The sequence below is a fragment of the Notolepis coatsorum genome, assembly GCF_963971535.1.
Source record: "Notolepis coatsorum genome assembly, chromosome: 4".
Lineage (NCBI taxonomy): Eukaryota > Metazoa > Chordata > Actinopteri > Aulopiformes > Paralepididae > Notolepis > Notolepis coatsorum.
The window spans coordinates 136,755,498-136,899,676 of record NC_140168.1 but is presented as its reverse complement, the minus strand read 5'-3'; the positions used below and the strand labels follow the sequence as shown (position 1 = coordinate 136,899,676).

Below are 144,179 nucleotides of genomic sequence, written 5' to 3'. Positions count from 1 at the left end.
TGCAATAGTCCCGATATTTAGGCGTGGGTTATCTTTTAGGCACTGATTCTGTATTTTTTTGGTCGTTTTTCTTTCACAAGGAGGCGGGAAGTGAGGCCGTGCGTGGGGAATACCAAGAGATAGGAGACAGGTGCTGTGTTGTATGATTAGTTTCTACCACCTATCTGGTCAAACTGCAGTTTTTCTGAAAAGAAATAAGATAGGGGCGTTGTTAGTACGCTGTTCACAGAGCTTTTTTCCCCAAGTGATTAGAGGAAACTATTTTTAGTTTACCACATATTTTATTTTGTTTTGTTTTGTTTTTGTCTGTTAAGAAAAAAGAAGCGTGTTAAAGAATGGAGGATGTGGACAATTTAGAGGAAACTATTTTTGTTTGCCGCATATTATATTTTATTTTGTTTTGTTTAGTTTTTGTCTGTTAAGAGAAAATAAGCGTGTTAAAATGGAGGTTGTGGGCAACCTGACACTTTGTTTTATTTCTCTTCCCCCACGGCGGTGCTTTCCCGTCTGCAGGTTCCCGGGTGCGTTACCGGCCCTCCCGCCACGACAACTGCCTCGTTGCGAGGAGATTGGACGGTCGGGCAGTCACAGTTAGCCCTGGTGAGGACTTTCCTCACAGCTTCCGTGGGGCAGAGCATCCCGAGACGGAAGAAAGCAGAGTTGCGAGGCGGGACGGAGCCGGCAGCGCATTGGCTGGGGGGCACGGCTGGAAGGTATCGACCTGAGGACATGATGATGGCAGGCAGAGTATATGACACACAAATGTTTACATGCAGGCACGTTATGACAGGGGATAAACAATTCTGGTTGAAATGCAATTTTTTTTTCATTAGATATTTCCATTGAAAAACCCTATCAGATTTATTTAGAACAGGCTTGATCCATGCATGTTCCTAGTCGAGACCGGCTAAGTGGCATTATTTTTATAGCGCAGGGTTTGTTATCACCCTCTCCCCAATACAGAAGAGGGGGAGGGTTGCTGCTATTTTATCTGCATAGTTTGTATGTGTTGACATTGGCATGGGTGAATTTACATCATTTTAGTATCTTGTTATTGAACTAAGAAGCTGGACTGTCTTTGCTTATCATCACATTGTACCAGCCACCAAAGTACTCATCAATATTTCTGTAAGAGTACTCAGAAATTAGTGACGATGGACATTTCTCTTTACATAAATTAACACTTATGTCTGTGATCAATACATAGAACTATCCCCCCTCCAGAGGGTTACTGGAAAAGATTACACTCCTCCACATACAAATTTATTTGGAATAACAAACCACCACGTATAAAAAGATCCACCGCACAGAGAAATAAAGCAGATGGTGGCATGGCATTTCCAGATTTGTTCCTATATTTTAAGGCGTACTCATTAAGTCCATTGACAACATGGTTTGACTCCCAAGCATTAGCATCTTGGAGAAAAATAGAAGAAAACATAGTAGCCCCACATAGACTGAAGGACATAGCATACACTAAACTACCAATCAAGCACTGTGAACGAAAATTTGGCCCCATAATTACTCATGCGATCCGGATATGGCGTGAATCACAAAAAAAAAATCCTAACCCACAAAAATGGCACAATCATACTCCCTTATTCAATAACAATGCTCTCTTAATTGGAAAACGACCTATAAGATTCCCTATATGGGAAGAGCAAGGCATACACTCATTAGGGGATGTTTTTAACAAACAGGGTTTTTGTAGTGATAAAGAAATACGCAAAAAATTTAATCTCACCAAGTCCACATGGCTTTTTCACAAACAGTTAGAGCTATGTTTGAAGTCTCACGGTGTTCCATTAGACAGACCAATTGAACACCACAGATACCACAAATTCTTCTACGCAAGAGAGACATCGAGAGGTTTTGTTTCAGAATTTTATCATCAATTACTAACGTCCTCGTATGAAACCCTCCAACTTGACTCTGTCTGGAGGAGGGATATACCAGACCTGGAAAATGACTTTGATTGGCAAGGAGCCTGGGCAAATGTCCGACTTACATCAAGGAACCCGGATCATCAACAAATCAATCTTAACTATATTCACAGGACATACTTGACTCCTATAAGATTGTGCCGAATGGGGCTCAAACAAGATTCCAAATGCACCCAATGTACAAATGGGGACGAAGGGACATTTATGCACATGTATTGGGACTGCTCACCAGTTAAGGCATTCTGGAAAGATGTGACCCAACAAATATCAAAACTCGTATCTTGGAATATACCTGTACACCCCTCGGTATTGCTGTTGAATGATGTTTTTGAGTTTGCAGTGAATCCACAGCTAAAGAGATTGGTTTTATCGGGTATCACAGTAGCCAAAAAGCTGATCGCATCACGCTGGTTTCAACCGGAAAAAATGTGCCGTAAAGTTTGGTTTCTTACATATCTCGATGTAATTTACCATGAAATATCTACAGCAAGAATTCTGGGTCTCAATGAATCCAAAATGTCAATGTGGTTAGAAGTGGTGGAGAGAATAAAAGCTAGCTTATAATGGTAGTGTCTGGGTAAGTGCGAGGGATAGTGGAGGTACTTCTCAAGGTGGGGTCCGGGAGGGGGGGGTTCGAGCTGAGCATATGTGTGTAGTTTTTTTTTTAGATAACAGGTATTATGGGTATATCTTATATAAGACAACTAACTAAAAGGTGATCTCATTGGATGTGCCCTGACAATTAATGCTTGTATATCTTATCGTGTGTTGTCATGTTTGTTTATATGTTTGTTTAAAAAATTATAAAAAAATAAAATACAAAATACATAGAACTATCCTACATGTCTGTGATCAATACATAGAACTATCCTACATGTCTGTGATCAATACATAGAACTATCCTACATGTCTGTGATCTATCCTACATGTCTGTGATCAATACATATAACTATCCTACCTGGGGTGTAAAAAGTACCCAGAAATTATACTTAAGTGTCGAATGTGTTATCATAGCTACAACACAGAATAACGTTAATACAATTACATGCATCATTGTTTACAATAAACGGGTGGGGCTAGTCAAAGGACTGGACACGGGGACAAGTTAAACATGAATTAATTTATTATAACACTACAGGTAGTTTCGAGTCGTGCCTACGCACCACAGGGCTACTATTCTAGTATATACGGGTTTGACGCTTCCTCCTCATCGTTGATTGCCTGTAGTAGCTGCATCTAACGTTAGTAGCTAACATTAAAACTACCCTAAAGTTAGTTGTTCACCAACAATCTCAACATTTGTTTTATCATTAGCTCAAAAACACAGAACCGGATGAGACAAGTTGTCCGCGCATAGGTTCTGCTAGGATAATCACACAACAATACTTCCGGTCCGGTCGGTGGGCTTCAAAATAAAAGTCTAAAACACCGGAAAAGACGGAGCGGTGGGCTTCAAAATAAAAGTCTAAAACACCGGAGAATACGTTTATTTTGTACAGCGTTTTCCTCCACGAGTACATCATGTGATCAATCGATCTGGATTATTTTTGCCCATCCCTAGTTTATCCTGTGCTGAAGTATATATTTTGGTCTTTATTTGATTATGGTTTCACTGCCTTTTTATTTATTACGTTTCCAGTTTGTTTCCTCACACTTTATTAACATTTTGTACATGGTACTGTGGCGCAAGGTACATTAATAATACATGTACATGTTAAAAGGATGACACAAAAAGCCAGACAGAGGGCTTGTCTCCAGTTTCAGTTTGTTTTATAATAAACAATCAAACTAACAAGGTAGCTGGCCAAAAACACACTTATGAGTAAGAGTAAAAAAATCCTACTTTTGAGTGTACTTAAGTACTGAAAAGTAAAAATACATTGTTTTTTTTAAAAGGGATAGACCAGGGGTCTCAAACTCATTCCATCATGGGCCAAGGGTTCATTTTTGCTATACATTGAGACAGGTATAATGGGAGCAGATGGAGGGGGCCTATTTTTGGGTATAATTAATTGAAAAACCAAATAATGATTTATGATTCTGAAGGGTGATTAGAATCAAAAGGGGGGGAATCAGAGAGTTTTTCAATGTATATTTGGTTTATAAACTGATATAAAGAGACGCTTCACTATGGCAGCAAGTCATATTGTTTATTGTTGTTGTTTATTGTTTAAAAGGATCCCCATTAGCTGTCACCTAAGTGGTAGCTAGTCTTCCTGGGGTCCACATAGAAAGACAACAGAAGACACAAAACATAACAACATGAGATACATATGACAATCACAATTAACAATGATAATCTAAAAACATTAAAACATTGTAGACATCATTATCAACATCAGAATATTTTGCTCACATATTTAAGTAGTGCATTCTCAGGTGGTATTTGAAAGACACTTTACTATTCAATTTACGTATGTTCAGTGGGCAGTTATTCCAATGATTGATGGCACGATAAACAACAGTCCTCTTTAAAGCATTTGATTTTGGACGTGGTAACATAATCTGTCCATCATCAGCTGACCTAGTAAAATAAGAATGAACATGATTACATCTGACAATTTGTTTGTATAAGAAAACAGGTTGAGACGAAAAGACAGTGTTCCTGAAAATTTTAGCTGTGTTGAAAACCAGCCTATTCTTTACCGTTAACCATGAGAGTTGCCGGTGCATAGTGATGGTGTTTGTTCTCATGGAACAATGTAAAACTAACCTTGCAGCTCTGTTCTGGGCAGTTTGCAATTTCTTTAGTTGACCTTTGGATGCAGAGGACCATACTGGTGCACAATAATCTAGGTGACATCCTAGCCTTAATTGATAAAGTATCAGTAATCGAATTACCTATATCTGACCATCACTGTGTATTTAACAGAGACAATAAAGGGGGGGGAAAGGTCAAGATAAGCTTAGGATCCTTACGTAGGATTCCCTGTGTGATGAGTGACAAAAAGCATGTGTGTATATATATGTGTATATGTATATATGTATGTGTATATATATGTGTATATGTATATGCCTATAATGTCGTGATACAGACATGGACACGATTAGCAAAAGATGTTGACTGATATATGTTTTGTCTGTGACAACTAACAACCAACTCTCATAACAGAAATGCAGAGCTATTTGTTTTGGGTATATTAAGATATTGTTTTTGGTACGTCCCAGATGTGTTAGGGGGGAATTAGCCTTGTGCCTTATAGACTGGGTGCTGGGGGCCTACCATGAGTATAATACAAATTTTGAGTTCAATTTGCCGTATATTTTAGTAACCCCATGTACTTATACTAAGCAGTATGGTTACCAGTACCAGTATCACCAGAATTGATATGATGTAGCTATCACCAGAATTAGCGGCTGTATTAGTGTGTTTAAAAGAAGTTGGGAAAATTCCTGAAAACTTAAACAAGCATGTACCAAAACAAAAATAGAAGAGCCAGCTGACTTAAAATCAAAAACCTCTTTTAAAAAAAAGGCGAGAGGGAACACTGACAAAGAGAGGCAGTTTGTGGGCCGGTGAAGGGAGACAGTGTTTTGGGGGTTAAATTCTATTTTTCATTTGTTTAAGTGAGGGAGCCTATCTTATCAGATACAGGAATGAAAACAAGAAGCCACTATATATATATATATGGGGGGAGGTGACCCTTTGAGCAGTGAAATATTCTCTATTACTCTCCTCTGTCACTGACAGATGCACAGTGGCTATAGTAGGAGCAGGGGGGAAACATAAATAAAATAAAATAGCTAAAAAGATGTATGTATTACTGTTGTAAATTAGACATTAACACATCAAGAAATTCAATGTATGTGATGTATAGATTGGGGGGAGATGGTAGCATGTAACGGTGCCAGAGAGGTCGAAGTGCATGCTGACGGTGGTTCAGTAGAGCAGGGTGACTGAATAGCAGCACACTGAGCAGAGAGAATGTTTTGAATTCCGATCTAAGACACAACATTGATAAGAGCGAGTATTTAACAGAGCAGGGCGGAGAGAGGGTCATCTTAATGAAACGTTTTTAATGGTGTGAAAGGTTATTAGCAGTTGTCATGACAGCACGTCGCATGACAACCAGAAGAAGGGGCCTGTCGTTGGTATGGCGAGAGGAGACAGTGTAGCAGGCAGGGTGTTTGTTTTGAAGTCCGTGTTAGCAGGGCAGAATGTTTACATTAAATACATTAAATGCAGAATGGCAGAATGTTTACATTAAATACATTAAATACATTAAATAGAGTTTAATTATACAAGGAGTAAATAAGAACTGCACAGAGAGATAAGGTGCAGTTAATTAAATGGGTTAATGATGAAATAATTAGCGAGGTTGCAAGCAATGTTCCCTCTAAGGCGCGAGCGCACATGGCAAAACGCTCCTGCGCACATCTGAAATATATCACGCACAGAAACGGTTGTGTAAAATAGGCATGTAGTCAAATTGACTGGCGCGTTGCACGGAATACTACGGTACCCTGTTGCGTGTGACGTTACCCAGTGAAGCCCCGCTTTCAGTGCTTTGTGGGCATCGCTACTGCACTCTCACACAGACACACAACAGAAGCGCATAGATCCGACCAGCATTAAGATTCTGCTCAAAACATTACAAACAAAGCTGTGCGCGGCCTCAAAATGATGTTTTGGTTTGATAAAGATGCATCTCATTTTAGAGGGGGTCCTATGCACAAACGTAAAACATTACATACAGATAGTTACTGTAGCTTGAAGCGGCCAAAAGAGGTAACAGATCTGAGAGAAAGAGGAAGGTTGTTCCAGTCAGATGGAGTTATATAATACATTGAGAGGTTTGAGATTAGTGTCTGTGGTGTTCAGATATACAATATCAGCATAATCTACAATGAGAGGTAGTACTTGGGAGATTATTCTTTTCCTCACTTCAAATGAGAAACAATTTATTGAGGGATAAAGTGAGCACAAGCTACAAGATACAATCATTCTAAGGATTATGTGTGTAGGGGTTCTTGTCCCCGTCATAGCCACCGACAGCTAGAGCATTCGTTACGGCAGCCAGAGACACATCGCTGCCTCCCACCTTGACTTCTCCACGTGGTCCAAATCGTTCCATCCCGTAGTAGGTGCATGGCGGAGCAGTTTCCATTCGTTCCTCGGGGAGGTCTGCCATTCTTTGCAGATTAGTGGCTCTGCCTTTGACTGGTGTCTCCTGGTGACTCTGGAGTAACTGTATGTCTTGTGAAAAGGTTGCTTCTTGCACCATCTTGATTATGGTTAGCTCCGCTTCTCTCCTTTCCTCTAGACTGGTGGCTTCACAGGACTTTGGCTGGTGACCTTTCCTTTCTTTCACATGGCGCTGGAGTCTGGCGATAGCTTTCACCAGTCTGGACCAGTCTGAGAACTTGTGTACGTGCGCTAGCAGCGGCCAGACTTCTTTCACCCGTGTGGTGAGCCCCTGGGCCTTCCTAAGTTCAGGGTCGTCGCTTGCGATCTCTCCCACCTTGCCTTCTCCACTTGGAGAAGGCAACTTGTGTACGCGCGCTAGCAGCGGCCAGCCTTCTTTCACCCGTGTGGTGAGCACCTGGGCCTTCCTAAGTTCAGGGTCGTCGCTTGCGATCTCTCCCACCTTGCCTTCTCCACTTGGTAACCCTTTCTGCCAAAGCAAGTCTGGGCCGGTGACCCAGTTAGAGGCTATCAGTGGCTCTGCTGTGAGACCTCTTGAGGCATGGTCGGCTGGATTCTCTTCCGCCGCTACATACCTCCATTGTGTAGACTCTGTGCTTTGCTTGATGCGTTCCATTTTCGACTGGAACCTTAGATTCTCTTGGGGGATGGGGGTGGCCTCTGACGCTCTTTCAGCAACGTCAGGCTCCAGCATCCTTATGTCATCTGTAGGTAACACCTCTGGTCTGTCTCCTGAAGAACCTCTGGTCTGTCTCCTGGAGAACCTCTGGTCTGTCTCCTGGAGAACCTCTGGTCTGTCTCCTGAAGAACCTCTGGTCTGTCTCCTGAAGAACCTGTGGTCTGTCTCCTGGAGAACCTCTGGTCTGTCTCCTGAAGAACCTCTGGTCTGTCTCCTGAAGAACCTCTGGTCTGTCTCCTGGAGAACCTCTGTGTTGAGAGCCTTTGCTGTCATTTCGCGGATCAAGGTTGGGTCACTTTGTGTATCGCGGAGTGCGATACATCTGTCTTCTTGCCTTGTTTCTGCTACAGCTAGCAGTGGAGACCGCTGCTGGTTTTGCCTTGGTTGTGCTTCCGCTGGCAGTGGCGCCTGGTACCGGTCTTGCCTTGCTTGTGGTGCAGCGTGCAGTTGGGGTTGCCGTGGTGGTGCTGCAGCTGGCCGTGAAAAATGGTGCTGCCCTACTCTTGCCTGAGCCGTGACTTCCTCTTTCACCCTAGCGCCTATGAAACTCCCTTCGGGCCACTTCCGTCCGTATACAGCTGGGTCGTCACCTTTGCTGGCTGCTTGAGCTGCTTGAGCCGCACTTAGCTTCCGCATGGCTTCCATTCGTACTCCTTCTCTGCGTTTAGCCTCTAGCCTTCCTTGTCTTTCCGCGCTTTCAGCTGCCTGCTGCACCTTTCTTCCGCCGTTGTCGGCCGCCACTTGTGCCCTTGCCTGTGCATCTTCGGCTGCCTGCTGCACCTTTCTTCCGGCGTTGTCGGCCGCCACTTGTGCCCTTGCCTGTGCATCTTTGGCTACCAGTTTCCGCATTGCTTCACTGTGCTCCTCTTGCTCTCGCAGGCCCTCTACGAAATCTTGTAGAGACCGCACCTCAGCGGCGGCGGTGTACCTGCGGCGAGGGCTGCTGCCTGTCTTGCCGGATGATGTAGCGTCGGATGCGGCGGAGTGCCTCTGGCGCGAGCTGGTGCCTGTCTTTCCTGAGGCTACCGACGCGCTCGCGCGACCGTCTGCTTCTTCCAGCTCTCCCGGTATGGGCGCTGGTGCCTCGAACCGCTTCCCTGCGGAGTTCCTGTGGCGCGAGCTGGTGCCTGTCTTTCCTGAGGTTACCGACACGCTCTCGAGCATGTCTGGTGCCTCGAACCGCTTCCCTGCGGAGTTCCTGTGGCGCGAGCTGGTGCCTGTCTTTCCTGAGGTTACCGACACGCTCTCGAGCATGTCTGCGTCTCCCAGCTCGCCCTGTACGGGCTCTGTTGCCGCGAACAGCTTCCTTGAGATGTCCGCTGTCTGCTGGCTGCAGCGGTCGATGGTGTGCCGTACGGAGTCTTCCGGCACTTCCACGCGCTTCCACTCCTCAAAGGCCGCCACCAGCTTCTTGTTGGCGCCGCCAACTGCAGTTACATGGTGCACGGCGTCGAGTATGCTCGCTGGGGCACATGCGCCCGTGACGCTCCGCTCTGCATCGGCCTTCCGCATCGCCGCCTTCCATGCCTCATGGCACTTAGAGAACTTCCGTTCAATCTTTGTCCTTCGCTCATCCTGCAGTTCTTGAGCCGCGGCCGTCCGCCTGCGTGCTCGGCCCTCTGCCACGGATGGGTTCTCCTCCTCCACCACCGTCTTGGACTGGCTGCCACTAGCCGACATCTTGCTGTAATGCCAGGATGTTCGATGTTCTAGAATGTTCCGGAAGGTTGTGGATGTTCTAGAAGGTTCCGGAAGGTTGTGGATGTTCGATGTTCTAGAAGGTTCCGGAAGGTTGTGGATGTTCGAGGTTCTAGAATGTTCCGGAAGGTTGTGGATGTTCGATGGTCTAGAATTGCACGGTCATCGTGGTGCATATAAGTTTTACTGTAACTGTCCCTCTTGCAATGATGAAGCAACTCGTCTTTGATGTTTACTGATTGGCTTTATTTCCGTTCGAAGAGAACATCTTTATTCCGAACCGTAAAACTGTGAAAACATACATGAAATACAATCAATCACGGATCAAACCATAACAACATACCTACAATTTATCGGTCGTTACAAGGGTGGTTGTTAACCCAATGAACTTAACTACAAGCGCAGTACAGCCCCAAACGTACCTTATTGACTGCATGCAATATGAGAGGACTGTTATGGAGCTTGGTGTCGATGTGGCTTGTCTGAAGATGGTGAAGAAGTGAAGGGACGAACCTTATAGGGTCTCCGTATTTATACACTAGTGGCGATCTATTATGACATCACAAGGCAGCAGGACCGTACACACAGGGCGATCTATTATGACATCACAATGAACCAGGGCATTCTAGCCTGTTATAACCGGTTCTATTATGACATCACACTGCAGCTAACTAGAATTACACTATGACACTCCTGCAGTTACACTACTACTCTACTACTACTACTACTACTACTACTACTACTACTACTACTACTACTACTACTACTACTACTACTACTACTACTACTGATATTACTACTGCTACTACTACTACTACTACTACTACTATTACTACTACAACAACTACTGCTACTGCTGCTACTACTACTACTACTATTACTACAACTACTACTACTACTTTGATTGATTGATTTATTGAAAAGTTTATTAACAGATTGCAGAATGGGTACAGTACAGTACAGCTCAATACATACAATTGTTAAGGGGATGCAGACCAGAGAAAGACTTTCGTCTTGTTTACATCAGGGTCCCCCATTTTCAATTCATCATAACATATATAACACACACAACATACAGATAGACAGTACTGCTACATCTATACATTTATGACATACCAGATTTGCAAATACAGTACTGTTTGTGATACAAAAAGTGTCCAGAAAAGAGGGGGGGGGGTTGGGTAGGGGGTGAGTGGGGGACACTGTACACTGTACATTGGAATACTGACAAAGCCATACTTGGTCATTTACTGTACAACTGGTTTAGGACATTTGTAGGGGCCAGTTTCGAATTGCAGTCTCCCGTAGGTGTTCTTTGAGAGATTTTTTGAAAGTGGGTAGTGATTCACATTCCTTTACAGCTTTGGGTAGGGCGTTCCACATTGATGTGGCATAATTGCGAAACGTGTTTAGTCCCTTGTTTGAGCCGAATCTGGGTTTAACATGATTTGTGGAGCTCCCTCAGGTGTTGTGATCGTGGTATTCACTGACCTTTGGGAAGTATTTTGACATGTACATGGGTACCTTGGTCGTGTAGTGTATCTTGTAGACCAGGCCCATTGGTTGCTGTACTCTGTCGTCTACTCTAAGCCATCCCAGGTTGTCAAAGTGTGCAGGGGTGAGGTGGGTTCTAGGAGTCAGGTCAAGCAGTAGTCTGACTAGTTTGTTTTGAGATGTTTGTAATTTGGTTTTTAGTGCATTTGAGGTGCTTTGGTACCATGAGGTGCAAGCATAGTCGTAGTACCCTTGAATGAGTGCTCCTGCCAGAGTCTTCAGGGTATTCTTGTTTACCAGAGAGGAGATCCGGTACAAGAATCAAGTTCGTTGGTTGACTTTTTTTATTACATTGGATGCCATTTTGTCACAGGAAAGATTAGCCTCTAGGATGTAACCCAGGTAGGTAATTTCATCTTTCCTTGTGACAATATTGTCACCCACTGTAACTGAGAAGCCGTCGGTCTTGCTGAGTTTGTTATTTGAACCGAAGAGAATGGACTCTTACTACTACTACTACTACTACTACTACTACTACTACTACTACTACTACTACTACTACTACTACTACTACTACTACTTGAAGGATATAACTGGTGTGTTAAAAATAAAAACTACTAGCCTACTACTGAAAGCTAGCCTAGCTTAGCACAAATTAATGCAATGGAAGTGGAAACAGATCAGCTAGCCTAGCTGAAAACCTCTCCTGGAGCTGATCCGTATCTGCTTCCATCAATTTGTGCCAAGCTAGGCTATCTTGTAGCCAGATAGCCTTCTACTGAACGCACAGAGAGGAAACTATTATCTATCTTCTTGTCTGACTCTAGAGGAGACGGTAAGTGTATTTCTCACAATGTTGCCGTGTTCCTTTAAAATTGCCCAAGGGACCCAAATTACATAATAATAATAATAATAATAATAATAATAATAATAATAATAATAATAATAATAATAATAATAATAATAATAATAATAATAATAATAATAATAATAATAATAATAATAATAATAATAATAATAATAATACATTTCATTTGTAACGCACCCTACATTCCTGAGAATCTCAGAGTGCTACAGGGTAAAAAAAAATAAAATAAAGATATATATAAATAAAATAAAAAGAACACATAGCAGAACAACATGAGATAAGACATAAAAACTAATAAAAGGTCTTTCTAAAAAGGTAGGTCTTGAGTCCACGTTTAAAAGTGTCAACAGTTTCTGGTGCTCTCAGGTGGTTGGGGAGAGCATTCCACAGTCTGGGTGCGGCAGAGCAGAAGGCTCGATCGCCCATGGTGTGCAGCTTAGTCGTGGGGGCTTTGAGGAGGTAGGCTGTGCCGGAGCGGAGTGACGTGAGTAGGACTGGGGGGTGAGGAGTTCCTTGAGGTAGGCAGGGGCACCACCGTGTACACACTGGTGAGTGAGGAGGGAGACCTTGTACTAGATCCTGTGTTCCACGGGGAGCCAGAGAAGTGATCTGAGGGTGGGGGTGATGTGGTCATGTTTTCGCACCCTCATCAGGATCCTAGCAGCGCTATTCTGGATGGTTTGCAGTTTTTGAATGCTTTTACTAGGGATCCCGATGAGGAGTGCATTACAATAGTCCAGCCTGGAGGAGACGAAGGCGTGGACGAGTTTCTCAGAATCTGCCAGAGTGAGTGAGGAGCGGAGTTTAGTGATGTTCCTGAGGTGAAAGAAAGAGGTCTTGCAGAGGTGTTTGATGTGAGTCTTGTATGAGAGGTGGGGGTCCATTTTCACACCCAAGTTATTGACAAGGGTGGAGACTGGAGAGGAATGTCCTGGCTGGAGAAGGAGATGGTGGTGATGGTGGATGACCGGACCTGGATGACCGGACCGGTGTTTCTTTGTCCTCGTTGTAGGCTCATTGAAATGCATCCTAAAATACTTTAACTGTCATTCACGACCCCATCGTTGAACATGAGCAGATAAGCTCATGACTCAATAATCATAGATGTTCCCTTAGCTAAAGCTTGGTATTCAACCATAGTCCCCAGATACAAAACAGGGTATTTTATGCTTATTTTCCAAAGTAAGCCATCGCCTAAAACATTTTTCCTGCATTCATGTCGGCATCAAACCCATTCCTCAGCTCAGGTTTTGGAGCTCTGACTCCCCCCCGGAGCCCATTTATCCGCTCATCCCAAATAATAACTCACCGAGCGCAACGTGTGGAAATGACACCGGCAAACAGTCATCAATCAGACACATGGGCACCTCAGTCACTTCCTTATCCCCTTTCTCCTTGAAATCATCAAATGAATAACGAGATACCTGCTTGTAAAGGCTTGATGTAGAGAACGGCATAAAGCATTTACCCCCCCCCCCGTCTCTCTCTCTCTCTAACCCCAAAGCCAGAAAGAAAGCTCTTTTAAATGCAAATACCCAGGAGGCACTTTGTCGCTTATCACACATTTCATTGTCTCCCCAGGGTGGATGGATGGAGGGGTTGAGGGATGGAGGGGTGCAGGAGGGGAGGGGTGGAGGGTTTTCTCCACATCTGCATATAATCGCACCCCAACCTTATAGTTTACCAGCACAAGGCAGCTTCAGAATAAATTACAGCGCCAAAAAAAAAAACATTAGGTGAGAGAGGATGCTATTAATTCTAGTCGGTGCAAAGTGGCAGAGAGGTAGAAATTAATTTAAAAGCTACTCCGTGGATCAAACAGGTTATTTTACTTGATCTATAGGTGAGGGTGCTACGGCAATTATCTCTATTGTGTTTCATTGTGTTTTATTTCCTCCCTGGGTTTCTCTCTGCGGGGGAGAGGCTACTCGTTTCGTTGTGTTTCTCTCTGTGGGGGAGCGACTACTCGTTTTGTTGTGTTTCTCTCTGTAGGCGAGATACTACTCGTTTCATTGGGTTTCTCTCTGCGGGGGAGAGGCTACTCGTTTCGTTGTGTTTCTCTCTGTGGGGGAGCGACTACTCGTTTTGTTGTGTTTCTCTCTGTAGGCGAGATACTACTCGTTTCATTGGGTTTCTCTCTGCAGGGGAGAGACTACTTGTTTCATTGGGTTTCTCTCTGCAGGGGAGAGACTACTCGTTTCATTGGGTTTCTCTCTGCAGGGGAGAGACTACTCGTTTCGTTGGGTTTCTCTCTGCAGGGGAGAGACTACTCGTTTCGTTGGGTTTCTCTCTGCAGGGGAGAGACTACTCGTTTCGTTGGGTTTCTCTCTGTGGGGGAGAGACTACTCGTTTCGTTGGGTTTCTCTCTGCAGGGGAGATACTTTGCCTCGTGAAAAGGAGGAGGAGGAGACCGGTATCTCACTTCGAGTTACACTGAGGTGATTATAATCATGTCACTATTGTTTTGCAGAGACCAGAATAAACACAAGTGTTTCTACCTGACTGTGACTCAAGTTACTGCCTACTTGCTAATATGCTTATATTCAGAGTTGATTATATTGTTTACATTGCCTATTTTAACTTTTCGACTGTACTATTACTGTACTATCACATAACTGCAGTGATGGCGAGCTTACTTAGCAACTTATAGTGCACGGGTTGATCTTAGTTGATTATTATCCAATCAAAATAGGCTATTTGAGTCATCTAAGCCCGTGCATTATTGCGCACGCCACTCGCAAACAGGGATTGAATGATTGACAGCCCTCAAAGTTCTGACACTCAAATCAGAGAAGAGCTCCGTGACTGTGATGATGTCATCAAGTTATCCGGCTGTTTGATTGATTGATTGAAAATGTTATTAACAGATTGCAGAATTGGTACAATACAGTACAGCTGTAACAACACATGAGGCTAAATTAAACTTTGCGCCAACATTAGGACCACAGCGTGACTGTGATGATGTCATCACCAGTGATCTCCAGTAATCGGAGATAGTATAAGGAGTTTGGGGGAGGATTCGCGAAACATGTGTTTACCTGTGGCCAGGGAGAACCGGGAGTTGCATTGAAACCTACCAAGATATACCCCCACGACCAAGGTTATCGGACTACCAGGTCAGACGGGCCGACTTAGTCTCGCTCTGAGTGGGCTGGCTGGGGAAGACGAATGGAGACCTTTTTCATCAGAAAATATCGAAGGATGGATTTAATTTACAAGTGATCAGATGGGAAGGAGTCTATTTACGAGGGACACTATTTCCTGTAACGTCGTCAATGGTGAGTGAAATTATTTTTTTTAATATTTTGTAGCTGTGTGCGCGGCGGGTCTGTGTTGATTATGAATTAATTGGCTGTATTTTACTGCGTGTGTTCACTGCGTTGGTATGCTTTCTGTGGGTAATGAGCGATTTATTTTGGTACGCTGTGGCCTGGCCTCTGTGTGTGCGTGTGTGTGTGTGTGTGTGTGTGTGTGTGTGTGTGTGTGTGTGTGTGTGTGTGTGGGGGGGGGTGTGTGGGGGGGTGTGTTGTGTGTGTGTGTGTGTGCACACGCGTGTGTGTGTCATTCAGTTCTATATAGTGCTGAGTGATGTGCATCTGAGATTGATCTGGTGATGCGTTCTGTTTAACATCTCCTCTCCTCCTCCGTTTCCTCTTCCTCCTCCTCCTCCGCCTGGTCTACAAGATACACTATACGACCGGGGTGCCCATGTACATGTCCCATGTACATGTCAAAATACTTCCCAAAGGTCAGTGAATACCACAACCACTACACCAGAGGAAGCTCAACAAATCATGTTAAACCCAGATTCGGCTCAAACAAGGGACTAAACACGTTTCGCAATTATGCCACAACAATGTGGAACGCCCTACCCAAAGCTGTAAAGGAATGTGAATCCCTGCCCACATTCAAAACCGCTCTTAAAGAGCTACGGGAGGCTGCAATTCGAAACTGGCCACCGTAAATGCCCAAAACCCCCACCACCTCCTAATAGACAGTCTCCTCCCCACCGCATGTATATATTCCCTCCCCGCCGTATGTATATTTCCCTCCCACCCACCCACCCCCTCCTAATGTACAGTCCCCTCCCCATCATATGTATATACTCTGTCAGGATCTAGGGGTAACAGTACTGTATATTTGAATACCGCTTATGTCACAAATGTATCAGTACTAAATACCTATATGTCCCTATGCCATAAATGTCATGTATGTTGTGTATGTCATAAATGTCTATATGAATTGAAAATGGGGGACCCTGATGGAAACAAGACAAACGTCTTTCTCAGGTCTGCATCCCCTTAACAATTGTATGTATTGAGCCGTACTGTATTGTACCCATTCTGCAATCTGTTAAATAAAGTTTTCATTCATTCATTCACTCTTCCTCTCTCTCCTCCCTATCTCCTCCCCTCCTCCTCCTCTCCCCCTCCTCTCCTCTCTCCTCCTCCCCTCTCCTCCTCCCCTCTCCTTCTCCTCCTCCTCCTCTCCCCTCCTCCTCTCTCGTGATGTTTGTAAGTGAGGCGTGTGTGTCAAGAGTTACTCCAAGGTATTTATTACTAGTGCCTGTTGTCTTTAACTGTAGTGTCTGTCTGCTGTCTTCATAACCACACTGTGTGTCTGTACTTCTTTATTAAATTTTTTTATCTCTCCCGTCCTCCCCAATATTTTTAACTCACAGCCACCACTGCCACGCATATTGGGGGATGTTGTAAAAATATAATTTAACATATAATATAATAATTTGTGCTTCACCAAAAAATGTGGTCAGCAGCCGCCACTGGTATATACTGTATATATATATATATATATATATATATATATATATATATATATATATATATATATATATATATACCACATCTGTCTGTACATACCTGCACATAATCCTTTTTACATATCTGTAGATAGTGATACTATATCTATATACCTTGCCTACTCTTACTAGTTACGCTGCTGGCCAGTATGACTTACTACGATAATGTCTTTATACCTGTATCACTGTACATAATAATACTACAACTCTGTAAATACATCTGATTAGCACCATTACTCAGTTATACTAATTTATATATTTTATACCCAGTTTAATCACCTGTACATTGCATATTACTATTGCACTTTACTGTTACATTTGCACTCTTGGTTGGACGCCAAACTTCTTTCCGTTGTACTGTACTTGTGCTGTATGATGACCATACATTTGAATCTAATCTAATTAAAGAAAACACAATCCCTCACTATTGTGAAAGGAACTGAGAGAAATCGATTATTTAATTGACCTTTTCCACTGTGATATTTACAATACTTGTGAAATCCCTGTTGAAATGCCACTGGATTCTTTTTCTGAAAGCCTTTCTCTCAGTTATGCTCTGCAGATATGTGTTTATTAGCCTTGAGCTTGTACTGTACTTAATGCAAACAGAACTAAATCCATGATATTCTCTAGGGCTAGAGATATTGCTTACAATGATTTGCATATATTGACTGTGAACGGGGCTGACATTGAAAGTTACAGAATACAAACACCTCGGCATCTGGCTTGATGGGGAATTTACATTTAAATACCATAGACAATCTTGCCGGTAAATTTTTGGTAAAAAATCAAGCACTTTAACCCTTTCACTGCCACACCACACGACAGAAGGTTAACCCTTTACTATCACACAACCGACGGCGATGCTCCATCATTAGCATCATTAGCTCTGCATCAGCGGAGCTAATGATGCTAATGATGGAGCATCGCCGTCGGTTGTGTGATAGTAAAGGGCTAACCTTCTGTATTGTCACAGTGAAAGGGTTAACCTTCTGTCGTGTGGCAGTGAATGAGTTAAGCACTTCAAGGACCTTGTACGAACCCTGTGGAGATGTCATTGGCTCCTTCCACTCTGAAACCTCGAGACACAGTCCATCATTCTGCTCTCAGATCTATTATTACTGATGATAGATATGATGCTACTGTATGATGAAGTGGGTTGGTCTTCTCTGGCAGAGAGGAGAAGCAAACACTGGTATCTGTTTATCTTTAACCCTTTCACTACCACACTAACAAATGGTTAACCCTTTCACTGCGACAATACCGAAGGTTTCACTGCCACACGACAAAGGGTTAACCCTTTCACTACCACACTACAGAAGGTTAACACTTTCACTACCACACTACAGAAGGTTAACGCTTTCACTACCACACTACAGAAGGTTAACGCTTTCACTACCACACTACAGAAGGTTAACCTTTCACTACCACACTACAGAAGGTTAACCTTTCACTACCACACTACAGAAGGTTAACGCTTTCACTACCACACTACAGAAGGTTAACCTTTCACTACCACACTACAGAAGGTTAACCTTTCACTACCACACTACAGAAGGTTAACGCTTTCACTACCACACTACAGAAGGTTAACGCTTTCACTACCACACTACAGAAGGTTAACCTTTCACTACAGAAGGTTAACCTTTCACTACCACACTACAGAAGGTTAACGCTTTCACTACCACATTACAGAATGTTAACCCTTTCACTGTCACACGACAAAGGGTTAACCCTTTCACTACCACACTACATCAGGTTAACCCTTTCACTACCAACTACAGATGGTTAACCCTTTCACTACAACTACAGACGGTTAACCCTTTCACTACCACACTACATACAGTAAGGTTAACCCTTTCACTACCACACTGCAGAAGGTTAACCCTTTCACTACCACACTACAGACGGTTAACCCTTTCACTACCACAATACATAATGTTAACACTTTCACTACCACACTACATAAGGTTAACCCTTTCACTACCACACTACAAATGGTTAACCATTTCACTACCACACTACATCAGGTTAACCCTTTCACTACCACTACAGGTTAACCCTTTCACTCCCACACTACAGAAGGCTAACCCTTTCACTACCACACTAGACAGTTAACCCTTTCACTACCACAATACAGAAGGTTAACCTTTTCACTACCACACTACAGAATGTTAACCCTTTCACTGTCCACGACAACAGGTTAACCTTTTCACTACCACACTACAGAAGGTTAACTCTTTCACTACCACACTAGACAGTTAACCCTTTCACTACCACACTACAGACGGCTAACCTTTCACTACCACACTACAGAAGGTTAACTTTTCACTACCACTACAGAAGGTTAACCCTTTCACTACCACACTGCAGACGGTTAACCCTTTCACTACCACAATACATACGGTTAACCCTTTCACTACCAACTACAGACAGTTAACCCTTTCACTACCACAATACATACGGTTAACCCTTTCACTACCAACAACAGACGGTTAACCCTTTCACTACCACACTACAGAAGGATAACCCTTTCACTACCACACGACAAAGGGTTAACCCTTCCATTACAACACTACAGATGGTTAACCCTTTCACTGTCATGCGACAAAGGGTTAACCCTTTCAAATGACTGGCTGATGCTTAAGGTTCCACGACTAGACTGAACTTCTGTTAAGTCAGCCTTCTGTTGAAAATGAAATCCTCTTCAACTCACACGGAAAATGAATACCCCACTATCCTATAGACAATTTATGAACATGACCGCAAACCTCCCTACCTCAGTATGTAACCGTTTTTTTATTTAATACATGATCACTAACCTCAGTATGTAACTGTTTTTAATTTAAAACATGATCACAAACCTCCCTACCTCAGTATGTAACTGTTTTTTTTTATTTAAAACATGATCACAAACCTCCCTACCTCAGTATGTAAATGTTTCTAATTTAAACTATGATCACAAACCTCCCAAGGTACCCATGTACATGTACATGTCAAAATACTTCCCAAAGGTCAGTGAATACCACGATCACAACACCAGAGGGAGCTCCACAAATCATGTTAAACCCAGATTCGGCACAAAAAAGGGACTAAACACGTTTCGCAATTATGCCATATCAATGTGGAACGCCCTACCCAAAGCTGTAAAGGAATGTGAATCACTACCCACTTTCAAAAACACTCTCAAAGAACACCTACGGGAAACTGCAATTAGAAACTGGCCCCTACAAATGTCCTAACCCAGTTGTACAGTAAAGACCAAGTATGGCTTTGTCAGTATTCCAATGTACAGTGTGTCCCCCCCACCTCCAATGTACAGCCCCACCCACCCACCCAACCCCACCCCACCTACCCAACCTCCTCCAATGTAGTTTCTATGTCAAATATATATACACTCTTTTTCTGGACACTTTTTGTATCACAAACAGTACTGTATTTGCAAATCTGGTATGTCATAAATGTATAGATGTAGCAGTACTGTCTATCTGTATGTCGTGTGTGTCATATGATTAATTGAAAATGGGGGACCCTGATGTAAACAAGACGAAAGTCTTTCTCTGGTCTGCATCCCCTTAACAATTGTATGTATTGAGCTGTACTGTACCCATTCTGCAATCTGTTAATAAACTTTTCAATCAATCAATCAAACCTACCTCAGTATGTAACTGTCTTTAATTTAAAACATGATCACAAACCTCCTCTGCTAGAGGTCGGCAAAGTGGTGCGGCGCGCCAGTGGGCAAAGCGTCCTCAAAGCATCCCAGGGCCAGGTCGGTGCCAGTTAACACTTTGTGCGCCAACAACGAGTATACTCGCTATTGCCCGCCAATCGTTGTGTGCCAACGAGGGAACTCGTTTTTGGGATCAATATTTAATTTTTTTCGCCATGGCATTCATAATTCATTCAGCCTCCCTCTGGGACACAGCTGGACCCTGGTCTGATATTGAAATGCCTCAATACCGCCCCCTGGTGGATTTCGGGCGAGTTACACTCCACGCCAAACCGGAAGTGGCGCTCGGTGCATCAGGGAAATTCCTCCGCCAGAGATATATTGTAACGTGGGTCTAGATACACAATCGAGTGCATTGGGATCGCTTTCAATCAATATGTTTTCGGCGTTTATTGCGTCATACAAACGGGAAATGGATCTAGGAGATCGACGTCAAATAATTGGAATATTTCCTCCAGTCTCATCGGCGAACGGCGAAGAGGAATCTAACGTTATTTTCAGCTTGATTGCCCATTTCTTTTTTTGCAATCAGTCTGATCAACGTATCAACCCATACTAAATAAAGCTGTTATACGATAGATACCCGATGTTGAATGGGCCATAGTAATGTCGATATAGCTATAATATTTAAAAAGTTATAGCCCTGCAAAGAAGGTAAACATCTCCATAGGCTTACAGCGCTGGCAGACTGGGCCCAAAGATGGGTACAATGCATGGCGGCCAATGTGTTAAGAGGTTAAATAAAATAATTGCTTCACCCCCCCAAAACAAACAAATCATTAATTAATTGATCATTTTAAAAGTGTTTGTGGGTCCAAAATGAATGTTGTTGTTTACATGTTGCGTGCATATAATGTATATAATAATATTATGTCCTCCTTACTTCCCATGTGGAATGAACCTAATTCTCCACTTGCACAACCTGAAAGTCGGCACTTCCGGCTGACTTCCGGTTGCCAATGGTACTTCCTGTCCCATCCAAATACATTGGTTTTAGCTACTTTTCTCTCCTTATTTAAACAACTTTGTCGTCACAGAGAGGCAATGAAACGTTTGTATTATTATAGTATAGAATGTATTTAATAAGCAAACGTTTGTCAGCAGGGTTTTTGGGCTGTATTTCATGTAAAAACGTTTACTGTTAGTTTCCTTGCTCAGCCAGCATTAGCCTTCATTAGCTAACAGAAGCTAGTGGTTAAACAGGCCGGATTAGCTTTGAGCTAACTATCTTTCCCGACCCATGTATTCATTCCATTCTAAACATAACGTTAGTTTACAAAACATGACCTGTCTATATAACGTTGAGGAACAAATTATAAGTGTGTGGGTGTGTGTTTTGGTGAACATTGGACTGCAAACAGAAAATGCATCACAGTTAGACAGTAGCTACTGTTAGCCCTTCCGGATTAGCTTTGAGCTAACTATCTTTCCCGACCCATGTATTCATTCCATTCTAAACATAACGTTAATTTACAAAACATGACCCGTCTATATAACGTTGAGGAACAAATTATATAGACGGGTAATGTTTTGAACAACTAACGTTACGTTTAGAATGGAATGCATCGGCAAAGATCGTTAGCTCAAAGCTATTCCGGCCAGTTTATCAACTTCCTGTCATTTAGAAATATGATTTTATAGTGAAAATCATTACCAAAACGTCAGGAAAAACCTCACGGGAGCATTATAGACTGTCATACAAATGTACAGATGCTATAAGGTGGCAAGAAATGCACTATAAACAATACTTTGGGTCGGGAAAGATAGTTAGCTCAAAGCTAATCCGGAAGGGCAGCTAACAGTAGCTACTGTCTAACTGTGATGCATTCGACAGACAGAACGGCCCAGGCAGTTCAGCGTCGCGGAGCATTTAGCCTGCTGGCTACCTAGCTCCACTTCAACCAGCATCGGGAGCTCCAGCAGCTTGTCGATGTGCTAATAGCCTCAGCAACCTAACGTTAGCTGGCTCCAGCAGATCGACAAGCTGCTGGAGCCAACCTAACGTTAGCTGGCTCCAGCAGATCGACAAGCTGCTGGAGCCAGCTAACGTTAGCTTGCTGAGGCTATTAGCACATCGACAAGCTGCTGGAGCTCCCGATGCTGGTTGAAGTGGAGCTAGGTAGCCAGCAGGCTAAATGCTCTGCGACGCTGAACTGCCTGGGCCGGTCTGTCTGTCGAATGCATCACAGTTAGACAGTAGCTACTGTTAGCTGCCCTTCCGGATTAGCTTTGAGCTAACTATCTTTCCCGACCCAAAGTATTGTTTATAGTGCATTTCTTGCCACCTTATAGCATTTGTACATTTGTATGACAGTCTATAATGCTCCCGTGATGTTTTTCCGGACGTTTTGGTAATGATTTTCACTATAAAATCATATTTCTAAATGACAGGAAGTTGATAAACTGGCCGGAATAGCTTTGAGCTAACGATCTTTGCCGATGCATTCCATTCTAAGCGTAACGTTAGTTGTTCAAAACATTACCCGTCTATATAATTTGTTCCTCAACGTTATATAGACGGGTCATGTTTTGTAAACTAATGTTATGTTTAGAATGGAATGAATACATGGGTCGGGAAAGATAGTTAGCTCAAAGCTAATCCGGAAGGGCAGCTAACAGTAGCTACTGTCTAACTGTGATGCATTTTCTGTTTGCAGTCCAATGTTCACCAAAACACACACCCACACACTTATAATTTGTTCCTCAACGTTATATAGACAGGTCATGTTTTGTAAACTAACGTTATGTTTAGAATGGAATGAATACATGGGTCGGGAAAGATAGTTAGCTCAAAGCTAATCCGGCCTGTTTAACCACTAGCTTCTGTTAGCTAATGAAGGCTAATGCTGGCTGAGCAAGGAAACTAACAGTAAACGTTTTTACATGAAATACAGCCCAAAAACCCTGCTGACAAACGTTTGCTTATTAAATACATTCTATACTATAATAATACAAACGTTTCATTGCCTCTCTGTGACGACAAAGTTGTTTAAATAAGGGGAGAAAAGTAGCTAAAACCAATGTATTTGGATGGGACAGGAAGTACCATTGGCAACCGGAAGTCAGCCGGAAGTGCCGACTTTCAGGTTGTCAAGTGGAGAATAGGATAAATGACACACTGGTGCTCTAGTGCGCCATCTAGTGGCTGAATGTTCTCTATAGGACCTTTAACACTATGCCGTCCGAGAACGAGTAAATACGTGTTTCGAAAAAGAGCGCTGTGGACCAGAGCCACGAGTATATACGTGACAAGTTGTTATTGTTTTATTCCATATTTATAGCGCTTCTTAGGTACCCGATCCACTACCAGCATCTTTTCAGATATTTGATTTTCGAAACATGCAGTACCGGCCAAACCTGCTTAGGAGCGCCATCGCTCCACTGCAGTATCATTGTGAATAAAAAAAATAAAAGAAAGTACAGTTCTGTGGGCGGATCATAGTTCCTTGATCTCAGCCGAACATCCTCCATCTTGGATCAGCTTGGCGAGCGGTTTTTTCAGCGTGGAATAATGGGATTTATGATTAGCCAATGTGCATATCGATCTACCAGAATCCGATGACTGGTGAGGAAATGCTGCCGGCGATCACATGGCCTGACGGTAGGATAATATTACCCCAAATTACAGCTGGATTGGACATTGTTTTATAACGTAACGTCAATGAAAATGCTATATTAAACACACACTGTATTGCGGATCAATAATAGTAATCGGCGTTCCCCGCCACCCCCATTTCATCCATAGATGCTCTGTAATAGTCCGGATGCTACACAGTTTGTTTTATTTCATTCGTATATATACAGCATAAATGGCGTTTGATATAACGGCGCCAACGTTTAGCCTATTATCTAGCTTCCTGCAGAAAAGCCTAGACAAAAAGTGCGTTATACCTTATATTCACGACGCTATAAAATGACAACCAACCGATGGATTTTTATTTTCTTTAAGCCATTATGAAGGCACGGTTTATGCACTCAAGTGACAATGAGAATGGACAGATAGCAATAATATAAATGATATATAAAGCTCTTAGAAAGTACATCGGTTTGTTTACTTTCTGCTGTCCTCTGAGGCCTAAATCGCCGGGCCGCGCCGGTCGTCATAGTGTTAAGCTACTCAACTGATCTACAAAACACGTTTGACGCGTTCCAAGATCTCTGGACAGAGAGCTCAAGAACATAAAACGAAGACGTATCATTAGACATGTCAACTTTATCTTTACATTTATGTCAAATGCACACGTGAAGGCAATCGCCTTGTGGGCAAATTATTGCTCCGGTTAAAGTTTGTGAATTTATTCTCTTTTTCATTCTGATGTGTTGCTCTTGTTTTCTTCAGGGACGTTTGATTATATTGGGAGAAATATTATTAAATTTTCCCTTCTGAATAGATTTTTCCTTAATCTTTCTATTGTAATTTATTATTGAAACGTCACAGCATCTGGCAGGTTACCAATGGTGTGAATAATAATTAGTGCCTAAAAAGTGCATTTAGGAAAAAATTAAGCAATTCTGTTGGGCCAACTTCATTTATTAGTGTGCTTTTACTACTGTGAAATTAGTCGGACCAAGCCTATTAAATAAGATGAATCACCCCTAATAAATGAAGTTGACCCGACCCAAGTACATTAAGGTGGACCAACAGAAATGCTTAATGCTCAAAGAAAGCCATTTAATCATGTTTTAAAGTGTATGTATGACTATAATTCTTATCTCCTGCTGCAGGGAACACCCAGAAACAACCAATACCACAAAATATGATCATTAAAACAGTTAAACCTGTGATGTAGCGAACATTTATCTTGATCTCGTCTTATAAACTCTAAAAATCCATCATGAAATTGCATTAGTGAACGCTGGGATTCTACAGAACATAACACTCGTGGAGGTGGAGCAACACTGCCATCTGGTGGGCAGGATGAGGAAACACATCATAAAATCCTCATCTCCCATTCCAAGGGAACAAAACCTACAAAGATTATATTTGGCTGCCGTCTATTTTATGCTTATTTTATGTCTGCACTTTATATGCATTGCTTTTGATTTGCCAATTTTGTGCAAATTTTATGCCTGTCTTTTTTTTTTTTTTTTTTTACTAATGTGAAGCACTTTGAGCTGCAATTCCTGTATCAAAGGTGCAATACAAATAAAGTTTATTATTATTCTGATAAAAATGTAATGAAATGTTCACCAAAGACATCATACAAAGAAAATGTAGTCTTTAATCTTATTTCAAACATTTATACAAAAGGTAGTGATTTGCCAAAAACAAATCACTGTCTACATCCATCCAATATGGACTCAACCCTTTCACTGCCGCACTTGACTTACCAAATGGTTAACCCGTTCACTGCGACAATACAGAAGGTTAACCCTTTCACTATCACACTACAGAAGGATAACCCTTTCACTACCACACTACAGAAGGTTAACCCTTTCACTACCACACTACAGAAGTATAACCCTTTCACTACCACACTACAGACGGTTAACCCTTTCACTACCAAACTACAGAAGGATAACCCGTTCACTACCACACTACAGACGGTTATCTGTAGTGTGATAGAAAAAGGGTTAACCTTCTGTGGTGTGGCAGTGAAAGGGTTAATAAAAACAACGTCACACATTTAGACAGGAGAATCAGTTACGGTGGTTAGAAAAGGTCAGGAGGAGGAGTCACTTGTCCTTCTTGGCGTCGCTGGCCTTCATCAGAGCCTTGATGGCCCTTGCCCTCATCTCCAGCTCCAGAAGCTCCAGCTGCTGAACTGAGGGCGGGCACGATGAGGAGGAGGCGGGCACCGTGCCACCGCCACCACCGCCGCCGGAGCCCTGAGCTGGTGGCTCTGCAGCCGGGGCCTCGGGCACCGCGGCCTCCGCCTCTTCCTTGGCCTCCTTGCCCGCGCCGGACGACGCCGCCAAGATCTCGCTGACGCTCCGGTCGATGTCCGTCTCCAGGTCCTTCTTCGTCTCCGGCGGCGGGGGCGGGACAACGACGGTGGCAGCCGGTGGGACTTCCTTGACCGGGTCGGCGGGGGGGTTGATGACCGCGGCGGGCTTGGCGGTTACCGGGGTGACAACCGCGGCCACTGGCGTTGCCGTCGCGCCTCCCGGGGTTTTGGCTGCCGGCTTCTCCTTGTGCTCCTCCATGTCGCTGTCGTAGGTGTCGGCGTTGATGCTCAGGACATCACTCTCCTCGCCGGACCCTCCGGCCTCTGGAAGGACGTCAGAAATAACACATTTACATTTCGTATCGGCAGTAAAAAGAAAAAAAAGCTAACATTGGGTCTCATTCTCCAAAATGTTTCAAAGAGTTCTCTTGGAAGACTTATCTTGGTACCGACTGAGACAGAATCAATGACAAGTTCACTCTGAGTCCCGAACGTGCTGGTAATATGTCTTAAGGGGCTGAAACGGTCACAGCTGTGATATGATCTGATATCTGCTTGGAGAATGGCATTCTGTCTTAAACTCGAAAGCGTGTTCCCGTTCAGGTCATTTGCATACAAAACAACGCCTCCAGAGCCCCTTATAAGCAGTGATGGGAATAACGGCGTTATAAATAACGGCGTTACTAACGGCGTTAGTTTTTTCAGTAACGAGTAATCTAACGGATTACTGTTCCAATCTTAATAACGCCGTTACCGTTACTGCCAAAAAATGCTGCACGTTACTATGATTGAAGCAGTTTTTTTCATCAGACAGATCTCTGCGCCAACACACACACACGCCGCGCATCGCCAACACACACACACGCCGCGCATCGCCGACTGTTACGTATTACTTTCACATGGTGGAAGGATACTTACTGTCTGTGGTGCATATTCACATTGTGGTTGTAGTGTGTTGTCACTAATTGGTGGTTTGATTGACACACTGTTTCTTCCTGTTTTTCCATGTGTTTAAAATGGCCGCTTTCTAATTGACACAGGTGTGGTGATGAGGCACCACGCCCTACAAAGGAGAGCAGAGTGCAGGCTGCAGTGTCTCCCCACTTCACAAGAGATGTCTCAGCTCTCCAGCGTCTCACCTGCTCTCACTGCTTGTTGTACATTCGGCTTGTTTTTCCTTTTTGCCTATTCGTTTTGTTATTGAACTTTGGAGTCTGGAACACCCAGCTCCCACTCTTTTTGTCCATTTAGTTAGCTGTGTAAATAAATAGTTATTTTTGATAACTCTTGTCCAGTGTCCTGTGTCCACCACGTTGCATTCAAGGCCTTCACGAGCCATATTTTAGGCTTTAGGATGTGGGGAGGCCGAAATGGACTCCTGATAGGCCTACTGTGTCCAGTGCTGGGGGTAGTGGTAAGTTTAATGGGGCATGGGGAAGCTATGGTGCCCGGAAGTGCCAGAATTGTGGGAGTGCAGGACATGTGATGGGTAATTGTTATCGTTTGCACCCAGAGAAGCGCCCGTCTAACCCACCCAGACCAGTGATGTTGATAAATACGCCTGTACGTAACCCTGTTGTTCTGTCTCCACTAGATGGCAAAGGAGTGGATGACCTTTACACACCTTTCAGGAGTAAAGGGTTTGTTTCATTGACAGAGGGAGGTCCTAAAGTACCGGTGACAATTCTCCGTGATACTGGCGCATCCCAATCTTTTGTGCAAAGTGGTGTCCTGCCCTTTACGCACCACTCTGAGTTGGGTGCAGGGGTTGTTATTGAGGCTTTTGGAATGCACACGATGAATGTGCCGCTGCATAATGTCTTTCTTGATTGTGCCCTAGTGTCAGGACCAGTGGTGATCGGAGTGGCGGCTGGCAAACTCCCTATGCAGGGGGTAACGTTGCTCTTGGGCAATGACTTGGCTGGAGGTAAAGTACTAGTGAAACCGGAGGTGACATGCGTGCCAGATACTCCAGTGGCGGAGCAGTGTCTCGTGGGCTTCCCGGCCTTTACAGTGGCTGAGGCCACAGCCGAATTGGAGGAGGAGAATGAGGAGGATGTGAGTGAGGAGGATGTTGCTAATTCATGTGGCACCATTTCTGTTGGTGTTTCTGATGTTTCATGTGGCACCGTTCTGGTTAAGGAGGCTACAAGGCCAGAATTAGGCTGCCAGCCTTCCTATAGCTCTAATGTTCATGATGTCTCACTTGTCGGCGGTGATGATCCCAGTATGTCAGTTATTGGTTCTGATATTGTTTCACGTGACCACACTGACTCTCTGCCAGGCACTGGGTATGCTAGGTATGCTTGTCAACCTAGTTACCTGTGTCCTGTACAGCAGGAGCAGTCTTCACAACCTTGTCTAATGAGTGGCAACCATTTTGATCGTGATGGTGCTGGTGTGTGTGCCGCCATTTTGCCTCATGACAGTCCTATTTTTTGTGACACTGTTTTGGCTCATGACTGTGCAGTTTCTTCTGTCATTGTTGCTCTTGGCAGTGCTAATTTTTGTGGCGCCATTTTGAGTCACAGTGTTGATGAGTGTGCCACCATTTTGGATCCTGACAATGTTACTGTGTGTGGCCCCATTGTTGCTCATGACAGTGCTAGTTTAGGTGACACCATTTTGGATCCTGACAATGTTACTGTGTGTGGCACCATTGTTGCTCATGACAGTGCTAGTTTAGGTGACACCATTTTGGATCCTGTTGATGTTATTTTGAGTGACACCGTTTTGGGTCCTGACCTTGTTATTTTTTGTGGCGCCATTTTGAGTGGTGATCCAAATGTTTTTGTGATTGATGAGATGTTACTGTGTTCCAGAGATGGTGGTGACGTGCCTGTGGCGGTACATCCTGCTCTGGGAGGTCATGGTTTAATGTCTGCTCCTGGACTGCCGGTGTCAGGAGGAAGGGAGATGGGCCCTGTGGTGGTGCCAGGGACGTGTGGTGTGGAGTGTCTTGTGTTCCTGTTGGCTATCTTGGCTATCCTGAGTGCAATGAGCCTGTCTCTCATATTGATTCCGGTTTAATGCCTCTTTTTGACAGGTCGGTATCGGTGGAGCGGCCTGTTGAGGTAAAGTTTTTGTTTTGTGGTGATCTGTTCGTGGGTGGTTTGGCTTTTAGGCCTGGCGCCACAGTAGAACAGGTGGTGGTGGAGCCAGATTGGGTGTTTCCACCAGCTCCACTCCATCCGGGCCCAGCGGTGTGTGTTTTGGAGGGGACTCGCTTGTGCGGGTATCAGGGCAATGTTGTTTTTTGTACTAGACAACGGTGTCAAATGTTCCTCAATGGGGAGCATTTGGCGCAGTTAAAGGTTGTGTTCGACAGGGGCCGACCCATTGTCACTTTGTGGTAGTGGCTCACTTTGTGGGTCACAGGTTTTTTGGTGTACAGTTGAGTGTGACTCTTGACCGGGGCTCACACTCAACACAGTACAGGCGCTGCACATGTTGGAGTGTGTGGTTGCATTTTTTTTTGGTAAGGTTGGTAAGTATCCCCTTATTTATTTATGTTCGTTCTCTTGGTGATGGTTTCTTTGGGCTATAGTTGGGAGAAGAACATAAATCTTCGGTGTGGGGGTGTTACGTATTACTTTCACATGGTGGAGGGATACTTACTGTCTGTGGTGCATATTCACATTGTGGTTGTAGTGTGTTGTCACTAATTGGTGGTTTGATTGACACCGTTTCTTCCTGTTTTTCCATGTGTTTAAAATGGCCGCTTTCTAATTGACACAGGTGTGGTGATGAGGCACCACGCCCTACAAAGGAGAGCAGAGTGCAGGCTGCAGTGTCTCCCCACTTCACAAGAGATGTCTCAGCTCTCCAGCGTCTCACCTGCTCTCACTGCTTGTTGTACATTCGGCTTGTTTTTCCTTTTTGCCAGTTTTGTTATTGAACTTTGGAGTCTGGAACACCCAGCTCCCACTCTTTTTGTCCATTTAGTTAGCTGTGTAAATAAATAGTTATTTTTGATAACTCTTGTCCAGTGTCCTGTGTCCACCACGTTGCATTCAAGGCCTTCACGAGCCATATTTTAGGCTGGAATGTAACAGACACACACACACACACACGCCGTGCATCGCAGAAACACACACACACACGCACGTCGCCAACAAACAACAACAACATTCTCCCCGCTGGACTCACGCTGATCAAATAAAAAAAATAAACATTTTTCTGATCATCTGAGCTCCTCTCCAGTTAAATCCAAATAATCCTCTGCCATTGTTGTAATATGTCATCTGTTCTCTAGTATTTAGTCTCGTGCAGTTAAATCCTCTCTAGAAGGGAAAGTGAAACTTACCAAGCCTATAAGTTGTTAAAGGGGCAGTAGGCAATTAATTTACTCTGGATGCCTGAACACAGAATGACACCAGTATCCCACGGCAAGCCTATAGAAAATTATTCTATTTAATAATAATTATTATAATAATGATCATAAATATAATATATAAAAAAAAAGTAATTAAAAAAATGTATTATATTAATAATAATAATTATAAATATTGTTTTTCTGTTGTACCGAACGCGTACCGAACCGTGACCCCAATACCGAGGTACGTACCGAACCGTGGCCTCTGTGTACCGTTACACCCCTAATCTATTGTTTGTATTTGTATGATCCACTATATAAACATAGTAATTACAATATCTACATATACATGGCATTTTATTGGAGGCTAGTCTCACTTTGTCCCACAGCAACATTAAAATAGTTTAGATTTGTGTATGTTGTTTATGTAAAAAAATTACTTGAAAGTAACGCAATAGTTACTTTCTGAAGTAACTAGTTACTTTTATAATTTGTAACTGAGTAAGTATTTAGTAACTTTTTGGAAGAAATAACTAGTAACTGTAACTAGTTACTTTTTAAAAGTAACTTGCCCAACACTGCTTATAAGGCAAAGTAATGACGCAGCTGTGTGGAAATGGATGCGGAAGTGCCTTGCGAGTCTTGCGCGACCCATCGAAATGAGATTAGATTAATGTATTGTCATCATATACAGCTCGTGGTACCCCTGCCGCAGCGCGCACACACACACACACACGCGCGCGCGCAGTATACTGTAGCCTACGGCGTAATGAATGAACGCAGTATAGGCTTATTATTCCATTAATGCCTACGCCGTAAAGAAATGAACGCAGTATAGGCTTATTATTCCATTAATGACTTGTTGCATTAGGATTTAGTAGACACTATATGCTCTGCCCTACGTACAGTATAGGTACAGTCTGTACTTATACTGTACGTAGGGGAGAGGCAGAGCATATAATGTATCTACTAAATCCTAATGAAACAAGTAACTAGAATATATTAAGCCTATACTGTTCATTAGACACGTAGGCCATACTGGCGCACACAAGACTTGTTATGGCATATTAATGCAGTCTATTTCCATGGAATTAGCTTTAGTTCTTATTTATTTATTTATCCACTGTCATTTCAGTGTTGGTGTATAGGCTATAGTGTATTTCAATATAAGTTTAATTGATTAATGATATATTCAAAGGAATGCAGGTTTATAGCTATATCAACCCCCTCCAATGAACAGTAAATGACCAAGTATGGTTGTCAATATTCCAATGTACAATTTTGCTTGTACAGTGTGCCCCACACACCCCTCCTACCCAACCCCCCCCCCCCCCCCCCCCCACCCAACCACCTCCAATGTACAGTCCCCCCCCCCCCCAACCGCGCACCCACCCAACCCCACCCCACCTACCCAACCTCCTCCAACAGTTTCTACGTCAAATGTATATACTCTCTTTTCTGGACTCTTTTTGTATCACAAACAGTACTGTATTTGCAAATCTGGTATGTCATAAATGTATAGATGTAGCAGTACTGTCTATCTGTATGTCGTGTGTGTCATGTTATGATGAATTGAAAGTGGGGGACCCTGATGTAAACAAGACGAACGTCTTTCTCTGGTCTGCATCCCCTTAACAATTGTATGTAATTGAGCTGTACTGTACTGTACCCATTCTGCAATCTGTTAATAAAGTTTTCAATCAATCAAACAAAGGTCTGTCCCATTGTATACCAATCAATGGGATATATTGCATGTTGACCTGCATTCTTTCAAATGTATATAATTAATCATTAAAACAGACGTGTAACAAATAAGAAATACAAATTCCACAGAAGGCATTAAATAATAATTATTTTCAATCATTTCACAATAATTGCATAATTGTGTTTGAATATCTGAGTAATTAAAGTAATTATACATTTGACCAAAATAGCTGGTTCAGATATGGTTAAGCAGCTGCCCTGTGATCAGGGCTGTCTTAAATACTTTGAAGCTTCGTTCGATGGCACGAGCTTCGAACATAAAAAAAAAATCGAAGTCCAAAATCTTGCGCCTCCATTTCAATGAAATGAAAGTAAGCGGCGCCTTCCCGCCTCCATTCCAATGAAACGAAAGTAAGCGGCGCCTCGACTCCACCTCTCTACAATAAGCATGTGGAGATTATCTGTGTTGAAAACAACAAGGAAGCAACAAGGATGTTACCCAGAATGCTGTGTTAGAGGGTAGACGCACGCTCCCTGTGCTCCCGATGCCAATCTTATTATACTAACTTAAATGCTTGCCTAAATAATTGACTAATGTCACTGTTAGACTGAAACCGCCCTGCCTGCTTGGACATTTAGTTTATTGTCGGATTTAATATAAATGTCATTTATTAAATGAGTAAAGGACTAGGAAGCCAAGGCCCTCCCGACACGCTTGCAGATATACAGCCAAGACGACGGATACGTCACACGCCGCCAACAGTCATGACAGACTCAGCGGCATTAAATCTAGGAGACCTAATGAAGGCAATTAAAGACGGGACTGATGTCTCAAACAGAATTGCCTACCAAGTGGATCAAATCCAATCTGCCTTGACAGCCATGGATGGTAAGCTGACAGGTTTGACAACAAGAGTCGACACAATGGAACAGCGGATCAGTGACGTCGAGGACCACACCCAACACTGACAGCCGGCTTCAGAAACTTGAAAAAGAAATCATATATCTGATGGAGAAAAATACTGACCTGGAAAACCGCAGTAGAATGTTTAACCTTAAAATCCACGGTCTTCCCGAGGGGAGAGAAGGTCCCGATCCAATCGCCTTTTTTGAGACTTTCTTTTCGAACCTGTTCGGCTCCGACGCTCCACTCCCGAGGCGCATTGAATTACAAGCAGCGCACCGGGCCCCAAACACGCGCCCAGCCGCAGGCCGTCCACCTCGCAATGTTTGGGTTCGCTTTCTCCGTCTCCAGGAAAAGAACAAGATTCAACAGCTGTCCAGAGAGAAGCGCTCCCTCACGTTTGAAAACGCGAAAATCCAAATATTCCAAGACATTCCACCGGCGATTCAGAAAATGAGGAAAGAGATGTTTCTTGAGGCCAAAATCGCCCTACAAGACAATGACATTGTCTACAGAATGCGCTGGCCCTCGTCGTTACAGATCGACTTCAAAGGGAAACAAACAATGTGTCACTCAAAGGAGGACGCTGATGTATTTCTCAAAGAGAACAATCTCCTTCCAAAAGCGAATAAAAGTGTCCCAGCAACTGTTGAAGACTAAGGCCAGTCTTGCAGCGGACAACCGACGGATCAGCTAAGTGACTGTTCTCTGAACACTTGAACTGTTTCTTCTCTATTTAAATTTTTTTTCACCTATACTATAGGCTATGCCTACTACTAATATTGGAGGAGAAACTATCACTAAATAACTGCATAGGAGCCTACTGAATATTTATACCAATATATTTAATTAATGATCTACTGCGTGAATTAGAGCAGTCAACTTGGTTGTGTTTTCTGTTTGATCAATATGTGCAGTGCAGCTGAATGGTTTCGTTCCATTTGTCAACACTGTCCTACTATAGGTTAACACTTTGGCTGCCATGGGTTAAATTAATGATATACCATAGATTGCCAGCGCTATTTGTCTATGGAGAAAGTCCCCTTCTTTGCAGGGCTATAACTTTTTAAATTCTATTGCTACATTGCCATTATTAGGGCCCATTCAAAGTCCTATATGTATTGTTCATTGTGTAGCAACGTTAAACTTTTTCATTCACATATTCATAGTAAAGTATGGTCTAATGTATAAGTATGTTTTCATCTCTTTCTGCAACTTTCTCCAGAACGTGATATATAGCCCCAAATGCATTATATTGATGATGAAATACAGTTTGATGGCAATCAGCGCGATATAAAAAATTCCAACTAGACGTACTTCTAGAAGTTACTACACGTCATCTGATGTTGACCGGATGGGCGAGGGGGCGTTTATAATTCCGTGGGCAGCGTTATACCAATCATCTAATGTGGGTCAAATGTTGATAAAAGCAGTTAGTATCGAAGATGGTAACGTTACACGCTGAAACTCACCCCAGTCTCCGCGCGCCGTTGGGCGATCATCGTCGAGTAGAAATTTTATCATTATGGGATATATTATTACCCGGTCCATCTCCAGCTTGTATAATGGTATATACGTCCAAATCATGTTGTTTATCGAGTTATTGGCAATCGATCGCTATGTAGAGTGACGAGCTAGAATGCCGGAACCTATCCCGAGTGGCCGGAAGCAATACGGACATGTAGCACAACCTCCACTGTGCTTCCTGTTAAGCGGTTGCGCGATCGGCCACCAGATGGCGCTCCTGAACCGCCAGAGAGCTCAGTGGGTCCTGCTGGTGGTTCTCAGACCAGCGGAGGGACATTATGGATCAGATCGCAGATTTTTGAAATATTGATATAAGGACGCTGTACAGCGTCCCCCGGCAACTTTAGCATCGCCAGCAATGACGCTGTAAAGCGTTTTTAGGCAGTCAAAGTGTTAATTAGCGGGCTTTGTTTATTATTATTATTGTTATTATTATTATCATGATCATTATCACTTGTTAACTTTTTTTTTTAACTATTTGCATTACTATTGCAGCTTGTTATTATGCGTTTTCGCGTGACAATTAAATAAAGTATGCAAACTCTGTGATTCAAGTATAATAATAGTCTATCAAAACGAATATTGTAAAAACTGCAGTTTGTCACACTAATCTTTTTAGTTTCAAGGCTCATTTCATGCACATAGCCTGACGCTGTAATCGGAGGCCCGATGACCGCGCACACTGTCTAACAGACTCATAATATTAATTTAGCAAAGATATATGGCATAGGACTGTTGTTTTTTACTTTGTCTCACAGACCAAAACTCATTAAATTAACTAGTAGGGTTTAAATTCTGCACGTCAATCTGCCGAACATATGACTAAAACACATTACTCATCTTTCTCTTTCTTGAATCTTGCGTTTGCATGCTTTTGTGTGTGTGTGCATTCATGCATACTTATTATTTCACCTAAAGCCTATGTGTGTGTGTGTGTGAGCACACATGCATATCTACTTCCTATTATTTAATCTAAAGCCTATTCGAGCATACTGTGGACATATACTTTATAGACTACATCACATGTGGCCATCATGTTATTGGCTCTCCAAGTATGTGAGTTTTTTGACAATTAGGGTGGTGTTAGGCTTGCAAATGCATGCACATGGCTGCATGAATGTGTGTGAGTGCACATGCATTCGTGCAGTGTGTGTGTATGTGTGTGTGTGTGTGAATGCACAGTTTAAGCATGCACTTATTATTTCACATAAGCCCATTTACAACGTATGTGTGGAGCATGTATAGGAATGCATTTAATTCATTTAGCTTAAAGCCCCACTGCGTTTGTAAGTGCAACACGAATACAGCATTTATTCTTTCAGCTAAAGTCTTTTTCTCTTTTCTTTCTGTATATATTTTTTTGCGTATATGCTTGGGCTGTAGGTGTAAGCATGCACTTATTATTATGTCACCCAAAAGCCCATTTAGAGCGTATGTATGTGCAGCATGTAAGATTGCATTTAATTTATTTAGCTTCATTTTCATTTTCAATCTTAATTCATAACATTTGTTACATACAGATATATAGTGCTGTGGCAACCATACATTTATGACATACAGGAGAATACATACATTTGAGGGGGAGGAAACTGTACATTGGCAGGTACCCTCTGCTCTGAGTTTTAAGAGCGAACTTTAAGAAATAACAGACTGATAGTCAATGTTGCGCCCTCCCCAATTTGCAGGATGTGCTGCCCATTTGTTATCATTCTGCTATCATTCAGTTGTAGGTGTGTGTGTATGTGCATATATGTTTATGTATCTATCTTAACATTAACATTACTATTGATTCTGTTCTAGGACTCTTTGTTTAAACTTAATTAAACCACTACGGTTTAACAATAATGATAGTAATAATTATTATTGTTATTATTATTATTTTTTTCTACCTTTAAGAGGCATTTAATTATAAATTTTTTGTTATTGTTGTGAGAGTGTGGCGTGTAGCCACTGAGAAGGAAGTCTGCTTTTTACCTGGCTCTTTGCGTTTTAGTTTGCAGACGACCAGGTGGGATGCAGCTTAATCTCCGGATAGGAGAAGTTATAGTAGTGGGGGGGAGGGGGGAGGGAATGGGGGATTGTGTTGTTTTTTGTTTTTCTTTTCAGTCGACTCGCTCTGTTTTATTTTTGTTTTCACGCTCACGCTCTGTACTCAATGGAACCTTAACAAGTGAATATGTATCTATTATAGTTTTCTACTCCAAACGAATTACATTCAATCAGACTGCATCCTTTTTAGACTATGGCTAATTTGAATATCCTGATCTGGAATACAGGGGGTCTCAATATACCACATAAACGCACAAGTGTACTAACGTGGCTAAAAAGGAAGCAAGTGGATCTGGCTTTACTGAGCAAAACGCATCTTTTATTGGCGAATAACGCAAAATTGGCAAATACATTTTATCATAACATAAGTTCTTCTTCTTTTAGCACCAAGGCCCGAGGGGTAGTGTGGCAACCCCAAGCCACCCCTGAGCTTGGTGATTGATGGGCGCTACGTGGCGACCCAATGGCTGGGTGCTGCCCATGTTTGGGCGTCCGCTTCCGGACGCACCTGTCACTAGAGACCCATCAGGAGTGATTATGTGATTATCGAATCACGGCGCGGTGCGCCTGTTGGGGAGGGGGGACTTAATGGAGCCGAGGAGCCTCCTCTCAGTCCCCCGTAGCAGCGCAAGGCGAGAGGCCACAGAGCGGAGACGCCGCCCGGCCGACAGATTACCGCCAGCAAGCGATCATTATTTAAATAGAAAATAAAGAGTATGATTTTGGGAACTGCAACCTGTCTGTGTGTTGTTTATTCTGCCACCCCTACACCTGGAATTGCCACAGTGGTGGAGAATGCGGGCATAGTCTACTGGCAATAAGGGGTGCAGAATAAACAACAATAGACTTCATCGAAGTAGAAAAAAAAAATAAAAAAAAATATATATATATATAATAACGAAAAGAAGCATGGACGTGCTGGTGCAGCAGCTCGTACAGGCGAACCTGGAACAACAGGCCCGGTACGAAGAGGCCCTGCAAGAACAGAGGAAACAGACGGGGATGATCCACGCGGAGCTCCAGCGGATGGCCTCTCACCGGCGGGACGAAGGGCCCGCAGGGACGCGGCCTAACCCCGGGCGCTTCATCCCCAAGCTGACGGAGTAGGAGGATGTAGAAGCCTATCTCCTAGCGTTTGAGTGCACCACCGGCCGGGAGGGCTGGCCAGAGGACGACTGGGGGGGGACTGCTGGCCCCCTTCCTGTCGGGTAATGCGCAAAAGGCCTACCAGGACCTGCCACCGGAGCAAGCCGCAAACTACACTCGGCTAAAGCAGGAGATTTTGTCCCGTTACGGCCATAGTCTGCAGTCCCGTGCGCAGCGGTTCCATGACTGGGTGTATGACGCACAGGCCTCCCTGCGCTCCCAGATGCACGACCTAGTCCGCATAAGCCGAGCCTGGCTAATGACCGACCCCGGAGGGCCCACGGTCTTGGAACGGATTGTTATGGACCGCTTTGTCAGAGCCCTCCCTTATGACACGAAGAAGCAGGCGAGTCAGGCGGACCCCCGCTCCGTGGAGCAGCTAGTGAATATCGTGGAGGCCCACCAGGTAACGCGGGACTTACTCAAAGGGGGGCGAGGGGAAAAGCCAGAGCGGCTAAGAACGAGGAGGGGTCCCGACGAGCCCAGCCCAATGGGCCGGGTAGGGAGCGCAGGTGATCCCGAACTACCCCGAAGAAGACCGCTGTTCGACCAGGACCAAAGACGCTGCTATGACTGCGGCGAGCCAGGGCATCTCTCGTGGAACTGCCCAGGCCGGGATGTGTCCATGCCATCGGCGGCAGCTTCAGACCCCCGCGGAAAGACGTGCAATTATGGCGCAGCCTGTTGGGCCCATAAGGAAACATCAGCGACACTTTTACCCGTGCGCGTCAACAACGAAGATGCAGTAGCGCTCCTGGACTCGGGTAGTGTCATAACGTTGGTTCAGCCCCATTTGGCACACTGCGACGCAGAGGCTCCGCAAGTGTCAGTGTCCTGTGTGCACGGGGACACAAAGTTGTATCCCACAGCGCAGATCACCCTGACAACCACCAAGGGGGTCTGCTCGATGACAGCCGGCGTGATACCCAACCTGCCGGTAGCGCTGCTGATTGGTCGAGACTGCCCCCTGTATCGCCAGCTGCTCAGCCATCATCTCCCCGCGCACCCCACCCTCCACGGGTAAACCGAGGAAGAGGAAAGGATTACGTCAGCCGAAGGTGTGTGCTCTGAATGTAACGGGGAGTGAGACTGAGACGGCATCCAATGTGGGTGACGACGCGCCGGAGCCCCTGAATATAACGGGGAGTGAGACGGAGACGGCATCAGGTGTGGGTGATGACGCGCCGGCGCCCCAAGCGGGCCCCGAGACGGATAGCAGTGACGAGGACCCATTTGCAGAGTTCCCCCAGGCGGACGAGGTGGGGAGGGACCCGGCGGGTCAGTTCGGAACGGCCCAGCTGGAAAACCCAAACCTAACGCAGGCCCGGGCGAATATCAAAACCGTAGATGGAAATCCAGTGGATGTCATATCCTCACTTTGCAATAAAAAGACAACTGCTGTACCAAGTCGTAAAAAAGAATGATGCTCTGAGTTTTAAGAGCGAACTTTAAGAAATAACAGACTGATAGTCAATGTTGCGCCCTCCCCAATTTGCAGGATGTGCTGCCCATTTGTTATCATTCTGCTATCATTCAGTTGTAGGTGTGTGTGTATGTGCATATATGTTTATGTATCTATCTTAACATTAACATTACTATTGATCCTGTTCTAGGACTCTTTGTTTAAACTTAATTAAACCACTACGGTTTAACAATAATGATAGTAATAATTATTATTGTTATTATTATTTTTTTCTACCTTTAAGAGGCATTTAATTATAAATTTTTTGTTATTGTTGTGGGAGTGTGGCGTGTAGCCACTGAGAAGGAAGTCTGCTTTTTACCTGGCTGTTTGCGTTTTAGTTTGCAGACGACCAGGTGGGATGCAGCTTAATCTCCGGATAGGAGAAGTTATAGTAGTGGGGGGAGGGGGGAGGGAATGGGGGATTGTGTTGTTTTTTGTTTTTCTTTTCAGTCGACTCGCTCTGTTTTATTTTTGTTTTCACGCTCACGCTCTGTACTCAATGGAACCTTAACAAGTGAATATGTATCTATTATAGTTTTCTACTCCAAACGAATTACATTCAATCAGACTGCATCCTTTTTAGACTATGGCTAATTTGAATATCCTGATCTGGAATACAGGGGGTCTCAATATACCACATAAACGCACAAGTGTACTAACGTGGCTAAAAAGGAAGCAAGTGGATCTGGCTTTACTGAGCGAAACGCATCTTTTATTGGCGAATAACGCAAAATTGGCAAATACATTTTATCATAACATAAGTTCTTCTTCTTTTAGCACCAAGGCCCGAGGGGTAGTGTGGCAACCCCAAGCCACCCCTGGGCTTGGTGATTGATGGGCGCTACGTGGCGACCCAATGGCTGGGCGCTGCCCATGTTTGGGCGTCCGCTTCCGGACGCACCTGTCACTAGAGACCCATCAGGAGTGAATATGTGATTATCGAATCACGGCGCGGTGCGCCTGTTGGGGAGGGGGGACTTAATGGAGCCGAGGAGCCTCCTCTCAGTCCCCCGTAGCAGCGCAAGGCGAGAGGCCACAGAGCGGAGACGCCGCCCGGCCGACAGATTACCGCCAGCAAGCGATCATTATTTAAATAGAAAATAAAGAGTATGATTTTGGGAACTGCAACCTGTCTGTGTGTTGTTTATTCTGCCACCCCTACACCTGGAATTGCCACAGTGGTGGAGAATGCGGGCATAGTCTACTGGCAATAAGGGGTGCAGAATAAACAACAATAGACTTCATCGAAGTAGAAAAAGAAAAAAAAACTAAAAAAAAATATATATATATATATATAATAACGAAAAGAAGCATGGACGTGCTGGTGCAGCAGCTCGTACAGGCGAACCTGGAACAACAGGCCCGGTACGAAGAGGCCCTGCAAGAACAGAGGAAACAGACGGGGATGATCCACGCGGAGCTCCAGCGGATGGCCTCTCACCGGCGGGACGAAGGGCCCGCAGGGACGCGGCCTAACCCCGGGCGCTTCATCCCCAAGCTGACGGAGTAGGAGGATGTAGAAGCCTATCTCCTAGCGTTTGAGTGCACCACCGGCCGGGAGGGCTGGCCAGAGGACGACTGGGGGGGGACTGCTGGCCCCCTTCCTGTCGGGTAATGCGCAAAAGGCCTACCAGGACCTGCCACCGGAGCAAGCCGCAAACTACACTCGGCTAAAGCAGGAGATTTTGTCCCGTTACGGCCATAGTCTGCAGTCCCGTGCGCAGCGGTTCCATGACTGGGTGTATGACGCACAGGCCTCCCTGCGCTCCCAGATGCACGACCTAGTCCGCATAAGCCGAGCCTGGCTAATGACCGACCCCGGAGGGCCCACGGTCTTGGAACGGATTGTTATGGACCGCTTTGTCAGAGCCCTCCCTTATGACACGAAGAAGCAGGCGAGTCAGGCGGACCCCCGCTCCGTGGAGCAGCTAGTGAATATCGTGGAGGCCCACCAGGTAACGCGGGACTTACTCAAAGGGGGGCGAGGGGAAAAGCCAGAGCGGCTAAGAACGAGGAGGGGTCCCGACGAGCCCAGCCCAATGGGCCGGGTAGGGAGCGCAGGTGATCCCGAACTACCCCGAAGAAGACCGCTGTTCGACCAGGACCAAAGACGCTGCTATGACTGCGGCGAGCCAGGGCATCTCTCGTGGAACTGCCCAGGCCGGGATGTGTCCATGCCATCGGCGGCAGCTTCAGACCCCCGCGGAAAGACGTGCAATTATGGCGCAGCCTGTTGGGCCCATAAGGAAACATCAGCGACACTTTTACCCGTGCGCGTCAACAACGAAGATGCAGTAGCGCTCCTGGACTCGGGTAGTGTCATAACGTTGGTTCAGCCCCATTTGGCACACTGCGACGCAGAGGCTCCGCAAGTGTCAGTGTCCTGTGTGCACGGGGACACAAAGTTGTATCCCACAGCGCAGATCACCCTGACAACCACCAAGGGGGTCTGCTCGATGACAGCCGGCGTGATACCCAACCTGCCGGTAGCGCTGCTGATTGGTCGAGACTGCCCCCTGTATCGCCAGCTGCTCAGCCATCATCTCCCCGCGCACCCCACCCTCCACGGGTAAACCGAGGAAGAGGAAAGGATTACGTCAGCCAAAGGTGTGTGCTCTGAATGTAACGGGGAGTGAGACTGAGACGGCATCCAATGTGGGTGACGACGCGCCGGAGCCCCTGAATATAACGGGGAGTGAGACGGAGACGGCATCAGGTGTGGGTGATGACGCGCCGGCGCCCCAAGCGGGCCCCGAGACGGATAGCAGTGACGAGGACCCATTTGCAGAGTTCCCCCAGGCGGACGAGGTGGGGAGGGACCCGGCGGGTCAGTTCGGAACGGCCCAGCTGGAAAACCCAAACCTAACGCAGGCCCGGGCGAATATCAAAACCGTAGATGGAAATCCAGTGGATGTCATATCCTCACTTTGCAATAAAAAGACAACTGCTGTACCAAGTCGTAAAAAAGAATGATGCTCTGAGTTTTAAGAGCGAACTTTAAGAAATAACAGACTGATAGTCAATGTTGCGCCCTCCCCAATTTGCAGGATGTGCTGCCCATTTGTTATCATTCTGCTATCATTCAGTTGTAGGTGTGTGTGTATGTGCATATATGTTTATGTATCTATCTTAACATTAACATTACTATTGATCCTGTTCTAGGACTCTTTGTTTAAACTTAATTAAACCACTACGGTTTAACAATAATGATAGTAATAATTATTATTGTTATTATTATTTTTTTCTACCTTTAAGAGGCATTTAATTATAAATTTTTTGTTATTGTTGTGGGAGTGTGGCGTGTAGCCACTGAGAAGGAAGTCTGCTTTTTACCTGGCTGTTTGCGTTTTAGTTTGCAGACGACCAGGTGGGATGCAGCTTAATCTCCGGATAGGAGAAGTTATAGTAGTGGGGGGAGGGGGGAGGGAATGGGGGATTGTGTTGTTTTTTGTTTTTCTTTTCAGTCGACTCGCTCTGTTTTATTTTTGTTTTCACGCTCACGCTCTGTACTCAATGGAACCTTAACAAGTGAATATGTATCTATTATAGTTTTCTACTCCAAACGAATTACATTCAATCAGACTGCATCCTTTTTAGACTATGGCTAATTTGAATATCCTGATCTGGAATACAGGGGGTCTCAATATACCACATAAACGCACAAGTGTACTAACGTGGCTAAAAAGGAAGCAAGTGGATCTGGCTTTACTGAGCGAAACGCATCTTTTATTGGCGAATAACGCAAAATTGGCAAATACATTTTATCATAACATAAGTTCTTCTTCTTTTAGCACCAAGGCCCGAGGGGTAGTGTGGCAACCCCAAGCCACCCCTGGGCTTGGTGATTGATGGGCGCTACGTGGCGACCCAATGGCTGGGCGCTGCCCATGTTTGGGCGTCCGCTTCCGGACGCACCTGTCACTAGAGACCCATCAGGAGTGAATATGTGATTATCGAATCACGGCGCGGTGCGCCTGTTGGGGAGGGGGGACTTAATGGAGCCGAGGAGCCTCCTCTCAGTCCCCCGTAGCAGCGCAAGGCGAGAGGCCACAGAGCGGAGACGCCGCCCGGCCGACAGATTACCGCCAGCAAGCGATCATTATTTAAATAGAAAATAAAGAGTATGATTTTGGGAACTGCAACCTGTCTGTGTGTTGTTTATTCTGCCACCCCTACACCTGGAATTGCCACAGTGGTGGAGAATGCGGGCATAGTCTACTGGCAATAAGGGGTGCAGAATAAACAACAATAGACTTCATCGAAGTAGAAAAAGAAAAAAAAACTAAAAAAATATATATATATATATATATATAATAACGAAAAGAAGCATGGACGTGCTGGTGCAGCAGCTCGTACAGGCGAACCTGGAACAACAGGCCCGGTACGAAGAGGCCCTGCAAGAACAGAGGAAACAGACGGGGATGATCCACGCGGAGCTCCAGCGGATGGCCTCTCACCGGCGGGACGAAGGGCCCGCAGGGACGCGGCCTAACCCCGGGCGCTTCATCCCCAAGCTGACGGAGTAGGAGGATGTAGAAGCCTATCTCCTAGCGTTTGAGCGCACCACCGGCCGGGAGGGCTGGCCAGAGGACGACTGGGGGGACTGCTGGCCCCCTTCCTGTCGGGTAATGCGCAAAAGGCCTACCAGGACCTGCCACCGGAGCAAGCCGCAAACTACACTCGGCTAAAGCAGGAGATTTTGTCCCGTTACGGCCATAGTCTGCAGTCCCGTGCGCAGCGGTTCCATGACTGGGTGTATGACGCACAGGCCTCCCCGCGCTCCCAGATGCACGACCTAGTCTGCATAAGCCGAGCCTGGCTAATGACCGACCCCGGAGGGCCCACGGTCTTGGAACGGATTGTTATGGACCGCTTTGTCAGAGCCCTCCCTTATGACACGAAGAAGCAGGCGAGTCAGGCGGACCCCCGCTCCGTGGAGCAGCTAGTGAATATCGTGGAGGCCCACCAGGTAACGCGGGACTTACTCAAAGGGGGGCGAGGGGAAAAGCCAGAGCGGCTAAGAACGAGGAGGGGTCCCGACGAGCCCAGCCCAAGGGGCCGGGTAGGGAACGCAGGTGATCCCGAACTACCCCGAAGAAGACCGCTGTTCGACCAGGACCAAAGACGCTGCTATGACTGCGGCGAGCCAGGGCATCTCTCATGGAACTGCCCAGGCCGGGATGTGTCCATGCCATCGGCGGCAGCTTCAGACCCCCGCGGAAAGACGTGCAATTATGGCGCAGCCTGTTGGGCCCATAAGGAAACATCAGCGACACTTTTACCCGTGCGCGTCAACAACGAAGATGCAGTAGCGCTCCTGGACTCGGGTAGTGTCATAACGCTGGTTCAGCCCCATTTGGCACACTGCGACGCAGAGGCTCCGCAAGTGTCAGTGTCCTGTGTGCACGGGGACACAAAGTTGTATCCCACAGCGCAGATCACCCTGACAACCACCAAGGGGGTCTGCTCGATGACAGCCGGCGTGATACCCAACCTGCCGGTAGCGCTGCTGATTGGTCGAGACTGCCCCCTGTATCGCCAGCTGCTCAGCCGTCATCTCCCCGCGCACCCCACCCTCCACGGGTAAACCGAGGAAGAGGAAAGGATTACGTCAGCCGAAGGTGTGTGCTCTGAATGTAACGGGGAGTGAGACTGAGACGGCATCCAATGTGGGTGACGACGCGCCGGAGCCCCTGAATATAACGGGGAGTGAGACGGAGACGGCATCAGGTGTGGGTGACGACGCGCCGGCGCCCCAAGCGGACCCCGAGACGGATAGCAGTGACGAGGACCCATTTGCAGAGTTCCCCCAGGCGGACGAGGTGGGGAGGGACCCGGCGGTCAGTTCGGAACGGCCCAGCTGGAAAACCCAAACCTAACGCAGGCCCGGGCGAATATCAAAACCGTAGATGGAAATCCAGTGGAGGGGGTGAGTAACCTGTCATATCCTCACTTTGCAATAAAAAGACAACTGCTGTACCAAGTCGTAAAAAAGAATGATGAGGTTAAAGATCTATTGCTGGTGCCGAAATTCTTTATTCCCACTGTACTCCAGCTAGCGCATTCACATATCCTCGGAGCGCACATGGGTGTGGACAAAACCATGGAGCGCATAAAGGCGCGTTTCCATTGGCCGGGCATGAAGAGAGCAGTAGAGGACTACTGCAGGAGCTGCCCAGAGTGTCAACGCGCAGCACCAAAGGTACACTATAAAAATCCTCTGATCCCACTGCCCATCATTGAGACCCCATTCTCAAGAATTGCCCTCGACGTGGTGGGCCCTCTAGTCAAATTGTCCCGAGGCCACCAGTATATACTGGTAATCATAGATTATGCAACACGTTACCCCGAAGCCATCCCGTTACGCACGGTGACGGCCAAAATTGTGGCACGGGAGCTCTTTCATTTGTTTAGTTGGGTGGGAATTGCCGACTCCATTCTCACTGATCAGGGCTCGTGCTTTATGTCGCGGGTCATGAAAGAAATGTGCAAACTAATGAAAGTGGAACAGCTGCGAACCTCCATATACCATCCACAGACGGATGGGCTGTGCGAACGCTTCAACAAAACACTGAAAAGCATGCTAAGAAAGGTGATGGAGAAGGATGGGAAGAATTGGGATCAGTTGTTGCCCTTTCTGATGTTCTCTGTGCGTGAGGTCCCACAGGCTTCCACTGGCTTCTCGCCGTTTGAGCTGCTCTACGCCCGCAAGCCGCGGGGTCTCCTGGACATCGCAAAGGAGATTTGGGAGGAACAGCCATCGCCCCACCGGTCTCTCAGAGCATGTGCAGGTAATGAGAGACAGGATGAAGGCGCTCTGGCCAGTGGTGAGAGAACATATGCAACAGGCCCAAGACGCACAGAAGCGCATTTATGACCGGGGCGCACAGCCACGGGAGTTTAATGTGGGGGACCGGGTCCTCGTACTGGTTCCGACAGCAGAGTGCAAATTCCTAGCCAAATGGCAGGGACCCGACATAATCGAAAAAGTGGGTCCCGTCAACTACAAGGTCCACCAGCCCGACCGTAGGAAGCATCGACAGTTATACCATGTTAACCTGTTGAAGAAATGGCATGCCCGGGATGTGTTGCTCTCGCCCCCCCCTCTCCCCCCTTTTGCGCAGCAGGTGGCAGAGGCGGCCGATGTTCCCATCGGGGAACAGTTGTCCCCGACCCAACGGCAGGAGCTTCGGGAGCTGGTCCAACAGAACCGGGACGTGTTTTCGGCCACGCCGGGCCGCACCACATTGGCCCAGCACCACATCATTACCAGCCCGGGAGACAAGGTAAAGCTGAAGCCCTATCGTATCCCAGAGGCAAAAAGAGAGGCCGTAAGAAGAGAAGTGCGGGTCATGCTGGAGATGGGAATGATTGAGGAGTCTCATAGCGGGTGGTCCAGTCCTATTGTTTTAGTACCGAAACCCGACTCAACAACCAGGTTCTGCAATGATTTCAGGAAGCTTAATGACATTTCAAAGTTTGACGCCTATCCCATGCCTAGAGTGGATGAGCTCATTGATAGACTGGGCCAGGCCAGGTTTATCACAACACTAGATATAACGAAGGGTTATTGGCAAGTCCCTCTGGCCCCCGCCTCGAGGGAGAAGACGGCTTTCTCCACCCCAGACGGGCTGTTTCACTATAAAGTTCTCCCGTTTGGCCTGCATGGGGCGCCATCTACCTTTCAGAGGCTGATGGACAGAGTACTACGGCCCCATCGGGATTATGCAGCCGCATATCTCGATGACATTATCATTCATTCATCAGATTGGGACTCCCACCTTCAAAAGGTGAGAGCGGTGTTGGGTGCCCTCCGGGAGGCGGGTCTCACCGCCAACCCAAAGAAATGCAGGCTGGGACTAGAAGAGGCAGAGTACCTGGGGTTCACAATAGGCCGGGGCAATGTAAAACCGCAGAAGAGGAAAATTGATGCGATAAGGGAGTGGCCTCGCCCTTTAACCAAGAAGCAGGTCAGGACATTTAATTGGCTAGCGAGCTATTATAGGAGGTTTATCCCTAACTTCGCTGCTCGCGCTGCTCCCCTCACAGATCTGACCCAGGCGCGGCGGCCGTTCACGGTGAAGTGGACACCGGAGGCGGAGGCGGCGTTCGAGGACCTCAAGGCGGCCCTCTGTTCGGGACCGGTGCTGGTCTCCCCGAACTTCGACAAGGAGATGACGGTACAGACAGATGCATCAGAGGTGGGACTGGGAGCGGTCCTCTCCCAGCAACTGGAGGGTGAGGAACATCCAATCTTATATGTGAGCAGGAAGCTGCTGCCACACGAGCGCAACTATTCTGCGGTGGAGCGCCAAGGTCTGGCAATTAAGTGGGCACTGGAGACGCTCCGTTATTATCTGCTGGGGAGGCGCTTCACGCTGGTGACGGATCACGCCCCCCTCGTCTGGATGGCCAAGACAAAGGGGACCAATGCCAGGGTGACTCGATGGTTTCTGGAGTTGCAATCGTTTAACTTTTCTGTCATCCACAGGACCGGGGTGGCGCATGGCAACGCAGACGCCCTCTCCAGGAAGGATGCCTGTTGGGCGTCGGACGCTCTTCCCCGACGGTCGGAGCTGGAGGGGGGGTACTGTGGCAACCACAAGCCACCCCTGGGCTTGGTGATTGATGGGCGCTACGTGGCGACCCAATGGCTGGGCGCTGCCCATGTTTGGGCGTCCGCTTCCGGACGCACCTGTCACTAGAGACCCATCAGGAGTGATTATGTGATTATCGAATCACGGCGCGGTGCGCCTGTTGGGGAGGGGGGACTTAATGGAGCCGAGGAGCCTCCTCTCAGTCCCCTGTAGCAGCGCAAGGCGAGAGGCCACAGAGCGGAGACGCCGCCCGGCCGACAGATTACCGCCAGCAAGCGATCATTATTTAAATAGAAAATAAAGAGTATGATTTTGGGAACTGCAACCTGTCTGTGTGTTGTTTATTCTGCCACCCCTACACCTGGAATTGCCACAGTAGCCATAATAGCGAAGACAAGTTTTAATATTAAACTGTTAGATGTGTGATCTGATGCAAATGGTCGAATCACTATTGCTAAAATAGAATGCTCTAACCGGAAAATTGCGCTGATTTCTGCATACGCCCCTAATTTGTATGACGCTAACTTTTATGCTGTACTAACTTCAGCTATGTTGAAACTACCTGATTACTCTTTAATAGTAGGAGCTGATTTTAATGCAGTTTGGGATCCATTGATCGATAGATCCAATCACGTGGAAAACTCTGATCAGAAGCAAGCTTTTTTTTATTTATTTTTTTTGAATACTTTATTTTGACACAAATCGTAGGACAAAAACATTTAAAAGACAAGACAATAACAGTGTCAACAACGCTGGTCAAAAATGGATAAAACACAATAAAGCCAAGGCTTGTTTCCATTGTGGTCCATACATGGAACATAAAAAGGCACAGAAACACAAATGGACATGTACACAAGACAGGACACATCCTAAAAATGTGTATAAAAACACCTAACAACTCATACAGTTAACTAATGTTAAAAGAAAATCCGCAAACGCTTAAAAGCAACTCATGATAAAAGAAATAAAAGCCAAGTTATGATAAAAGAGATAAAACACATTTTAAGACCAATTTGAGTTGCTGCTGAGCCATGTTTTTAGGGCGGATTTAAATCCGAGAGGGGAGTTCAGGAGTTTTATGAATGTTGGCAGGGCATTCCACATTACCGTAGCCGAGTAAAAAAAATGCATCTTTCCCCATGCATGTCCTGACTCTCGGCGGGACCAGGTCCGTGGGGCTTCCTCTTGTGGCGTGTTTGTGGACATCTCCTACTTTATTAAAATAATTTACTAGGTACTTGGGGACCGTTTCTTTCAGTACTTTAAAAACCAGTAGCATTTTAAGCTGGTGTACCCTTTCTTCAACCCTAAGCCATCCCAGACTGCTAAAGTGGGCTGGCGTTAGGTGAGTCCTAAAGTGAAGGTTGTGCAGGAGTCTCACTAGTTTGTTTTGGGAGGTCTGGAGCTTTGTCTTCATTTGTTTTGATATGTTGCTGTACCATGAAGTGCAAGCATAGTCAAAGTGACATTGGATGAGGGCTCCAGCTAGGGTCCTCAGAGCGTTTCTATTTATGAACGAGGAAATTCTAAATAAAAATTTGGTTTTTTGATTGACCTTAGTAATAACTTTTTGTGCCATTTTTTCGTTAGAAAGTTTGTTATTTAAAATAAAGCCCAGGTAGGTGACCTCCTCTTTATCCTCAATAATGTTTTCACCTACGCTAATTTTAAAACCCTGGGATTTCTTTAGGTTGGCGTTTGACCCAAAGAGTATGGCCTCTGTTTTTCCCAGATGTAGAGACAATTTATTGTCACTGAGCCAAGAGCAGATCTTTTTCATTTCACTGCTCAGGACACTTTCCACTTTAGACTTATCCCTGTCAGAGACCAGGAGTGCAGAGTCGTCAGCAAACAGGAACAGGTTGCAATCGCATGCCGATTTCATGTAATTAATATATATTAAAAACAGTTGAGGCCCAACAGCCCTACAGGCCTGGTCTAAGGACACAGGGGTAATTGATATGTGGCGTTCGCTCAACCCATCCGCGAGGGATTACTCCTTCTTCTCATCGAGACATAAGACCTCTTCCAGAATTGATTATGTTTTTTCTTCCCCACATCTCTTTGATAGCTTTGATGTTGACTTATTGCCCATAGCACTTTCAGACCACAAAGGTATCCTCCTCAAAGGTTCACTCAGTAAAATAACATCCCATGCCCCTAGATGGCGTTTTAACTCAACACTTCTGAAAAACGGAGAGTTTAACTTGCAATTTAAAGAGAAGCTCGCTGAATTCCTACATTTTAAGGACCCCAGAATTCTATGGAATTCTGTTAAGGGTTTTATCAGAAGTAACACTACTCTTTTTGCATCTAATCTCCGCAAGGGACGTCTCTCCAAGCTAGAGGAACTGGAAAAGCTTCAAGCCATGTTGATCTCTTCCTTGCAGCACAACTACTCTAGTCGACTGGAGCTTCAAATTAAGGTAGTGAAAAAAAGAGATTAACTCCATTTTAAGACAACAATCTGAATTTCAGATGCACAGAACAAGACAGCACTACTACTTTCACGCCTCCAGGCCTAGTCACTTACTAGCTATGAAGATACGTGCCAGTGAGCAATTTGCGGATATCCCTTCCATTAAGAACCAACAGGGGGAGGTAACCACCAACCCCAAAAAGATTAATGAGACATTTCGCTCTTTTTATTCCAACCTGTACAAGTCAGAGGTGGTCTTTGATCATACCAAGCTGGAGGATTTTCTTGATCAAATCAACCTACCACAGATCTCAGAAGATAGTGCTAGGTTGTTAGCTGCACCTATCATGCTGGTTGAACTTAGAGAGGCGATTGCGGATATGCAACGGGGCAAGGCTCCCGGATGGGACGGCATTCCACCGGAACTCTATCTTGCATTCTGGGATTTACTCTGTCCCTTATTACTCTCAATGATCTTACACTCAATCAAAGAGGGCAATTTTTCTAGAGATGTCAATATGGCACTTATATCTGTTTTACTCAAGAAGGATAAGGACCCCACCGAATGTGGCAGCTCCTCGGAGCCGATCTTAAGCTATATGCCAAGGTTCTAGCCACCAGACTTCAAAAGCACATGACATCTCTAGTTCACCCTGATCAGACCGGCTTCATAAGAGGCCGCCTGGTTACTGACAACATCAGACGGTTACTGCACGTGATTAATGCCAGCAAGGATATTGCAGCCCCTACAGCGGTCATGTCCTTGGACGCAATGAAAGCATTTGACAGATTGGAGTGGTCTTACTTATGGGCAGTTCTCAGAAGGATGGTGATGGTTTCATTCATATAATCAAAGTTCTATACACTGAGCCTTCGGCCATGATCTTAACGGGAAAGTTCTGTTCCCACTCTTCTCTGTCTCGCGCTCTTCTAGACAGGGTTGTCCTCTTAGTCCCGGACTCTTCGCTTTATCCCTCGAACCTCTAGCTCAATACATAAGACAATCCCAAATTATATCTCCTATTTCAATTCAGGGCACACATCACCATATTAGCTTATACGCAGATGATGTACTCCTGTTTATGCAAAATCCTCTCTACCTCATCTGCTCGGCGTGATAGATGAATTTGGCAGCCTGTCCGGCTTTAAGATCAACTGGCCAAAATCTGCTTTTCTTCCACTTAATGAGCCTGCGAAGGCTACCATCCTACCGGCAAACATACTTATGGTGGAGCACTTTAAATGTCTCGGGATTGAAATATTCCCTACTATTAGCCAGACGGTAAGGTATAATTACTCCAGCTTGGGTGACAGGATTACGAATGACAAATAAAAAAATTCATTACAGGCCTGTGCATCAATAATTAAAATGAATATCTTACCCAGAATTAACTTTATCAGCTCCATGCTGCTGTTACCTCCTCCTGTTGGTTACTGGCAGAAATTGCACTCTGCCTCGTATAAATTCGTTTGGAACAATAAACGCCCGCGCTTGAAGAGATCAACTGCCCAAAGGAGTAAACTCGATGGGGGCTTAGCATTTCCAGACTTTAAATATTATTTTCAAGCTTTCTCTCTGAGACCTTTGATCACTTGGTTTGACGCTCAAGCAGCTGTATCTTGGCGAACATTGGAGGAGAAGTTGGTGTCCCCATATAGACTTCAGGATATTGTGTATACCAGTAGTAGGCAACCTTAGGCACGCGTGCCTGCATAGGCACGCAGGGGCATTTTCATAGGCACAGGGGGCAGCATTAAAAAAAAATATATATATATATATATTATACTTTTTTTTTTGCTTTGAAATATTATAGTGAAATATTTTGCACTGTTGTCGCATTTATCTTGTTGAAATCCTCCCACGGGTTCTTTTTACTACCACATATTTAATTGAGACCCTATATTTGTTTATTATTTCAATTTAGCTGGAAATACATTGCTACATCATTCAGTAACATTTGCAGAGCCTTATAACAAAAACATTATTACGGTCACCATTGTGACCAGTGGGATTAATCAACAAATTGTATTATTTATTTTTCTATTTCATTGAACATGTTAAAAGCCATTTTTTTTACTCAAAATGTGAGTATTACCAAGTCAACTTGTGTTCTTAAAACAATGACAATAAACATAGTTTTATTAGGTTGAAATAATGTGGTTGTGTACTTATTTTTCTGTAAACTTATTATGGATTGAAAACTGAAAACCTTAATGCACAGTAACTGAACTCAATATTTTTAAGTTCTGGTAACTTATTATTATAATTTTTTTTTACAGTGTAGTCTTGCGATCAATCAAAACTTATTTACACGATATACCTCACATTCACCCTCCATTCACATCCTGGTGTTCTACATTAGGCCTGTAGGTGGAGCTATGACAGCACACGTACAGTACACACACCGATGGTGTGTGATGTGTCCAAAAATGAATGGGCAAATGTGAGTGAAATGGTCGCACTGTATGCAGCTGTTTGTCTGCATTGCACCCCCCCCCCCCCCCCCCAACTCAGATTTAGGGTTGATACAACCATCATAATAATATTGTTAATAATAACAATAATGATGTAATAATGTAAAAATTATCATTAAAAAGACCCGATTATGAGAAAAAAAATTACGATGCATGGAATATTGTTGAGGCACACTAGTTACAACTATATTTCAAACAGGCACTCCATGTCAAAAAGGTTGCTGACCCCTGGTGTATACCAACATATCAATTAAACAATGTAAATTAAGATTTGGCCCTCTAATCACACATGTGATCCAAACTTGGCGTGACACTCAGAAAGTGGGTACAAACCGCCATCAATGGCACACGCATTCCCCTCTATTTAATAACAATCTTCTCCTTATTGGACAACAACCTATTAGGTACCCTAGATGGGAAAAGAAAGGCATCCACACATTGGGGGATATCTTCGATAACTCTGGTCTCCACTCTTTCCAGGATATATCCAACGGATATGATCTCCCCGGAACCTCCTTTTTCTTTTATTTACAAATAAGAGCAGCTCTGAAGGCTCATGGCGTGCCATGGGACGCTCCACTAGTGCATCACCACTTTCACAAATTCTTTTATGACAAAGAGACATCGAGAGGCTTCGTTTCTGACTTCTATCGCCATTTACTCATGACCTCGTATAAAGAGCTCCCCTGGATACGATTTGGAGAAAGGATGTCCTGGAGTTGGATGTAGATTTTGATTGGGATGCAGTCTGGGAAAATGTTCGGTTATCCTCACACAACCCAGATCACCAACAGATTCATCTAAATTTTATTCACAGGACTTATTTAACCCCTAGACCAGGGGTGGCCAACCAGTCAGAGACTAAGAGCCACAAAAAAATGACTGTGGTACCACAAAGAGCCACACCATATACCAGCGTTTCTCAACCTTTTTTTTCAGTCACGGCACCCTTCATGTGTTTATAGGTCTCACCCTCTGGCCTCTGAAGTTGCTAATGTCTTTTTTATTTGGGCCTCACAGGGTTAAAAGTACCCTGTGAGACCCACGGTTGCAAAATTACAAAATCACTTTTAGCCATTTAAAAAAACAATGTTTATTTAAAAAATTTTAAAGGGGAACTATTTTACTATTTCTTTCACTATTTGGGCACTTTTACACAATTCCTGTGAGTCTATGGAACACCTAGGTTTTTTTCAAAAAAAATGCATTGTTTTGTATTTCTAATCAAGTACTAAAAACCGCATTTTTCTACCTCAAGATCTTAAGCCGTTTTGAGGCTGGGCTCCAACCACTGTGTGGCCTGGTGCCAACTGCCACATCAACTGCCACATTATTATGCAGCTGAGAAATCTCTGACATCACAGATATGCACATTTTCAGATGACTCAGTTCAGTGAGGGTGAATATTGTGAGAGGAGAATTGGAAGAATTCGCCAATATGAGAATTAGAGACATATATCCTATTAATATAAGTCCACATAGCTAAGAAACAATGGTAAACACTGAAAAAAGCCATTTATAAGATAGTTCCCCTTTAAGCACATGTATAGTCAATTGGTCCTGTTGTTCAGCCTCACAATGCTATTTGATAGTAAATGTGTTTATATGTCCCACCCTCTGGCCTCTGAAGTTGCTAATTTCTTTTTAATTTGGGCCTCACAGGGTTAACCTCTTAAGCCCGAGATATACAGTAAAAGTGTATATTTTTAGCATTATGTTTGTTTACCAATTATTTTAACTGTTATTAGTGAAATATAAGATTATAGAAATCTTAGGGCATTGAGTCGGAAACCGGCGCATATTGACAGGAGGAAGTGGCACAGCCAAAAGTGAGTGTAGTCTTTTGAAGGAAGAGACTCAGGGCTTTCAAATTTCGAAAAACTACCCTACCCAGCTCACACCAGCCCCTGTCAATCATCTGACTTCTGGATTTACTTTTTAATTTCTCGTATTTTTTGGGATTATCTCCCACAAACCTGAACGTTATTGCCATAAAACAGAACGCAGTTCGTTTCTCTACCTTTCTGTGAACGTCTTGCAAAAAACGGTGTTGCAATATGATGAAAAATGGTGGAGAAATTTACATTATAAAAAAGATGGCAGAATTCAGTACTGTATCTACAAAACCTTCTGTTTAATCATCTTCCCTTTATTCATTTGCTTAGATTTTTCAGGTCTGGTCAATTTTAGCATGGTGTTATTTACAGTCAAAGCTAATTTTTTTTTTAAATAGAATTGATATTCTCCTTTGGTTCATTACAATTTACTCAAGCCTAGTAACAGACACACTATTTCTGACACTGATCCATATATGTCCCTAGATTCAGATACCAAGAACATGCAAATGGACCATTAAAAAAAAATTGTAAATGTTTATTCTACGTCCTTATGGAATGAGTGACATACAAAAAAAAAAAGTAAAAAAAAAATTAAAAAAAATATTTTTTTTTTATTTTTTTTTATGGATGGAAGAGCCGCACATTGACGGGCAAAGAGCCGCATGCGGCTCGCGAGCCGCAGGTTGGCCACCCCTGCCCTAGACGATTGAATTCAATGGGTCTCAGACCTGACTCTCTATGTACCTTGTGCCCAAATGGCGCCACAGGTACATTTATGCATATGTACTGGGAATGCCCTCCTGTTGTGATTTTTTGGGAAAATTTTACATATCAGCTCTCAGACATTTTCTCTCTAACCATACCTGTATCTCCTTCTGTATTATTATTGAATGATCTCTCTAAATTACCGACCTCTATACAGGTGAAAAAACTAATTTTGGCCGGCCTCACAGCCGCAAAAAAATTTATTGCCTCACGCTGGTTTCACCCAGACAGACTCTGTCCAAAGGTATGGTTTCTCACCTACCTTGACGTGATCTATTTGGAGATATCCACGGCACGTGTTATAGGGGTTAGGGAATCTGATTCGCAATTTGGTTGGCTGCAGTGGCAAAGTTGAGGGAACGCATATAAGTTTGGACATTTTTGTTTTGATTCTTGTATTGATTCTTGTTTTTTGCTGAGTGATGTATTGTGAGTGTGACTCATGTTGAGGTCCTGGGGTGAGCGGGGGGGGAGAGAACGAGCGAGTGTCCATGTAGGATGATCACTGTACAGTTTGTATCAGTTGTTGTCTTGTCATGTGGTGTTGAGTTATTGTCTTGGGAAGTCTTTTTATGTATTGTTGTTATTGTATTGTGATATGTTTTGTTTCATGTTGGAAAAATAAAAATAAAATAAAAATATTTGATAAAAAAAAAAAAAGGACATGTGCAGCAGACATGTCGACGAAGAAGTCATCAGACGTGTGGTTACACTTTAAAATATGCAAAGACAATGCCCAAAAAGCAGAGTGCCAGATATGCCAGAAGAAAATGGCATATCACAACTCTACAACAACTTTGTCAAATCACCTAAAAAACGTAAGTATCGTTGTACACAACGGCGACGCCACACAAAACATTAACAAGGCTATGCCTATGCTGCTATGACTAATGGGTTACCAAGTTGGCTAATTTAATTGTAATCATCTGCTTTTGTAGGTGCATTGTCTGATATAATTATAAATTATAAATTAAATATAATTGTTTGCTTGATAGACGAAGGTTGCAACATAATTATGTAATGTCATGTCGTTGGCTGTGAGAGCAGCCCCACTGCACCCAGGCAGCGCAGCCGAGTGAAACCTTGTTGGCTGCGTCACAGTCACGAAAGGGGCTACTTAATTAATTAATCCAATCCACTTTATTTATAGAGCACATTTAAAAACAACAAAGTTTACCAAAGTGCTGTACAAGTCCCACAACATAAGATAAAAAAAAAAGCTTTGATTGCCAAAAAAAGCTTCAAAGGTTAGCCCTGAATCCATATCATTAATTTTTCCGACATCAAATGCGTAATTTCTTATCGTACAAATATTGTCATATTTATTTTAATTATGGTTAAGTAATTAATTCCAAGGAGGCCTGTAGCGTTAACATGAAGGAATCACTATGAGAACACAGTCTGTCAAGTTAATAAAATGTTCAATTAGTCAATCAATCATAAGTGTGCTCCTCAGCACTCTTAAATCTGCTCTCAGCCACGCTCAAATCTGATCTCAGGAACATTTGGGGACTTGCGCTACCAGCCGTAATATGTCTTAAATGGGCAGAAATCTGCCTAAGAGGACATTTTCGGTCGTAAATTCATTCGGGAATGAGACCCATTGATTGTGGTCACAGGCGAGTGATGTCACTAGAGCAATATGAAATCCGTTTTATTAATTTCCAAATTCCATTTTATTTTTTCCCAAATTCCGTTTTTTCCGTTTTAATATTTCAGAATTCTGTATTTTGCTTTTTATGCTCATTTTACCATCAGAAATAGTGTCTAATAAGTGGGAATGAATAAATGTCCACAATTGAATATGATATAACAGTCCATTTAATGTTTTTAAGTGCTGCAACTCAGAAATACAGTTCAATTTTACACAATACTTTTCAAATAATATTGTGACAAAATAAAAATACACATTTCAAGTGTAAACAATAGATACAGCTACTACTGACATTATCACAATGACAATGTCGGTAGCCTAGCTATATCTATTATATTGTGATGAAATATAGTAATGCATAATTTAGGCACCTTTAGTTTAGTTTATTTCGTTTATAAAGGGCAGTGTATAATGACAATCGTTTGCATTAAACAAATGGATGAGTGCACCAGATTTAGCAAGAAGCTATCATTTCCATCTATAGTCCTATGTACTGTAACATTTCATAGCTCAAGTTTCAAGTTTCTTTAATAGTTGTCATACAGAAGTACAGAATACTTTTATACAAAATGCTTCTTACTGTTACGCTCCAGAGACTGTGCAAGACAAGATAAGTATGAAATAAAATAACATAGTAAAATTAGAAGTAAAAAAAAAACGAGGTCACAGTGTTCAGTTTAGACATATGTACAATGTTCGATGCAGCTATTTAAGTTTATTTAGATTATAAAGGGTAGTGTATAATGACAATCGTTTGCATTAAACAAATGGATGAGTGCACCAGATTTAGCAAGAAGCTATCATTTCCATCTATAGTCCTATGTACTGTAACATTTCATAGCTATTTAAGTTTATTTAGATTATAAAGGGCAGTGTATAATGACAATCGTTTGCATTAAACAAATGGATGGGTGCACTAGATTTAGCAAGAAGCTATCATGTCCTAACGTTATAGCTATTTAATCACAATAGTGTCGCAAGTGTTTTTGTGGCTCCAGTCCACGGAACGTTGACATAATTTGCAAAACACCTTATCGCCGGAGGCATAAAAGTCATTAGGATACTGCTCTGCTCTGAATTGAGGGCTTATTGGGGAATTTCTTAGCTTCTTGACGATGTTAACACAGCAGCGAGACGCTTGGAGACTGCTGTGTTGTGTGTAACCCGCTCTAGCGTCCGCCTCCCCGGTCGCGTGTGCACCAAACGTTCCACCCAAAAACGGAATTTCAGTCCAGATTAGGCCAAATTCTGCAATATTCCACGTTTTGCAGTTGATTCCATTTTTATTGGTTAATTCCGCGATTCCGTCCGCGATTCCGTGAACGCGGATTTCATATGGCTCTAGATGTCACCACTAGACTAAGACACCCGCCCTGATACAAACACAGCTCTCAGCACTAGAGTAAGACACCCACCCTGATACAAACACAGCTCTCACCACTAGACTAAGACACCCACCCTGATACAAACAAAGCTCTCACCACTAGACTAAGACACCCACCCTGATACAAACACAGCTCTCACCACTAGACTAAGACACCCACCCTGATACAAACACAGCTCTCACCACTAGACTAAGACACCCACCCTGATACAAACACAGCTCTCACCACTAGACTAAGACACCCACCCTGATACAAACACAGCTCTCACCACTAGACTAAGACACTCACCCACCCTGATACAAACACAGCTCGCACCACTAGACTAAGACACCCACCCACCCTGATACAAACACAGCTCTCACCACTAGACTAAGACACCCACCCTGATACTAACACAGCTCTCACCACTAGACTAAGACACCCACCCTGATACAAACACAGCTCTCACCACTAGACTAAGACAGCCACCCACCCTGATACAAACACATCTCTCACCACTAGACTAAGACGACACCCACCCACCCTGATATAAACACAGCTCTCACTACTAGACTAAGACACCCACCCTGATACAAACACAGCTCTCACCACTAGACTAAGACACCCACCCTGATACAAACACAGCTCTCACCACTAGACTAAGACACCCACCGTGATACAAACACAGCTCTCACCACTAGACTAAGACACCCACCCTGATACAAACACAGCTCTCACCACTAGACTAAGACACCCACCCTGATACAAACACAGCTCTCACTACTAGACTAAGACACCCACCCTGATACAAACACAGCTCTCACCACTAGACTAAGACACCCACCCTGATACAAACACAGCTCTCACCACTAGACTAAGACACCCACCGTGATACAAACACAGCTCTCACCACTAGACTAAGACACCCACCCTGATACAAACACAGCTCTCACCACTAGACTAAGACACCCACCCTGATACAAACACAGCTCTCACCACTAGACTAAGACACCCACCCTGATACAAACACAGCTCTCACCACTAGACTAAGACACCCACCCTGATACAAACACAGCTCTCACCACTAGACTAAGACACTCACCCACCCTGATACAAACACAGCTCGCACCACTAGACTAAGACACCCACCCACCCTGATACAAACACAGCTCTCACCACTAGACTAAGACACCCACCCTGATACTAACACAGCTCTCACCACTAGACTAAGACACTCACCCACCCTGATACAAACACAGCTCGCACCACTAGACTAAGACACCCACCCACCCTGATACAAACACAGCTCTCACCACTAGACTAAGACACCCACCCTGATACTAACACAGCTCTCACCACTAGACTAAGACACCCACCCTGATACAAACACAGCTCTCACCACTAGACTAAGACAGCCACCCACCCTGATACAAACACATCTCTCACCACTAGACTAAGACGACACCCACCCACCCTGATATAAACACAGCTCTCACTACTAGACTAAGACACCCACCCTGATACAAACACAGCTCTCACCACTAGACTAAGACACCCACCCTGATACAAACACAGCTCTCACCACTAGACTAAGACACCCACCGTGATACAAACACAGCTCTCACCACTAGACTAAGACACCCACCCTGATACAAACACAGCTCTCACCACTAGACTAAGACACCCACCCTGATACAAACACAGCTCTCACTACTAGACTAAGACACCCACCCTGATACAAACACAGCTCTCACCACTAGACTAAGACACCCACCGTGATACAAACACAGCTCTCACCACTAGACTAAGACACCCACCGTGATACAAACACAGCTCTCACCACTAGACTAAGACACCCACCCTGATACAAACACAGCTCTCACCACTAGACTAAGACCCTGATACAAACACAGCTCTCACCAATAGACTAAGACACCCACCTGATACAAACACAGCTCTCACCACTAGACTAAGACACCCACCCACCCCGATACTAACACAGCTCTCACCACTAGACTAAGACACCCACCCTGATACTAACACAGCAATAATATGATGATAGAAAGTTAGGGTTAGTTTAAGATAACAGTGTGGTTAAGGTTAGGGTTAAGGTAATGGTTACCTTGTTTAGCGTCCTCTGGTTTAGTTTCCTTGAGGGACGATGTAGAGTCCACGTTGTTGTCTTGCCTTGAGGACAGAAAGAGAACAGTGTATCAAGACTTCGATAACGTCAACACTACGGATGGGAATCCATGCCATTTTATTGATACCGATGCAGATTCTGCTTATCGGTCTGCTTCTTTATCGATCCCCTTATTGATTCTGGATACATTTTCTGCGTGGGGGGAAAGTAGGCCAACACGGAAACAGTTACAGCCTGAGAGAAAGCTGTAACTAGTCTGTCTGACATCATCAAGAATGGATGAAATTACAGGATATTTGAGCTTAATATGTACAATGATACAGGTATAAAGACACTATGGTAGTAAGTCGTACTGGCCAGCAGCGCAACTAGTAAGAGTAGGTAAGGGATATGTACAGATATAGATATAGTATCTATAGATATGTAAAATAAAATTATATGCAGGTTGTACAGACAGATATATGGTAAGAGTATATATATGGTATATACAATGGCATGCACATTTCTTGATTGTGATTGGCTGAAACAGTCAAGTTAGATGTTGTTATTTCGTATAACACACTCCACGTGACCCCAGATCCCTCCCACAGCCGTATAACTTAATTTTTTCTGTCTGAATGAATCCGCCATAGATAGACAAATGGAAGTATGAATAGCTTTTGAACAAATCCTCCAAAAAAGATACAGTCAACTAGGGCTGGGCGATATGGCCTAAATATGATATCACGATATTTTCTGACCTTTCGGCGATACACGATACACATCACAATGTTTTTCTTTTTTTCCCCAAACAATTCATTATGAGGCTTACCAAGACAGTATTTGAGTTTGCAAGCTAACATTAAAGACAAAATACCCATGCATTTAGCATTTTTATATTATATATTAGATTTAGATTATTGGATTATTAGATTATATATTGCATATATTTAGCAATGAGATATTATATGATTTAGATATGAAATATGATGAATTGAAAATGGGGGACCCTGATGTAAACAAGACAAAAGTCTTTCTCTGGTCTGCATCCCCTTAACAATTGTATGTATTTCATCAACCAAGTCTACCGTTGGAAATCCAACCACTCCAAGCGCTCAGATGTGAAAAAAGCACCCCCCATCGTCTCCCAGATGGTAATTCACCCTTTTGGATTGAACTCAATGAAAATGAATGAGAAAAAAAATCCCTGACTCCACATTTTACTTCTCACTCACGCAGCCGGGGTTGATCAGCTCCACTAGTGAGCCTCAGAGCAGCGGAGATTATGTGTTTTTACAGTATACACTGTGAATCTATAAAAAGATCGATTTTTTCGAATGGCGATCAGGAATTGGAATAATCCATTTGGATACCATCTGATCTCGGGTAAGGAATCTATGTTACCAGTATTAGGATAATCAGACTAGTTTTCACAGAGATATAAGCTTTTATGTGATTATGTGATATTGCTGTTTCACTGTGCGAGCGGTCAGGAAATAGGAGAATCGATTTTCAACTCGCGGCACGAGCGTGCATGCGCACACATACTATCGATAATCTAGCATTTATTTGAAAACGATTCATAAATAGGCCGAACAATGACAACGTTCTAGAATATGCCAGTAAAAGGTGATTATCATGGAATGTGTTATATTTTCCGTGAAAACAAGTGATTTTCAAAATGCTAGAAAACGGAAACATTGCTACGACAATGTTGACTGGAAAATGAGTCTTTGATAAGCGACGGGCAGATTAGACACATAGCCATAATTTAAAACATAGATTAGGCGATATTAACGTTAACATTGAAGTGGACCTGGGCATTCAAGGAGGTAAAAAGGAATTAACCTTGGGCAATCAAAGTGTTAAGGGGATGCAGACCAGAGAAAGACTTTCGTCTTGTTTACATCAGGGTCCCCCATTTTCAATTCATCATAACATATATGACGTACATGACATACAGATAGACCGTACTGCTACATCTATACATTTATGACATACCAGATTTACATATACAGTACTATTTGTGATACAAAAATAGTCTAAAAGAGAGTAGATAGATAGATAGATAGATAGATAGATAGATAGATAGATAGAGAGATAGATAGATAGATAGATAGATAGATAGATAGATAGATAGATAGATAGATAGATAGATAGATACTTTATTGATCCCCTTGGGGAAATTCAGTATATACATTTGACGAAGAAACTGTACATTGGAGGAGGTTGGGTAGGTGGGGTGGGGGGGGGGGGGTTGGGTAGGTGGGGTGACTAAACTGTACATTGGAGGTGGTTGGGTGGGGGGGGGGGGGGTTGGGTAGACAGGGTGGGTGGGGGGGTAACTGTACATTGGATTATCGACGAAACCTTACTTGGTCCCAAGAAGAAGGTCTTGTGTATTATTGGGTTAGAACATTTACTGTACATTGGAGGGGGTTGGGTTAGGACATTTACAGGGGCCAGTATCGAATTGCAGTCTCCCGTTTACCGGTGGGTAGGAGGGGGAGGGGAACGCCGCGCTACGACGGTCATTTCATGTATGGACGAGGAGACATAATAGTGATAATCTAGCGTTGATTTCAGGATGATTAGATAACGTGATGACTGGATTACAGTAAAATGCATTTTTCTCGCCTTTTCCTGGAATTACTGGAAAACACCCTAACCATACTTTTCAAAACGGTATAAAAAAGGAAATGTACGGATGAAAAAACAATCTGTCTCGGCAATGTTGACTAGAAGCGACTCACTGAGACTCGACGGCGTTATTAGACCCAAAGATATATTATAAGATATATTTTAAGCACTTGCAAATGTCAGTCTAAAACTGTATCCATTGAATAAAGACCTGGCAATGAATGGGGTATCAGTGCCCCCTGCTGTGGCGGTCAATGTGTTAAGGGGATGCAGACCAGAGAAAGACTTTTGTCTTGTTTACATCAGGGTCCCCCATTTTCAATTCATCATAACATATATGACGTACATGACATACAGATAGACCGTACTGCTACATCTATACATTTATGACATACCAGATTTACAAATACAGTACTGTTTGTGATACAAAAATAGTCTAAAAAAGAGTAGATAGATAGATAGATAGATAGATAGATAGATAGATAGATAGATAGATAGATAGATAGATAGATAGATAGATAGATAGAGGTGGTTGGGTGGGGGGGGGGGTTGGGTAGGCAGGGCCTAACAACCACCCCTAGGCGTGATCTAATGAGTATAACACACTGCTGCACGTGATGTAATGCTTAATTATTGTAATGCTTAATTATTGTATATAGGCCTGCCGCGATAAGCAATAAATCGATTAATTGCCGCGATAATTAAAATGAATGCAATGATTTTGACGGGCGCGATTAATTGCTATTTGCGCGGTTGTTTTAATGAGGCGGAACCAGTGCCCCTTGTCAGTCACTGTCCGTGTTGGGAGGCGGGCCGCTGGCTTTACTACAGAGCACAGCACAGGAGCTCCGTGGGGCTAACGTTACCCCTCATTGTGTCTATTCTACTAGCATTAACGTTACTCATACAAACAATCAATAGCGAGTTATATTGATCACGCTATGTACGATAGCCATGCTAAAACGCTAGCGCAACATTAGCACCTAACCTAACAACAAGCCTTAACAAGTCAGCGATCTTTTTGCAAGACTAAACTCTCCGCTCGGTGGCAAATTGTGTTGATGTCGGTTTTGTTTAATCAATAAATGAGGCAGAATACACAGTGACTGTATCCTTTGTTTATTGCACTTGTGCCTGCTGCAAACATAATGATTATGAAATCCTATGCGAGACATTAAAGATGGCGGCTTTCTGTTTTCGTTCAGACTCCCTCAGACTCTCCAACGAGTGACGCGTCTCTATTCTGACCAATCAGTGGTCTGCAGTGTTTCACGTGACTTTTCGTACCACTTCTACTCGCTTGGAACCACGACAGAGCAGAGACTAAAAAAGTACCCAAAAAGTACCTGATAATCACAACAATACTTCCGGTCCGGTCGGTGGGCTTCAAAATAAAAGTCTAAAACACCGGAAAAGACGGAGCGGTGGGCTTCAAAATAAAAGTTTTGGGAAATAAATGTCTAAAAAAAAAAATGCTCTAACCGGTCGCAATAATATCGCTTATCGCGATATTTTCGGGGGCAATTAATCGCCCAGCAAAATGTGTTATCGTGGCAGGCCTAATTGTATATGCTATCATACAGAGTTATATGCAGGTGTGTAAGTAGGTATATAGAAGGATTGTATGCAGGTATATTCAGACAGACAGTGTAGAGTCTCAAATACATTCCTGGAGTTTAAGCCCATGTTGCGTAGAAAGATACTTCAGCATACAGACCCAACAAACTAACGTCAGCATCTCTTTCTACCGTAGCTTTAATTTCTCTTGTGCAAAACCAATAGTTTTGATTTGATTTCAGAGCAGAGTCTGATGAATTAGCAATAATAATGGTCATTTTACTTAATAAAGTAAAATTGGATCCAATTGAATAATACCACTGCTTGAGTCGAGAGAAAATGTATGACTGACGAGCTTTTAAAAAGAGAACTTAAATAAAAAATACAAGGTAGAACTGAAGGCTAAATACTGGGTCGTCCTCCAATGGTCCACGTCTCCACGATAGCAGATTAATGCATTTTATTAAATAAAAACACGATGCAGGTGCAGATAACACTCTAAAAAAGACTGATACATTTTTTATTATCTTTTTTCTCCTTCTTTTTCCGTTTGTCTCCCCTCCCAATGTTAGTCGTTATGCCAATTCCCAATCCCCTTCCTGGTTGTTGCGCACTCTACCCCCTACCGTCGGTCTGGGAGGTCGGAGACTATCACATGCTTCCTTCGACACATGTGTAGCCAGCCCACCACTTCTTTTCACCTGGCAGCGCGGACTCTCACTGGGAGAGTGTAACGTGTGGAAGGTCACACTACCTCTCCTAGATCCTTCCCTCGCTGTGCAGGCGCCCCGACCGAACTGTAGGAGTCACTGTCCACAACAACCCAGACCCACCCACTGGCTTCCCTCCCGCTGACTCTGCCAATCGAGCCAGTATGACGGCCGGCCAAGCCGGAAGCAACGCTGACAGCTGGATTCGATACCAGTGTCTCTTGCGTTGGTGACGAGCGCTTAGTCCGCTGCGCCACCCAGCCGCCCGACGTAAAGCAATTCTGCTGCATTTTTGCGACAACAGCGATAAGAGACATTCTTCTCTCGTCAACAGCCCTAGCAATGCGCGGCTGTCAGAAAAACATGCCGGTATTGATATAAAAAAAAGGAATCCATAACCTCGGAGGCGTACGATTCCTATTCCCAACTGGAACCGGCTCTCGATTCCCATCCCTACTAGTCGCTCTACAACAGAACAGAGATGACATTTTAAATAAAATAAATTATTTGAGGTTTTACTCACTGGCTCTCCGGCAGCGTTTCTGTGTCGTCGTCATCAGCATCTCCAGACGTTAGCTCCTCCCCTGAAGACGACACGGGTGGATTTCACCGAATGACAATGAGTCACATGCAAAAATGGACTGCTTAAAGTTAAGTATACGTATAGTGGTACTGCTGTTAAAGTAAGTAAGTAAAACTTTATTTGTATAGCGCCCTTCTCAGAGGTATAGCACAGAGTGCTTCACAGCATTTTTTTTAAACATCAGTGGAAAATACAAGAAATAATACATGTGGGAAAAAGAAACATTAAAAGATTTGCTAAAACACTTGAATAGACACCGAAAAATGAAAACAAAAAAAACAAGAACAAAACAGACATGAACAGAGAGAAAACGCCTATGGGTGTAGGCCTGCCTGTAGAAGTGGGTTTTTAGCTGCCTTTTAAAGATGAGCTCTGAGGGAGCGGTGTTCGGGGCTAAAGGGAGGAGGGTGTTTCAGAGCCTTGGGGCTGCAGTCACCGCAAAGGCTCTGTCCCCTTTTTCTAAAATTATGTTTGTGGTAGATTTTTATGTTTGTACTACCGGGCAGTCCGGTAGAGAGAGAGAGAGAGGAAGAACGGGAGACAGAGCGGGGGGAAGACATATGGCAAAGGACGGCGGGTCCGGGAATCGAACCCGGGTTGGCCGCCTCGCGACGCAGCGCGTTACATGGGTCGCCACTTGGGTGCCCGGCTCTGTCCCTTTTTGTCTCGAGTCTGGTCCTGGGCCCCACCTGGAGCTCCTGAGGGGAAGACCTGGTCCTGGGCCCCACCTGGAGCTCCTGATGGGAAGACCTGGTCCTGGGCCCCACCAGGAGCTCCTGAGGGGAAGACCTGGTCCTGGGCCCCACCTGGAGCTCCTGGTACTGGCGTTAGTGTTGCATGCTATACTGGTACTGATGGTAGTGTTGCATGCTATACTGGTACTGCTGATAGTGTTGCTATACTGGTACTGATGATAGTGTTGCATGCTATATTGGTACTGATGATAGTGGTGCATGCTATACTGGTACTGATGGTAGTGTTGCATGCTATACTGGTACTGATGGTAGTGTTGCATGCTATACTGGTACTGATGATAGTGTTGCTATACTGGTACTGATGATAGTGTTGCATGCTATACTGGTACTGATGATAGTGTTGCATGCTGTACTGGTACTGATGATAGTGTTGCATGCTATACTGGTACTGATGATAGTGGTGCATGCTATACTGGTACTGATGGTAGTGTTACATGCTATACTGGTACTGATGATAGTGTTGCTATACTGGTACTGATGATAGTGTTGCTATACTGGTACTGATGATAGTGTTGCTATACTGGTACTGATGATAGTGTTGCTATACTGGTACTGATTATAGTGTTGCATGCTATACGGTACTGGTGTTGCATGATATACTGGTACTGATGATAGTGTTGCTATACTGGTACTGATGGTGTTGCTATACTGGTACTGATGATAGTGTTGCTATACTGGTACTGATGATAGTGTTGCTATACTGGTATTGATGATAGTGTTGCATGCTATACTGGTACTGGTGGTAGTGTTGCATTCTGTACTGGTACTGATGTTAGTGTTGCTATACTGGTACTGATGATAGTGTTGCTATACTGGTACTGATGATAGTGTTGCATGCTATACTGGTACTGGTGGTAGTGTTGCATGCTGTACTGGTACTGATGTTAGTGTTGCTATACTGGTACTGATGATAGTGTTGCTATACTGGTACTGATGATAGTGTTGCATGCTGTACTGGTACTGATGAGTGTTGCATGCTATACTGGTACTGATGGTAGTGTTGCATGCTATACTGGTACTGATGATAGGGTTGCATGCTATACTGGTACTGATGATAGTGTTGCATGCTATACTGGTACTGATGATAGTGTTGCATGCTATACTGGTACTGATGATAGTGTTGCATGCTATACTGGTACTGATGATAGTGTTGCATGCTATACTGGTACTGATGATAGCGTTGCATGCTATACTGGTACTGATGTTAGTGTTGCTATACTGATACTGATGATAGTGCCGCATGATATACTGGTACTGATGATAGTGTTGCATGCTATACAGGTACTGATGTTAGTGTTGCTATACTGGTACTGATGATAGTGTTGCATGCTATACTGGTACTGATGGTAGTGTTGCATGCTATACTGGTACTGATGGTAGTGTTGCATGCTATACTGGTACTGATGATAGTGTTGATATACTGATACTGATGATAGTGTTGCATGCTATACTGGTACTGATGATAGTGTTGCATGCTATACTGGTACTGATGGTAGTGTTGCATGCTATACTGGTACTGATGGTAGTGTTGTATGCTATACTGGTACTGATGATAGTGTTGCTATACTGGTACTGATGATAGTGTTGCATGCTATACTGGTACTGATGATAGTGTTGCATGCTGTACTGGTACTGATGATAGTGTTGAATGCTATACTGGTACTGATGATAGTGTTGCATGCTATACTGGTACTGATGATAGTGTTGCTATACTGATACTGATGATAGTGTTGCATGCTATACTGGTACTGATGATAGTGTTGCATGGTATACTGGTACTGATGATAGTGTTGCATGCTATACTGGTACTGATGATAGTGTTGCTATACTGATACTGATGATAGTGTTGCATGCTACACTGGTACTGATGGTAGTGTTGCATGCTATACTGGTACTGATGTTAGTGTTGCTATACTGGTACTGATGATAGTGTTGCATGCTATACTGGTACTGATGATAGTGTTGCCATACTGGTACTGATGATAGTGTTGATATACTGGTACTGATGATAGTGTTGCTTGCTATACTGGTACTGGTGTTAGTGTTGCATGCTATACTGGTACTGATGATAGTGTTGCTATACTGGTACTGATGATAGTGTTGCTATACTGGTACTGATGATCGTGTTGCATGCTATACTGGTACTGGTGTTAGTGTTGCATGCTATACTGGTACTGGTGTTAGTGTTGCATGCTATACTGGTACTGATGATAGTGTTGCATGCTATACTGGTACTGATGATCGTGTTGCATGCTATACTGGTACTGGTGTTAGTGTTGCTATACTGTTACTGATGATAGTGTTGCATGCGATACTGGTACTGATGATAGTGTTGCATGCTATACTGGTACTGATGATAGTGTTGCATGCTATACTGGTACTGATGATATTGTTGCATGCTGTACTGGTACTGATGGTAGTGTTGCATGCTGTACTGGTACTGATGATAGTGTTGCATGCTATACTGGTACTGATGATAGTCTTGCATGCGATACTGGTACTGATGATAGTGTTGCAAGCTATACTGGTACTGATGATAGTGTTGCATGCTATACTGGTACTGATGATAGTGTTGCATGCTATACTGGTACTGATGATAGGGTTGCTATACTGGTACTGATGATAGTGTTGCTATACTGGTACTGATGATAGTGTTGCTATACTGGTACTGATCATAGTGTTGCATGCTATACTGGTACTGGTGTTAGTGTTGCATGCTATACTGGTACTGATGATAGTGTTGCCATACTGGTACTGATGACAGTGTTGCTATACTGGTACTGATGATAGTGTTGCATGCTATACTGGTACTGATGGTAGTGTTGCTATACTGGTACTGATGATATTGTTGCATGCTATACTGGTACTGATGATAGTGTTGCTATACTGGCATTGATGATAGTGGTGCATGCTATACTGATACTGATGATAGTGTTGCATGTTATACTGGTACTGATGGTAGTGTTGCATGATATACTGGTACTGATGATAGTGTTGCATGCTATACTGGTACTGATGATAGTGTTGCATGCTATACTGGTACTGATGATAGTGTTGCATGCTATACTGGTACTGATGATAGTGTTACATGCTATACTGATACTGATGATAGTGTTGCATGCTATACTGGTACTGATGATAGTGTTGCTATACTGGTACTGATGATATTGTTGCATGCTATACTAGTACTGATGATAGTGTTGCTATACTGGCACTGATGATAGTGTTGCATGCTATACTGATACTGATGATAGTGTTGCATGTTATACTGGTACTGATGGTAGTGTTGCATGCTATACTGGTACTGATGATAGTGTTGCATGCTATACTGGTACTGATTATAGTGCTGCATGCTATACTGGTACTGATGATAGTGTTGCATGCTATACTGGTACTGATGATAGTGTTGCATGCTATACTGGTAATGATGTTAGTGTTGCTATACTGATACTGATGATAGTGTTGCATACTATACTGGTACTGATGGTAGTGTTGCATGCTATACTGGTACTGATGGTAGTGTTGCATGCTATACTGGTACTGATGATAGTGTTGCTATACTGGTACTGATGATAGTGTTGCATGCTATACTGGTACTGATGATAGTGTTGCATGCTGTACTGGTACTGATGCTAGTGCTGCATGATATACTGGTACTGATGATAGTGTTGCATGCTATACTGGTACTGATGATAGTGTTGCATGCTATACTGGTACTGATGATAGTGTTGGTATACTGATACTGATGATAGTGTTGCATGATATACTGGTACTGATGATAGTGTTGCATGCTATACTGGTAATGATGATAGTGTTGCATGCTATACTGGTACTGATGATAGTGTTGCTATACTGATACTGATGACAGTGTTGCATGCTATACTGGTACTGATGATAGTGTTGCATGCTATACTGGTACTGATGTTAGTGTTGCTATACTGGTACTGATGATAGTGTTGCATGCTATAATGGTACTGATGATAGTGTTGCATGCTATACTGGTGCTGATGATAGTGTTGCATGCTATACTGGTACTGATGATAGTGTTGCATGCTATACTGGTACTGATGATAGTGTTGCTATACTGGTACTGATGATAGTGTTGCTATACTGGTATTGATGATAGTGTTGCTATACTGGTACTGATGATAGTGTTACATGCTATACGGTACTGGTGTTGCATGATATACTGGTACTGATGATAGTGTTGCTATACTGGTACTGATAGTGTTGCTATACTGGTACTGATGATAGTGTTGATATACTGGTACTGATGATAGTGTTGCATGCTATACTGGTACTGGTGGTAGTGTTGCATGCTGTACTGGTACTGATGTTAGTGTTGCTATACTGGTACTGATGATAGTGTTGCTATACTGGTACTGATGATAGTGTTGCATGCTATACTGGTACTGGTGGTAGTGTTGCATGCTGTACTGGTACTGATGTTAGTGTTACTATACTGGTACTGATGGTAGTGTTGCATGATATACTGGTACTGATGATAGTGTTGCATGCTATACTGGTACTGATGATAGTGTTGCATGCTATACTGGTACTGATGATAGTGTTGCATGCTATACTGGTACTGATGATAGTGTTACATGCTATACTGATACTGATGATAGTGTTGCATGCTATACTGGTACTGATGATAGTGTTGCTATACTGGTACTGATGATATTGTTGCATGCTATACTAGTACTGATGATAGTGTTGCTATACTGGCACTGATGATAGTGTTGCATGCTATACTGATACTGATGATAGTGTTGCATGTTATACTGGTACTGATGGTAGTGTTGCATGCTATACTGGTACTGATGATAGTGTTGCATGCTATACTGGTACTGATTATAGTGCTGCATGCTATACTGGTACTGATGATAGTGTTGCATGCTATACTGGTACTGATGATAGTGTTGCATGCTATACTGGTAATGATGTTAGTGTTGCTATACTGATACTGATGATAGTGTTGCATACTATACTGGTACTGATGGTAGTTTTGCATGCTATACTGGTACTGATGGTAGTGTTGCATGCTATACTGGTACTGATGATAGTGTTGTTATACTGGTACTGATGATAGTGTTGCATGCTATACTGGTACTGATGATAGTGTTGCATGCTGTACTGGTACTGATGCTAGTGCTGCATGATATACTGGTACTGATGATAGTGTTGCATGCTATACTGGTACTGATGATAGTGTTGCATGCTATACTGGTACTGATGATAGTGTTGGTATACTGATACTGATGATAGTGTTGCATGATATACTGGTACTGATGATAGTGTTGCATGCTATACTGGTAATGATGATAGTGTTGCATGCTATACTGGTACTGATGATAGTGTTGCTATACTGATACTGATGACAGTGTTGCATGCTATACTGGTACTGATGATAGTGTTGCATGCTATACTGGTACTGATGTTAGTGTTGCTATACTGGTACTGATGATAGTGTTGCATGCTATAATGGTACTGATGATAGTGTTGCATGCTATACTGGTGCTGATGATAGTGTTGCATGCTATACTGGTACTGATGATAGTGTTGCATGCTATACTGGTACTGATGATAGTGTTGCTATACTGGTACTGATGATAGTGTTGCTATACTGGTACTGATGATAGTGTTGCTATACTGGTACTGATGATAGTGTTACATGCTATACGGTACTGGTGTTGCATGATATACTGGTACTGATGATAGTGTTGCTATACTGGTACTGATGATAGTGTTGATATACTGGTACTGATGATAGTGTTGCATGCTATACTGGTACTGGTGGTAGTGTTGCATGCTGTACTGGTACTGATGTTAGTGTTGCTATACTGGTACTGATGATAGTGTTGCTATACTGGTACTGATGATAGTGTTGCATGCTATACTGGTACTGGTGGTAGTGTTGCATGCTGTACTGGTACTGATGTTAGTGTTACTATACTGGTACCGATGATAGTGTTGCTATACTGGTACTGATGATAGTGTTGCATGCTGTACTGGTACTGATGATAGTGTTGCATGCTATACTAGTACTGATGGTAGTGTTGCATGCTATACTGGTACTGATGATAGTGTTGCATGCTATACTGGTACTGATGGTAGTGTTGCATGCTATACTGGTACTGATGATAGTGTTGCATGCTATACTGGTACTGATGATAGTGTTGCATGCTATACTGGTACTGATGATAGTGTTGCATGCTATACTGGTACTGATGTTAGTGTTGCTATACTGATACTGATGATAGTGTTGCATGCTATACTGGTACTGATGATAGTGTTGCATGCTATACTGGTACTGATGTTAGTGTTGCTATACTGATACTGATGATAGTGTTGCATGCTATACTGGTACTGATGGTAGTGTTGCATGCTGTACTGGTACTGATGTTAGTGTTGCTATACTGGTACTGATGATAGTGTTGCTATACTGGTACTGATGATAGTGTTGCATGCTATACTGGTACTGGTGGTAGTGTTGCATGCTGTACTGGTACTGATGTTAGTGTTGCTATACTGGTACTGATGATAGTGTTGCTATACTGGTACTGATGATAGTGTTGCATGCTGTACTGGTACTGATGATAGTGTTGCATGCTATACTGGTACTGATGGTAGTGTTGCATGCTATACTGGTACTGATGATAGTGTTGCATGCTATACTGGTACTGATGGTAGTGTTGCATGCTATACTGGTACTGATGATAGTGTTGCATGCTATAATGGTACTGATGATAGTGGTACATGCTATACTGGTACTGATGATAGTGTTACATGCTATACTGGTACTGATGATAGTGTTGCATGCTATACGGGTACTGATGTTAGTGTTGCTATACTGATACTGATGATAGTGTTGCATGCTATACTGGTACTGATGATAGTGTTGCATGCTATACTGGTACTGATGTTAGTGTTGCTATACTGATACTGATGATGGGGTCGCATGCTATACTGGTACTGATGGTAGTGTTGCATGCTATACTGGTACTGATGGTAGTGTTGCATGCTATACTGGTACTGATGATAGTGTTGATATACTGGTACTGATGATAGTGTTGCATGCTATACTGGTACTGATGATAGTGTTGCATGCTATACTGGTACTGATGGTAGTGTTGCATGCTATACTGGTACTGATGGTAGTGTTGCATGCTATACTGGTACTGATGGTAGTGTTGCATGCTATACTGGTACTGGTGATAGTGTTGCTATACTGGTACTGATGATAGTGTTGCATGCTATACTGGTACTGATGATAGTGTTGCATGCTGTACTGGTACTGATGCTAGTGTTGCATGTTATACTGGTACTGATGATAGTGTTGAATGCTATACTGGTACTGATGATAGTGTTGCATGCTATACTGGTACTGATGATAGTGTTGCTATACTGGTACTGATGATAGTGTTGCATGCTATACTGGTACTGATGATAGTGTTGCTATACTGATACTGATGATAGTGTTGCTATACTGGTACTGATGATAGTGTTGCATGCTATACTGGTACTGATGATAGTGTTGCATGCTATACTGGTACTGATGATAGTGTTGCATGCTATACTGATACTGATGATAGTGGTGCATGCTACACTGGTACTGATGATAGTGTTGCATGCTATACTGGTACTGATGTTAGTGTTGCTATACTGGTACTGATGATAGTGGTGCATGCTATACTGGTGCTGATGATAGTGTTGCATGCTATACTGGTACTGATGTTAGTGTTGCTATACTGGTACTGATGATAGTGTTGCATGCTATACTGGTACTGATGATAGTGTTGCTATACTGGTACTGATGATAGTGTTGCATGCTATACTGGTACTGATGATAGTGTTGCTATACTGATACTGATGATAGTGTTGCTATACTGGTACTGATGATAGTGTTGCATGCTATACTGGTACTGATGATAGTGTTGCATGCTATACTGGTACTGATGATAGTGTTGCATGCTATACTGATACTGATGATAGTGGTGCATGCTACACTGGTACTGATGATAGTGTTGCATGCTATACTGGTACTGATGATAGTGTTGATATACTGATACTGATGATAGTGTTGCATGCTATACTGGTACTGATGATAGTGTTGCATGCTATACTGGTACTGATGGTAGTGTTGCATGCTATACTGGTACTGATGGTAGTGTTGTATGCTATACTGGTACTGATGGTAGTGTTGCATGCTATACTGGTACTGATGATAGTGTTGCATGCTATACTGGTACTGATGATAGTGTTGCATGCTATACTGGTACTGATGATAGTGTTGCATGCTATACTGGTACTGATGTTAGTGTTGCTATACTGATACTGATGATAGTGTTGCATGCTATACTGGTACTGATGATAGTGTTGCATGCTATACTGGTACTGATGTTAGTGTTGCTATACTGATACTGATGATAGTGTTGCATGCTATACTGGTACTGATGGTAGTGTTGCATGCTGTACTGGTACTGATGTTAGTGTTGCTATACTGGTACTGATGATAGTGTTGCTATACTGGTACTGATGATAGTGTTGCATGCTATACTGGTACTGGTGGTAGTGTTGCATGCTGTACTGGTACTGATGTTAGTGTTGCTATACTGGTACTGATGATAGTGTTGCTATACTGGTACTGATGATAGTGTTGCATGCTGTACTGGTACTGATGATAGTGTTGCATGCTATACTGGTACTGATGGTAGTGTTGCATGCTATACTGGTACTGATGATAGTGTTGCATGCTATACTGGTACTGATGGTAGTGTTGCATGCTATACTGGTACTGATGATAGTGTTGCATGCTATAATGGTACTGATGATAGTGGTACATGCTATACTGGTACTGATGATAGTGTTACATGCTATACTGGTACTGATGATAGTGTTGCATGCTATACGGGTACTGATGTTAGTGTTGCTATACTGATACTGATGATAGTGTTGCATGCTATACTGGTACTGATGATAGTGTTGCATGCTATACTGGTACTGATGTTAGTGTTGCTATACTGATACTGATGATGGGGTCGCATGCTATACTGGTACTGATGGTAGTGTTGCATGCTATACTGGTACTGATGGTAGTGTTGCATGCTATACTGGTACTGATGATAGTGTTGATATACTGGTACTGATGATAGTGTTGCATGCTATACTGGTACTGATGATAGTGTTGCATGCTATACTGGTACTGATGGTAGTGTTGCATGCTATACTGGTACTGATGGTAGTGTTGCATGCTATACTGGTACTGATGGTAGTGTTGCATGCTATACTGGTACTGGTGATAGTGTTGCTATACTGGTACTGATGATAGTGTTGCATGCTATACTGGTACTGATGATAGTGTTGCATGCTGTACTGGTACTGATGCTAGTGTTGCATGTTATACTGGTACTGATGATAGTGTTGAATGCTATACTGGTACTGATGATAGTGTTGCATGCTATACTGGTACTGATGATAGTGTTGCTATACTGGTACTGATGATAGTGTTGCATGCTATACTGGTACTGATGATAGTGTTGCTATACTGATACTGATGATAGTGTTGCTATACTGGTACTGATGATAGTGTTGCATGCTATACTGGTACTGATGATAGTGTTGCATGCTATACTGGTACTGATGATAGTGTTGCATGCTATACTGATACTGATGATAGTGGTGCATGCTACACTGGTACTGATGATAGTGTTGCATGCTATACTGGTACTGATGTTAGTGTTGCTATACTGGTACTGATGATAGTGGTGCATGCTATACTGGTGCTGATGATAGTGTTGCATGCTATACTGGTACTGATGTTAGTGTTGCTATACTGGTACTGATGATAGTGTTGCATGCTATACTGGTACTGATGATAGTGTTGCTATACTGGTACTGATGATAGTGTTGCATGCTATACTGGTACTGATGATAGTGTTGCTATACTGATACTGATGATAGTGTTGCTATACTGGTACTGATGATAGTGTTGCATGCTATACTGGTACTGATGATAGTGTTGCATGCTATACTGGTACTGATGATAGTGTTGCATGCTATACTGATACTGATGATAGTGGTGCATGCTACACTGGTACTGATGATAGTGTTGCATGCTATACTGGTACTGATGATAGTGTTGATATACTGATACTGATGATAGTGTTGCATGCTATACTGGTACTGATGATAGTGTTGCATGCTATACTGGTACTGATGGTAGTGTTGCATGCTATACTGGTACTGATGGTAGTGTTGTATGCTATACTGGTACTGATGATAGTGTTGCTATACTGGTACTGATGATAGTGTTGCATGCTATACTGGTACTGATGATAGTGTTGCATGCTGTACTGGTACTGATGATAGTGTTGAATGCTATACTGGTACTGATGATAGTGTTGCATGCTATACTGGTACTGGTGTTAGTGTTGCATGCTATACTGGTACTGATGATAGTGTTGCCATACTGGTACTGATGACAGTGTTGCTATACTGGTACTGATGATAGTGTTGCATGCTATACTGGTACTGATGGTAGTGTTGCTATACTGGTACTGATGATATTGTTGCATGCTATACTGGTACTGATGATAGTGTTGCTATACTGGCATTGATGATAGTGTTGCATGCTATACTGATACTGATGATAGTGTTGCATGTTATACTGGTACTGATGGTAGTGTTGCATGATATACTGGTACTGATGATAGTGTTGCATGCTATACTGGTACTGATGATAGTGTTGCATGCTATACTGGTACTGATGATAGTGTTGCATGCTATACTGGTACTGATGATAGTGTTACATGCTATACTGATACTGATGATAGTGTTGCATGCTATACTGGTACTGATGATAGTGTTGCTATACTGGTACTGATGATATTGTTGCATGCTATACTAGTACTGATGATAGTGTTGCTATACTGGCACTGATGATAGTGTTGCATGCTATACTGATACTGATGATAGTGTTGCATGTTATACTGGTACTGATGGTAGTGTTGCATGCTATACTGGTACTGATGATAGTGTTGCATGCTATACTGGTACTGATTATAGTGATGCATGCTATACTGGTACTGATGATAGTGTTGCATGCTATACTGGTAATGATGTTAGTGTTGCTATACTGATACTGATGATAGTGTTGCATACTATACTGGTACTGATGGTAGTGTTGCATGCTATACTGGTACTGATGGTAGTGTTGCATGCTATACTGGTACTGATGATAGTGTTGCTATACTGGTACTGATGATAGTGTTGCATGCTATACTGGTACTGATGATAGTGTTGCATGCTGTACTGGTACTGATGCTAGTGCTGCATGATATACTGGTACTGATGATAGTGTTGCATGCTATACTGGTACTGATGATAGTGTTGCATGCCATACTGGTACTGATGATAGTGTTGGTATACTGATACTGATGATAGTGTTGCATGATATACTGGTACTGATGATAGTGTTGCATGCTATACTGGTAATGATGATAGTGTTGCATGCTATACTGGTACTGATGATAGTGTTGCTATACTGATACTGATGACAGTGTTGCATGCTATACTGGTACTGATGATAGTGTTGCATGCTATACTGGTACTGATGTTAGTGTTGCTATACTGGTACTGATGATAGTGTTGCATGCTATAATGGTACTGATGATAGTGTTGCATGCTATACTGGTGCTGATGATAGTGTTGCATGCTATACTGGTACTGATGATAGTGTTGCATGCTATACTGGTACTGATGATAGTGTTGCTATACTGGTACTGATGATAGTGTTGCTATACTGGTACTGATGATAGTGTTGCTATACTGGTACTGATGATAGTGTTACATGCTATACGGTACTGGTGTTGCATGATATACTGGTACTGATGATAGTGTTGCTATACTGGTACTGATAGTGTTGCTATACTGGTACTGATGATAGTGTTGCTATACTGGTACTGATGATAGTGTTGCATGCTATACTGGTACTGGTGGTAGTGTTGCATGCTGTACTGGTACTGATGTTAGTGTTGCTATACTGGTACTGATGATAGTGTTGCTATACTGGTACTGATGATAGTGTTGCATGCTATACTGGTACTGGTGGTAGTGTTGCATGCTGTACTGGTACTGATGTTAGTGTTACTATACTGGTACCGATGATAGTGTTGCTATACTGGTACTGATGATAGTGTTGCATGCTGTACTGGTACTGATGATAGTGTTGCATGCTATACTGGTACTGATGGTAGTGTTGCATGCTATACTGGTACTGATGATAGTGTTGCATGCTATACTGGTACTGATGGTAGTGTTGCATGCTATACTGGTACTGATGATAGTGTTGCATGCTATACTGGTACTGATGATAGTGTTGCATGCTATACTGGTACTGATGATAGTGTTGCATGCTATACTGGTACTGATGTTAGTGTTGCTATACTGATACTGATGATAGTGTTGCATGCTATACTGGTACTGATGATAGTGTTGCATGCTATACTGGTACTGATGTTAGTGTTGCTATACTGATACTGATGATAGTGTTGCATGCTATACTGGTACTGATGGTAGTGTTGCATGCTGTACTGGTACTGATGTTAGTGTTGCTATACTGGTACTGATGATAATGTTGCTATACTGGTACTGATGATAGTGTTGCATGCTATACTGGTACTGGTGGTAGTGTTGCATGCTGTACTGGTACTGATGTTAGTGTTGCTATACTGGTACTGATGATAGTGTTGCTATACTGGTACTGATGATAGTGTTGCATGCTGTACTGGTACTGATGATAGTGTTGCATGCTATACTGGTACTGATGGTAGTGTTGCATGCTATACTGGTACTGATGATAGTGTTGCATGCTATACTGGTACTGATGGTAGTGTTGCATGCTATACTGGTACTGATGATAGTGTTGCATGCTATAATGGTACTGATGATAGTGGTACATGCTATACTGGTACTGATGATAGTGTTACATGCTATACTGGTACTGATGATAGTGTTGCATGCTATACGGGTACTGATGTTAGTGTTGCTATACTGATACTGATGATAGTGTTGCATGCTATACTGGTACTGATGATAGTGTTGCATGCTATACTGGTACTGATGTTAGTGTTGCTATACTGATACTGATGATAGTGTCGCATGCTATACTGGTACTGATGGTAGTGTTGCATGCTATACTGGTACTGATGGTAGTGTTGCATGCTATACTGGTAATGATGATAGTGTTGATATACTGGTACTGATGATAGTGTTGCATGCTATACTGGTACTGATGATAGTGTTGCATGCTATACTGGTACTGATGGTAGTGTTGCATGCTATACTGGTACTGATGGTAGTGTTGCATGCTATACTGGTACTGATGGTAGTGTTGCATGCTATACTGGTACTGGTGATAGTGTTGCTATACTGGTACTGATGATAGTGTTGCATGCTATACTGGTACTGATGATAGTGTTGCATGCTGTACTGGTACTGATGCTAGTGTTGCATGTTATACTGGTACTGATGATAGTGTTGAATGCTATACTGGTACTGATGATAGTGTTGCATGCTATACTGGTACTGATGATAGTGTTGCTATACTGGTACTGATGATAGTGTTGCATGCTATACTGGTACTGATGATAGTGGTGCATGCTATACTGGTACTGATGATAGTGTTGCATGCTATACTGGTACTGATGTTAGTGTTGCATGCTGTACTGGTACTGATGATAGTGTTGCATGCTATACTGGTACTGATGATAGTGTTGCATGCTATACTGGTACTGATGATAGTGTTGCATGCTATACTGGTACTGGTGGTAGTGTTGCATGCTATACTGGTACTGATGGTAGTGTTACATGCTATACTGGTACTGATGATAGTGTTGCTATACTGGTACTGATGATAGTGTTGCTATACTGGTACTGATGATAGTGTTGCTATACTGGTACTGATGATAGTGTTGCTATACTGGTACTGATGATAGTGTTGCATGCTATACTGGTACTGATGATAGTGTTGCATGCTATACTGGTACTGATGGTAGTGTTGCATGCTATACTAGTACTGATGTTAGTGTTGCTATACTGGTACTGATGATAGTGTTGCATGCTATACTGGTACTGATGATAGTGTTGCCATACTGGTACTGATGATAGTGTTGCTATACTGGTACTGATGATAGTGTTGCTATACTGGTACTGGTGTTAGTGTTGCATGCTATACTGGTACTGATGATAGTGTTGCTATACTGGTACTGATGATAGTGTTGCTATACTGGTACTGATGATAGTGTTGCTATACTGGTACTGATGATAGTGTTGCATGCTATACTGGTACTGATGATAGTGTTGCCATACTGGTACTGATGATAGTGTTGCATGCTATACTGGTACTGATGATAGTGTTGCATGATATACTGGTACTGATGGTAGTGTTGCATGCTATACTGGTACCGATGGTAGTGTTGCATGATATACTGGTACTGATGATAGTGTTGCATGCTATACTGGTACTAATGATAGTGCTGCTATACTGGTACTGATGATAGTGTTGCTATACTGGTACTGATGATAGTGTTGCTATACTGGTACTGATGATAGTGTTGCATGCTATACTGGTACTGGTGTTAGTGTTGCATGCTATACTGGTACTGATGATAGTGTTGCCATACTGGTACTGATGATAGTGTTGCTATACTGGTACTGATGATAGTGTTGCATGCTATACTGGTACTGATGATAGTGTTGCATGCTATACTGGTACTGATGATAGTGTTGCATGCTATACTGGTACTGATGGTAGTGTTGCATGCTATACTAGTACTGATGTTAGTGTTGCTATACTGGTACTGATGATAGTGTTGCATGCTATACTGGTACTGATGATAGTGTTGCCATACTGGTACTGATGATAGTGTTGCTATACTGGTACTGATGATAGTGTTGCTATACTGGTACTGGTGTTAGTGTTGCATGCTATACTGGTACTGATGATAGTGTTGCTATACTGGTACTGATGATAGTGTTGCTATACTGGTACTGATGATAGTGTTGCTATACTGGTACTGATGATAGTGTTGCATGCTATACTGGTACTGATGATAGTGTTGCCATACTGGTACTGATGATAGTGTTGCATGCTATACTGGTACTGATGATAGTGTTGCATGATATACTGGTACTGATGGTAGTGTTGCATGCTATACTGGTACCGATGGTAGTGTTGCATGATATACTGGTACTGATGATAGTGTTGCATGCTATACTGGTACTAATGATAGTGCTGCTATACTGGTACTGATGATAGTGTTGCTATACTGGTACTGATGATAGTGTTGCTATACTGGTACTGATGATAGTGTTGCATGCTATACTGGTACTGGTGTTAGTGTTGCATGCTATACTGGTACTGATGATAGTGTTGCCATACTGGTACTGATGATAGTGTTGCTATACTGGTACTGATGATAGTGTTGCATGCTATACTGGTACTGATGGTAGTGTTGCATGCTGTACTGGTACTGATGATAGTGTTGCATGCTATACTGGTACTGATGATAGTGTTGCATGCTATACTGGTACTGATGGTAGTGTTGCATGCTATACTGGTACTGATGATAGTGTTGCTATACTGGTACTGATGATAGTGTTGCTATACTGGTACTGATGATAGTGTTGCTATACTGGTACTGATGATAGTGTTGCTATACTGGTACTGATGATAGTGTTGCATGCTATACTGGTACTGATGATAGTGTTGCATGCTATACTGGTACTGATGGTAGTGTTGCATGCTATACTAGTACTGATGTTAGTGTTGCTATACTGGTACTGATGATAGTGTTGCATGCTATACTGGTACTGATGATAGTGTTGCCATACTGGTACTGATGATAGTGTTGCTATACTGGTACTGATGATAGTGTTGCTTGCTATACTGGTACTGGTGTTAGTGTTGCATGCTATACTGGTACTGATGATAGTGTTGCTATACTGGTACTGATGATAGTGTTGCTATACTGGTACTGATGATAGTGTTGCATGCTATACTGGTACTGGTGTTAGTGTTGCTATACTGTTACTGATGATAGTGTTGTATGCTATACTGGTACTGATGGTAGTGTTGCATGCTATACTGGTACTGATGATAGTGTTGCATGCTATACTGGTACTGATGGTAGTGTTGCATGCTATACTGGTACTGATGATAGTATTGCATGCTATACTGGTACTGATGATAGTGGTGCATGCTATACTGGTACTGATGATAGTGTTACATGCTATACTGGTAATGATGATAGTGTTGCATGCTATACTGGTACTGATGATAGTGTTGCTATACTGATACTGATGATAGTGTTGCATGCTATACTGATACTGATGATAGTGGTGCATGCTACACTGGTACTGATGATAGTGTTGCATGCTATACTGGTACTGATGTTAGTGTTGCTATACTGGTACTGATGATAGTGGTGCATGCTATACTGGTGCTGATGATAGTGTTGCATGCTATACTGGTACTGATGTTAGTGTTGCTATACTGGTACTGATGATAGTGTTGCATGCTATACTGGTACTGATGATAGTGTTGCTATACTGGTACTGATGATAGTGTTGCTATACTGGTACTGATGATATTGTTGCATGCTATACTGGTACTGGTGTTAGTGTTGCATGCTATACTGGTACTGATGATAGTGTTGCTATATTGGTACTGATGATAGTGTTGCTATACTGGTACTGGTGATAGTGTTGCATGATATACTGGTACTGATGGTAGTGTTGCATGCTGTACTGGTACTGATGTTAGTGTTGCATGCTATACTGGTACTGATGATAGTGTTGCATGCGATACTGGTACTGATGATAGTGTTGCATGCAATACTGGTACTGATGAGTGTTGCATGCTATACTGGTACTGATGATAGTGTTGCATGATATACTGGTACTGATGATAGTGTTGCATGCTATACTGGTACTAATGATAGTGCTGCTATACTGGTACTGATGATAGTGTTGCTATACTGGTACTGATGATAGTGTTGCTATACTGGTACTGATGATAGTGTTGCATGCTATACTGGTACTGGTGTTAGTGTTGCATGCTATACTGGTACTGATGATAGTGTTGCCATACTGGTACTGATGATAGTGTTGCTATACTGGTACTGATGATAGTGTTGCATGCTATACTGGTACTGATGGTAGTGTTGCATGCTGTACTGGTACTGATGATGGTGTTGCATGCTATACTGGTACTGATGATAGTGTTGCATGCTATACTGGTACTGATGGTAGTGTTGCATGCTATACTGGTACTGATGATAGTGTTGCTATACTGGTACTGATGATAGTGTTGCTATACTGGTACTGATGATAGTGTTGCTATACTGGTACTGATGATAGTGTTGCTATACTGGTACTGATGATAGTGTTGCATGCTATACTGGTACTGATGATAGTGTTGCATGCTATACTGGTACTGATGGTAGTGTTGCATGCTATACTAGTACTGATGTTAGTGTTGCTATACTGGTACTGATGATAGTGTTGCATGCTATACTGGTACTGATGATAGTGTTGCCATACTGGTACTGATGATAGTGTTGCTATACTGGTACTGATGATAGTGTTGCTATACTGGTACTGGTGTTAGTGTTGCATGCTATACTGGTACTGATGATAGTGTTGCTATACTGGTACTGATGATAGTGTTGCTATACTGGTATTGATGATAGTGTTGCTATACTGGTACTGATGATAGTGTTGCATGCTATACTGGTACTGATGATAGTGTTGCCATACTGGTACTGATGATAGTGTTGCATGCTATACTGGTACTGATGATAGTGTTGCATGATATACTGGTACTGATGGTAGTGTTGCATGCTATACTGGTACCGATGGTAGTGTTGCATGCTATACTGGTACTGATGATAGTGTTGCTATACTGGTACTGATGATAGTGTTACATACTATACTGGTACTGATGATAGTGTTGCATGCTGTACTGGTACTGATGATATTGTTGCATGCTGTACTGGTACTGATGGTAGTGTTGCATGCTGTACTGGTACTGATGATAGTGTTGCATGCTATACTGGTACTGACGATAGTGTTGCATGCGATACTGGTACTGATGATAGTGTTGCTATATTGGTACTGATGATAGTGTTGCTATACTGGTACTGGTGATAGTGTTGCATGATAGACTGGTACTGATGGTAGTGTTGCATGATATACTGGTACTGATGATAGTGTTGCATGCTATACTGGTACTAATGATAGTGCTGCTATACTGGTACTGATGATAGTGTTGCTATACTGGTACTGATGATAGTGTTGCTATACTGGTACTGATGATAGTGTTGCATGCTATACTGGTACTGATGATAGTGTTGCATGCTATACTGGTACTGATGATAGTGTTGCCATACTGGTACTGATGATAGTGTTGCTATACTGGTACTGATGATAGTGTTGCATGCTATACTGGTACTGATGATAGTGTTGCTATACTGGTACTGATGATAGTGTTGCATGCTATACTGGTACTGGTGTTAGTGTTGCATGCTATACTGGTACTGATGATAGTGTTGCCATACTGGTACTGATGATAGTGTTGCTATACTGGTACTGATGATAGTGTTGCATGCTATACTGGTACTGATGGTAGTGTTGCATGCTGTACTGGTACTGATGATAGTGTTGCATGCTATACTGGTACTGATGATAGTGTTGCATGCTATACTGGTACTGATGGTAGTGTTGCATGCTATACTGGTACTGATGATAGTGTTGCTATACTGGTACTGATGATAGTGTTGCTATACAGGTACTGATGATAGTGTTGCTATACTGGTACTGATGATAGTGTTGCATGCTATACTGGTACTGATGATAGTGTTGCCATACTGGTACTGATGATAGTGTTGCTATACTGGTACTGATGATATTGTTGCATGCTATACTGGTACTGGTGTTAGTGTTGCATGCTATACTGGTACTGATGATAGTGTTGCTATATTGGTACTGATGATAGTGTTGCTATACTGGTACTGGTGATAGTGTTGCATGATAGACTGGTACTGATGGTAGTGTTGCATGCTGTACTGGTACTGATGTTAGTGTTGCATGCTATACTGGTACTGATGATAGTGTTGCATGCGATACTGGTACTGATGATAGTGTTGCATGCGATACTGGTACTGATGAGTGTTGCATGCTATACTGGTACTGATGATAGTGTTGCATGATATACTGGTACTGATGATAGTGTTGCATGCTATACTGGTACTAATGATAGTGCTGCTATACTGGTACTGATGATAGTGTTGCTATACTGGTACTGATGATAGTGTTGCTATACTGGTACTGATGATAGTGTTGCATGCTATACTGGTACTGGTGTTAGTGTTGCATGCTATACTGGTACTGATGATAGTGTTGCCATACTGGTACTGATGATAGTGTTGCTATACTGGTACTGATGATAGTGTTGCATGCTATACTGGTACTGATGGTAGTGTTGCATGCTGTACTGGTACTGATGATGGTGTTGCATGCTATACTGGTACTGATGATAGTGTTGCATGATATACTGGTACTGATGGTAGTGTTGCATGCTATACTGGTACTGATGATAGTGTTGCTATACTGGTACTGATGATAGTGTTGCTATACTGGTACTGATGATAGTGTTGCTATACTGGTACTGATGATAGTGTTGCTATACTGGTACTGATGATAGTGTTGCATGCTATACTGGTACTGATGATAGTGTTGCATGCTATACTGGTACTGATGGTAGTGTTGCATGCTATACTAGTACTGATGTTAGTGTTGCTATACTGGTACTGATGATAGTGTTGCATGCTATACTGGTACTGATGATAGTGTTGCCATACTGGTACTGATGATAGTGTTGCTATACTGGTACTGATGATAGTGTTGCTATACTGGTACTGGTGTTAGTGTTGCATGCTATACTGGTACTGATGATAGTGTTGCTATACTGGTACTGATGATAGTGTTGCTATACTGGTACTGATGATAGTGTTGCTATACTGGTACTGATGATAGTGTTGCATGCTATACTGGTACTGATGATAGTGTTGCCATACTGGTACTGATGATAGTGTTGCATGCTATACTGGTACTGATGATAGTGTTGCATGCTATACTGGTACTGATGGTAGTGTTGCATGCTATACTAGTACTGATGTTAGTGTTGCTATACTGGTACTGATGATAGTGTTGCATGCTATACTGGTACTGATGATAGTGTTGCCATACTGGTACTGATGATAGTGTTGCTATACTGGTACTGATGATAGTGTTGCTATACTGGTACTGGTGTTAGTGTTGCATGCTATACTGGTACTGATGATAGTGTTGCTATACTGGTACTGATGATAGTGTTGCTATACTGGTACTGATGATAGTGTTGCTATACTGGTACTGATGATAGTGTTGCATGCTATACTGGTACTGATGATAGTGTTGCCATACTGGCACTGATGATAGTGTTGCATGCTATACTGGTACTGATGATAGTGTTGCATGATATACTGGTACTGATGGTAGTGTTGCATGCTATACTGGTACCGATGGTAGTGTTGCATGATATACTGGTACTGATGATAGTGTTGCATGCTATACTGGTACTAATGATAGTGCTGCTATACTGGTACTGATGATAGTGTTGCTATACTGGTACTGATGATAGTGTTGCTATACTGGTACTGATGATAGTGTTGCATGCTATACTGGTACTGGTGTTAGTGTTGCATGCTATACTGGTACTGATGATAGTGTTGCCATACTGGTACTGATGATAGTGTTGCTATACTGGTACTGATGATAGTGTTGCATGCTATACTGGTACTGATGGTAGTGTTGCATGCTGTACTGGTACTGATGATAGTGTTGCATGCTATACTGGTACTGATGATAGTGTTGCATCCTATACTGGTACTGATGGTAGTGTTGCATGCTATACTGGTACTGATGATAGTGTTGCTATACTGGTACTGATGATAGTGTTGCTATACTGGTACTGATGATAGTGTTGCTATACTGGTACTGATGATAGTGTTGCTATACTGGTACTGATGATAGTGTTGCATGCTATACTGGTACTGATGATAGTGTTGCATGCTATACTGGTACTGATGGTAGTGTTGCATGCTATACTAGTACTGATGTTAGTGTTGCTATACTGGTACTGATGATAGTGTTGCATGCTATACTGGTACTGATGATAGTGTTGCCATACTGGTACTGATGATAGTGTTGCTATACTGGTACTGATGATAGTGTTGCTTGCTATACTGGTACTGGTGTTAGTGTTGCATGCTATACTGGTACTGATGATAGTGTTGCTATACTGGTACTGATGATAGTGTTGCTATACTGGTACTGATGATAGTGTTGCATGCTATACTGGTACTGGTGTTAGTGTTGCTATACTGTTACTGATGATAGTGTTGTATGCTATACTGGTACTGATGGTAGTGTTGCATGCTATACTGGTACTGATGATAGTGTTGCATGCTATACTGGTACTGATGGTAGTGTTGCATGCTATACTGGTACTGATGATAGTATTGCATGCTATACTGGTACTGATGATAGTGGTGCATGCTATACTGGTACTGATGATAGTGTTACATGCTATACTGGTAATGATGATAGTGTTGCATGCTATACTGGTACTGATGATAGTGTTGCTATACTGATACTGATGATAGTGTTGCATGCTATACTGATACTGATGATAGTGGTGCATGCTACACTGGTACTGATGATAGTGTTGCATGCTATACTGGTACTGATGTTAGTGTTGCTATACTGGTACTGATGATAGTGGTGCATGCTATACTGGTGCTGATGATAGTGTTGCATGCTATACTGGTACTGATGTTAGTGTTGCTATACTGGTACTGATGATAGTGTTGCATGCTATACTGGTACTGATGATAGTGTTGCTATACTGGTACTGATGATAGTGTTGCTATACTGGTACTGATGATATTGTTGCATGCTATACTGGTACTGGTGTTAGTGTTGCATGCTATACTGGTACTGATGATAGTGTTGCTATATTGGTACTGATGATAGTGTTGCTATACTGGTACTGGTGATAGTGTTGCATGATATACTGGTACTGATGGTAGTGTTGCATGCTGTACTGGTACTGATGTTAGTGTTGCATGCTATACTGGTACTGATGATAGTGTTGCATGCGATACTGGTACTGATGATAGTGTTGCATGCAATACTGGTACTGATGAGTGTTGCATGCTATACTGGTACTGATGATAGTGTTGCATGATATACTGGTACTGATGATAGTGTTGCATGCTATACTGGTACTAATGATAGTGCTGCTATACTGGTACTGATGATAGTGTTGCTATACTGGTACTGATGATAGTGTTGCTATACTGGTACTGATGATAGTGTTGCATGCTATACTGGTACTGGTGTTAGTGTTGCATGCTATACTGGTACTGATGATAGTGTTGCCATACTGGTACTGATGATAGTGTTGCTATACTGGTACTGATGATAGTGTTGCATGCTATACTGGTACTGATGGTAGTGTTGCATGCTGTACTGGTACTGATGATGGTGTTGCATGCTATACTGGTACTGATGATAGTGTTGCATGCTATACTGGTACTGATGGTAGTGTTGCATGCTATACTGGTACTGATGATAGTGTTGCTAAACTGGTACTGATGATACTGATGATAGTGTTGCTATACTGGTACTGATGATAGTGTTGCTATACTGGTACTGATGATAGTGTTGCATGCTATACTGGTACTGATGATAGTGTCGCATGCTATACTGGTACTGATGGTAGTGTTGCATGCTATACTAGTACTGATGTTAGTGTTGCTATACTGGTACTGATGATAGTGTTGCATGCTATACTGGTACTGATGATAGTGTTGCCATACTGGTACTGATGATAGTGTTGCTATACTGGTACTGATGATAGTGTTGCTATACTGGTACTGGTGTTAGTGTTGCATGCTATACTGGTACTGATGATAGTGTTGCTATACTGGTACTGATGATAGTGTTGCTATACTGGTACTGATGATAGTGTTGCTATACTGGTACTGATGATAGTGTTGCATGCTATACTGGTACTGATGATAGTGTTGCCATACTGGTACTGATGATAGTGTTGCATGCTATACTGGTACTGATGATAGTGTTGCATGATATACTGGTACTGATGGTAGTGTTGCATGCTATACTGGTACCGATGGTAGTGTTGCATGCTATACTGGTACTGATGATAGTGTTGCTATACTGGTACTGATGATAGTGTTACATACTATACTGGTACTGATGATAGTGTTGCATGCTGTACTGGTACTGATGATATTGTTGCATGCTGTACTGGTACTGATGGTAGTGTTGCATGCTGTACTGGTACTGATGATAGTGTTGCATGCTATACTGGTACTGACGATAGTGTTGCATGCGATACTGGTACTGATGATAGTGTTGCAAGCTATACTGGTACTGATGATAGTGTTGCATGCTATACTGGTACTGATGATAGTGTTGCATGCTATACTGGTACTGATGATAGTGTTGCTATACTGGTACTGATGATAGTGTTGCTATACTGGTACTGATGATAGTGTTACTATACTGCTACTGATCATAGTGTTGCATGCTATACTGGTACTGGTGTTGGTGTTGCATGCTATACTGGTACTGATGATAGTGTTGCCATACTGGTACTGATGATAGTGTTGCTATACTGGTACTGATGATAGTGTTGCATGCTATACTGGTACTGATGGTAGTGTTGCTATACTGGTACTGATGATATTGGTGCATGCTATACTGGTACTGATGATAGTGTTGCTATACTGGCATTGATGATAGTGTTGCATGCTATACTGATACTGATGATAGTGTTGCATGTTATACTGGTACTGATGGTAGTGTTGCATGCTATACTGGTACTGATGATAGTGTTGCATGCTATACTGGTACTGATGATAGTGTTGCATGCTATACTGGTACTGATGATAGTGTTGCATGCTATACTGGTACTGATGATAGTGTTACATGCTATACTGATACTGATGATAGTGTTGCATGCTATACTGGTACTGATGATAGTGTTGCTATACTGGTACTGATGGTAGTGTTGCATGCTATACTGGTACTGATGATAGTGTTGCATGCTATACTGGTACTGATTATAGTGCTGCATGCTATACTGGCACTGATGATAGTGTTGCATGCTATACTGGTACTGATGATAGTGTTGCATGCTATACTGGTACTGATGTTAGTGTTGCTATACTGGTACTGATGATAGTGTTGCATGCTATACTGGTACTGATGATAGTGTTGCATGCTGTACTGGTACAGATGCTAGTGTTGCATGCTATACTGGTACTGATGATAGTGTTGCATGATATACTGGTACTGATGATAGTGTTGCATGCTATACTGTTCTGATGATAGTGTTGCTATATTGATATTGATGATAGTGTTGCATGCTATACTGGTACTGATGATAGTGTTGCATGCTATACTGGTACTGATGATAGTGTTGCTATACTGGTACTGATGATAGTGTTGCATGCTGTACTGGTACTGATGGTAGTGTTGCATGCTGTACTGGTACTGATGTTAGTGTTGCTATACTGGTACTGATGATAGTGTTGCTATACTGGTACTGATGATAGTGTTGCATGCTATACTGGTACTGGTGGTAGTGTTGCATGCTGTACTGGTACTGATGTTAGTGTTGCTGTACTGGTACTGATGATAGTGTTGCTATACTGGTACTGATGATAGTGTTGCATGCTGTACTGGTACTGATGATAGTGTTGCATGCTATACTGGTACTGATGGTAGTGTTGCATGCTATACTGGTACTGATGGTAGTGTTGCATGCTATACTGGTACTGATGGTAGTGTTGCATGCTATACTGGTACTGATGATAGTGTTGCATGCTATACTGGTACTGATGGTAGTGTTGCATGCTATACTGGTACTGATGATAGTGTTGCATGCTATACTGGTACTGATGATAGTGGTGCATGCTATACTGGTACTGATGATAGTGTTACATGCTATACTGGTACTGATGATAGTGTTGCATGCTATACTGGTACTGATGATAGTGTTGCTATACTGATACTGATGATAGTGTTGCATGCTATACTAGTACTGTTGTTAGTGTTGCTATACTGATACTGATGATAGTGTTGCATGCTATACTGGTACTGATGGTAGTGTTGCATGCTATACTGGTACTGATGGTAGTGTTGCATGCTATACTGGTACTGATGATAGTGTTGATATACTGGTACTGATGATAGTGTTGCATGCTATACTGGTACTGATGATAGTGTTGCATGCTATACTGGTACTGATGGTAGTGTTGCATGCTATACTGGTACTGATGGTAGTGTTGCATGCTATACTGGTACTGATGATAGTGTTGCATGCTATACTGGTACTGGTGTTAGTGTTGCATGCTATACTGGTACTGATGATAGTGTTGCTATATTGGTACTGATGATAGTGTTGCTATACTGGTACTGGTGATAGTGTTGCATGATATACTGGTACTGATGGTAGTGTTGCATGCTGTACTGGTACTGATGTTAGTGTTGCATGCTATACTGGTACTGATGATAGTGTTGCATGCGATACTGGCACTGATGATAGTGTTGCATGCGATACTGGTACTGATGATAGTGTTGCATGCTATACTGGTACTGATGATAGTGTTGCATGCTATACTGGTACTAATGATAGTGTTGCTATACTGGTACTGATGATAGTGTTGCTATACTGGTACTGATGATAGTGTTGCTATACTGGTACTGATGATAGTGTTGCATGCTATACTGGTACTGGTGTTAGTGTTGCATGCTATACAGGTACTGAACAGCGCTGCCAGGATCCTGATGAGAGTCCGTAAACACGATCACATAACCCCCATCCTTCACTCACTACACTGGCTCCCCGTCTCATCCCGGATCAACTACAAAATCCTTACGATCACCCATAACTGCATAAACGGACACGCACCCCTCTACCTTCAGGAACTCATCACTCCACAATCCTTCACCCGCACCCTCAGATCCGCAGGTAGCCTGCTCCTTCAGGTCCCCAATACCCGGCTCTGCACCATGGGTGACCGAGCCTTCTGCACGGCTGCACCACGCCTGTGGAACAGCCTCCCCATCCAGCTGAGGGCACCACAGAGCCTGGACTCTTTTAAAGCAGGCCTGAAAACCTATCTGTTCAAAAAGGCCTTTGACTGTTAGCTTTTTATTTAAATTTTATTGCGCTTTGTTTTTAAATTGTCTGTTTATACTATGTTTTTAATTAACTATGTTCTATTTTTATTCTGTATTTTATTTTATTTGTTTTACTAATAACTATTTTATTCTATTTTTTATAACTGTTTTAACCATGTAGTGTAGCACTTTGGGATCCCAGCGAACAAAAAGTGCATTACAAATCCAATCTATTATTATTATTATTATTGATGATAGTGTTGCCATACTGGTACTGATGATAGTGTTGCTATACTGGTACTGATGATAGTGTTGCATGCTATACTGGTACTGATGGTAGTGTTGCATGCTGTACTGGTACTGATGATAGTGTTGTATGCTATACTGGTACTGATGATAGTGTTGCATGCTATACTGGTACTGATGGTAGTGGTGCATGCTATACTGGTACTGATGATAGTGTTGCTATACTGGTACTGATGATAGTGTTGCTATACTGGTACTGATGATAGTGTTGCTATACTGGTACTGATGATAGTGTTGCTATACTGGTACTGATGATAGTGTTGCATGCTATACTGGTACTGATGATAGTGTTGCATGCTATACTGGTACTGATGATAGTGTTGCTATACTGGTACTGATGATAGTATTGCATGCTATACTGGTACTGGTGTTAGTGTTGCATGCTATACTGGTACTGATGATAGTGTTGCCATACTGGTACTGATGATAGTGTTGCTATACTGGTACTGATGATAGTGTTGCATGCTATACTGGTACTGATGGTAGTGTTGCATGCTATACTGGTGCTGATGATAGTGTTGCATGATATACTGGTACTGATGTTAGTGTTGCTATACTGGTACTGATGATAGTGTTGCATGCTATACTGGTACTGATGATAGTGTTGCTATACTGGTACTGATGATAGTGTTGCTATACTGGTACTGATGATAGTGCTGCATGCTATACTGGTACTGGTGTTAGTGTTGCATGCTATACTGGTACTGATGATAGTGTTGCTATATTGGTACTGATGATAGTGTTGCTATACTGGTACCGGTGATAGTGTTGCATGATATACTGGTACTGATGGTAGTGTTGCATGCTGTACTGGTACTGATGTTAGTGTTGCATGCTATACTGGTACTGATGATAGTGTTGCATGCGATACTGGTTCAAGTTCAAGTTCAAGTTTCTTTATTAGTTGACATGCAAAGATACAGAATACCTTCACATGGAATGCTTTTTTCTGTTATGCTCCTATGAGGATCATAGGACGCTTGGATCATACACATACAGCTCATTACAGTAATATTCCACAATTATTACATTTTAGATAGTAATAATGGTACAGAGCCTTGAGACAAACATATGCATATTCACCACCGCAAAACAGACTGGCAGCCGTCATAGGCAGCGCCATTTACGGAAGGAGGGGGGAGTGGGTTGGGGTTGTTACAGGGCTGTAGGGGGGGGGGGGGGAGTGGGAGGGGGGGGGAAGGTGGGGGGGGAGTGCACAAGCCAAGTCCTGGGTGGGGGAGGTCTCCCTCACACGAGGCAGCCGACAGTGCAGCGCCAATGCAGAGGAAGGGGGGGGGGGGGGGGGGGGACACACACTAGGGATTGGGGTTGTGGGACGCCGCTCGCCACTCTTATCTCCCAGAGAGCCTTCGACTCCAGAGCTCTCGGTTCGACCTTGGTCCAAGAATTTGTTTTGGCTGACTGACTGGCACAATTTATCCCAGCCACGTCCCTTTAAATTTGATTTGAATAGAGTGGAATATAACTCTATTGATTTGAGTGGAGTGAGTTTTAACAACTCCGTCCAAATGACTGAATGCATTATTAGTCCAAGTGTCCAAGTGTCTTATCAGTTCATTTTGGTAGATCCTGTGCGCGGTAAACAGATCCAAAATCTTCTTATTGCAGTCCAAAAGCTTCGATAATCCAAATAATACCACGTCTTCAAGTTTGTAGCCCAATTATGATGTCCCAATAGGCAGAGAGGGTTAGCCTTATTCTGCTTCTTGAAGAAAATATGCAATCCACTGATTAGATCCATTTAGAGTTGATTTGAGTATAGTCCGGCCACCGGCACGAAGCAGGGCATAGCAGCGTCAGGCTCCATGGTGCAGTAGAGGCGGCGGTGGGAACGGCCTTGAAGGCCTTGGGACTGATGATAGTGTTGCATGCGATACTGGTACTGATGATAGTGTTGCATGCTATACTGGTACTGATGATAGTGTTGCATGCTATACTGGTACTAATGATAGTGTTGCTATACTGGTACTGATGATAGTGTTGCTATACTGGTATTGATGATAGTGTTGCTATACTGGTACTGATGATAGTGTTGCATGCTATACTGGTACTGGTGTTAGTGTTGCATGCTATACAGGTACTGATGATAGTGTTGCCATACTGGTACTGATGATAGTGTTGCTATACTGGTACTGATGATAGTGTTGCATGCTATACTGGTACTGATGGTAGTGTTGCATGCTGTACTGGTACTGATGATAGTGTTGTATGCTATACTGGTACTGATGATAGTGTTGCATGCTATACTGGTACTGATGGTAGTGTTGCATGCTATACTGGTACTGATGATAGTGTTGCTATACTGGTACTGATGATAGTGTTGCTATACTGGTACTGATGATAGTGTTGCTATACTGGTACTGATGATAGTGTTGCATGCTATACTGGTACTGATGATAGTGTTGCATGCTATACTGGTACTGATGATAGTGTTGCTATACTGGTACTGATGATAGTATTGCATGCTATACTGGTACTGGTGTTAGTGTTGCATGCTATACTGGTACTGATGATAGTGTTGCCATACTGGTACTGATGATAGTGTTGCTATACTGATACTGATGATAGTGTTGCATGCTATACTGGTACTGATGGTAGTGTTGCATGCTGTACTGGTACTGATGATAGTGTTGCATGCTATACTGGTGCTGATGATAGTGTTGCATGCTATACTGGTACTGATGATAGTGTTGCTATACTGGTACTGATGATAGTATTGCATGCTATACTGGTACTGGTGTTAGTGTTGCATGCTATACTGGTACTGATGATAGTGTTGCCATACTGGTACTGATGATAGTGTTGCTATACTGGTACTGATGATAGTGTTGCATGCTATACTGGTACTGATGGTAGTGTTGCATGCTGTACTGGTACTGATGATAGTGTTGCATGCTATACTGGTACTGATGATAGTGTTGCATGCTATACTGGTACTGATGGTAGTGTTGCATGCTATACTGGTACTGATGATAGTGTTGCTATACTGGTACTGATGATAGTGTTGCTATACTGGTACTGATGATAGTGTTGCTATACTGGTACTGATGATAGTGTTGCTATACTGGTACTGATGATAGTGTTACTATACTGGTACTGATGATAGTGTTACATGCTATACTGGTACTGATGATAGTGTTGCATGCTATACTGGTACTGATGGTAGTGTTGCATGCTATACTGGTACTGATGTTAGTGTTGCTATACTGGTACTGATGATAGTGTTGCCATACTGGTACTGATGATAGTGTTGCTATACTGGTACTGATGATAGTGGTGCTTGCTATACTGGTGTTAGTGTTGCATGCTATACTGGTACTGATGATAGTGTTGCTATACTGGTACTGATGATAGTGTTGCATGATATACTGGTACTGGTGTTAGTGTTGCTATACTGGTACTGATGATAGTGTTGCATGCTATACTGGTACTGATGATAGTGTTGCATGCTATACTGGTACTGATGATAGTGTTGCATGATATACTGGTACTGATGGTAGTGTTGCATGCTATACTGGTACTGATGGTAGTGTTGCATACTATACTGGTACTGATGATAGTGTTGCATGCTATACTGGTACTGATGATAGTGTTACAAACTATACTGGTACTGATGATAGTGTTGCATGCTGTACTGGTACTGATGATAGTGTTGCATGCTATACTGGTACTGATAATAGTGTTGCATGCAATACTGGTACTGATGATAGTGTTGCATGCTATACTGGTGCTGATGATATTGTTGCATGCTATACTGGTACTGATGATAGTGTTGCATGCTATACTGGTACTGATGATAGTGTTGCTATACTGGTACTGATGATAGTGTTGCTATACTGGTACTGATCATAGTGTTGCATGCTATACTGGTACTGATGATAGTGTTGCCATACTGGTACTGATGATAGTGTTGCTATACTGGTACTGATGATAGTGTTGCATGCTATACTGGTACTGATGGTAGTGTTGCTATACTGGTACTGATGATATTGTTGCATGCTATACTGGTACTGATGATAGTGTTGCTATACTGGCATTGATGATAGTGTTGCATGCTATACTGATACTGATGATAGTGTTGCATGTTATACTGGTACTGATGGTAGTGTTGCATGCTATACTGGTACTGATGATAGTGTTGCATGCTATACTGGTACTGATGATAGTGTTGCATGCTATACTGATACTGATGATAGTGTTGCATGCTATACTGGTACTGATGATAGTGTTGCTATACTGGTACTGATGATATTGTTGCATGCTATACTGGTACTGATGATAGTGTTGCTATACTGGCACTGATGATAGTGTTGCATGCTATACTGATACTGATGATAGTGTTGCATGTTATACTGGTACTGATGGTAGTGTTGCATGCTATACTGGTACTGATGATAGTGTTGCATGCTATACTGGTACTGATGATAGTGTTGCATGCTATACTGGTACTGATGATAGTGTTGCATGCTATACTGGTACTGATGAGTGTTGCATGCTATACTGGTACTGATGATAGTGTTGCTATACTGATACTGATGATAGTGTTGCATGCTATACTGGTACTGATGGTAGTGTTGCATGCTATACTGGTACTGATGGTAGTGTTGCATGCTATACTGGTACTGATGATAGTGTTGCTATACTGATACTGATGATAGTGTTGCATGCTACACTGGTACTGATGATAGTGTTGCATGCTATACTGGTACTGATGTTAGTGTTGCTATACTGGTACTGATGATAGTGGTGCATGCTATACTGGTGCTGATGATAGTGTTGCATGCTATACTGGTACTGATGTTAGTGTTGCCATACTGGTACTGATGATAGTGTTGCATGCTATACTGGTACTGATGATAGTGTTGCTATACTGGTACTGATGATAGTGTTGCTATACTGGTACTGATGATAGTGTCGCATGCTATACTGGTACTGGTGTTAGTGTTGCATGCTATACTGGTACTGATGATAGTGTTGCTATACTGGTACTGATGATAGTGTTGCTATACTGGTACTGGTGATAGTGTTGCATGCTATACTGGTACTGATGGTAGTGTTGCATGCTGTACTGGTACTGATGTTAGTGTTGCATGCTATACTGGTACTGATGATAGTGTTGCATGTGATACTGGTACTGATGATAGTGTTGCATGCTATACTGGTACTGATGATAGTGTTGCTATACTGGTACTGATGATAGTGTTGCTATACTGGTACTGATGATAGTGTTGCATGCTATACTGGTACTGGTGTTAGTGTTGCATGCTATACTGGTACTGATGATAGTGTTGCCATACTGGTACTGATGATAGTGTTGCTATACTGGTACTGATGATAGTGTTGCATGCTATACTGGTACTGATGGTAGTGTTGCATGCTGTACTGGTACTGATGATAGTGTTGCATGCTATACTGGTACTGATGAGTGTTGCATGCTATACTGGTACTGATGGTAGTGTTGCATGCTATACTGGTACTGATGATAGTGTTGATATACTGGTACTGATGATAGTGTTGCTATACTGGTACTGATGATAGTGTTGCTATACTGGTACTGATGATAGTGTTGCTATACTGGTACTGATGATAGTGTTGCATGCTATACTGGTACTGATGATAGTGTTGCATGCTATACTGGTACTGATGGTAGTGTTGCATGCTATACTGGTACTGATGTTAGTGTTGCTATACTGGTACTGATGATAGTGTTGCATTCTATACTGGTACTGATGATAGTGTTGCCATACTGGTACTGACGATAGTGTTGCTATACTGGTACTGATGATAGTGTTGCTTGCTATACTGGTACTGGTGTTAGTGTTGCATGCTATACTGGTACTGATGATAGTGTTGCTATACTGGTACTGATGATAGTGTTGCTATACTGGTACTGATGATAGTGTTGCATGCTATACTGGTACTGGTGTTAGTGTTGCATGCTATACTGGTACTGATGATAGTGTTGTCATACTGGTACTGATGATAGTGTTGCATGCTATACTGGTACTGATGATAGTGTTGCATGCTATACTGGTACTGGTGGTAGTGTTGCATGCTATACTGGTACTGATGATAGTGTTGCATGCTATACTGGTACTGATGATAGTTTTGCATGCTATACTGGTACTGATGATAGTGTTGCATGCTATACTGGTACTGATGTTAGTGTTGCTATACTGATACTGATGATAGTGTTGCATGCTACACTGGTACTGATGATAGTGTTGCATGCTATACTGGTACTGATGTTAGTGTTGCTATACTGATACTGATGATAGTGTTGCATGCTATACTGGTACTGATGATAGTGTTGCATGCTATACTGGTACTGATGGTAGTGTTGCATGCTATACTGGTACTGATGATAGTGTTGCATGCTATACTGGTACTGGTGTTAGTGTTGCATGCTATACTGGTACTGATGATATTGTTGCCATACTGGTACTGATGATAGTGTTGCTATACTGGTACTGATGATAGTGTTGCATGCTATACTGGTACTGATGGTAGTGTTGCATGCTGTACTGGTACTGATGATAGTGTTGCATGCTATACTGGTACTGATGATAGTGTTGCATGCTATACTGGTACTGATGATAGTGTTGCTATACTGGTACTGATGATAGTGTTGCTATACTGGTACTGATGATAGTGTTGCTATACTGGTACTAGTGTGATAGTGTTGCTATACTGGTACTGATGATAGTGTTGCTATACTGGTACTGATGATAGTGTTGCATGCTATACTGGTACTGATGATAGTGTTGCATGCTATACTGGTACTGATGGTAGTGTTGCATGCTATACTGGTACTGATGTTCGTGTTGCTATACTGGTACTGATGATAGTGTTGCATGCTATACTGGTACTGATGATAGTGTTGCCATACTGGTACTGATGATAGTGTTGCTATACTGGTACTGATGATAGTGGTGCTTGCTATACTGGTACTGATGATAGTGTTGCATGCTATACTGGTACTGATGATAGTGTTGCTATACTGGTACTGATGATAGTGTTGCTATACTGGTACTGATGATAGTGTTGCATGCTATACTGGTACTGGTGTTAGTGTTGCATGCTATACTGGTACTGATATATTGAAATTCTTTATTCGGAATAACCCCTTGAGATGTAGCATCTCGTTTTCGAGGGGATCCTAACACAATACAGCGTATGTACTTTTCAGAAAAAGAAAAAAACACACACAAAAAACATTGGACATCAAAACAGTCTACAACAACAAAATCAACTGAGAAATGAAATTACAAAATAAGTAAACCAACATACAAGATCACAAAATAAACAGGACAAACAAAACAAAACAAAAATCCAGCAAGGATAGGAATGGATCATTACTTCGTACAAGATAAGTAATGAAAGTCATGATAGTATGCAATATATAAATGATAACTAAAAATGATAAACTAAAAATGATAAAAATGATAAACTAAAAACATGTACATGTACTATGGAAGTAAGAAGACAGCGCATTTTTAAATAAATAAAAAGATGAGATGGAACGAGTATTTGCAGGTAAGTTATTCCAATCAGAAGGGGCTTTGAACAAAAAGGCTTTCTTGGCTGTTGCTTTTGAGAGTGTTGAAAGTGTAGGTATGCAAAAATAGAGTTGGCTAGAATGCCTTAAATAATAATTGGAATAATATGGAGTCAAGTATTGTTTTAGATATTGTGGATAATTAAGATGAATTTGAAAATAAATTGTAACCAGTGGCGCTGTCTTCTTACAGTGGGAGAGGGCAAATTCAGTGTTTCATACATTAGACAGTGATGAGTTGTAAAAGGGCATCCAGGAGCAAATCTGCATAATTTATTGTAAGATGTATTAAGAGGAATGAGATTTGTTTTGGATGCAACCTGGTAGACAATATCTGCATAATCCATAAGTGGCAAAATAAGTTGAATTACAAGCTTTTTTCTAACAGAAAGAGTTAAACAGTTTCTGGAGCGATAGAGAATACCCACACTAAGATAAATTTTTCTTACAATATGATCAATGTGACACTTAAATGATAATTCAGAGTCAAGCCAAACACCCAAGTATTTTGTGTGTTCGACTCTTTGTAAAGGTGTACCATCTAAACTATGAATAGCACATACACGAGATTTGGCTTTAGATTTGATGCACTGGGGAGTACCAAAGATCATTGTATATGATTTGCTTTTGTTGAGTAGTAATTTGTTAGCAGCTAACCAATGTTGCAAGGAATTAAAATCAGATTGCAGAGCTAATTCAATGTGTGATAGAGTGGATTTGGAGGTGTAAATCACAGTGTCATCAGCATAGAGCTGAATACAACATTCAGAAATAATTGAAGGGAGGTCGTTTATAAAAATAGAAAAAAGAAGTGGACCAAGAGTTGAGCCCTGCGGCACACCTCTTTGTTGAACTAATAAATCAGATTTTCTACCTTGAATTGCTACACATTGCTTTCTATTATGCAGATAGGAATTAAACCATAATAAAGAATTCCTTGACAAACCAACATAATATAATTTATCTAAAAGGAGGTAGTGGTCAACGAGATCAAAGGCCTTGCTTAAATCAATAAAAATAGCACCAGTCAAGTTACCATTATTAGAGGCAGAGAAAATATCACTAGTAAGTTTCAATAGTGCTGTAGTTGTGGAATGATTTGATCTAAAGCCAGATTGATTGGGTGATAATATATTGTTTTCATCTAGATAATATGATAATTGGTTATAAATTAACTTTTCAAATATTTTTATAGTGGAGCAGATAATTGAGATTGGACGGTAATTATTAGGTTCTAGAAAATCACCCCCTTTATGCAAAGGAGTGATACAAGACCACTTCCAGATAGCCGGTATTTCACAAGTGGATAATGACATGTTGAAGAGATCACAGAGTGGATACATGATAATGTGTGATGCTATAATTAGAAATTTGTTCTCAATGTCATCTAACCCGGGACCACTACCTACCTTCAGATCATTAATTGCAGCATGGGCCTCAACAGGTGTTATTTTCTTAAAAGAGAAGGAGCTGTTACAGGGCTGAATATTGTTAAGAGCAATATAAGGATCATGCATTGTGGGAGAAGAGACAGAAGAAAAGTGTTGATTGAATGCATCCGCGACTAAATTAGGATTGTGTAAAATAATATTGTTGACTCTTATTTGGTTGGAGGATATATTTTTATCCGAACCAGTTAAGTCTTTTATTTTCCTCCAAAAGTTTTTGGGATTTTTAAAATCACGAGTAAGAGACTCTCTATAATAATTGGCTTCTGCATTTCTGGTCATGGTTTTGGACACATTTCTCAACTGCCTGTACTTTTCCCAGTCAGCAGGATCCTTAGATTTACGAGATGCTGCCCAAGCTTTGTCTCTCTGCCTGAAAATACCTATAAGTTCCGAAGTAATCCAGGGGAGATGCCTTCCTTTGACTTTTATATTTTTATAAGGAGCATGCTTGTCAATAGTTTTAGTAAACTCAGAGAGAAAGAAGTCCCAAGCACAGTGAACATTTGGTATTAGTTGGTACCTATCCCAATTGATGGAAATCACGTCATTGATAAATTGGCCAATGTTCATTTTTTTATATTGCCTGATTTTAATCAGTTTTGGTGGTGATTTAGGAAGTTTAATTTTCCAAATACAGTACACAAGTGAGTGGTCACTGAAACAATCAGACATTACACCTGATTTTAAAATTCTATCTGGATGAGAGACCAGTATCCAGTCAATTAGAGATTGAGATGTGGGTGTGACACGAGTGGGCTCATTAATTAGCTGGCTTAAATTCAAATGACCAAATATGCTTTTTTGTTTGTTAGATGATTTATCAATCCAATTTTTATTAAAGTCTCCCAGAATAATAAGTTCATTTTTATTACTTATAGAGTTTATGGTAGAGGCTATAGAATTAAAGGATTCAGCAGGTGAAGAAGGAGGTCTGTAAATATTTCCTATAGTAATATACTTGTTTTCATGCAGAGTTACCTTTACAAAAATACTCTCAAATTGAGACGGCTCAACAACAGGTGTAATTAGTTCGGAAGCCAGAGTGGATGACACATATGTGGCTAAACCACCTCCCTTTGTTCCCCTGTCAGCTCTATATAAGACATAATTTGTGAGTTTAATTTCATTATTAGATATTCTAGTGGAGAGCAAGGTTTCAGACAGGGTTATAATATTTGGTTTATATAGTTCAACCCATGCACGAAGTAGAGTGATTTTGGTACGAAGGCTTCTGATATTCAAATGAATAATTTTCAAACCTTTAACACTATCCAGTTGTTCATACGTTTAATAAGGATACTATCATTGACCAAACATAGAGAAAAGCAGATCCATAAAAGATTATAAAACACAAGAGCACACAGAGACAGGACAAACAGACAGAACACATAACTGGCACACACAGAAAACATAAAAACAAAAAACAGAAAACAAGACTGGCACATTGATCACTATCAAGATACAGTACAATGATACTGATGGTGATGATAGTGTTGCATGCTATACTGGTACTAATGATAGTGTTGCATGCTATACTGGTACTAATGATAGTGTTGCTATACTGGTACTGATGATAGTGTTGCTATACTGGTACTGGTGTTAGTGTTGCATGCTATACTGGTACTGATGATAGTGTTGCTATACTGGTACTGATGATAGTGTTGCCATACTGGTACTGATGATAGTGTTGCTATACTGGTACTGATGATAGTGTTGCATGCTATACTGGTACTGATGGTAGTGTTGCATGCTGTACTGGTACTGATTATAGTGTTGCATGCTATACTGGTACTGATGATAGTGTTGCATGCTATACTGGTACTGATGGTAGTGTTGCATGCTATACTGGTAATGATGATAGTGTTGCTATACTGGTACTGATGATAGTGTTGCTATACTGGTACTGATGATAGTGTTGCTATACTGGTACTGATGATAGTGTTGCTATATTGGTACTGATGATAGTGTTGCTATACTGGTACTGATGATAGTGTTGCATGCTATACTGGTACTGATGATAGTGTTGCATGCTATACTGGTACTGATGGTAGTGTTGCATGCTATACTGGTACTGATGTTAGTGTTGCTATACTGGTACTGATGATAGTGTTGCATGCTATACTGGTACTGATGATAGTGTTGCCATACTGGTACTGATGATAGTAGTTTTTTTTAGTTTTTTTATTGGATTATATTATATGTTGTACCACTGTATTGCACATTGTCGCGGGCAAGACCACCCGCATTTCATTGTATACTTGTATGCCGTGACAATTCAAACTCTTGACTTGACTTGAGTGTTGCTATACTGGTACTGATGATAGTGTTGCTTGCTATACTGGTACTGGTGTTAGTGTTGCATGCTATACTGGTACTGATGATAGTGTTGCTATACTGGTACTGATGATAGTGTTGCTATACTGGTACTGATGATAGTGTTGCATGCTATACTGGTACTGGTGTTAGTGTTGCATGCTATACTGGTACTGATGATAGTGTTGCCATACTGGCACTGATGATAGTGTTGCTATACTGGTACTGATGATAGTGTTGCATGCTATACTGGTACTGATGGTAGTGTTGCATGCTGTACTGGTACTGATGATAGTGTTGCATGCTATACTGGTACTGATGATAGTGTTGCATGCTATACTGGTACTGATGGTAGTGTTGCATGCTATACTGGTACTGATGATAGTGTTGCTATACTGGTACTGATGATAGTGTTGCTATACTGGTACTGATGATAGTGTTGCTATACTGGTACTGATGATAGTGTTGCTATACTGGTACTGATGATAGTGTTGCATGCTATACGGTACTGGTGTTGCATGATATACTGGTACTGATGATAGTGTTGCTATACTGGTACTGATAGTGTTGCTATACTGGTACTGATGATAGTGTTGCTATACTGGTACTGATGATAGTGTTGCATGCTATACTGGTACTGGTGGTAGTGTTGCATGCTGTACTGGTACTGATGTTAGTGTTGCTATACTGGTACTGATGATAGTGTTGCTATACTGGTACTGATGATAGTGTTGCATGCTATACTGGCACTGGTGGTAGTGTTGCATGCTGTACTGGTACTGATGTTAGTGTTGCTATACTGGTACTGATGATAGTGTTGCTATACTGGTACTGATGATAGTGTTGCATGCTGTACTGGTACTGATGAGTGTTGCATGCTATACTGGTACTGATGGTAGTGTTGCATGCTATACTGGTACTGATGATAGTGTTGCATGCTATACTGGTACTGATGGTAGTGTTGCATGCTATACTGGTACTGATGATAGTGTTGCATGCTATACTGGTACTGATGATAGTGTTGCATGCTATACTGGTACTGATGATAGTGTTGCATGCTATACTGGTACTGATGTTAGTGTTGCTATACTGATACTGATGAGTGTTGCATGCTATACTGGTACTGATGATAGTGTTGCATGCTATACTGGTACTGATGTTAGTGTTGCTATACTGATACTGATGATAGTGTTGCATGCTATACTGGTACTGATGGTAGTGTTGCATGCTATACTGGTACTGATGGTAGTGTTGCATGCTATACTGGTACTGATGATAGTGTTGATATACTGGTACTGATGATAGTGTTGCATGCTATACTGGTACTGATGATAGTGTTGTATGCTATACTGGTACTGATGGTAGTGTTGCATGCTATACTGGTACTGATGGTAGTGTTGCATGCTATACTGGTACTGATGATAGTGTTGCTATACTGGTACTGAGGATAGTGTTGCATGCTATACTGGTACTGATGATAGTGTTGCATGCTGTACTGGTACTGATGCTAGTGTTGCATGCTATACTGGTACTGATGATAGTGTTGAATGATATACTGGTACTGATGATAGTGTTGCATGCTATACTGGTACTGATGATAGTGTTGCATGCTATACTGGTACTGATGGTAGTGTTGCATGCTATACTGGTATTGATGGTAGTGTTGCATGCTATACTGGTACTGATGATAGTGTTGCATGCTATACTGGTACTGATGGTAGTGTTGCATGCTATACTGGTACTGATGGTAGTGTTGCATGCTATACTGGTACTGATGATAGTGGTGCATGCTATACTGGTACTGATGATAGTGTTGCATGCTATACTGGTACTGATGTTAGTGTTGCATGCTGTACTGGTACTGATGATAGTGTTGCATGCTATACTGGTACTGATGATAGTGTTGCATGCTATACTGGTACTGATGATAGTGTTGCATGCTATACTGGTACTGGTGGTAGTGTTGCATGCTATACTGGTACTGATGGTAGTGTTACATGCTGTACTGGTACTGATGATAGTGTTGCATGCTATACTGGTACTGATGGTAGTGTTGCATGCTATACTGGTACTGATGGTAGTGTTGCATGCTATACTGGTACTGGTAGTAGTGTTGCATGCTATACTGGTGGTAGTGTTGCATGCTATACTGGTGTTAGTGTTGCATGCTATACTGGTACTGGTGGTAGTGTTGCATGCTATACTGATACTGGTGGTAGTGTTGCATGCTATACTGGTACTGGTGGTAGTGCTGCATGCTATACTGATGGTAGTGTTGCATGCTATACTGGTGGTAGTGTTGCATGCTATACTGGTACTGATGATAGTGTTGCATGCTATACTGGTACTGGTGGTAGTGTTGCATGCTATACTGGTACTGGTGTTAGTGTTGCATGCTATACTGGTACTGATGATAGTGTTGCATGCTATACTGGTACTGGTGGTAGTGTTGCATGCTATACTGGTATTGATGATAGTGTTGCTATACTGGTACTGATGGTAGTGTTGCATGCCATACTGGTACTGATGATAGTGTTGCATGCTATACTGGTGTTAGTGTTGCTATACTGGTACTGATGATAGTGTTGCATACTGTACTGGTACTGGTGATAGTGTTGCATGCTATACTGGTACTGATGATAGTGTTGCTATACTGGTACTGATGATAGTGTTGCATGCTGTACTGGTACTGGTGATAGTGTTGCATGCTATACTGGTACTGATGATAGTGTTGCATGCTATACTGGTACTGAATATAGTGTTGCATGCTATACTGGTACTGATGATACTGATGGTAGTGTTGCATGCTATACTGATGGTAGTGTTGCATGCTATACTGGTACTGGTGGTAGTGTTGCATGCTATACTAATGATAGTGTTGCATGCTATACTGGTACTGTTGGTAGTGTTGCATGCTATACTGGTACTGATGTTAGTGTTGCATGCTATACTGGTACTGATGATAGTGTTGCATGCTATACTGGTACTGATGATAGTGGTGCATGCTATACTGGTACTGGTGGTAGTGTTGCATGCTATACTGGTACTGGTGCTAGTGTTGCACGGCCCTTCTAAGGTTTCTCTCCTTCACATTGCCTGTGTTGCATTCATTTATTTGATTTATTTTAAATGTTTTGGGCTTCATGGTGTTTTTGTTTTGTTCTTTATTTATTGTGATGTTTCTTCTTGACTTGTTTAACTTGACTTGTTGACTCTTTAAAGATACAGTACAATGATGTTTTAAATGTAAGTCATAATTATTTATTGTGGAATATTAATATCATGAGGATCATTCTTTCAACTTCAGATGTATCATTTGAGTTGTTATAAGTGTTTTAGGTCACCCTCTCTGAACACAGCCAACTCTCAGTAGACTGAGGGGGCGTGGCCTTCTGTTCACTAGACTAGACACTGTAAAAAGTGGATGTTCTTCAGGAGTTCCTCTAAGATCCCCTGGGTTTCCTCAATAAGCTACGGGTGCCTCAAAGCCCCAAATGGTGCCTCTGTGAGAACCTTTGGGAGCACCGTGTCCTCTCAGCTAGATGTGACTGACGAGCCAATCAGACAAAGTGAGATTGACTGATGGGCCAATCAGAGCGACTAGAGGTGATTGACAGGCCAATCAGGGTAACCCATGTGTATTATGCAATATTTCAGAGGAAGCTAATTGGATCTGAAATGGCTTGATTGTGTTGATATCCAGGGATACAACATTTTGGGGATTTTTATACTAATCCAATAGTTGATTTCATCTGCAAATCTTTTTGGGGACAAGTTTGACAAGTTTGAGTTTTCCTACGTGAATAATGAAACAGAAGGAACTCTTTAAAAAAAGAACACGCCAACATGGCGGACATGGGCTTAAGGTCTCCAGAGTCAAATGAGAAGATGGACACCGGTTCAGTGGAAAGCTATCTGGCTGCAAGCTAGCCTAGCTTAGCACAAAGTAAAGGAAGCAGATACGGACCACTAGCCTCAGCACCGTCTTGTTTGAAAAGCCCTGCGATTGGTATGGACACCAAAACGTTGGTATTGTGACGACACTAAATACTCCAGACGGGCTAGACAGTAGATTCTAACCTCCTGGTATCTGAAGGAGGTTCACAACGCAGCTCAGTGAGGATCATGTTCTTCGACTTCTCCAGCGCATTTAACACCATCCAGCCACTCCGGCTAGAGGAGAAGCTCACTGGGATGCAGCTGGACCGGGGAATGGTGGCCTGGATCACCGACTACCTCACCAGCAGACAACAGTACGTGAGACTTCAGGGCAGCCAATCAGAGGTGCTGGGTGAGCAACACCGGCGCTCCCCAGGGTACCGTGCTGTCACCCTCTACACCTCCGACTTCCGCTACAACACAAGGACGTGCCACCTGCAGAAGTTCTCCGATGACTCCTCCATCGTCAGCTACTGTACATTGTGGATGACGATGAGGCTGAATACAGTGGAGAGCTTCGTAGGGGGGTCGGACAGGGACCAGCTCCAACTCAACGTCAGCAAGACAAAGGAGCTGGTGGTGGACTATCGGAGAGGCAGGAAGGGTCCCCCTTCTCCCAAAATCCTCGGACTGGAGAAGGTAGAGATGGTGGAGTACTACAAGACGTTCGTTGGAGTGAACAATAAACTGGACTGGTCGGACAACACTGAGGCCCTCTACAGGAAGGTACAGAGCAGGACAACACTGAGGCCCTCTACAGGAAGGGACAGAGCAGGACAACACTGAAGCCCTCTACAGGAAGGGACAGAGCAGGACAACACTGAGGCCCTCTACAGGAAGGGACAGAGCAGGACAACACTGAGGCTCTACAGGAAGGGACAGAGTAGACTGTTCTTCCTGAGGAGACTCAGGTTGTTCGACGTGTGCAACCGACTGCTGCTATCTTTCTACCAGTCAGTTGTAGCCAGCGTCCTCTTTTTTTCTGTGGTGTGCTGGGGGGGGCAACATCAACTCGAGGAACTCCAGCAAGCTGAACAAGCTGGTGAAGAAGGCTAGCTCAGTAGTGGGTGGTGAGCTGGATAACCTAGAGGTGGTGGCTGAGAGAAGGATGAGGAAAAAAGCTAGAAGCCATCCTGGAGAACCCCTCTCAGCCCCTCTACGAGGAGCTAGCCAGAATGAAGAGCACGTTCAGCCTAAAGTGGTCTGCACACGGCGGGCGACCGACGTCGCCTGGCAATGCAATCGCCTGTTGCTCAACGACAATCGCTTGTCCCCCCACACCAGAGGCGACCGTTGCTCTGTCTAGCTGGGGGTGTGGTTACTTGTTTCCCCCCGGGAGATATACATGTAGGAGAATGGACCGCCGGGACCGGACGTTATGTTGTTGTGAAGCGAGCCTATTAGCAGCTCTTCACTAGCACTAGCAGGTAGCTGTGTTGTGCGTTACGAGGGAATATTAACCTGTAAAACCCATATTGAGCTGGAATTAAACCACCATATACGAATACAACCTCTCCTCATTCTTCCTGACATTACTGCATGACTGATCGCTATAATACGTTTACTAGGCACCGATTGGACAAGTATTATTATGCAGAGAGAGAATGTTTTTTCACTGAAGACGCTGTTCTGTTCTCAACCATCATTTCTTTGGACAATAAACCTTATAAACCACATCAGCTGCAGCCTGGACATTAAACTCTGCCAACATCCACAACTTATTTTGTTACCAGAGTACAAAAACATCTAGTAGGTGCATCGTGGCGCATTGTCAATGTATTAGTTAATGACAAGCGGCCACTAAACCTTAAGTTCTCCAACTAACGTTATTTATTTAAATTGTTCCTGTTAATAATAATTAACATAAGTAGCATGGTAATAATACGTAGGTTATTGATCAATGAATGTATTGATACATTAATGGTGTACAAATGATACACCAGTAGAAGTCATGTTATTTCCTCATTGTCCTTTCTGTGTCGCCTCAAAAAATAGGATCAAGGCGATTTTTAGCCAGGCGACAGAAATAGCTTCAAAATCTCCTGCCGTGTGGGTTCTCTCATTCATAACAATGGAGGCGATACAATTCTGTCGGTCGCCTCGCAAAAAAAGTCGGTCGCCTGGCTTAAATCCCCCGCCGTATGCAGAGCCCTTTAGACGCACAACCCCCCCCCCCCCCCCCCCCCCACCACAAACCGCCTGGGCCGGTCCTTTATACCGGCAGCCATCAGGCTCTACAAAAAAAGGCTCGGGCGGCCGGCTCTGCTGCCAGAACTATCACTGTCAGAACTCGTGACGTGAGAACTAGAGACTCACCGTATCACCGTACTGACTATCTTGTATTTTGCACTAGATACTAATATCACTGGACTCTCATCACTGGACTATCTTGTGTTTGTACTTTCTTTATATTATATTGTATATAGGACTGTGAAGCTATGCATCCCCCACCCTGTACCCCCCCCCCCCCCCATGCTGCTTTGACACCCGAATTTCCCCAAGGGGATCAATAAAGGGTCATCTTATCTTACTAAATACTCCAGACAGTAGATTCTAACCTCCTAGAATCTGAAGGAGGTTCCTGGGGGACACCTGCTCAAGCTGCTCCCAGCACAGCTTCTGGATCTCCTCTAGACTGCAACTCTGTCAAGGACAAAACATCTCTAGTTAATAATAATAACAACAATAATAACTTTATTTGTATAGCACCTCTCATGCCAGAATTGCAGCTCAAAGTGAAATAGACAACTGGACATCAAATAGACATAGGCATACAATGAGCATGGAATTGACAAGATAAAAGCAATGCAAAAAGTGCAGACATAAAATAGACTAAAAGTAGTGCAATAAAATAGCTCTCGTTTACAACACAATGATCACAGTGTGGGTGTAGTAATGAGTATCAGAGTGCATTACAAGGCTAAATCAAATGCAAGGACAGTTTCTTTGACATTGGAAGAAACAGCAGCTTGCAGTGTCCCTCACACACACACTTACATTTAGTCATTTAGCTGACACTTTTATACAAAGCAAATTGTGTACAGCAAGTCAGCAGGAAGGGTACAACTCTGGCAGCTAAGGGTCAGTGGTATTGTTGGTATGTTGGTAAGGTATACACTAGGGATGCACCGAATGGGAAATTCTTGGCCGAAACCGATACCGAAAATAGGAAACAGTTGGCCGAAAACCGAATGCCCGAAAATGATTAATATAAATATATATATAATGTATTTCTTTTTTTCAGCTACCTGATTATGGCAAAACTTAACTTAAATAATATTAATAATCACTATTATGGGCCCATAAAACATTTATTCAGCACTTTTGAATGCATACATTAATTCCAGACTGACTGCTGAAAGATTGTACAATAAACATTTTCTCTTTGCATACAACAAAATGTGCATTAAAGTCAAGTGCATTTTCTTTTCTCTGTAGGATAACTACAACAAAGTGCATTCAGAACAAAGCCAAGGTGCTTTAAAACTGCATAACGATCTGCATAAAGACACACACACAGGACTGTTGTATTTACTACATCTCCCATGACTCTTAGCGGGGGATGACATAGCTTACGAGAGACTGGTCAAAAAGGAATGGAAGCGTTAGCTAGCTTAACGCTAACATTTAACCGCGACGGGCATATAGTAATGGCGAGGATATAAAGCATGTTAAAGACGCATTTATTGGATGGATGCGTTGCTCGCAGAGTTTATAGAAACAGCGCTGCGCAACTCACAAGAGGAGTTAGTTATCACAGGCTGCAGAATGCAGGAAGAGCTGCCAAGCTGCTCACGTTACACATTGCGCGTTTTGATTACGTCATCACAACAACACTTTAGGTTATGAACGTTACGTAACCCTGTTCTTTGACATTCTGTGATATCTTTTCGGTGCTAAAACCCTTTCGGCCGAAGGCCGAAAGAGCCTTTTTGACCATTTTCGGCCGATAATTTTCGGCGGCCGAATATTCGGTGCATCCCTAGTATACACTGTCAAACAGTGTCGAATTTGAGTGCTACACTCTTGAGTACATAGTAGCATAAACATATTAGCATAGTAGGTAGTAGTATAGGCATAGTACATAGTAGTATAGACATAGTAGCATAGTACATAGTAGTATAGACATAGTAGCATAGTAGGTAGTAGTATAGGCATAGTAGCATAGTACATAGTAGTATAGACATAGTAGTATAGTAGGGAGTAGTATAGGCATAGTAGCATAGTACATAGTAGATAATAGTATATACATAGTAGCATAGTAGGTAGTAATATACATATTAGCATAGTAACATATCATAGTAGCATAGTACATATAGTAGCATAGTACAGTACATATCATAGTAGCATAGTACATATAGTAGCATAGTAACAGCATAGTAGCATAGTAACTAGGGCTGTCAGTTTATTGCGTTAATTAGATTAATTAATTACACAGCAAATTATCGCGTTATGAAAATTAACTCAAAATGTATTACAAAAACAAATACAAAAAAAACATTTAACACTTTGGGTGCCGGGAAACGCTTAAAAACGTCATTCCCGGCTCAAGTTGCTTTACAGCGTCTTTAATATCAATATTTCAAAAATCTGGGATCGGATTCATATGTCCCCTCCGCTGGCCTGAGATCCACCAGGAGGACCCACTGAGCTCTCTGACGGTTCAGGAGCGCCATCTGGTGGCCGATCGGCGCAATCGCTTAACAGGAAGTGCCATAGAGGTTGTGCTGGACGGCCGTATTACTTCCGGGCACTCGCTATAGGTCCCGGCATTCTAGCTCGTCACAATACACAGCGATCGATTGCCAATAACTCGATAAACAACATGATTTGGACGTATATACCATTATACAAGCTGGAGATGGACCAGGTAAATCTACATCCCATAATGATAAAATGTCTACTCTACGATGATCGCCCAACGGCGCGCGGAGACTGGGGTGAGTTTTAGCGTGTAAAGTTACCGTCTTCGATACTAACTGCTAGGGATGCCCCGATCACGTTTTTTGCCACCGATCACCGATCACCGATAGTCGTGAGCCATATCGGCCGATACCGATCCGATACCGATCGTTTTTGATTAAAAAGAAATTAAAAAAATTTATATAATTTTTTTTTTTTTTTTTTAATAAAATATATATATTATATAATTAGACTTGTACTTGTATTATCTGCGAGACATCGCCACCACGCAACAAGTCAAAATGCTCGCTATCTGCAAACAGCTCCACTGTCTGTGTGTACTCTAGTAGCCTCCAGCTACCAAAAAGGATTCTCCGGCGCTGCAGCGGGACCCTATTGGTAACGTTATGCTTTGGTCATTTAACATTCAGCAAGCCCTCAGCTCGAATACGCATTCAATCAATGTTATAAGACATTGATATCAGGAGCTATCTGTAGCTACTGCTAGCCGGCTAGATGACGTTAAGACAACTATTTAGTTCAATCGGACATTTCGTTTTGAACAGTGAACTAACGTCAGCTAACGCGAGCTAACGCGAGCTAACGCGAGCTAACGGAGGTATCAACATGCACTACAAGACTTGCTGGAGCATTTGTTGATATCAGGAGCTATCGGTAGCTAGCCGGCTAAATACCGTTAGACAATGCCTACTAAAGGTGAATAGTTGACTGGGTAATTTTGTTTAAACAGTAACGATAGCTAGGTAGCTAACGTTAGCTCAGGTCGAATGCACTACAGACTCGAGCAGAGGAGCCGCACCTCTTTGTTTACAAACTCTACACGGGGGCGGGCGGAGCTAGGGAGGAGGAGCAGTTTGCAGGTCCTGTGCGTCTGAGACAAGCGAGTGAGATATCCACTTGATCAGTTTCCGCGATCGGCGAATATGACTAATTATCGGAATTCCCCGATCGCATATTTATACTAATTATCGGCCGATAACGATCGGTGGCCGATCGATCGGGGCATCCCTACTAACTGCTATTATCAACATTTGACCCACATTAGATGATTGGTATAACGCTGCCCACGGAATTATAAACGCCCCCTAGCCCATCCGGTCAACATCAGATGACGTGTAGTAACTTCTAGAAGTACGTCTAGTTGGAATTTTTTATATCGCGCTGATTGCCATAAAACTGTATTGCATCATCAATATAATGTATTTGGGGCTATAGATCACGTTCTGGAGAAAGCTGCAGAAAGAGATGAAAACATACTTATACATTAGACCATACTTTACTATGAATATGTGAATGAAAAAGTTTAACGTTGCTACACAATGAACAATACATATAGGACTTTGAATGGGCCCTAATAATGGCAATGTAGCAATAGAATTTAAAAAGTTATAGCCCTGCAAAGAAGGGGACTTTCTCTATAGACAAATAGAGCTGGCAACCTACGGTTGATAATGAATTTAACCCATGGCAGCCAAAGTGTTAAATAAAGAATTTCTTTATCTCATTAATTCCATAAGAACGTAGAATACACATTTACAGATTTTTTTTGATATGGTCCATTTGCATGTTCTTGGTATCTGATTCTAGGGACATCTATGGATCTCAGGGAATGTATTCCCAGTGTCAGAAATACTGTATGTTACTAGGCTTGAGTAAATTGTAATGAACCAAATGAGAATATCAATAAAAAAAAAATTATCTTTGACTGTGAATAACACTATGCTCAAATTGACCAGACCTGAAAAATCTAAGCAAATTAATAGATGGAAGATGATTAAACAGAAGTTTCTGTAGATACAGTACTGAATTAGTGTTTCCCACAGGATTTCAGAGACTATGGGGGGTGAACCTCCGACCCTCTAGGGAGGTCCGGGGGCATGCCCCCCCGGAACCTTTTTTTTTGGTACATTTTAAAGTTAAATGCATCAATCTGGTGCACTTTGAGAGCAAAATAAAGAGGCTAGGTCTATGATGAACTTTGTGCTCAAAACACAAAATCGGCTAGACTAGTGCTTCCCAATCCTCTCCTCGAAGCACCCCAGCCGTTCAATGTATTTGTTAAATTCCACCACCAGCACACCTGATTCAACTTAACTAGCCCTTTATTAGTTGAATCAAGGTGTGCTGGTGGTGGAATTTAATAAATACATGGAACGGCTGGGGTGTCTCGAGGAGAGGTTTGGGAACCACTGGACTACTAGAGAGCATACATTTGAGCCATCAAAGAAATTAAGCAAAAGTGGTTACCTGTGTTGAACTGGTTTATTTTTTTGAAAATAAAAAAATATAGTGGATTACTATTACGACTACTACCACTGCCAATACTACTGATACATCCCTATTGGCAAACTTTATATTTTAAAAAAATTATTAAAAAGAAATATATATATATATATATAATTTCTTTTATTACATATTTTTTTTTGTTCATTATACAATTGTGGTGGGCCGCCACAGTCTAGGTAATTAATGGGAAACCCTGGAATATAGAATATCAGGCATAAAATGGTTATGCGATTAAAATGTGATTAATTAGATTAATTAATTACAAATCTTGTAATTAATTCGATTAATTTTTGTAATCGCCTGACAGCACTAATAGTAACATATCATTGTAGCATAGTAACATAGCATAGTAGCATAACATACCATAGTAGCATAGTAACATACCAAGTAGCATAGTAACATACCATAGTAGCATAGTAACATATCATAGTAGCATAACATACCATAGTAGCATAGTAACATACCATAGTAACATACCATAGTAGCATAGTAACATATCATAGTAGCATAGTAACATACCATAGTAGCATAGAAACATATCATTGTAGCATAGTAACATATAGTAACATAGTAACTAGAGCTGCCGCGATTACCGCATTACCGCGGTATCGCTGTTACATCACGCCCACCGCAGAGTTAGGCTGAATACCGCATCACAGCTGTTTTTTATAATAATAATAAAGTATCCTGCTCTCGTTGGGCTTGCGGCTCTGCAGATATACCCTACTCCTCTGTCGAGGTTCCAAGCGACCTTATTGGGTACCAGAAAAGTCACGTGAAACACTGCAGACCACTGATTGGTCAGAAGAGAGACGCGTCACACGTTGGAGCGTCCTGCAGTGTGTTACCACCAATCGGCAAGCGCGTATTCGTTTTTTACGTCCTGAATGTCAGCCATTGATCAGAGCTCACAACACGGATAATACGTTAGCTCCCCGCCGGAGTGGATTACCATCGCTCCTCAGGAGTACTAAACGAAGCATAATGATTTTACTGCAACGAATGTTATAATAAAATCCCTTCGTTCTATACACTTGTCTGATTGTAAACTTTATTAACAGACCGCAGAATGGGCACAACTCGGCACGCTCTGAGCAAAGAAAGGAACTGAGATATGAATTGAGTAATGCTTGCCTTGCTATGGTCCGGTAAATACGCTGATGTTATTGAACGTGTAACTATATAACGTTAATGCCACAAAACGAATGCCTTTGTTAATCATAAGTAGTAACTTTATAATAATAATAATAATAATAATAATAAGAAGAAAGGGTCGGGGGGTAACCGCCGGGCGCTACCACCCCTGCCCGCGACACCGAGTGAACGGCGCACAACAAGAGGGGAGACTTCAAATCCGTGTTTCACTTTCAATAACGAATGCGTGCTTGCCGAATCCCAAACAATATTCATGCTGCAAAGTCATCCTCTAAAGATAGACATTTAGACTAGAGGCAGGCTATATGCTATAAAGAGTAGACTACTAAAAAATAAAAAAAATGCATTCAAACTTCTTTTTTTTTTCTTTTTTTGTGCGGTAATAACCGCGGCGGTAGGGCTGGGCGATATGACGATATTATATAAATATCGGGTACAGTTCATTAACGATACACTTTTTCAACGTATCGTGGATATCGTGATGTTTTGCCCAAGAGGATTGTGTCGCGTCAATCTGTCCACACGTTACTCGTTCATATCTCAGCCCGTGCTGAGATATGCCCATTCCGCGGTCTGTTAATAAAGTTTTCAATCAGACAGATGTATGGAAAGGCTTTTATTATAACATTCGTAAAATCATTATGCCTCATTTAGTCATCCTGTTTAGCACTGGTCTCCTACTCGACGGCCGCGGGGAGCTAACGTTAGTAGCCTTGTTGACGTTGTTCAGCCACAGGACATTCAGGAAGTAAAAAGCTAGGAGCTTGCCGATTGGTGCTAAGAACAGCAGGGCGGGTGCAAGCGCTGTGACGTAATTGGCAGACTCGACTGTCAATCAAAATTATATGTTTCCGTCAGAATGAATGAGTGAAGACTTTGTTAAAGGGTTGCAGAATGGGTACAATACAGTACAGGAGGATGAAGACCAGAAAAAGACTTTCGACTTTTTTACATAAGGGTCCTCCATTTTCAATTCATCAAAACATTTAGAGACATACATATATACAGTAGTTTCATTAAAATGCTATTGATTGATTGATTGATTGATTGATTGATTTAAAACTTTATTAACATATTGCAGAATGGGTACAGTACAGCTCAATACATACAATTGTTAAGGGGATGCAGACCAGAGAAAGACTTTAGTCTTGTTTACATCAGGGTCCCCCATTTTCAATTAATCATATTTCATATCTAAATCATATAATATCTCATTGCTAAATATATGCAATATATAATCTAATAATCTAAATCTAATATATAATATAAAAATGCTAAATGCATGGGTATTTTATTTTGTCTTTAATGTTAGCTTGCAAAATCAAATACTGTCTTGGTAAGCCTCATAATGAATTGTTTGGGGTAAAAAAGAAAAACATCGTGATGTGTATCGTGTATCGCCGAAAGGTCAGAAAATATCGTGATATCATATTTAGGCCATATCGCCCAGCCCTACGCGGCGGTAGGAAATATTTCGCAAATTTGTGCAGTAAGGAAAACATCAATACCGCGGCAGCTCTAATAGTAACATACCATAGTAGCATAGTAACTAGGGATGCCCCGATCACGTTTTTTGCCACCGATACCGATCACCGATCGTCTTGAGCCATATCGGCCGATACCGATCGTTTTTGGTTTTATAAAAAAAATATATATATATATATATACACTTTTAATTTTTTTTTTTATATATTATATAATTATACTTGTAGTTGTATTATCTGCGAGACATCGCCACCACGCAACAAGTCAAAATGCTTGCTATCTCCACTGTCTGTGTGTATACTCTGCTTTGGTCAAATCACATTCAGCATGCCCTCAGCAGGGTATATCTGCGGCTGCGGCTCTACAGATCTACCCTACTCCCTCAGCTAGCCCCTTTCGTGACTGCGATGCAAGCCGGGGCTCGAATACGCATCGAATAAATGTTATAAGACATTGATATCAGGAGCTATCTGTAGCTGATAGCCGGCTAGATAACGTTAATTAAGACAACGCCTCAGTGAACTATTTAGTTTAATGGGACATTTAGTTTTGAACAGTGAGCTAACGTGAGCTAACGGAGGTATCATGCACTACTAGACTATTGCTGGAGCAGTAGCTAGCCGGCTAGATACCGTTAGACAATGCCTCATGTATTAAACTAAAAGTGAATAGTTTACTGGGTAATTTTGTTTAAACAGTAACGATAGCTAGGTAGCTAACGTTAGCTCACATAGGTTGCATGCACTAGAGCAGACTATTGCCGGAGCTTGTTGACACTTGGGAGGGGCAGGGGAAGAGGAGGAGCGGCAGTGCGCTGCAGCTCTGTGTGTCTGAGAGAGAAGTCAGCGAGTGAGATCTCCGCTAAGAATTGGATCATGTTTTTCGATCGGTTTTCACGATCGGCGAAAATAAAGCATTATCGGAATTCACCGATCTCATATTTATACTGAATATCGGCCGATACCGATCGCTGGCCGATCGATCGGGGCATCCCTAATAGTAACATACCATAGTAGCATAGTAACATATCATTGTAGCATAGTAACATATAGTAACATAGTAACATACCATAGTAGCATAGTAACATACCATAGTAGCATAGTAACATATCGTAGTAGCATAGTAACATATCATAGTAACATATAGTAACATACCATAGTAGCATAGTAACATACCATAGTAGCATAGTAACAGATTGTAGCATAGTAACATATCATAGTAGCATAGTAACATATCATAGTAGCATAGTAACATTATATGATAGTAACATATCATAGCAGCATAGTAACATATAGTAACTAGGGATGTCCGATATTATTGGCCTACCGATATTATCGGCCGATATTGGCATTAAAATGTAATATCGGAAATTATCGGTATTCAAATTTCTTTTTTTTCATATCTATTTAACCTTTATTTACCCAGGCAAGCAAGTAAGAACAAATTCTTATTTTATTTATTGTCAAAAGTATGCATAATGTTGTGTTAATTCCACGACAAGAGATATGTAATGTTAATTACCTGAAATTATTCAGTTTTTTTGGGGGGGAAATCCCGCATATATTGGTATCGGTTCATATATAACATATAAAAAGGTAAGAACTAATGTAAAAGCTAGATGTGTTTCAATTTTGGGAGTTAAATTGTGGAATAGTCTTAGTGACGGGTTGAAGTTGTGTACCTCTCAGGGGAGATTTAAAAAGGCCCTGAAGGATAAAATAATTCAGGAGTACAGTTTTGAGTAAAACATCAACATTTATTTTCTCTTTTCTTTTTTCTCTTAAAGGGGCTATATACTGCTATTCCTAGCACTATTTGGGCAACTTTACACAATTCCTGTTAGTCTATTGAAGACATTTGTAAGTTTTTTTTCAAAAGAAATGCATTGTTTTATATTTCTAATCAAGTACTCAAAACCAGGGCAGTACAGTGCGATATATATGTCGCACGTGCGACACTGACGTCAGTCTGTGCGATGAAAGGATTGACTTCAATAGCACTGGTGCGATGGCCCGCGATGGCCCGCTATCCACTTGGTACTTGTAGTCTTGTGCGATTAAATACAATGTCCCTTCTGCGTAAAACTCCATATATCAAACACCAAATCCCATAATCCCTAGCGAACAATATCCCCGCGAGTTGCGAGCAGTGACTCATATCCGCTCGGCTCAGCTCACAACACAGCAGGTGACTGCAGGACTCGTCTCAGCAGCGTTTGGAACGCGGACATTGAAACAGTGCTAGTGGATAGTGTTGTGAAGGGCCAGATTAAACCGAATATATATATTTATTTATATATATATATTTAATTGTATTTGTATATTCTCTAATATTCCCTGATATCCCTTGTATATTCCTTGTACAATATGCATTGAATATCCATTCTAGCCTACTGAACTTCCCATAATAGTCTCCATTCTACTATTGGTCGAGACCTTGGTGCCAGGCTGCCATACCCCTCAGACCCAGTTCAAACGTACCGCTCAACATGTACGAACAAGTCCTAGTTCCGCGTAGGAATCTGGCTACCGCACCACTAATGGGACTATTTGTTCATAGTGCGTATATATACTGCGCTACTAAAGTAGGACTTTTCTTTTCAGTCCAGTTTCTTACCCTCCAATAGAGTCACAGACGTAAAGCCTCCCCGCGACGCCACGTGTGGGAGTAAGGCCAAGTTCGCCTACCATCGGTATTGAGACATCGTGTATATTAATATTTGAATAGTCATATTTGGCACTATATCGTCGAGTTGGACGTAGTCTATTAAGCTAATAATAGTCTGTTAATATATAGTGCTTCGTACGGTGAGAATACTACCGTAGTCAGTACCCCATCGTTTCGGGCAGAGAACTGGCTGCTTATCCAGGGTGGTTGACCCCACGTGAAGCTGCACCCGAGGAGCCCCAGAGCCGACGAGCGAGTGGACCTGTATACCGGATTATTCTACCGACGACAGCCCGCCTTCCCAGGCACGGATTATGCTTTGTATACGTTGATTATTCCATGGATAAAGACCCCCGACACTGCCGTGTGTTGGAACCCCCCCCCTGGAGAGGACGCAAGGTGAGGAGACGCTCTGCAAGACGAGGTCGCTTCACGTCTCTCCTCCGTGGAGCGGAGGATGCCGGCCCACAAAGAGTCCACCTGCTTTCATCTGTGGTCCAAGGATCGCCGGCGCATTGAACGGCACTACAGTGGGTTCACCTGGGATACCCTTGGCCGGATGAGGCAGCCGGATTCTACCCCCCCCCCCCCTTCCTACTCCTGTCGGCTTACAAGCGACCGGATTAACCCCCCCTGGTGTATCCAGTATATAATCATTAAAGTATCATTGCTGTTATTCCTTAAACTATTCCAGGTCGTATATGTACCACCTGCGCCTTCAGAGATTGGACATTCTCTATTGATATACCGACGAATACTCTTGCCATAAAAGTGCATACTAATTCCCATTCATAAATGTGATTGATTTGATTAAGTGCTTGCTCTACACACCATCGCTGTGTAGAAATAAAGACCTATTTCTAATTCGTACATTTGTGTTGGATCCGTTTCATCTACGTGACAGTGTTCATCATAATATATTTATGCCGAGTACTGGGTGGCCGAATATTAAGTACAAAGGTAGTGGTAGTAAGTATCATATCTAGTAATACAGTCAGGGAATTGTACCCCTCAGTTACAATTGGTCCTTCGAGCCGGAGGGTAATCAGTGTAATATTAATATAGTGTTATTAATATTGAAATGGCCTATGATGAACACTCCACGAAACGATCCTCCTAACCAACGCCCGCAGCGCGAACGACGGCTCCCTCAGTACTTAGAGGCTTACGCTGTCAGTCAACAACCTAGTCTTCTACTAACAGTAAACGCGGTAAAACTAGAAAGTAAAAGTATGTCTAACCCCAACGCCCAGACTACCCCGACCATAGAGGCCCCTACGGGTTCTAATGTAACTAACCAAGTTCACGGTGGGGACCAGTGGGAACCAGACATGACTTCACACCCCGCCAGTACTGAAGAAGTAGTCCCCGATGAGTCCCGGGAGGAATACAACGCTACCGAGAGAGAACTCGGCACGGAAGAAGACGGGGAGAGCACCGTGGAGATAGAGCTCCAAGGCTCCGCAAGGAGTACCCCGAGGGAAGGCTCCCCTATACAACCGCCTTCCCCCAGCGAGGCAGAGAGGACCCTACAGCAGGCCTTCCTCATCAGCCTGAACGCCGCTGCTGAACGCGACCGACTGCAGATCCAGCAGCGGAGCGAAGAAGAGCATATACGTCTAGAAATAAGACGCATTCAGAGAGAAGAGAATGTGGCCCGAGACCGAGCAGACAGCCAGCGAGCAGCTGCTGGTGCTCTACGGGACGCAGAGCGCGACAGACAGCAAGCGCAACTAATAGAACAGCTGATCAGATGGACAACACCCTCTCCCTCCGCCAGAGGCTCCAGGAACTCGTCTAGACACACCTCCAGGGCGGCATCCCCTAGCCGAGTAAACAACCCTGAACTTGACCAACAGACGAGGTCTATACCCCCCACAGACCACCTCCCCCCACCGGTCCAAGCGAGACCTAGCAACCGGGAAGGAGCAGCATATCCTGTGGAGAGGCTAAACCAGAGACTACAAGCACTGGATGACCTAACTGAAGACGAAGAGGAAGAGGAGGAGAACCACGCCCGACAACAGCACAGTACTCTACCGGACCAGGAGGTCCGGTACAGCCCAGGCTATACTCCCGCGGAGCTGCGCTACAGACCCCCGACTCTATACACGGGTGAGCACGACGCACGACCCGCACAGAGGAACAGCACCTGGACAAGCGGGCCATGGTACACTGCCGGTACCAGCCCATACCAAGGAGCGGGAGGAGACTCGCCTAGGAGGCCTCTCCCCCAACGCTCGCCGATGTATCCACAGTCAGCGTCATACATTGGCACGCCTATGGTACCCGACTTCACCCAAGAGAACCGGGCCCAGTATACAGAACTCCGCATGTGTCTGGAGACCATGTTGGTGGATGTATTGGATGAACGCCATAAATACGCCATCCTACTGAAGCACTTAAAGGTACCCCGCGCACATAATATAGCGCTCGCCTACGCGACTTCCACCACCCCATACACAGCAGCGCTGGTAGCATTGGACCAGAGGTATGGGCGCATATGGGATTACGTGATCCAGGAGATCCGACACATCGACCGCTTACCCCCAGCAATAGACAATCGAGCACTGGACGACCTGTCCATCAGAGTGCAGTCCCTGGTAGGGATGTTGGGAGCGCAGAGAGAGAAGGGGAGGCATGAACTTTACGCCAACTCAAATGTGGAAAGGATCTTGGAGAAGCTGCCGCCCGCTCGACAGGAGCGTTTTAGGCGGCAGAGAGACCAACGAGACCCGAATGGCCCCGAACCGAACCTCCTCGATCTAGCAGACTTCCTGGCAAGAGAAGTCAGCAGCCTACGGCTAGATACATTCGGACGGAGCACCCCTGGCTCCAGAGAAGGAACCAGACGACTAAATGATGGAAGAAGATCGGTGACTGTGATGCACCAATCGGAGTCAGTACCGAGCAGCAGGAGCCACAGTACCCCCTCCAGAACGGAGAAGTGGAAGATAGTGTGCCCCTACTGTGAGAAAGAACACTGGCTAGCGCAATGTGACTCCTTCCCCAAGCTGAACGCGGAGGAAGCAAGTCAATGGATAAAGTCCAACAAGCGCTGTTTTCGCTGTGCGCGCTCACACATGGCAGCCGAATGCCGCTTAAAGAAAAGGTGCACCAAGTGCGATGGAGCCCATCTGGACATACTTCACGACAGTAACAGACGGCGCCCTTCACCCGCACCATCCAGCAGCAAAGCGAGCGTCATGTACATCGATCCCGCCAGCAGCAGTGGAGCCCGAGTACTCCTAAAAGTAGTGCGTGTGACACTAAGCTACCAGAATAAAGTCCTGGACACTTACGCCGTCCTCGATGACGGGTCAGAGAAGACCCTTCTGCTCGCCTCCGCTGCGGCCCAGCTAGGGCTGCGGGGAAGCGAAACCCAAATGACAATTCGGACAATAAGACGAGATTTGAAGACGATAAAGGGCGAGAATGTCTCATTCTATATCGCAGCAAGCGGCCAGCCTGAGCGACGGTACCAGATTACAGACGCTTTCACCAGCCAAGAAATAGGACTGTCGCGGTACACATACCCCGTCGCCAAGCTGATGGAGAAATATGTACATCTGCGCAAGTTACCGATCCCGCTCATAGACAATGCTATGCCGACCTTGTTGATAGGCTCCGACCATGCAGACCTCATTGTCCCGATAGACCGGGTTCATACCGGACCCCGAGGCTGTCCTGCAGCAGTCGAGACCCGTTTGGGATGGACTCTCCAAGGCCCGCTCGCCAAATCTCTCAACCGAAGTACAGCCACTAGATGTCTCCACTCCCGAGTCACAGAGGGAGAAACCGCACTCCTGCAACACGTAGAGCGGCTATGGACCTTGGAACAAATGCCCTTTAAGAACGGAAAGAAAGACATTCGCTCTAAAGATGACATTTACGCCATTCACCTCCTCGAGACAGGGACCAAGAGAGTCCCGGTCAACGGCGTGTTGAGATACGCCACGCCACTCCTGCGGCGAGAAGGAATGCCTACTTTCCACGCCAAGACAGACGCCACAGAACGGTACCTGCTGAACACGGAGCGGCGCTTAGCCAAGAACCCCGCCCAAGAGAGTGTATACCGCGCTGAGATTGAGAAGCTCATCACAGCGGGACACGTCACAAAGATGGACATTAAAGAGGCTGACCAGACCACTGAATCGTGGTACGTGCCTCACCACAAGGTCCATCACAACGGTAAAGACCGCATAGTATTTAACTGCAGCTACCAGATCGGATCCCAAAATCTGAATAAAGAGTTACTGCCCGGTCCCACACTCGGCCCCTCCCTACTCGGCGTTCTACTCCGCTTCCGCCAGGAAAAGGTGGCCATCAGCGGGGACATTAAAGGAATGTTCCTGCAGGTGAGATTAGTAGAGGAGGACAAGCCCCTGTTACGGTTCCTATGGAGAGAGAAGCCAGGAGATGAGCACCCAGCCATCTACCAATGGGAAGTCCTCCCCTTCGGAACGACGTGCAGCCCCTGCTGTGCTACATTTGCACTACAGAAACATGTAGCAGAGGACCCAGCAGCGGACGAAGAGGTCCGACACAGCGTAAAGAACAGCTTCTACGTAGACAACTGTCTACAAAGCCTTTCAACCCAGGAAGAAGCCGAGGCTCTCCTGATTAAACTCCGCGCCTCATTGATCAAAGGCGGCTTTGATCTCAGGCAGTGGGCCAGCAGCGATCCGCAAGTACTGCGCAGCCTCTCCTCCGAGGACAAGGCAGCCAGCAGCGAGACCGCCATGGCTACAATCCCGGGAGAAGCCCAGGAGATGACCCTGGGATTGGTGTGGCGATTCAAAACAGATTCGCTTCACTACAGACACAAGCCCCTGACTACGGAGCAGGGAAGGCCGGCGGCGGCGCCGACCACCAGACGGAGTGTGTACACAACACTCGCCCGACAATATAACCCGCTAGGATGTATTCTACCGTACACCACCAGGGCAAAAATGATTGTACGAGCATTGTGGGACAAGGACCAGGGCTGGGACGACCCCATTCCCGCACACCTTGCATCCACCTGGAGAGAGTGGGAGATGGAGCTCCACTCACTCCCAGGCGTTAATATGCGCCCACCCACGGTGAGGCCAGAGACATGTAAAATGGACTTACACGTCTTCAGTGACGCCTCAGAGGTCGCATACGGATCAGTAGCCTACTTGCGGGCCCAAGGAAAGGGGGGAGAGACCTACACAGCATTTGTCCTCGCCCGCTCGAGAATAGCCCCACGCAAGCAACAATCTATCCCACGTCTAGAGCTCTGCGCAGCCCTAGCCGGAGCGCACCTAGCCACGCTCATCCAACGTGAGCTCACCATACCGGTGTCTAGAACAATCCTGTGGTCAGATTCCACGACAGTACTCGCCTGGATCAAATCGGACTCATGCAAGTACAAAGTCTTCGTGGGAGTCAGAGTCACCGAGATTCAAGACTTAACCGAAGAGTTAACCGGAGAAACAGAGTGGCGCTACGTTGATACAAAACAGAACCCAGCTGACGTCATCACCCGGGGGATGCCCCTGGATGACCTCACCCGTCGCAATGTCTACAGTGACGGCCCAGCATTCCTAAAGCTCCCGGAAGGAGAGTGGCCCACGCCTATCCCGAGGGAAGCCAGTCAGGAGGAGGCTGAGAATAAGAAGCCTGTGTTCTGTGGATTGAGCACTGTTATCTCCGCAGACCCCAACACACTCCCGATGGGGCGGCTAGATCCTGCATTACCCCAGACAATGTACCGGCCTGAAGAAGCGAACGGCCGACGAATGTGGAGGTACAGCCAAGTATTAGCCGACAAGTTTTGGAGCAGTTTCCTACTGCACTACCTACCGTCTCTACAGACCCGCCAGAAGTGGGTAAAGGAGAGAGACAATTTGACAGAAGGAACAGTCGTCATGATTATTGATCAATCACTGCCCAGAGCTATGTGGCCGGCCGGCCGCGTAAGCAAAGTGATCACCGGTGCCGACGGCAAGGTCCGAGCAGCTGAAGTGCTTGTCCAGGGTCGCACTTACACCCGTCCCGTGGCGAGGCTCATAGAACTGCCCCGACTCCCAGACACAATCGATGATGACCATGACCCTATAACCCTATGACTTTGTGAAGTTGACTGACCCCTACAGCAAACCCTTATGTGTAAATAGACAACGCGATTAATCTGTCTCTGTTTAACTGATTAGGTCTGGGACCAATCAGGGGGTGGCTGTTGTGAAGGGCCAGATTAAACCGAATATATATATTTATTTATATATATATATTTAATTGTATTTGTATATTCTCTAATATTCCCTGATATCCCTTGTATATTCCTTGTACAATATGCATTGAATATCCATTCTAGCCTACTGAACTTCCCATAATAGTCTCCATTCTACTATTGGTCGAGACCTTGGTGCCAGGCTGCCATACCCCTCAGACCCAGTTCAAACGTACCGCTCAACATGTACGAACAAGTCCTAGTTCCGCGTAGGAATCTGGCTACCGCACCACTAATGGGACTATTTGTTCATAGTGCGTAAATATACTGCGCTACTAAAGTAGGACTTTTCTTTTCAGTCCAGTTTCTTACCCTCCAATAGAGTCACAGACGTAAAGCCTCCCCGCGACGCCACGTGTGGGAGTAAGGCCAAGTTCGCCTACCATCGGTATTGAGACATCGTGTATATTAATATTTGAATAGTCATATTTGGCACTATATCGTCGAGTTGGACGTAGTCTATTAAGCTAATAATAGTCTGTTAATATATAGTGCTTCGTACGGTGAGAATACTACCGTAGTCAGTACCCCATCGTTTCGGGCAGAGAACTGGCTGCTTATCCAGGGTGGTTGACCCCACGTGAAGCTGCACCCGAGGAGCCCCAGAGCCGACGAGCGAGTGGACCTGTATACCGGATTATTCTACCGACGACAGCCCGCCTTCCCAGGCACGGATTATGCTTTGTATACGTTGATTATTCCATGGATAAAGACCCCCGACACTGCCGTGTGTTGGAACCCCCCCCCTGGAGAGGACGCAAGGTGAGGAGACGCTCTGCAAGACGAGGTCGCTTCACGTCTCTCCTCCGTGGACCGGAGGACGCCGGCCCACAAAGAGTCCACCTGCTTTCATCTGTGGTCCAAGGATCGCCGGCGCATTGAACGGCACTACAGTGGGTTCACCTGGGATACCCTTGGCCGGATGAGGCAGCCGGATTCTACCCCCCCCCCCTTCCTACTCCTGTCGGCTTACAAGCGACCGGATTAACCCCCCCTGGTGTATCCAGTATATAATCATTAAAGTATCATTGCTGTTATTCCTTAAACTATTCCAGGTCGTATATGTACCACCTGCGCCTTCAGAGATTGGACATTCTCTATTGATATACCGACGAATACTCTTGCCATAAAAGTGCATACTAATTCCCATTCATAAATGTGATTGATTTGATTAAGTGCTTGCTCTACACACCATCGCTGTGTAGAAATAAAGACCTATTTCTAATTCGTACATTTGTGTTGGATCCGTTTCATCTACGTGACAGTGTTCATCATAATATATTTATGCCGAGTACTGGGTGGCCGAATATTAAGTACAAAGGTAGTGGTAGTAAGTATCATATCTAGTAATACAGTCAGGGAATTGTACCCCTCAGTTACAGATAGTGTTGTCGCGACCCAAAACAAATCCCTGCTGTTTTATTCGGCAACAGGTCAAATGCATATAACATGCTTTGCAATCCTCGCATCATAAAGTCCGAAATAAACGTTATGTTAGCATGAGCTAACAACAAGCTGTTCATAGCCATATTTATATAGAGAGAACAGCAGACGGGCAGAGTGAGGAGGACTCGGAGGGGGCAGACATTCTCCCTTCTCTGTGTGTGTGTGTGCGTTTGGAAAGATCACATGAAGTCAGACGAGTATATTATATTGATAGTAAATGTACTGAGGGTGGACAGATAATGTTGATATTTAAACATAAAAAAATACAATACAAAATAAATGTATTCATGATCATGCAACATAAAACGGTTGCGTGTTGCGAGTTCCAAAACATTTAACTTAAAGTTTAAAGCTCAATATATCAAAACGTGGCACTTTACAGTGAACAGGAGGTCTATGTGTATTAAAAACAATAGATTGTTTTTCCTTTAAAAGTCTGGAAGAGGTCAAAAATAAAAATGTCAAATGATATTTCCGTTGCCTTTTTTGAGTTGATCTAAATGTTACTGATTGTGTTAAATGGGCTTATGTTATGATATCGTCTCATATCGATTGCAGGCACCTGCATCGTATCATATCGTGGCATATATCAGCAAATATCGTATTGTTGTCCAAAGAATCTATATCGTATCGTATCGTGATGAAACTGGTGATTCCCACCCCTAGTAGAGTCCATACACCCAACACCAAATCCCATAATTCCTTACACGTAGCGTGTCTGGCTGTGTGACATCAACTTGTCAGCATAAAATGACAGCCAAACATGGCACTGCAACTAAATAACACAAATACAATAGGCACATTTGTGACTGTTACAAATATAACACATTTTATACTTGTGCTACAAGATTTTGGCCTGTGCTACAAAACGATCAACCTCTGTAGCACCAGTGCTATGTGCAAAAAAAGTTAACGTACAGCCCTGCTCAAAACCATCATTTTTCAGCCTCAAGATTTCAGGCTGTTATGACCTGGCTCCGCCCATAAGCACTTTGAGTGACAGTCAGTCCACACAGTCTGCACTGGTAGACAGAGAGAGATAGAGAGAGATAGAGAGAGAGAGAGAGAGAGAGAGAGAGAGAGAGAGAGAGAGAGAGAGAGAGAGAGAGAGAGAGAGGGGTGGGAGAGAGAGAGAGAGAGAGAGAGAGACAGAGAGAGAGAGAGAGAGAGAGAGAGAGAGAGAGGGCCCTTTCTCACTCACTCATTCTGTCCGTACCGGTCGCGTACCGCCCTCATTCCGGGTCAGAGTGCGAACCCCCCCCCCCCCCCCCCCCCCCCCCTCTAGTTTGTGTACACACTGCAGTCTTGGTTCGCTTCGGGTTCTACGCTTGCCGTAGGCGATGATGTCACGTTCGAAAATGTAAACAGGAATGTCTCTGTTGTCAAGCCTTGTCAATATAACCCACCCCATTTTATCACGAATGGATGGTGTTGTAGAGTCCGCTTTTGAGCGTTTTAACAATAGCGCTAAGCTAACGGCTAAACGCTAGTTAGCTTAGCCTTTACTAGTAACATTGCTGCATCGATTATATGCATTATATTGAATGTCATTGATCTACTGGTCTACCACGGCCGACTGGTTGGGCACCACTGGTCTAATAGAAATAAATGCATTCGAACAAGAAAGTATAGTATACAGCAATGGCTAACGGCTAACGCTAGTTAGCTAGCCTGTTCAGAAGCTAACATTATCCCATCGCTTGTGGCAATTATATTGCATGTCATTGATCTACTGGTCGACCACGGCAGACTGGTTGGGCACCACTGGTCTAATAGAAATAAATGCATTCGAACAATGTATAGACATAGCAATGGCAAACAAAATTGCCAGGCCTAACCGCCCCCACTAGTGCGCACCTGAGACCACCTATTTCACCGGCCCCGGTTCAGCGCCCCCGGGGACGAATCAGCGGGGGGGCGGGGACGGGGGACAGCGTTCTCACTCAGACAGACACACCCTTTTCTGATGCGAGCCGGGTCTGATTCGACACAGAGCAGTGAGTGAGAAAGGGCCCAGAGAGAGAGGGAGGGGGTGGGGGAGAGAGAGAGAGAGAGAGAGAGAGAGAGAGAGAGAGAGAGAGAGAGAGAGAGAGAGAGAGAGAGAGAGAGAGAGAGAGAGAGAAAAAGACAGGCCGTTATTGACAAGGCCCCCTCTCTCCCTCCCTCCCTCCCTCTCTCTTCCTTTCTCTCCCTCTCGGTGATGAGTCCGTGGCGGCAGCTTATGGTTTTTTTTTTCTTTCTTTCAATCTCAGGTCCCCCCCCCCCCCCCCCCCCCAAGTGCTCTCTATCTCTCTCTCTCTCTCTCTCCCCATGCAGAGTATGAGGAAGTGGTTTCCACTCGCTGTGTACAGTCAGTCTAGGTAGAATGTGGGCGGGCATTAGTTACAACTAGGGATGCCCCGATCGATCGGCCCCCGATCGTTATCGGCCGATAATCAGTCTAAATATGCGATCGGGGAATTCCGATAATTAGTCATATTCGCCGATCGCGGAAACTGATCAAGTGGATATCTCACTCGCTTGTCTCAGACGCACAGGACCTGCAAACTGCTCCTCCTCCCTAGCCCCGCCCGTACCCGTGTAGAGTTTGTAAACACGGAGGCGGACCTCCTCTGCTGAGTCTAGATAGTGCATTCGACCTGAGCTAACGTTAGCTACCTAGCTATCGTTACTGTTTAAACAAAATTACCCAGTCAACTATTCACTTTTAGTAGGCATTGTCTAACGGTATTTAGCCGGCTAGCTACTGATAGCTCCGGATATCAACAAATGCCCCAGGAAGTCCAGTAGCCCATGTTGATATCTCCGTTAGCTTGCGTTAGCTTGCGTTAGCTGACGTTAGTTCACGGTTCAAAACGAAATGTCCGATTGAACTAAATAGTTGTCTTAACGTCATCTAGCCGGCTAGCAGTAGCTACAGATAGCTCCTGATATCAATGTCTTATAACATTGATTGAATGCGTATTCGAGCTGAGGGCTTGCTGAATGTGAAATGACCAAAGCATAACGTTACCAATAGGGTCCCGCTGCAGCGCCGGAGAATCCTTTTTGGAGCTAGGGCTACTAGAGTACACACAGACAGTGGAGCTGTTTGCAGATAGCGAGCATTTTGACTTGTTGCGTGGTGGCGATGTCTCGCAGATAATACAACTACAAGTCTAATTATATAATATATATATTTTATTAAAAAAAATTAAAAAAAAAAATTTTATATAAAATAATTTTTAATTTCTTTTTAATCAAAAACGATCGGTATCGGATCGGTATCGGCCGATATGGCTCACGACGATCGGTAATCGGTATCGGTGGCAAAAAACGTGATCGGGGCATCCCTAGTTACAACCACAGAGCCAATCACATCACTGTCTGCTACCCAGCGTCCGAATGACGTGACTCAGCCGTTCAAATCAAAATGGCCTGATTTACTGGAGGAGGAAAGGGGCTGAGGCCTAACAAAATTAATAGTTGGTTTCAAGTTGCCGACCGACCCTGCCGATTTAGGTGCGACCCAATATATTTTATGAGTTTTTAAAAAAAATTATTAAAAAAAAAAGACATTTAAGAATAAAGTTTCATAGAAATCTTAGTCAAGCATTTAGTATTATGGATATTAAACATGCTGGCAGAGTACATGCATCCATGTTGTTGTGAACATTTTAATTAAATAAATAAATTCCCTATCCATAGTCGCCGTGGGAAAGAATAAATAAAAAAAAAAAAAAAAACCTACCTACCCATGGCCAAACTGACAACCAACCTGAAACCAACTATTAATTTTGTTAGGCCTGAGCTGAATCAGAGCAATCCGCCAATATGGTATTTAGACACTAAAACACATTGATACGAACTCCTATTACTATAATACAATGCTAGAGACTGAAAAATGACATTTATAGTACATGTCACCTTTAAAGAAAAATTAAATAAAATTATATCTTGCAGCATATTTTAAATTTGTCTTTCTTATATTAAGTATATTTAGTTTTTAAGAATTGTAAAGGATAGGCAAAAATAAGCATGTGCTTCAGCCTATTCCTTTTTTCGTTCATTGAGTTTGGATTTTGTGTGTGAGCTTACTTTGAATATGTACATTTGTGATTTTTTTTTCTTTTCCTTTTGAAAGTCCACACATGTGTGTTTTTGATTTATCTGTAAACAAAGACCGAAAATAAAACTATTCATCATCATTCATCATATCGGTATCGGAAATTAAGAGTTGGACAATATCGGTATATCGGTAAAAAAGCCAATATCGAACATCCCTAATAGTGACACATATCACCTTGAGTTCATCTGGCAGCATCTTCTGGAGCTTCTTCTCTCCCAGCACATTGAAACACTGCTGAAGGATCTCCCGCCTGTCCGAGACGTAGGCACTGATAGGCAGGAAGGGCACGCTGAGGTCCAGTCCTCCCTCCTCGATGTCACTGCCGATCTTGTCGAGCTCTGCGTCTGCCAGGTCGTCCTTGGAGTCCAGCTATTGGAGAGCAGAGGAGAAAAGAATGCAGCTGCTCACGGTCGATGGTCTTCTCAACTAGGGATGCCCCGATCACGTTTTTGCCACGGATACCGATCACCGATCGTCTTGAGCCATATCGGCTGATACCGATCGTTTTTGATTAATTTTTAATTTTTATTTTTGTATATACATTTTTTATTTATTTTTTATAAAATATATATATTATATAATTAGACTTGTATTATCTGCGAGACATCGCGACCACGCAACAAGTCAAAATGCTCGCTATCTGCAAACAGCTCCACTGTCTGTGTGTACTCGAGTAGCCTCCAGCTACGGCCAGGATTCTCCGGCGCTGCAGCTGGACCCTAGTATTGGTATAAATCACATTCAGCAAGCCCTCAGCTCGAATACGCATCGAATCAATGTTATAAGACATTGATATCAGGAGCTATCTGTAGCTACTGCTAGCCGGCTAGATAACGTTAAGACAACGCCTCAGTGAACTATTTAGTTTAGAGCTAACGTGAGCTAACGTGAGCTAACGTGAGCTAACGTGAGCTACCGAGTCAACGGAGGTAACTTATCATGCACTCGACTATTGCTGGAGCATTTGTTGATATCAGCAGCTATCAGTAGCTAACCAGCTAGATAACGTAAGACAATGCCTCATGTAGTCACTGGGTCATTTAGTTTAAACAGTAACGTTAGCTCGGTAGGTAGCCAACGTTAGCTCACGTCGCATGACTAGCAGACTGCAAGGCTCTTGTTTACATGAGTGCGGGAGGCGTGAACACTTTAGGCAACCAACATGCACTTCCGCGTTTCTCTGATTGGCCGAGCGCCTTCCGCGTTTCTCTGATTGGCCGAGTGCGGCTCCCCCTTAAGCTCCAGGAGAGGAGAGAGGCTGAAAACCTGCAGTTCTTGCCCGACTGATGGGAGCCGAATCCCGGATCCGATTTTTCTGATGAATACCCCCAAAACATGGAGGTCCCGAACAGATGGAAGTATTGATTGCGCCGTAACGAATCATTAAAAAATATATACCATTAACTGGAATATGTTGTGCCTTTAATTACACATATGTTGGATTATATAATTGGTTTGTCATGACAAACTAATAAAAAAAATCGCGATTTCCGTTCATTGTAAACAATGATGAATGTAGTCACTGTGTGTTGTTGTAGCCACCGGGTAAATCGCGATTTTTTATTAGTTTGTCATGACAAACCAATTACATAATCCAACATATGTGTAAAGGCACAACATATTCCAGTTAACGGTATATTTTTTTAATGATTCGTTACGGCACAATCAATACTTCCATGCGTTCGGGACCTCCATGTGTTGGGGGTATTCATCAGAAAAATCGGATCCGGGATTCGGCTCCCATCAGTCGGGCAAGAACTGCGGGTTTTCAGCCTCTCTCCTCTCTCCTGGAGCTTAAGGGGGAGTTTAGTATTCCTGCCTCTGAGGAGCGCGCGTTCGGCCAATCAGAGCAATTCAGAGCAACGCGGAAGCGCATGTTGGTTGCCTAAAGTGTTCACGCATGCGGGAGGGGCTGGGGAGGAGGAGGCGCCGTACGCTGCAGGCTGTGTGTCTGAGAGAGAAGTCAGCAGTGACTGTGAGATCTCTGCTAAGAATTGGATCATGTTTTTCGATCGGTTTTGACGATCGGCGAAAATAAAGCATTATCACCGATCACCGATCGCATATTTATACTGATTATCGGCCGATAACGATCGGTGGCCGATCGATCGGGGCATCCCTATTCTCAACGTAACTCTGTATGATAGCATGTACAATAGTACTGTATATACCGTATACACATCGATATATTTATATTTACAGCATATATACATATCCAGGTATACCTGCATGCAATCCTTCTATATACACCTGCATATAACCCATATAACTCTGTATGATAGTATGTACAATAGTGCTGTATATATTGTATATATACACATTCATAATTTACCGCATATGTATATCCATATCTGTCTCAATATACCTGCATATAATCCTCCTATATACCTACTTATACACCTGATTATAACCCTGCATGATAGCATGTATTGTACAATAATGCTATATCTACCAAATATATATATATACATCTGTCTGTAGTGTACATACCTGCAGACAATCCTTTAGATACTATATCTGTACATATACCTTACCTACTCTTACTAGTTACACTGCTGGCCAGTATGACTTACTACTACCATAGTGTCTTTATACCTGTATCACTGCACATATTAATACTACAAATCTGTACATAGTACATCTGATTAGCACTCAGTAGTACTCATTTATATATGTTATACCCAGTTTAACCACCTGTACATTACTATTGCACTTTACTGTTACATTAGCTGGTTGGATGCCAAACTTATTTTCATTGTACTGTATTTGTGCTGCATGATGACAATGAATTTGAATCTAATCTAATACGAGCAGGACTCATTTGACTGCTTTGTCTACGTTCACTGAAACTGAGGACATGTGTCATTATGACATCTGTTCTGTGACATGATCGTAATCTCAGTGGTTGGACAGTCATGAGTCAGATAGATAGATAACTATGCTAGGGAACTTGTTTGTATCTGTATTTAGATTCAATAAACCTCTTGCATCTTGAAATGTAATTGATTGATTGATTGAATTGATTGAAAACTGTATTAACAGATTGCAGAATGGGTACAATACAGTACAGCTCAATACACACAATTGTTAAGGGGATGCAGACCAGAGATCATAGATGTAGCAGTACTGTCTATCTGTATGTCATGTATGTCATATATGTTATGATGAATTGAAAATGGGGGACCCTGATGTAAACCAGACGAAAGTCTTTCTCTGGTCTGCATCCCCTTAACAATTGTATGTATGTACCCATTCTGCAATCTGTTAATAAACTTTTCAATCAATCAATCAGAAAGACTTTCGTCTTGTTTACATCAGGGTCCCCCATTTTCAATTCATCATAACACAGGAACACAGTATTGCTGGTGTCTCATCATAAAGCCACGAGGGTTTGTTTATTTGCGTACACGACACCAAAATCAACCAATCAATCAATCATAACGTTTGCTACATGTTATCATGTTGTTATCAAAACAAACAGCAGCAGCTTCACCTCCACGCTGGACTCGGTGCCTCGACGCTTCCTGTTGACATTCTGCTCCTCGGGCTGAGAGTGTTTTCTCTTCTTCTCTTTGCTGCTGCTGGAGGATTTCTTCTTCAGCATGTTTGTCTGTCAAGCGAGATATATCTAAGTTCTGTCAAGCGATGTCTCTCTCTCATATATATATATATATAATATCTAAGTGTTGTGTGTTTTCCTTCTTCTCCTAACAGCTAACCATAGAATTATAATGCAGCTAACAACAGTTGCTATGTCGAGGAATGATGACGTCAAGGACGCGCGACTAGCCGCTACTTCCTGGATGTTTGTATGCGCGTGTGTGTGCGTGTGCGTGTGTGTGCGCGTGTGTGTGTGTGAGTGTGTGTGCGTGCGTGCGTGTGTGTGTGTGAATGAATGAAAACTTTATTTTATTATTTTTATTTTTATTATTTTATTATATTATTATTATATATTTTTTATTATATATTATTATATTATTTTATTGTGTGTGTGTGTGTGTGTGTGTGTGTGTGTGTGTGTGTGTGTGTGTGTGTGTGTGTGTGTGTGTGTGTGTGTGTGTGTGTGCGTGTGTGTGTGTGTGTGTGTGTGTGTGTGTGTGTGTGTGGGAATGAATGAATGAATGAATGAAAACTTTATTTAACAGATTGCAGAATGGGTACAATACAGTACGGCTCAATACACACAATTGTTAAGGGGATGCAGACCAGAGAAAGACGTTTGTTTTGTTTACATCAGGATCCCCCATTTTCAATTCATAGTGACATTTATGACATACACAACAACATACATCACATTTATGGCATAGGGACATACATGACATACAGGTATTTAGTACTGTTACATTTGTGACATATATACGATATGCAAATATACAGTACTGTTACCCATAGATCTTGACAGAGTATATACATATGATGGGGAGGGGACTGTACATTAGGAGGGGGTGGGTGGGTGGGAGAAAATATACATATGGTGGGGAGAGAATATATACATACAGTGGGGAGGAGACTGTACATTAGGAGGGGGTGGGTGGGTGGGAGAGAAATATACATACGGTGGGGAGAGAATATATACATGTGGTGGGGAGGAGACTGTCTATTAGGAGGGGGTGGGGGGGTTTGGACATTTACGGTGGCCAGTTTCGAATTGCAGCCTCCCGTAGGTGCTCTTTAAGAGCGGTTTTGAATGTGGGTAGGGATTCACATTCCTTTACAGCTTTGGGTAGGGCGTTCCACATTGATGTGGCATAATTGCGAAACGTGTTTAGTCCCTTGTTTGAGCCGAATCTGGGTTTAACATGATTTGTTGAGCTTCCTCTGGTGTTGTGGTCGTGGTATTCACTGACCTTTGGGAAGTATTTTGACATGTACATGGGTACCTTAGTCGTATAGTGTATCTTGTAGACCAGGCCCATTGCAAGTTGCTGTACTTAAATAAGAACAACATTCTATTTGTTCACTTGCTTTAATAGGCGAAATGACAATAATCAAACAAGTCATGAGCCGGGGGAAACGTGTGTCTATTTACATCATAGCAGTAGCCTAACTACTTCCCTTTCCGGTGCGTGCACCAATATGTAACCGGAGTGCAATATTCCCTATCTCCTTCCGAGTCTTTAACATGACTACAATAAAGGCTAAAATAAAACAATCCTAGAATACTGCAACAGCAAACAGTAAACAGCAGAGTCAAGTGCTCCAGTAGCGAACCAACAAGTATAGCATACAACATGAGCACCACCCACGTAAAGTCGGTCCATAGAAAAGTCACTGTGCCAGGCGGGCACGCAGGTCGCCCTGGCAGACCGGCGTAATCCCAATGCCAGCGGCGGCGGCGACGCGACAAAGTCCGGCGGCGGAGACAGAGCCACCGGGGCCACGGCAGCGGGTCCCGAGACGGTGTCACCGGCGGGGCAGAGGCGGGCCGTGTCCAGCGATGAGGAGAGCTTGGAGACGGCGGTGCAGGTGGCAGGAAATAGGCTGCTGCTCCGGCGAAAGAAAGACAGGCATTCTATTGCCATGCTCTGCGACAAACTCTAACCTTAACCAACTCCGAAAGAATGCCTAAACTTAACCCTAATCTTAATCAACTCCGAAAGAATGCCTAAACTTAACCCTAACCTTAACCAACTCCGAAAGAATTCCTAAACTTAACCGGCGAAAGAAAGACAGGCGCTAATTAATTAAACGTAAAAAAATAAATAAAAAATTGAAGTGATTCAAACTTGTCACCAACTGACCGCAGGCTCGACAGCAAGCTGAGGAACAAGTTGAGCTAACCATCGATGTTAAAACAGGGGGGATTGCGTATGCATAATGCCGCGGCAACCTATGCGCCGCTGCCGCTTTGCCGCTCTGCCGCTGCCGCGGGCCGTGTCACGTCCCGCGATTGGGCGTACATGTCACATGACCAGAAATGACCTGGCCAATCAGAGAAACGCTGAACGCAAGTTAGTTACCTTAAGTGTTCAGGCACCCTGGTGTGCAGCATGGAGGGCGCTCAGTACCTCACCTCGTAGTAAAGGCGGTATGATCACCCTGTCCTTGAACAGGACCACCCCGTCAGTGGATGTGATGTCCTCACGGTACTGGTGGAAGCCGCGAATCGCCTCCGGCATCCCGACCCTTGACTCAAGAAAGCCATCAGCCACCATCTCCTCCAACGCGCGCATATCGCCGTCGCTGCTAGTGGCATCCCTGACACCATCCTATGTCACAGACCGTAATGACTCCAGCCCCGCGGCGCACCACATCAGGTCACCATCCTCAATGTTGCTGTCGTCCTCCGGCTCAGCTCGGCGCAGGAGAGACAGCACGTCGGTGTCGTCTGGAAGGTTCATGAGTGACGGCCGCGAGGTGCCGACCGGCCTGCGGGACATGGCATCTGCAGCCTTGTTCTTCATGCCCGGGACATGGACGATGCGGAAGCGATACCGCAGGGTCTTCTCCTTGAGGTTCCTGAGGCGGGGGTTGGGTATGTCGTCAAGTGCTCTGTCCGCAAGGAGTTTCAGTAGCGGCTTGTGATCGACTGCCACAATCAAGTTCTCGCAGCCCAGTACGAAGTAGCACGCCTTGTCTAGGGCATCTGCAACCGCGAGGGCCTCGCCCTCCACAGGCGCGTATCTGGACTCCGCTGCGTGCGTGAACCTGCTGCCGACTAGGGTGATCTTCCACCCGTCGGTGCAGCAGAAAGGTCTAACTGGTGTGCACAGGCAGTGCTTCTGAAACAACCAAAATCCGATGCCTTCCTTCGACCAGTCTGTGGCAAGGCATGTCGGCCTTGTCGAAGATACGGACACCGCGCTCGATCTCCTGGACAATCTTGTCCTTCGACTAGCAGAATATCTCCTCCAACTCTGGAGACCACTCGAAGCGCTCTCCGCTCTGCAGTAGTTTGCGGAACGGCAGCATACGTTTGGCCATACTGAAGGCGTAGGCCACTTGGTTGACAAGCCCAAACCATGATCTGACGTCAGTGATGTTGCGTGGACGTGGAAAGTCGTGGATCGCCTCCAGGTAGCGGCCGCATGGTCGTACACTGTCCATGGTGATCGTGAAGCCCGCAAAGTCTACCGTGGACGCGCCGAAGACGAACTTCTCCGGGTTGAGGATGATTCCGTTTTTGCCGCACACATCCAGCCATTCTATCGCCTGGAAGTAACTCTCCTCAATCGTGTCAGCCCACAGCAGTGTGTCATCCACGCATTTGGTTTTGTTACCAATGTCCGCAACCACCTCGTCGTACCGTCGTGAGTAACCATCCCCCGATGCCATGTACCCCTGCGGGGCCGAGAGGTATCGGTAGCGCCCCCACGGAGTGATGAACGTTGTCTTGTGGCGGTCATCTCTGTGCAGTGGGACGCTGTGGTAGCCGTTCCACGCGTCGAACACGGTTTTCCGTTTCCCGCTCGGCACACGTTTCGCCTGGTGGAATGGGGACTGCGTGTGGTGGGTTTCGCGGAACACATGCTTGTTGAGCGCCTGGAAATCAACTGTGCGTCGCGGTTTGCCGTTCTTCTTCGCACAGATCACCATGCGGTGACACCACGTCACCGGTGTACCAACAGGTACCTCTTCCAACACCCCAAGGCGAACGTCCTGGTCGAGGGCCGCCTTCACCTCATCCTGCCAGTGTATGGCTACGGGGATGGGGGTGTGATGGGCGACCGGCGTCGCGTTCTCGTCGAGCATGAGACGGAGCGGCGGGCCAGACATTCTTGGCAGGGGCTGGTGGGGGCATGTATTGAATGTGCTTTGAGCGTATGCCTTGAGTAGGTGCTCGCGTAGGGCCTCCCTGTTAGCTTCGGTCGCCGGCATGGGGAGCGCGGTCGACCTAGCTGGCAGCTCTGCACGCTGCGGGCAGTCGCATAGTCCTGAGGTCGCCAGATTCACCTCCCCAAGCGTTGGGAAACTGTCGGAGATCATACCCAGATCCACGCAGGCTGAGCGGGAGAGGAATATGCAATCGGAAGAGTCCGTCACATACGCGATTTGGCGCGTCTCCAACCTCCGAGCGTCGTTGCTGTCACCGGAGAATCTGACCACCGCGGCGCAGAGTATCCGAATGCCTTCGTTGTTCGCCGCCTTCATGGTCATGGACACGGGAATGAGGTCTTCCGTACTCAGGCCCATTCGTTGTGCTACCTTTATCCCAATCAGGCAGCTCTGGCACCCTGTGTCGGCCATGGCGGGCAGGGTTACCGTGCGGGTGCGTTTCGGGAGGTCGAAGCCCAGTGCTCTGTAATCCTCACGCTTGGCAGTGAGGGAGAGGTTAATGTAGGGCTGCGGGTTTGATGTGCGCTTCATCCACTTATCGTCGTATAGGTGGTGAGCGAGGGGGAGCGTGTGTAGCTGGCCACGGTGAGCGTGCATAGCTCGACAAAGGCTGCCGTCTGCTCGTCGGACACCTCGTTTGTCCTCTCGGACGGGGGCTTGTCCGACCGACCACCCAGGCAGACCTTCTCAAGGTGGTTTTGGCGGCCACATTTCTGGCACGTCTTGTCATATCCGGGGCACTCGTCGCGCCTGGCGCGCCACGGGGGCGTTTTGCCGTGGCCCATCCCGCCACAGTATACGCACGTTCCTTCAGGCTTGGCCTTCGGTGTCTCAGGCCTGGTAGCCCCTCTGGTGCGGAGATCCTGTTGTTTCCCCCGACGGTATTAGCTACTGACCATATCCGTGCTCTGGGGGTCGAGTAGGCGCGACGCTGAGCGCTTTCCAGACTCCTTTGCTTCGATGTATTCTATCATGTCCCTTAACGGAATATTCTGGTTCCTTTCACCAAGCAGGTCGAGCTGTATTTCCTGGTCCGCGATGCCGCGGGCGATCACGTCACGTATTTCCTCTGTGAAGTCGTTGACTTGATTGCACCCTGTACAGTTCATCTCGTATTTGCATGTGTCCGCCTGCCCTTTCAAGCGGGCGTGGAATGACCGGATGGGCTCCTCGTGTCCCTGTCGCATGTTAGACAGGGCCACTCGGGCTACCATGATATTCTCCGCGCGGACGGCGAGCGTCTTCATGGCCGCGAGGACATCTCTCTCATCACTGTCCACCAGGCTCCTGCCCGCCGAGCGAGTGAGGTCCTTCCTCAGATCCTCCTCGCAGCACTCTAGAAGCTGTGTGACAACATCGGGTCCGGCGAGTTTGGTGCCCCTCTTATACTCGCCCCAGCGGGTTATAAAGTATGACCAAGTCTCTGCTGTTCCGGCTGACGCTATAGAGAGGCGCCTGAGCTTCTCCATTTTGGTATTAGCCCTCGGCGTCCCAGAGGCTGCAGCATGTTCCGTTGCATGTAGGTTTAGCATAGCCACTACCACTGCTACCTCCTCATGTTCAGCTACATATTCACAACCCTTGACAGGGCATTCAACTTGCACAGATGTCATTGGCACTGTATTCCCAGTAGCTCCACGAAATTAGCAAAGTAGATTTATCTACCAGTTCTGTCCTTCAGGTGGCACCGTTTGTATACAGATTCCCGGGTGGCGTTAGTTGCCGACGTCTCCGTGATCTGTTCGTGTATATACAGGTGGCATTATTTGCTGCCGTCTCAGTGATCTGTTCGTGTACATGTGTCCTCCTTCTTGCTGGTGATCTTCACTTGGCTGAGCTAATTTGTTTGATTATAAATAAGAACAACATTCTATTTTTTCACTTGCTTTAATAGGCGAAATGACAATAATCAAACAAGTCATGAGCCGGGGGAAACGTGTGTCTATTTACATCATAGCAGTAGCCTAACTACTTCCCTTTCCGGTGCGTGCACCAATATGTAACCGGAGTGCAATATTCCCTAGTACTCTGTCGTCTACTCTAAGCCATCCTAGGTTGTCAAAGTGGGCAGGGGTGACGTGGGTTCTAGGGGTAAGGTCAAGTAGAAGTCTGACCAATTTGTTTTGTGATGTTTGTAATCTTGTTTTTAGCGCCTTTGATGTGCTTTGGTACCATGAGGTACAAGCATAGTCGTAGTACCCTTAAATGAGTGCTCCTGCCAGAGTCTTCAGGGTATTCTTGTTTACCAGAGAGGAAATCCGGTACAAGAATCTAGTTTGTTGGTTGACTTTTTTTATTACCTTGGATGCCATTTTGTCACAGGAAAGATTTGCCTCTAGGATGGAACCTAGGTATGTAATTTCATCTTTCCTTGTGACAATATTGTCAGTCACCACTGTAACTGAGAAGTCGTCGGTCTTGCTGAGTTTGTTATTTGATCCGAAGAGAATGGACTCTGTTTTACTGTGTAATGATAGTTTGTTATCAGCGAACCAGGTGCAGATTCTGCCGAGTTCAGAGATGAGTTTTTTTTTCCAACCTGTGTTCTTGTCAGAGACCAGCAGGGCTGAGTCGTCCGCGAACAAGAACAAGTTGCAGTCACAAGCTGACGACATGTCATTTGCATAAATTAGGAACAGTAGCGGTCCTACTAGTATGCTTCCTTGTGGAACACCACAGCTCACTGTGAGGGGGGGGATAGAGTACCGTTTACCTCCACCATCTGTTCTCTCCCCTCAAGGTAGGATTGCATCCAGCTCACTGATAAACTATCAAAACTCATTGCTTTTAGCTTGGCAATCAAAATGGAGTGATTGACAGTGTCGAAGGCCTTTTGTAGGTCCAGCATGACCATGCCGCAGTATTTGCCCGCGTCCACCTCTTGTTTGATGTGGTCGTTCAAATAGAGAAGGCATGTGTCAGTGGAGTGGGATGTTCTGAAGCCAGATTGGAATTCGTATAATAGATTTTCTTCCGCCAGGTACTTTTCGACCTGTTTGTAGATTATTTTCTCCATGACTTTCGAGATGGAGGTAAGAATAGAAACAGGGCGGTAGTTGCCTGGGTCTAATTTGCTGCCCTTTTTGTGCAGAGGGGTCACTCTCGCTATTTTGAAGTCCTTGGGGACGTGTCCCTGTTTTATTGAGAGGTTTATTATGTGTGTGATGACTGGGGTGATGGCGGCTGCTGAGTCTCTGAGGAATTTGGAGGGGATGTTGTCATGGTCAGTGGCCTTGTTAGGTTGGAGGGCGCTCAGTTTTTTGAGTACCTCATCGGTTGTTACCATTTCTAGTTTGAAGTCGTCTTTGCGGACCCC

The 144,179-nt window shown here is 43.5% G+C and overlaps 1 protein-coding gene across 1 annotated transcript; it reads right to left on the bottom strand.

Moving 5' to 3' along the window:
* Positions 1-25,581: 25,581 nt before the first annotated feature.
* Positions 25,582-136,833, bottom strand: LOC311227867 (caspase activity and apoptosis inhibitor 1-like). The gene is made up of 6 exons (XM_084313712.1): positions 136,581-136,833; positions 133,262-133,456; positions 111,320-111,404; positions 66,040-66,100; positions 60,610-60,674; positions 25,582-26,589 (listed from the first exon to the last, which is right to left on the bottom strand). Exons 1-6 carry the CDS (start codon positions 136,689-136,691, stop codon positions 26,054-26,056), a joined length of 1,053 nt encoding a protein of 350 aa, XP_084169838.1. The 5' UTR covers positions 136,692-136,833; the 3' UTR covers positions 25,582-26,053.
* Positions 136,834-144,179: the final 7,346 nt, after the last annotated feature.

What these genes read in the sequence shown, in the direction of transcription:
- LOC311227867 (XM_084313712.1), bottom strand. Translation starts at nt 136,691, where the DNA reads ATGCTGAAGAAGAAATCCTCCAGCAGCAGCAAAGAGAAGAAGAGAAAA. An exon ending in GCACCGAGTCCAGCGTGGAG is followed by an intron (nt 133,457 to 136,580) that starts GTGAAGCTGCTG and finishes GCTCTCCAATAG; the next exon opens with CTGGACTCCAAGGACGACCT. An exon ending in GAAACGCTGCCGGAGAGCCA is followed by an intron (nt 60,675 to 66,039) that starts GTGAGTAAAACC and finishes TCTGTCCTCAAG; the next exon opens with GCAAGACAACAACGTGGACT.